At 42.1% G+C, this 144,179-nt stretch overlaps 4 protein-coding genes across 17 annotated transcripts; 2 read left to right on the top strand and 2 right to left on the bottom strand.

The window, feature by feature from the left end:
* The first annotated feature begins 32,656 nt into the window (after positions 1 to 32,656).
* On the top strand, positions 32,657 to 46,719 carry LOC101938654 (carbonic anhydrase 1). 4 transcript variants are annotated; one of them, XM_065585849.1, is made up of 9 exons: positions 32,657 to 32,721; positions 37,920 to 38,134; positions 38,387 to 38,584; positions 39,710 to 39,828; positions 41,722 to 41,817; positions 43,175 to 43,237; positions 44,101 to 44,256; positions 45,134 to 45,217; positions 46,541 to 46,719. In XM_065585849.1, exons 2-8 carry the CDS (start codon positions 38,098 to 38,100, stop codon positions 45,209 to 45,211), a joined length of 747 nt encoding a protein of 248 aa, XP_065441921.1. In that variant the 5' UTR covers positions 32,657 to 32,721; positions 37,920 to 38,097; the 3' UTR covers positions 45,212 to 45,217; positions 46,541 to 46,719. The 4 variants fall into 4 exon arrangements, with proteins under 4 accessions (XP_065441921.1, XP_065441920.1, XP_065441923.1 ...); XM_065585848.1 differs by lacking the exon at positions 46,541 to 46,719 and having other exon boundaries at positions 45,134 to 45,228; XM_065585851.1 differs by lacking the exon at positions 32,657 to 32,721 and having other exon boundaries at positions 37,970 to 38,134; positions 38,294 to 38,584.
* A 20,903-nt stretch (positions 46,720 to 67,622) lies between these two features.
* LOC101939562 (carbonic anhydrase 13) lies at positions 67,623 to 98,498 on the bottom strand. 8 transcript variants are annotated; one of them, XM_065585842.1, is made up of 10 exons: positions 98,340 to 98,465; positions 97,961 to 98,041; positions 96,722 to 96,776; positions 92,343 to 92,405; positions 87,343 to 87,540; positions 79,158 to 79,276; positions 75,110 to 75,205; positions 73,426 to 73,488; positions 72,126 to 72,281; positions 67,623 to 67,737 (listed from the first exon to the last, which is right to left on the bottom strand). In XM_065585842.1, exons 2-10 carry the CDS (start codon positions 97,982 to 97,984, stop codon positions 67,624 to 67,626), a joined length of 888 nt encoding a protein of 295 aa, XP_065441914.1. In that variant the 5' UTR covers positions 97,985 to 98,041; positions 98,340 to 98,465; the 3' UTR covers position 67,623. The 8 variants fall into 8 exon arrangements, with proteins under 8 accessions (XP_065441914.1, XP_065441918.1, XP_065441915.1 ...); XM_065585846.1 differs by lacking the exon at positions 72,126 to 72,281 and having other exon boundaries at positions 98,340 to 98,478; XM_065585843.1 differs by lacking the exon at positions 97,961 to 98,041 and having other exon boundaries at positions 98,340 to 98,476.
* Positions 98,499 to 104,368: 5,870 nt separating this feature from the next.
* Positions 104,369 to 109,777, top strand: RBIS (ribosomal biogenesis factor). Of its 3 annotated transcripts, none has more exons than XM_005299390.4 (4): positions 104,369 to 104,564; positions 105,550 to 105,666; positions 108,561 to 108,677; positions 109,593 to 109,777. In XM_005299390.4, the coding sequence occupies exons 2-4, from the start codon at positions 105,553 to 105,555 to the stop codon at positions 109,659 to 109,661; spliced, it is 300 nt and encodes a 99-aa protein (XP_005299447.1). In that variant the 5' UTR covers positions 104,369 to 104,564; positions 105,550 to 105,552; the 3' UTR covers positions 109,662 to 109,777. The 3 variants fall into 3 exon arrangements, with proteins under 3 accessions (XP_005299447.1, XP_005299446.1, XP_023962017.2); XM_005299389.5 differs by lacking the exon at positions 104,369 to 104,564 and adding an exon at positions 104,667 to 104,816; XM_024106249.3 differs by lacking the exon at positions 104,369 to 104,564 and adding an exon at positions 104,821 to 104,951.
* On the bottom strand, positions 109,734 to 143,087 carry E2F5 (E2F transcription factor 5). 2 transcript variants are annotated; one of them, XM_065585839.1, is made up of 9 exons: positions 142,741 to 143,087; positions 123,615 to 123,724; positions 122,523 to 122,684; positions 119,071 to 119,114; positions 115,480 to 115,544; positions 113,610 to 113,877; positions 112,690 to 112,890; positions 112,187 to 112,231; positions 109,734 to 110,487 (listed from the first exon to the last, which is right to left on the bottom strand). In XM_065585839.1, exons 1-9 carry the CDS (start codon positions 142,897 to 142,899, stop codon positions 110,378 to 110,380), a joined length of 1,164 nt encoding a protein of 387 aa, XP_065441911.1. In that variant the 5' UTR covers positions 142,900 to 143,087; the 3' UTR covers positions 109,734 to 110,377. The 2 variants fall into 2 exon arrangements, with proteins under 2 accessions (XP_065441911.1, XP_065441912.1); XM_065585840.1 differs by having other exon boundaries at positions 122,523 to 123,396; positions 142,741 to 143,080.
* Positions 143,088 to 144,179: the final 1,092 nt, after the last annotated feature.

The following is a 144,179-nucleotide window of genomic DNA, read 5'->3' as shown; positions in this document are numbered from 1 at the left end:
ATCTCTGCTTATCTCTGACACATTCCCATGGATGACCTATGGATGTCTCAACATGGCTAACACAGAGTTCTTAATCTCCCGCCTCTCCCCCCAAAGCATCCTCCCAGCCTCCTTTCTTGATTACTGTGGATAAAATCTCCAATCCTGCTGCTCACCCAGCCCCATAATCTGGGCATCATTTTAGTCTGAATGTGAGGCTCTAGAGAAAAGTATGAAGCAATGTCTAAATGCAATCTTGCTCCTCTGATATCCATTCATAATGCTGTTGCAAAAATCATTCTGCTAGTTTCTCCAGAGTTTACATTTGTGTAAATACACTGATGTCAAAGGAGTTACTATCAATTTATTCCTATGTAACTGAAAGCAGGATTAGGTTGTGGATTTTAGGGAATATCTGCACTACATATGTAACCATGTTTAATGTAACTGTCTTATTACATGCCATTGGAATAACAATTAACATGGTTTGACATGTCTAGCACAGCCGTTTTTACTGCCTGTTCTCTCCCTCATCTCTATCCTCCTATTTTTTTTCTTCTATCCACATTTCCTCAGCTTCCTTCTCCTTTCTGCACATTTTTTCTGTGAAGGAGACCATTTTGTCATCTTCCCAGCCCCTCATTTTATATAGATTATCTTGGAAAAACTCCTTCCATCTAAAGTTTTTCTTTCCCTAGAGATTATTTAGAGCATTATACACACAAACACACAAAGGATTGGGGCTTGGCACTTGCTTCTGGCTGCCGGCTGCCAACGCAGGTTTGTCTTAGATACCTACCAGCCTATCAGTGCATTTCTCTTTGTGTGAAGGTTGCAGAGCTTTGGGTGGAGCAAGATAACAATATGCAACACATGTTCAATGTAAGTTTGCAACAACACCAAAAACTGGCAGCCCTACAAATTTGGCTGAGAAGGGGAAATGTCTATCAACATTATCTTTGAACTTTATCTAATCTCAGATGTGACCCTGATATATCAGACCCAAAAGGCAGACACCTACATTCAATTATTTTCATATATATTTATTTCCCTGTGACCTCTGTGAGCAGCAAGTTTCAGTGGACACCTGTCATTAAAACACAGTCCATCACTGTAAATATTGCAATTTCAATGGGACTACCCACATGCTTAAAGTGAAACGTGTGAAGTACTTTGGGGAGTGGACCAAAGTACTCAGAACCTTACAGGATTGAGCCCTGAAAGCATAAGCATACTGATTAACTTTTTGACACTTTAGTGGTTTTAAATTTGTCAGATTTGGATGCCATCATGGTTGCTCCAGTCAACGGGAAAGGAGTATTTTCCGAGTACACCACGACACTTCCTAATTACAGGTTGCTTCACTGTAAGAACAAACAGAATGGGTGGCCTTGATGTGCTGAACCAATGTGGAGCTAGGAAATTTGGGCTAGACACTGTAGTTGGAGGCAGGGACTGGCATTACTCTTTGTGCTGCATTTGTACAGAGTTACAGGAACAGGAAAATTTGAATAGGCAGCAGCATGCCAAGGAATGACATCAACACACTCCCTCTGTTATTAGTTGTTGCTTCTACTAGTGTAATGGCAACAGTGACCAGACTTAGAGTTTGGATGTGGTAGTGCAATATTAATGAGCAATGAATATGTCAGTCTAGGTACTTATGTTGTTGTCCTGTGAGTGCCACTATCGATAGTCCCCAGAGCTATCACGAACCCCAAACTTCAGCACTCCACACCCCAGTTCCTATACCTCCCCACCCACAGCTATAATAAAGATCATGATATCTTTAATGGCTGCGGACACCTTTTCTTCCTCCCAATCATCATCATCATCCCCCTTATCAGAGGAGAAGGGGAACAAAACCCTTGACAATATAAGTCTCAGAGGTATGTCTGGTGCAGAGGATCCTGCTCAGTTCTTCATAAAAGGGGCAAATGGTTCCTTGCTGGACCCTTGCCTGTGGTCTTTCACTCAGTGATACTGAACTTGAATTACATTGATTTTTAGGAGACATTGGTTGATACTTCAGTTAAAGTCACAGTTGGTGACAGAAATCTGCTGCCGATTTCACTTTGCTGAGCTCAGATCTGCTTGTTACTCTCCTTCATCTGGAAAGCAAGCAAGGTGCTCATCATACTATCAGATTTGGTGCACACTGATGACTTAGCCATTTTTAGACAGGTGGTTCCAGATAGTTGCTAGCACAACAGTTCATCTACCAGCAAAAATGGATGCTGAGGTGCTTGCTGTGCCTTGCTATGGCTGTCAAAATCAAGTTGTTGGCATTTTGAATCAATCCCCCGCTTCCTTGTTACATAGGCAGTATTATCCTGTGGGATAGTTGGGAGGAATTAGAGTTTTAGAAGGACCTGAATACAGATCACTTTGTACAGCTGATGACACAATACACTTTGTGATGACCTGCCAGAGAGATCTGGGAAGCAGGCGGACTGGCTCACAGTTACTTGAACATGGCTAGACACTGCTTTCTACACAGTAAAATACTCATTCTAGACTGATTCTGACAATCATGCCCTGCCCTACAGAAAGATCAGCTACACTGTTATAGATGGGAGATGTACAGTTTTGAGGACATGAGCCATGCATTGAGTTGAGTTGAGTTTTAAAACTAGTTAGAAACTGAATAAAATGTTGTAATCTAGACAAGACTTTACTGATTCTTGTTTCACTACTTTAAAAATATGCTAAATTGGAATGGAGAAATAAAAAAAACACATCAAAATAAATTAAGAATCCTGAAGGAGGAAAACACGGTAAAAAATCTTAAAGCAATCAAAGCTAAAACCTTTAGACTACTGCAGAATATATTACTCACACTTCAGCAACACCCCATGCAGATGTCTGTGATTTTCCCCCAGTACATCATAATTATACAGAAAGGAACAAGTTAGTGATTTGGGCATGAACAGAAAACCAGCACCCCTCATTTCTAATCCCAGTTCTAACACTGACATCCTCTGAGGATTTGGGCAAATCACTCAATCTCTTTGTGCCTCAGATCCTCTATCTGTAGAAGGAAGATAATAATGTTTCACCTATTTCACAGGACCATTGTGAATTAATTAGATAACAGCTGTAAACTGCTTGACACATGACAGGAGATACATAAGTGCTAAGTATCAATTATTTAGTACTGGAACACCCATATTGCAGGATTTAAAGTTGATCCACTATAAAAATCTACAAGGTTCAGTAGCTCTCAAATATCTCATTGTTTTCTTGTGGTGCAATGGTCTACAGAGCATGTGCTGGGTTACAGTTAAAGGTAGATATTTCATTACATTGGCAGCAACCTGAAATACATACTGGTACTTCTGTGTTGACAAGTCTCTGTCTTTGATTTTGCATAGCCATCTTCACTAATAATTTTTCATCTGTGCACTTCTAACTGGCCATTTTTTAAACCCTCAATTTCATATACAATAGGCTTTAGCTGCATGTCTTTTTTTTATAGCTACTTAGCAGAAAGTACAGCAAAGTACTCCATGACATTAGGCATAGAAGGAATTCTTTCTAATCTTACACCGCTGTACCGTTTACCACAGCTGCCATGAAATCTGTGTTTCAATTATAGATCTTACACACATTGTTGGGCAACAAGTCAGCAACTTTCCCTTGTTTTTTCCAGGGCCAGTAGCATTTGTTTAGCTATAAATTTAGAGATGCTGTAGATGCTGGTAGCCATGCTGAGCTCCACTGAGACTGAGGAAAATATGTGCTTTGTTGATACCATCTCATTCGAGAGACAGGAAACTTCACAGAATAAAAGCTCATAACATTTGGGATTTACATGTGGAAGCCAGGACCATTAAAAAGACAAAACACTTGGGCTATGAAAGATGAGAGGTACATGGTACTTTAATATCTTGCCTTGTCTACAAATTGCACAGGGGCATTAAATTCAGTCTTATGATGCTAGCCAAAAAAATGCCACCTGAATGGAGAAGAGAGATATATAGGAATAAAATGGTGGTCAAGTAATGTGTGTCCCTTCTCCCTTTGATCATTTAATGTTAGGCTGAACAAAGCACTAGTAGAAATACAACAGGGAATAAGCCTGCATTGGCAGAGAGATGAACTAGATGACTTTTCCATTTCTAGCTTCTATCACTTTATACTATGATTCTATGCATCTGTAAGAACAGCAACCAGGACCCCAGCTGGACCATCCTTCAGGCTCTAGCAACATAAATTTGCACACAAGATCTGCAGACAAGTGTGTGAGGAAAATATAGGTTCTTTTTGCATACAAATGGATATGAGACTTCTGTTCAAACAAAACATTAAATCTGAGGATCTTAGATATCAAGTGTAAAATTAGATATAACCCCTACAAACAAATGTTGCATTACAGTTGAGCTTTTCTGGTAGCAAGGGAAGCTGAGGCCACTTTTAGTCTGGCCCCACATGGCTTCTGGTGGCTAGGAGAAGTTGGTGCAGCTGCCTACCCACAGTTCTGCTTAATGCAAGTGCTATTTACCTGTGACTTGAGTTCTTCCAGATGACTCTGCATAGTCACACTTATGGGTAATGCACCGACCAGTGCTGACTAACAGAGGAACTTTCTCCAAGCAGTGCCTATTGGAGAGCACAAAACAACCCCTCAGCATTCATAAATGTTCTGACAGCAAGGTAATATAAGGAGGTGCTGTGCCTTCTGCTGCCTCAGTTACTTTCAAAGCTGACCCAAAGAAAACTAAGAGAGGACTCTGAGAAAGAGGGGGGAAGAGGGTGGGCATGAATATGCAGCGCCACCTTGAAGAACTCCAGTTATAAGTAAGTAACCTTCATTTTGTCTTCAAGTGGTTTTGCATATTCCCATATATGGCTAGTTCGGCGAGCAGTTCTGAAAAACTCAGGAGATGGGAATGGGCTCCTAATCAAATAGTGACTTAAACACAGCTCTATCAAACCTAGCATCCACTCTAGAAGCCAAATCCAAAGCATATGTTTAGTAAACATAAAGTGACTTCCAAGCAGCAGCCTTACAGATTTCCCCAGTAGGAACATGTTTAAGACAAGTAAAAGCAGGGCCACCCTGGGGGTGGGGGGGAAGTGGGGCAATTTGCCCCAGACCCCGGGCCCCACAGGGACCCCCACGAGAATATAGAATTCTATAGTATTGCTACTTTTTTTTTATGGAAGGGGCCCCTGAAATTGCTTTGCCCCAGGCCCCTTGAATCCTCTGGGCGGCCCTGAGTAAAAGACACTGACACTGTGCTAAAAAAATGAGATCTTAAGCCATTAGGTACAGGGACTGCTGCTAATTTAGAACATTCAAGGATACATTGTTTTACCCATCTGTAAATAACATGAGCAGGTACATTATACCCCATATGATTCTTAGTATAAGAAACAAATAACCTTGGAGACTTCCTAAAATCTTTAGCTTGATTTTAATAATATGCTAGAACCCTTCTAGCAAATAAAGTATGGAAAGCAGATTCCCCTTTATTAGCATGTGACTTTGGAAAGAACACTGGTAAATTTATTGTTTGATGTGAAACAGATACTATTTTGGGTAAAAACCTGGGATTAGGTTTGAGAACCCCCTTATTTTTTGAAAAAATAGCAAAAGGCAGGTCTTCCATAAATGCATACAAATCACTCATTCTTCTGGCTATGTTATAACTACAATAATCACAGTCTTAACAGATTATTAAAATAAAGTATGCTATGCCAACAATTCAAAAGGTGGCTTCATAAACATAGATAAAACCAAATTAAGATCACCCACTGGAACTAGGTCTCTTAAGTGGGGGGGAGAGGGAGAATGTATGTTAGATCAGTAGTTCTCAACCAGGGGTCCAGGGCCCCTAGGGGGCCACGAGCAGGTTTCAGGGGGTCTGTCAAGCAGGGCCAGAATTAGACTTGCTGGGCCCAGGGCAGAAAGCCAAAGCCCACCACTTGGGGCTGAAGCCAAAGCCTGAGCAATGTAGCTTTCTGGGGGACCCTGTGACATGGGGCCCCAGGCAACTGCCCTGCTTGCTACCCCCTAACACTGGCCCTGGCTTTTGTATGCAGAAAAGCAGTTGTTTTGGCATAGGTGGGCAGTGGAATTTTTATTGTGGGGGAGGGGAAGCTCAGAATGAAAAAGGTTGAGGGCCCCTGTGTTAGATAACCCCTTTGTGCAGGGCCGGCTCCAGGCACCAGCCCACCAAGCTTGTGCTTGGGGCGGCACCTGGAGGGGGGCGGCGCGGTGCTCCGATCCCCGGGGAGAGCGGGGCCACGGCCGGGCTCACCGCCCTCCCCCCGGCGCTCTGGCTGCCCTCCCTCCGGCCGCCGGGGGGAGAGCGGCGAGCCCTGGCTGGGGCTCTTCCCCCGGCCGCCCTCTCGCCGCCCTGCCCCCTGCGCTCTGGGCGCAGGGGGGAGAGCGGAGCCCCGGCCGGGGCTTGCCGCTGCCCTCCCCCCTGGCGCCCTCCCCCCGGCGGCCGGGGGGAGAGCGGAGCCCCCGCCGGGGCTCACCGCCCTCCTCCTAGGGCTCCGGCCACCCTCCCCCCGGCCGCCTGGGGCAGCAAAAAAGCCAGAGCCGGCCCTGCCTTTGTGACAGTGCAAGGAGTGAACAGGTAAGCATGCACGGTGATCACTTAGAGGCCAATTAGTTCCCCAAAGAAAGCTGATTAAGGTAATTAGATAATCAGGCTGTTGGGTTTGGTGGAATAAAGAGCCAATTAGCCATCAACCCAAATCTGATATGGGGGCACAGGAAAGAAGAGTCATGGGAGAGCGAGACAGACAGAAAAAAAGAAACAGGGCTAGTTGAATCCAGTCATACAGGGAAGGGAGACCTCTGTTCCCCTCAGGTCCTGAGAGGGCCAAAAGCACAGAAGATATTGTAAATAGACTGTTGCATGGGGACTGCAGTGATATTGGTGGAGAGAACTCAAAATAAATGCCATTGTGAATGCACAACTAGTGGAATCTGTGCAGTTTCTGCAGGAAAAGAAAAAAGGAGCAAAGGCACACCCCATTATACCCTTCAGAAAGCTTTTAACCATGTGATGCACAAATAACGATCTGCCATCAGTCAAAACGAGATAAGCTGAGAGAGTTGTCAGAGAGGAATTAGATAACCCCTCAGACTTTAGATACATCAAATATTCCAAAACACCAGGAATAGAAGCTGTATCTTGTGACTCAGATTTTCCCTGAATCCAAAAATCTAGTCATTGTTAACATTTCCTTGTAATGTTTTCTAAAGTTAAGCAGTACATTCTGAACCAACAAAGAACAGAACCATTCAGTGTTAGTCAGAGTCCAATAGCCCAGACTGTCGGATGAAGAGAGTGGGGATCTGGATGAAGAATTCTGTCATGTTGCTGAGGCAACAGGTCCAGAGACAAGGGAAGCAGTTTGTACATCCCCTCCAACACCTGAAGCAGGTCCATATACCATTGCTGTCTCACCACACTGATGCAACCAGGATCAGCCTCACCTTGTCCTGTCTTATCTTCCTCACCACCTTCGAATTAATGGGAAAGGATGGAAAGCATACAGAAGGCCCTCTCACTAATGCATTAGATAGTGTCCAAGATGGACTGACTGTCCTAATCTTGAACTGTCAGAGAGCCCAAGTGAGTTCCCCATCTACTGTCTGATGCATCTGAGGTTATCATGACCAACTCCAAGGGAGGACAGACCAGAACTCTCTTCAGAGCACCAGTCACTGTCATGAGACACATCAGACCAAAAAAGAAAATATATATTTCTGGGTTTGATAACTATGAATCTCTGAAATAGATTACACTATCTTCAGAAATCTTTTCTCTGCAAGGGAAGCTCTTCCTGCTACTGAGTCCAGTACCAATCCTATAAAGAGAATTCTCTGAGTTGCACAGAGATTTGACAACTTCACATTTAGAAGCAGTCCTAAATCTGTAAGAAGGGAAGTTGGAAACTGAATGTGTATCAACAGATCCTCACACGAACTGACTATAGCAGCCAATCATCTAAGTATGGGTAAAAAAAGATACCTAGTTTTCTAAGATGTGCCGCTACCTCAAAAGGCCCTTTGTAAAGACTCTTGGCACTGCAGAAAGATCAAATGGTAGGACCTTGTACTGAAAATGTCTCTGTCCCCCACAAAATGGAAGTACTTCAAATGACTTGGCCAAATAGAAATATACATCCGTTAAATAGAGAGTTACAAACCAATCTATGCTTGAGATTGAGAGAATGATGGAGGATAGGTTTAACATTCAAAACCAAAACTTCTGGATGAATGTGTTAAATATTCTTAAATCTAAAATTGAATAGAAACCCACATAAATTAATGGAGATATCCTAGAACTAGAAGGGACCTTGAAAGGTCATTGAGTCCAGCCCCCTACCTTCACTAGCAGGACCAAGTACTGATTTTGCCCCAGATCCCTAAGTGGCCCCCTCAAGGATTGAACCCATAACCCTGGATTTAGCAAGCTAATGCTCAAACCATTGAGCTATCCCTCCCCCCTCATCTTTTTTCTGCACCAGGAAATATCATAAATAAAAGCTTTCACCCCTAAGATTTTTGGGAACTTCCTCTACATCTCCCATCAGAAGCAATTTCTGAACTTCTGGCAGAAGAACAACTTCATGAGATCGTTACCTGAAAAGAGAAGTGTAGAGGAAATTAAAAGTGGGTAGTATTTTGAACTGTATTGTATAATCCTTATATTATTTCTAGGATCTATTTGTCCAATGTAACAAGCCTCCAATTGCTGACAAAATGGACAAGTCTGTATCCAAACAAAGGGTAGAAAGGAATTTTGCCAGTTGGTCCACAACTCTTGACCCTCACATCAAATCTGTGGCTGCATATTCAATGAAGAAGGTGATGGAGCAGTTTGCTTTGACTTTGATCTACAAGTCTTCCTTTATTATTGAGATGGAAAAGAAGGGTATTGTTGATTTAGCAGTTGCTGCTGCCTTTGAGTTAAGAAATCTGAAGATGATTGTGGATAAAATTGCCTCTTGTAAGTGGAAAAAAAAAAGAAGTAGATGGTCTCCTTTTAGCAATAGAATATAAACCAAGTAATCAAGCAGTAGATCTGGTCCCTTTTCATTTCTCCAAAAGTTTGTTTGTTTATTACTAAACAGACCATCACCCTCAAAAGGGAGGTCCTCAACTTTAAATCTAGTGCCCATAGCCAATGAAGAAGATCTTAACCATGCATGCCTTCTAAGAGTGACAGCAGACACTAAAGCCCCTGCTGCTGTATCAGAAACATCTAAAGAAGTCCTGACAGCATATTTTGCCACATTCTGACCTTCTGTGATGATACCATTGGTAAGTCTTTTCTGATCATAGAATCACAGAATCACAGAAATGTAGAACTGGAAGGGACCTCAATATAGGTCATCTAGTCCAGTCCCCTGCATTTAAGCAGGTTTAAGTATTATCTAGACCATCCTGACAGGTGTTTGTCTAACATGTTCTTAAAAATCTCCAGTAATGAAGCTTCTACAACCTCCCTAGGTAATTTGTACTAGTGCTTAATGACTCTGACAGTTAGGAAGTTTTTCCTAACGTCTAATCTAAATCTCCATTTCTGCAATTTAAGCCCACTATTGCGTCTCCTGTCTTCAGTGATAAGGAAAACAATTTATCACCCTCCTCTTTATAACAACCTTTTACGTATTTGAAGACTGTTACGCCCCCACCCTCCCTCAGTCTTCTCTTCTCAAGATTAGACAAACCCAGTTTTTTCAATCTTTCCTCGGAGGTCATGTTTTCTAGACCTTTAATCATTTTTGTTGCTCTCCTCTGGACTTTCTCCAATTTTTCTACATCTTTCCCAAAGTGTGGTGCCCAGAACTGGACAGAGTCCTCCAGTTGATGCCTTATTAGTGCTGAGTAGAGTGGAAGAATACATCTCATATCTTGCTTACAACACTACTGCTAATGCATCCCAAAATGATATTTGCTTTTTCTGAGAACAATATTACACTGTTAACTCATATTTAGTTTGTGATCCACTATAACCCCCAGATCCTTTTCTGCAGTGCTCCTTCCTAGGCAGTCATTTCCCATTTTGTAATTGTGTGTAGTTGTTCCTCCCTGTGAGGTTCGGAGGGAGGCCCTCCTGGGTCACTGTGGCAGGCCACCATAACAGTCAGTCACCAGTTTCTCATTCTGGCCCCCTAGGTGGGCAGAGTAACCTACAGTCTATAACCCCAGCCACTTGGACAGGCAGATGGCAATTAGCAATCTACAGGCCCTCACCCTCTGTGTGGGGCAGCCTCCAGTAAGCAGTCTTTAACTTCAGCCTTCGGTCTGGAGCAGACAGCAATTACAGTCTAGAGCCCTGGCCCTCTGGGCAGGGCAGAGCAGGGAGCAGACTTTAGCCTAAGCCTCCTAGCTAGGGCAGACAGCAATTACAGTTGGGGGGGGGGTCAGAGTAACAAGTAGGTTACTAGCTTCAGCCTTCCGGCTGGTGCAGACAGCAAACACAGTCGGAGCCCATAACCTCCTGGCTGGGGCAAGCCACAAAAAAGACACAGGCCTTCTGGCCTAGGGGTGAGTAGGCCACCATCTTAGGGGTGGGGTTGGCAGCATGGTGTAGGAGGACCCAGGCCCAGCCTACTCCACTCCAGTCCAGGGCCCTAACAGTGGCGGGTGATTCCGCCACCAGGTAAGCGGAGATCCCACTGAAACACGCTGACTCACTTCCTGGCAGCACAACTGGACTAATGTCTGGTTCCCCTGGGCTACTTCCTACCACAGTCTGTTGTCATGGCACGGTTGGCCACATATCCTCAGCGGCTAGACAGCCAACAGAAGTCCCAGTAACTCCTCTTCATCCACAGTTCCCTCCGGTGGCATGGCATGGAGTGGCTCTAGACCTGGTCCAGAGTCCTGCAGAGGGCTTGAGATGTCTGCTTCCTTCCCTGGCTTGGTCTCAACTGAGCTAAGGGACCCTCTCTTTATACTTCCTGTCCTGCCCCTGCACTTCCAGCAGGGGTCGAGCTGGTTTAGCTCTGCTCACCAGGGGGAGCACAGTGGTTCCTCCCTGTCATGTTCAGAGGGAGGTCATGCCACCTCACTACATTGGGCAATTGATTATTCCTTCCTGAGTGGAGTACTTTGCATTTATCCTTGTTGAATTTCATTCTTTTTATTTCAGACCATTTCTCCATATCATTTTGAATTTTAATTCTATCCTGCAAAGCACTTGCTATCCCTCCCAGTTTGATATCATCTGTTAACTTTATAAGTGTACTCTCTATGCCATTATGCAAATAATTTATGAACACATTGAATAGAAACGGACTCAGAAAGGATCCCTGCAGGACCCCACCTGATATGCCCTGCCAGAATGTGAACCATTGATAACTACTATCAGGCCATGCCTACACTACAAACTTATGTCGACTCAAGATATGTCAGCATACAGCTGCTGCAATTAGTACATCACTTGAGCACAGGCATACTTGGCTCTTTGTGTCAGTGGTGCATGTACTCACCAGGAGTGCTTGTGTTCATGCAGAGTGCAATGCACCATGTGTAGGCTTCCCACTGTGCAACTCACCACCATTCAGCACATTGACTTTTGGGGAGTTTGGCAATGCATGATGGGGCCAAAATGGGTCACACCAGGGTGACTAGGAGCATGGGGTCATCTTCCCAGTTTGCAACTATCACCATCCCATAATTGTATCTGTAGCGCACAATTTTCATGCCTTTTTTCAAAATCCCACAAACCTGCTCAGCCTTCCTCGCTGTCTGCTGTCTCTGACAGAACCTGCACAGCTCTGCACTATTGTCATGAGCATTGCAAGCACAGGGCATGCAATCCTGGAGTATTTGTAGAGCTGCAAGAAGAACCGAATGAGTGGGAAACATGATGATTCCTCGGAGGACAGATTGCTGTGGGACATAGCGAGAACCAAATCAAGGTTTTTGGTGGCATTCACGGAGCAGCTGCAGATGATGGAGAGCCACTTCTTGGCTCGAGAAACAAGCACTGACCAGTGGGATCACATTATCTTGGGATGACAAACAGAAGCTGCAGAACTTTTCGATGCACGAGGCCTCATTCCTGGATCTGAGCGCTAACTTCACCCTGGCTCTCCAGTTCAGGGAAACCAAAATGAGAGCTGTACTAATAGTAGAGAATAAAGGATCATACTGTGGAAACTTGCAATGCCAGACTGCTATCTGGAGTTGAAAATCAATCTGGAGTCAGGAAATCCACCATGAGGGCCATTGTCATGACCAGACCTAGATCTGTTTCATGCCGGTGCAAAGAATTTGGCATAGGGTAAGTATGAAAAAAACAAAAACCCCTCGTGTGGGAGCTGATACAGTTAGTGTGCTGTCTTAGCGATGGGCTGGTGGGAAGCAGGAGAAGCCCAAACTACTTTAGCAGGTTGCATGAGTCCATCCAAAATAGTTAAAGGGATCCTACTTCTCAAAGGTGCTCCTAAGATGTCAAATACTGGATGCAGTGTCTCTTCTGTAGCAACAGAAGGTAAGTTCAACTTAGATGCTATTCTATCCACCAACTCATGTAATTGTGATATATCATCTGAAGTAGATGAAGCAGAAACAATGCCCACTTTTTCCATCAGGAGACTACTCTGTTTCCAGTTCTGAAGCCACCTGTTGTTGTTCCAGGAGATGAACCAACTCTTCTTCCTCAGACAATGTATTACGTACTATTGTCTGGGCTGCAGAGAGATCTGGGGCAATCATATCTGAAGAGACCACTGAGACCAGCACCTTCTCACCTGGAGCCACACTACCCCATCCATACTGTGGACAATCACAAAACTGTCAAGACGAGGCCCAATAAGGCCATGGAGCCCAGGACTGCCAATGCCTCCAACAGTTTGGATTTGGAAACATACCCATAGGATAGGGAAGTACAAATCATCCACAAGGACTGCAGGAAACCAATTCTAGATGGAACAAACCTAGAAGGCACAATTCTTCTAAATCCATCTTGATCCTCTTCTAATTCTGGATCCAGCCTCAGATTCACAATGGATCTTACCGGGGATAACAATGGCACCAGAAGGTGAAGAGAAATGAAAGGCTGAGAAGGCTCTGTCTGATGATCTCAGAGAAAACCCCAGGTCTGAAGGATTGAAGCAGTTCACCTCTGTAGGGCACTTGCGGCTATAAGTAAATGAGATGGTAGGAAGCACAGCACCCGCTCATATAGGCTCGACCTCAGAATGTTCATGAACGCTGAAGGGAGGGGCAGGAAAGGGTTTGTGTTTCAACAGGCACTGCTAGGAGAAGGTTTCGCTGTTAGGCAGCACGGGTCGGCACGATACCCATAAGAGGGAATATGCAGAGCCACTTGAAGAACTAATCTAAGAACATACTTTCCATTCCTTGCTCACACTACCTCCCCTCTCTCAACCTCTGCTAGGTTTTTTTTAACAGCAATAGAATTCAGATCTCTTGAGTCCCAATCCATTCCTCTGTCAAGGCCACATTGTGTCATGATCAGGGCTTGGTGGTCATGACTTAGTGGTTGGAACAGGAGCCAGAACTGGAGTTGGGAGCCAAGCCAAGGGTCAGAGTCAGAGTCAGAGAACAGGGGCAAGACAAGACCAGAAGGCAAGAAGCAGGAGTGGGTCAGTAAAGCAGAAACCAGGAGCAAGGCAGGGAAACAGGAAACAGGGACAAATCAGGAAGGCAGGGCTCAGGAGTCAGGCAAGCGGGCAGGGTCCAATGTAGCAGCCAGCCAGGAATTCACCCAATTGCATGGACAACTTCCTGTGTCTCTTTCTGGTTTAAATAGTGTTGATAAATTGTAGAGTCAATTGCTTGACCACACTTTTGTTCACTATGAAATATACTCAAGAGACCAAATAACCAATGTCAATCAGGTTTGTTAATATGATATGGGAAAAAGGTGCTATATGATAACAGTCTCTGAAGAGCTGTCCCATGGAGCGATGTTACAAGCACCTTATGCAGAAGGTGTGCTTCCCGAAGTTACACTTCTAAAGCCATCTTTTTATACCCTACTTGTTTACCAGTAAAAGGTGCTATATACATCACCTGAAATTGGATTCAATGTATCAGCTTTTTAACTTGTTTGTTTCTGGTACTGTGGTATACCCAGTTATCTTTTGCTCTGAACCTATACATTCCTGGTCATGCTGAACCCTTATATGTGTTCTGAGCACACACATTCCAGGTACTAAGAGGGATGAAGACACCTCCTAGGTTTGAGTGGGTAACTTCTTTCCTGTTGCCATGAAGAAATAATCATATGTCCTGATACTGATAGTTTTTCTCTCTACTCAAGCCAAGTCTTACTTCATCTAATGCAAGGTGTTATGGGAAACGTTAGCATAAGCATATAGGATTATAACAAAGGTACAGATACTTAAATACTTGGAATATATATTGCAGGTAGTATTATCAACATAATATATATGTTTGCTAGCCACTGTATATTAGTCAACAATAGTGTACCTAACCCAGTCAGGGACTCTGGAGTTCCTTCAGTTAGGTTCCTGTGGGTGGTACCTTCAGTGGAGCATAAGGCCTTAGGGCACCCAGTTCTCCAGTCACTAGCAGAGCCATCAGGTGGAGTCGTGGATGCAGGAGCGTCCTGGATTCAGGTCCCGTAGAGCCTCACATCTTGCAGAAACTGAGACGAATGTAAAAACTAAACGAAGATCATAAGTAATGAACAGTAAATGGGATATTTGAAATTCTTTCATTTTTAACAACATATTGTTATTAGTAATGTAAAGAACTTGTTTATTTACAACATACTTTGAGATGAACAATATCTCTTTATCATGTTGGGATGCAACTTGTATAAAAAAGCATATACAAAATATAACTATATTGCAATAGTTGCATAAGACTACTACAGTTTGGCATCATACAGTCACAGAGAAGGATAACTCTGTGGCCTGCTGTACAACTTATGAATTCAAGTTGATTTTATGAAATTGCTATATCAATGAATTCCTCAGGGATGTGAAGTCAGCCATACCTCATCAAGATTGGTATCACATCTCTCCCCCAGTCCAGGGACAATGGAGAGTCATTAACCTGAATCAGGTTTCAGAGTAGCAGCCGTGTTAGTCTGTATCCACAAAAAGAACAGGAGTACTTGTGGCACCTTAGAGACTAACAAATTTATTTGAGCATAAGCTTTTGTGGGCTAAAACCCACTTCATTGGATGCATAGAATGGAACACACAGAAAGAAGATATTTATACATACAGAGAACATGAAAAGGTGGGAGTAGCCATACCAACTGTAAGAGGCCAATCAATTGAGATGAGCTATCATTAGCAGGAGAGAAAGAAAAACCTTTGAAGTGATAATCGAGATGATCCATAGAAGATGTGAGGATATTTTAACATGGGGAAATATATTCAATTAGTGTAATGACCCAACCATTCCCAGTCTCTGTTCAAACCTAAGTTAATTGTATCTAATTTGCATATTAATTCAAGTTCAGCAACGAAAAAACTTCAAAAACAGATTCCAAAGAGAGACTGAGCCCCCACGCAGGATATTTAAAAAGGTTCCTGTGTATTTAAAGCCAAAAATTCATCTTCTAGCTCTATACCAATAATGATAGTCTCCATGTCCTTTTCTGTGCTATTACTCTAAAGGAAGTCTCCTGCCTTGAGTTGATTAGCTTACCCCATCCACCTGACTAATACTTTTTCCAAGCTAAAGGCATCCAGCACTACAGATACTAATGAACACAAAAGCAGTGTGAATAACATGATATATGGAACTCTATTCTGGAAACTGAAATTCAGGATATAAAATTGTCAGTTACCTAAGTACACAGAAAAGGATTCATCTGAATGAAGTCAAATGAAGATGTGGTGGAAAGTCCATGATGGCTAAGATTTAATAGGCTTGAACTAAGGTGATTATGCAGAGTCAGAGGAAGGAAGCAAAAGAGTCTGATTGACAGGGGCAAATCCTGAGGTCCTTACTCAGCTTTCATTCAGTGCTAATGCAAGTGGACTGCTGTTGAAGTCAACGCAGGTATGTCTGCACTGCAGCAGGAAGCATATCTCCCAGGCTTGGTAGACAGACATGAGCTAGCTCTGTTTGAGCTAGTGAGATAAAAATAACAGTGTGGATCATGGAGCATGGGCAGTGATGCCAAGCAGCCCGACATGCAGGGTCTGAGCTTGGATGGCTAGCCCAAGCTACCACCTGTGCCCCAACATCCACCTGCTATTTCTAGCTTGCTAGCTGAAGGGGAACTAGCCCAAGTCTATCTACCCAAGCTGGGAGGCATGCTTCCAGCTGCAGTGTAGGCATGTCCTGGAAGTCTGCCTGAATTAGGACTAAATAAAAGCTGGCAGCGTGATGGGGTCTAAATTAGCTGTTACCACTCAAGAGAGATCTTGGAGTCATTGTGGATAGTTCTCTGAAAACATCCACTCAATGTGCAGTGGCAGTCAAAAAAGGGAACAGAATGTTGGGCATCATTAAGAAAGGGATAAATAATAAGACAGAAAATATCATATTGCCTCTATATATATCCATGGTATGCCCACATCTTGAATACTGCATGCAGATGTGGTCACCCCATCTCAAAAAAGATATATTGGAATTGGAAAAGGTTCAGAAAAGGGCAACAAAAATGATTAGGGGTGTGACGTTATTGACATAAACTGTAACCATATAGGCCATTGTTGCGACCACTGTTATATATTTGAGGCAATTTTTGTACAAAGGTTGTCGTGTGAGGTGTCTATAAAGAGGTTATTATTTGCTGGTTATGATTATGCTATCTGAACGTGTGTATCATTTTGTAGCTGAAGTTATGAATATTGGCTATGTACTTGTATCTCAATGTGTTTTAATTCTAAGTAGCCTCAGTGAAGCATTTGGTCAGCTTCTTAAGAAAGGACTATTGTCAGTAAGTGCCCAGTCAAGAAACACTTAACTGACACTGAACTTTGGGAGATGCCAATCCACATCTGAGCTTTCCTGGGAACATTCAAACTAACATGTAAACAATGGTGTCGGCTTGCAAACTCAGTCATGCATGGGCATGTGACTTGCCCATGTGACTCCAAGCTCCATCTTGCTGCTGTGATTTTCCACAGTAAGAACAAAGAGGGATCCTTCCACGGACAGAGAATATAAAAGGCCCTGAAAACCCCTCCATCTTGTCTTCGGTCTTGCTTCTGACCTCTGGAGAAACCTTGCTACAAACTAAAGCTCTAAACAAAGGACTGAATGACCCATCCCAGCTGTGGATGTACTTGATTTGAACCTGCAGTTTATTCCACCACTACTACAAGCCTGAACCAAGAACGTTGCCATTACTGCATGTTATTGATTCCATTTAACCAATTTTAGCTCTCATCTATATCTTTTTCCTTTTATGAATAACCCTTTTCATTTTAGATTCTAAAGAATTGGCAACAGCGTGATTTGTGGGTAAGATCTGATTTGTATATTGACCTGGGTCTGAGGCTTGGTCCTTTGGGATCGGGAGAACTGTTTTTCTTTTACTGGGGTATTGGTTTTCACAACCATTCATCCCCATAATGAGTGGCACTGGTGGTGATACTGGAAAACTGGAGCGTCTAAGGAAATTGTTTGCATGACTTATGGTTAGCCAGTGGGGTAAAACCAAAGTCCTCTCTGTCTGGCTGGTTTGGTGTGCCTTAGAGTGGAGAAACCCCAGCCTTGGGCTGTAAATGCCCTGCTCTAAGCAATTTGTCCTGAATTGGTACTCTCAGTTGTGTCCCACCAGAGGCAGCATCGTTACAAGGGGTATGGAATGGCTTCTGTATGAGGAGAGATTAATAAGACTGGGACTTTTCAGCTTGGAAAAGAGATGACTAAGGCAGGATATGATTGAGGTCTATAAAATCATGACTAGTGCGGAGAAAGCAAATAAGGAAGTGTTATTTTCTCCTTCTCATAACACAAGAATTAGGGGTCACCAAATGAAATTAATAGGCAGCAGGTTTAAAACAAACAAAAGGAAGTATTTCTTCACACAATGCACAGTCAACCTGTGGAACTCTTTGCCAGAGGATGTTGTGAAGGCCAAGACTATAACAGGATTCAAAAAAGAACTAGATAAATTAATGGAGGATAGGTCCATCAATGGCTATTAGCCAGGATGGGCAGGAATGGTGTCCCTAGCCTCTGTTTGCCAAAAGCTGGGAATGAGTGACAAGGAATGGATCACTTGATGATTACCCGTTCTGTCCATTCCCTCTGGGGCACCTGGCATTGGCTACTGTCAGAGGACAGGATACTGGGCTAGATGGACCTTTGGTCTGACCCGTTTGGCCGTTCTTATGTTCTTATGATCCTGCAAGGTGCTGACTGCTCCCTGTGACATTCTGAGCATCCTCTACTCTTACTGAAGTCAATAGGAGTAGCGGTTGCTCAGCACCTTGCAGGATCAGCTCCTCCAAAAGGAGTTCAGGACTTGGCCTACTGGGCTGATACTGAGCAATCACAGACAGCCAATTAGAGATGGAATAGAACCCAAAGGCTTGGAAGTCCATGCTGCCATTTTCTTGTCTTGTGGCATGTATGTATAACAGAAAGCCATGTGGAGAGAGAAATTTGCAGGGAATTTCCTTCAAAAAAATGTGTATTTGTTTTTAATAAAGTCCTCGGGGTACTTTATTTTGGTACTTGGAGACTCCTGGAGCACTGGTCTTTCACAGTTGCTGAAGATGGCAACAGAAACAAAGTAAATAGGGGCTGAACCACAGAGTATTGGGAGAGTGACACCAAAACATCTCTAATAATGGTTTTAATGTAAACCATTGGGAGTGTTTATGACATTTGATTAGTAGACAATAGGCTCTTGCACTGGTCTGGTACAGTAGTGGTGATCGACATACACCAGGTACATACACCAGATGAACATACACCAGGTAACAGATACTAGTGACTGGGTTTCATTTATTCATTACTCAGAGAACCGACCTCATAAACTATCAAACCAAATTCCTTTAAAATGTCCTTATTAGTGATGGGCTAGAATTAAAACCCCAGCTCTGAATATTTCTCATTTGTGCTTCTCAGGTCCTTTTCTGTTATTTACAAGTAACATAAAATATTTGCATATTAAAGAATTGGCTCTCTCCTGTGGTATGTGGGCATTAAACACTGGAAACGTTAGCAGGCAACCTTCAATGAGAATTAGAAAACTAACTACATTAAATAAATTTCCTTCTAATAAATCAGCTTAGATTGTAACCCTCTAACTACTTTGTTCCTCTTCTAATGTGAACTGCAAAATGTGCTTTAAAACAGTTATCCTGAGTGAAGAGATTGGAAACTGGGATTATAATGGAACATTGCATAGTTACTTGAGTGGCCACTTGCCCTAGCATACTTAATGTTGGAGCTAAAACACAGTATGCAAATACTTCAGTTAAATCATAGTGTTCTAGCATATTTATTGACATTTATCCAAACAAAGAATTCATCCTGACTTGGCAATGAACCAGAAGGGCTAGGATTGCTGTCAACAGAAATCAACTCTCTGAGCAATTTCATCTTCATCCCAAATAATTACAGCTTTCAATAAATTAACTTGCTCACAAAGATGACATGAGGAGGATGGATCACAGTCGCATGGCAGAACTGACATACTGAGAAAAAGGATGTGCAGGGTGCTCTAGGATCATTCACAGGACAGCCCTGCCATCAGTGTTCTCCTTAGAGGCAGAGGGAAAGTCTCTGAGTGAGGCTGATCTCACCTGGATCATATACGTCGATGCAGTGAAGCACTTAAATATATGTGTAACTTTAAGCAGATGAGTAGTCCCTGTGATTCCAATGGGACTATTCACATACTTAACGTTACATGCATGCTGAAGTGCTTTGCTGGGTTGGAGATGTAGTTCTGGACCAACTGTTATACAAGAATTTATAGCAATCGAGATTTGGAATGTCATTATTAATATCTAAATTCTCCAACCATGCAGAAAGGTCTAGTTTGGGAGAGAACTCTGAATGTTGTTTCCCAAACTTATCCCAAAGTGAGCATATTAAGGAAGTAGTCTGTCTGATTTTGGGAAAATGAGCCCCATCCAAACACATACACAGGAATCAGAAATGAGATTCCACAGCTCTAGAGAAGGCCACTTGGCTTCTGTTGTAGAAGTGAGTAGCCATCAAATGGAAAGGGAAGGGTGAATTATGTGTAAATATAAAGCACATATAAACACAGGAGAAAATTCCAACGCTGCCTAATCACAGGATGCCTGGAAAGCTACTTCTAGGGCAAGTCAGTTATTGTACTAATTTCAAGTCATGTCAGTTCAAAGCTTTAGCCTTTTTACAAAACACAATTAAGGTCCAGTCTACACTACAAATAAGAATCATGTCTGCAATCAGGTTAGAGGGCAACTGAGTTCTAGACAAATCCCTGGCCATTATTGTATTTTCAGCTTATACAGGGCTTCAAAATACACTGTTAGCCAAAAAAAAGTCCCAGAATCCTTTGGCCCTGTCAACACTGGTTCTCCACTTGCGAAGTAACTCCCTGCTCTACATGTGTCAGTATATAATGCCTGAATCTGTAACTTGCACTCTATGCATCTGAAGAAGTGAGGTTTTTACCCACGAAAGCTTATGCCCAAATAAATCTTAGTCTTTGAGGTGCCACCAGACTCCTTGTTGTTCTTGAAACAGTGTATCCCTCTCAAATACGGTACTGAGGCCCTTTATTCATATACTAGAGCCCTAGAGGATAAAGAACATCTCACCCAGACCCTCCAGACAATTCTTCTAGCTGTACTCAACCTCCCATAAGGCAAAATCTCCTCTCCGAACTACAAAGGAGATCCTGACTCTGATAGACTCTGTTCTGCACATGAAGGAAGTGCAGAACATTGGAGTTCATATCAGCCATCAGAATCTGAAAGGAGAATTTAATCTTTAGTTCTTATTGTCATACTCAGTGGTCTACAAATACTATATAATTTTCTCTCTCATCAAAGTCCTGCTTTTTCGGCTCCCCTTTTCAGTTCTATTTAATGTTTCCCAGCTTCTTCTTTAAAAGAAGAAAGATTGAAAATATTTAAACAGTACTAAGCTAGTTGTAAATGGCTGGATCAATCACTGTGTTAATGATTCCTATGTAATTATGTCCCGCAATATACTGTACCATATTTTTGCTTTGTTTACTGAATAGAAAGTTAAATTACAAGATTATGAAGAAAATCATTTGGTGCAAAAAATTATTTCCTGAGAACCCATCTGAAGCTAACACTCTTCACTCCATACATACCTCATGACCAGTGATCCTAGTTTTCTGTGATAAAAAAACCCAAATTCTCAGAAAAAAAGGATAAAAATCTGCATTTTTCTGTGATTAAAATGAAACACTGAACTTTAGTTTCCCTAGCCATAATATATATATAGTAATCAGTTGAACACAATGTTTTATTGATAAATTTACAATTTTTAAGCAAGTTCAAAGCCTACCAGCATTTAGCGCTTTTCATGTATCCTACAATTGTCTGTCTTCAAATGTAATCGACTGCCTTGCTGCACACAGTACATCAATGTGAAATTTGTCCTTATCAAAATCAGTGACACAGTCTTTAGGGCTGATTTTTAAAGTTGTCTGCATCTTTTCATAACTTTAATTGCTCATGTCTGGAGACAGAAGTGAATTTTGAGATGCATTAAAACACAAATCCCTATATGCCGTTTAGTAACCTTTATATGCCAGAAACAGTTTATAGGAGTATGTTTAGCTATGTACATTTAAAGTGCATTCAAAAATTAACCACAAGAGGGGGAGGTTGCATTGAATAAGTGACACCATTATTTTCAGTAAAATTTAGCTAATATGTGTTTTTTTTCACAAAATGGAAAAACTAAAGATTCTCTATAAAAATGTAAATTCCACTTTTTTCCATTGCAAAAGGATTTGTAGGATCCCTGCTCATAGCTAAGTGCTCCCTCTGTATTCTTCTCCCACTTTCATATGGGTGAATTCTTTCATGCTGTCCTTGACAGCTGGAACAAACTCCCTATCCTTGTTTGGCAGGCATCTATCTGATCTTCTGTAATACTTCATTATTAATATCAATACTTCTTCTGTGAGACCTCTCAGGGTCAATCCACCATTCAAAGAAATGCCTGTCAGATGCCACACCACAAGCCTGCTGGACCTTTATGTGATGAATCCAACCCACCCTTTGTTCACAATGGCAGTTGTTTGTCTGTTTAGATTGGAAGCTCCTTGGGGGCAGGGAAGATGTCTCTCCAATGATCTCTGCAGTGCCAAGTACACTGCCGGGCTCCATCAAATAGAAAATAATAATTATGATAAATAATAATGAAACAGAAAGAGACCATCTCTGAGAGAAGTGAGAAATCTTTTTTTTTTTAAATAAAAGAGTCAGAGAACTGTCTTCTTGAGCAATCACTCTACTTTCAGATTAAGCTTTTTTTAGTAACTCACCATACAGGCTGAAATATTTAATAAAAAAGTATCATCTGCAAACATGTATATAAAAATAATATAAACAGATAAACATTTCAGTGCCAAGTCATTATTCTATTCCAAGTGTAGAGGTAAACAATCCTGCATAAATCAAGGCATCATTAAAAGAGTCTCTGTTTCAGTCAACCAATACAAATGCCAACCTAAAATAACACCAGAGCACATTGTTTGCTTTTAAGTTTAATATCCTTATTTGTACTAATATAAATTACGTGACATTAGAGCTCACTCTGGTGTTGGAATGAGGAATGGAATAAAGTAACAATATGATTGTGCTTTGTAGGAAGCATCAGCTAATTACAGCCTACAAAGTCCCTCTCAATTCAAAATTAGCCCTATTTTGTAAATATTTGAGATTTCCCTTTATTCTGTGAAATCTAATATATTTACTTCTTGGATTCACTGTTTTGGCTACATCTATAGTCTTCAGTACCACTCATTCCTCTTAAAAAGCAAAGACATAAATTCTGGACCACTTGCTGTTTTATTTTATCTATTGACTCTACCGTGGACAGTTGTTCAGAGAGTAGCCTTAGAAAATGCATCCATCCTTACAATCTGTGCATGTCTGCTTTAATTAAAATCTTGCAAAATCTGCTAGCTATCCTGCAACAATGTCCAAAGCTCCACAGATGGTGCCTATGGCTTTGAATCATATATCTGAATTTGTCATTTTTTATGCCTGGTTACAAAAAACAAATGCAAATAAGAAGTACAGGAAATAAACAACTATGGGATACAGATGCACTGAAATCTAGATACTTTTGGGATCCCAATATAATTCTTACCTAGAATTAATTTTTCTTGATGACAAAGAAAGGAATAGTAAAATTTTAGACAAAACTTCCAATCTATGGACCAGATCTATAACATGACACACACAATAAAGGGAGCTGAATTAATGACAAATGGGAAGAGCAAAGGGGAAAAGTGAGAGATTCTTTTCTTAGAAGCTGTTCCCAAAATATAATTCTTAGCGCTGAGTGCTAGAGAGTCAGAGATAAGGGAAGTGATGTAATCAGTGTCTTCAATTTGGGGCTGAAAATCTTGCTTCTATCGGAGGATCATCTTTCTGTTCTTAGCCTAACTTGTGTGGTGAAATTTCTCCTCTTGCTTTCAAAGGAGTTGTGGTTCACTGATGCTGAAGCAGGTATTAGAGGTGTGAGAACAAGACACATTAACTTCAGTCCTTCCAAAATTAACTTGGGTTTTAGATTCAGTACTTTTATGTATCTTAGTCCATGCCCATGAAATGTCAATGAACAGAGGTGGAGGTTATTCATATAGGCCCCAATTCAGGAAAGCACATATGTACATGTTTAAGTCCATCCCAATTTAGGACAACATTTAAGTACATGCTTAAGTCCCACTGAAGTCCATGAATGCTGAGCATGTAGTTCAGTGTTCTCTGCAAAAGGAATAATTTCCTATATCAGGGAACTAGCCAAGAAGTCAGCAGGTCTCCCTCCTCATACCTGATCGTCCTCAATCTCTTCATCTTCATTGGGCTCATCCTCAAAACAGGCCGTTGGATGCCCCCGTGAGGGCATCTGAGGTCATATTTTCAAAGTCATTTCAACCCAGCCTCTATTTCTCTGTGATTAACACATAAAAATGGTTTTATGTCTGTAAATTGTATTGAACACAAGCACAAACTAAATTGAAGTGTTCAATTAGCAAGGTCTTCATGAATGAATCCATTCTGGCTTCTCCCCAGTTTTTGGTACACATTTCCGGAGAATCAGAGGAGTTGTGACTTGAGGAGCACTTGTTGGAATAAATAAATTCATTCTCTATATATTTGGCCACTTAAAGAGAGACTATACAGGCTAAATAGACTATTCCTGCAGATTCTGAAGATTAAATGCCTACTGTCCATAGGGCAATGACAATATAGAAAGCCTTCCAATATACTGAGGTCCAGGAAGTGACCAGCTCCAGTTCATGACCTTAAAACAAAATCAACCTGATGTAACAGAGAAAAGGTGGGGGAAAAGAAAACCTCTGAAATTGGGAGCACCAGGCTGGACAAAACCAGCATCTCTGACAGGAATTCACAAAGCCAGATCAGACTTTAGCACAAATGCAACAGCTGAACACCTCAATCCTGCAGACTCCTAAATAGTCCAGCTCGTGCAGAAAAGGAAGAGCAGAAACTTGCGGACTGCTGTGGTGAGCTGAGAGGTAGCAGGCACTACTGGATAAGTACAGAGATAAGGAAGAACTAGAGCCCCACACTCTCTCCATTAGTATTTGATTTCTAGCAATTATTCTGTGTTACTACAAATTACCTACAGACAGGCGTGTTCTTTTACTACTATTAAGAAATGAAATTGCTAATTGCAAACAATAGTAAAAAATATTTCTATGTATATCTATAACGGAGATACATAAACTGTACAACACTGAGGGCCACGTTAGCAGTTTGTCAAGACCCTGAGGCCTGTACATAATTTGCACTTTTTTTTTAAAAAAAAAGGACTCCTATCCCACTACATTCACTTGCCCTCATGTATCCCTCCACTTCCCCTCAACTTCCTTCACTATAAAGCCCTCTGCACTTTTCAGTCTCCTCCAACACCCCAAGTTCACCCGCACCTCCTCCATTCTCCTTTCTGTATCCTACATCTCCCTACCACCTCATAGTCTCCTGTTCAATTACCAAACCACATAGCACAGGAAGTTGAGATCTTTACTGAGAGCATTGTGTGGCTTCTATCCCTTTGGGAGTAATGGGAAGTAGGAGCACTCTAGCTAATAAAATTCCAGGAATATCACTCTGTGAAGCTTATTATGCCTGCAGGGTCATTGTGAAGCAATGGAGACAGCTACAAGCATGGCTGAGGGCTCTTTTTGTCAGAATATCACCAGGGTGAATCATCATTGGGATTCACAGTCTGTTACCATCCAATTTTTAAATTCTCAGCCATTTTGACTTTATGAATTACATCTGTGCAGAGTACAGCTGCAGTAAGGCATGTATCCATGCCATGCCCAGTGTTCGAGACCACTGTGATATCAAAAGTAACTCAACTAATCACCACTCTTACTCTACAGCTAATTTGCATGCAACTATTTCACTGGTTGTATGAGAGAGACTGCACTGACTATGTGAAATTGGGATAAGCTGCACAGACACACCCAACATCTGGATTCTTGTGAGACCTGATAGTTCTGCTGTGTCAGGCTCCTACATCGGGCAGCTTCTCCTCACAGCTGCAGGTTGGCTGTTGTGTGCAATTTGCTGTGGGGTGGTTGGGGAGTGTGTCCCTTGCTGGAAGGTGAACAAATCCCCTTTGGTTCTGAAAGTGAGGAGGTCTCCCTAGCTGGAGGAGGAGGTTGGGCAGGGGAAAGGGATCTCCCTGGGATGATAGGATAAGGGTAGAAACTGGGCTTCAATCTCCCTTCCATAAAAGCTCTTCAGCTTCTAGCTGGAGCTGGGCAGGGAGAGAGGCAAGCACAGCAAGAACAACTGCCTGGCTCCTCCTCAGTGCAACAGCAGCTTGGCAGCACCTCTGGTCCTCATTTCTGTGCCCCACTGGCTCAGTGGTCAGGTGCAGCGAGAGACTGCCCACTGCATTCCTGTTGTGTTACCAGTGGTGGCTACAAGTGGGCAACGCAGGAAGGATGTTCCTCTTGTAGCCACTGCTGTGGCCACAACAATAGTGGGCACAAACCTGCAGCTTAGTAGTTGTATGAGTGTGAGGCAGCTGATTCAGGCCCAGCCTTAGAGAGGTCTGAAAATGTTAGCAGAGTTGGCCTTCAAAATAATCCCACCCTACCACAACTGCACTGATTCCTGTCCAGTATCATTACCCCATTAGGCACAAGGATAGTCTGAGGTTTTGGGAAGGCTTAAAGCGATGATATTTCCAGACACACCTCAAAGTTAACTGACTTATTTTACACTAAAAGGGAGAGAGGGGAGAATCTTTCGTCTCTCCCCTTGCCAATACATACACCTTGGCTCCTGCTGCTGAAGTGGAGACCAACTCAGTAGTTTGCTCCTTTCATCCCTTTACGTCATTTCAAGGCTATCTACACAAGGAAAAGGGCTGAAAACTTAATTTTTTTAAATGACAATTGAGATGAGACCGGCAGTCTGCCCTCTTAACAAGGGACTCATGCAAGATTCTGTGATCCCCTTCCAGCTCATCTGAGTTGATTTCTTTTAAGTCTGTGAGCAAAGCAGTGTAACTTGGTGGCACAAAATGTGATTTCAAGATGGGAAGGGTCCATACCATTTTCAGTTTCTGGTAACTGCAACACTCTGGGGAAGACAAGTAGTCTTCATTTCTGGCATGATCTGGCTGACATGATCAGATTGTCAGAACTCCACCAGGCCCACTGTTGCCATGAGAAAGGAATAGATGTAGTGATTTAAAATATTAAAAATTGCTGTATCTCTTATAAGCAATGTTTAGCCCTTGGTTTGCTATGCATTAATTACAGGGCCTTCCATTATCTACCTCCAATGGTGGAGACTCTTCTTAAATTGAGAGAGAACCAATGAATGCCTTCATTTGCTTCCAACTATTTGTATTGCATTAATTCCTAATAGTTCATCACATTCCTGTGTATTGGTATGCACAGTAGTAAGCTGTCTATCAGTGCCATATTTGCAAAAACAGTAAATAGAACTACTACAAGTTTTGGTCAGATGCAAATAGATCTGGATAATAATAATTAATGGAGATATCCCATCTCCTAGAACTGGAAGGAACCTTGAAAGGTCATTGAGTCCAGCCCCCTGCCTTCACTAGCAGGACCAAGTACTGATTTTGCCCCAGATCCCCAAGTGGCCCCCTCAAGGATTGAACTCACAATGCTAGGTTTAGCAGGCCAACACTCAAACCACTGAGCTATTCCTCCCTCCTATCTGGATGGGGTATCATCTTTAAATGGCAGTGCTGGTGTTGTCCTCATGAACTGCTTTGGATGCCAGCAGCTATTTTTGTTTGTTAACTAATGGTGATTCTTAGATTACTGTTGCCATGTTCCAAATTAATGGATTTTGAATGTGCCCCAGCGAAAGAAGAACAGTACTGACAGACCGCCTGGTTTGTGCCCTCCACCAACACACCCGTCATACATACAATCGGATGTGTACACTGGATGCACTTTAATAGTTCATTATGTCTGTAGAGATATTACAAGTTTCAGAGATTCCTGTATTTGAAACGGAGATCATCACTAGGATTGATAATCTCTCTACAGATGGTATGAATTTAATCTGCCCAATGCATACACATATGTTCATGTGTACATGCAGACACTTGCACTGTGCAGTTGTAACACAAAACATACGCATTCTGTTGTTTTATTTTTTCAGTACCACACTAGTATAAAAAGAAAAATTGACCCCTAGCATAGCAATGCTATAATTAAGGTTGAAATAACACTCTAATTTTAAACCTCATTTTCAATAGATCTTTCTGTGGGGAAATACTTTTGGGGGCTTTTTTGTAGAAGTTTGAAACATTTAAGACAGTTTGCAATAGGAATCTCTATTGCTCGCTCTCTACCACACAAACAGACACTGTACTTGGTGAATGAAACCGATATGGGCAATGGAATTAAAAGGTGGAGCAAATAAATATTAAAGGCAGAGGGACCTGACTGAAATGGTATTTCTTGGTCTAGCTTGAGACAAGGCTTAAGCAGGCATTCATGAAATAATGGCCCAGAAAAGCACACATATACACAGATTTCCCTCTAAATACGATAGATATATATTTTTGTTCCCACTATTTTGATGATATGGATTAGCTTTTTGGGATTATCTCACAGACAGCACACAATTTCCAGTCTTTTCACTGACAAAAAACTTTCAAAATTGCTCCTGTTGATCTTTCTGACTACATGTAGTAGGCTCCAATAAAAAGGATCCTTCCCTCCTCCCCAAAAGTCATACGACTTCGGTGACCAATAACAACAAACAGATATAGCTTAAAATGTGAAAAGGAAACATGAAAATGTGCTCTGAAATTTTTGCAGACATCATAATATTAATATTTTTCCATGAAAAATTATACCCAAAAAACAATATTAGAAATGTCATAGGATTGCTTCCATTTCACAGATGTTTCAGGGACTTGAAAACAGATACATACCAATGAAACAACATTTTATTGCCAATATTTCACCCAATTCAAGCAAGCAGCAGGGGGCAGAGTTTGCTGCTGAAAAACTTTAAAGCACCAATTTTCAGAATCTGCCTCATAATGTGGCAAACTAACATAGGATTTGCCATACTGTATATTTCCATTTGTCCTTCAAGACCGATGTCCTGCCTCCAGCTGTGGTCAATGCCCGAGGCTTCCAAAGAAGATTAAAACACCTGTGACCTGACTAATTATCTGGCACTGTATATAAAGGACAATATTTTTCTTGGCACATGCAGCAATCTGCTTACACATTAAAGCTTCCATAATTACAAGTGTTATCCTTAGTCATAAAAGTAATTATTTATATAAACTCCTTTAGCACTGACTTTCTTATAGGTTGTATATATTCTGTTGGCCAAATCATTCTTAACTTACCATGCATGTTATCCCTCACTGAAGTCTCATGAAGACGTGCAAATAATATTTGGTGAGTCAGTATTTCCTTTTTACTTGTTATAAATTTAACACCCATTAATTCTATAGAAAGACCCCAAGCTCTCATATTAAGGGACACTGAAAAGGAAGAATTAACCTATGCATTCTAATGTGCATGCTTTAATGTCACATCAGTGTAGTTACTTGCACTGAATGAAATAAAACATATGTATTGACTCCTATGCCACATGTGCCATATTAGGTTGTTTTCTTCTATATGAAACCTGCTGTTGCATTTAAATATGTTTAGGTTAAATTCAATAAATTCCATGAAATAGATAAGAGGTGCACAACAACATTAGATATATCATGTTGCTGTTGCCAGAAAATAAATGGAATACCATGTGGCCAGTAAAAGATCTAGTCAGACAAATGAATGAAAGCTTACTATTTTTACACATGATTTATTTTTCTTTGCTTCAAATTCTGGCTGTCCAGTGAGGGACATACCAATAGAACAGGGAATCATTGGTGGTTCAATAGTCTCTGTGTCCCGCTAAATAAAAATGAAGAGATTCAATAACTTGCTGAGCTCTTGCAGTTAAACGCCCAGATAATAAGGGTCTAATGCTGCTGTCCTTACACAAGCAAATCTCCCTAGTGAAGCCAATAGGTTTCCTTTCAGAAAGAGGTGCAGGATTTGACTCTATTCACATTTTCATTGTGGCTTTGTTTTATTATTCATAGAAATTTTATTTTTTAACAGGATGCCTCTCTTTCCCCACAGCATTGGGTTGAACACTGAAATATGCTGAGTTCCCTTAACTCTCACTGAAGTCCGGCCCGGAGAGTCAGTGAAAGGTGAAGGTACGCAGAACTTTGCAGGGAGCACTTAGTGCTTTGCAGGATCAGATAGTGTCAGATGCTTTAACAAGGCCTGATTCTGCTTCAGTGAAAGTTAACTTCCATTGACAGTAATGGGGCAGGAGCATGTGCCACATTATAGAAGGGGATCTACAGTTTCTGCCCACTGGCCATTCTAGAGTTGCTCTAAAGGAAGGAGCATCTGACGTCACCTATGTATTTTGATCAGAACACTACAAATAATAATAAAGTGTTATCATATTGTAAATACAAACTAAAATTAAACTTAATACCAGAGCTGGTCAAGACTTTTTGTAATTTTGATGAAGATTTTTGTGGCAATTTCTCACAAAAAATATTTTGTGTGTTTTTTTTTTTTACCAGTACATGAAGGGGCCACTCTACTTAGTACTATGCTATTTTAAACTAATTTTGATGCTACTATGTCCCAGCCCTACAAGAACATATGCACATGTCTAATTTTATGCATGTGAATGTCCCGTCAAAGTCAATAGGTGTACTCATACAGATATAGTTAAACACGTACATAATTGTTTGCAGGATCAAGGTCTTAGCCTTGTCCACACTGGTCTGGGTAGCATGGGTCTGCTTCTGCTGTTGTCAATGGGTTTTTTGCCAAGATGTCATGTTTCTTAAATCATAGTTTGTTGGAAAAGTGCTAGGTTCCCTGGACAGAAGAAATAGGCCCAAATGTTGAGGTATTAATTTCTGTGGAGGAAATCTAAGCTTGTGTTCTAGAAAGCTCCCTAGGAATAGTGGTTCTTATCTTTTTGTGCCCCATAACTTTTTCAAAGATTGCCTTTAAACACCTGATGTCTTGTCTGTATTAAGAGAGAAAACCATTTTCATAAATGCTATTTTTTCTATTATTTTTTCTTCTTGCCCTACTGCTCGCTATTTTTCCTAGTGGAATTGTAAGTGGCTTTCATTTGCTCCATAAATTATCATTATCATCAGCTTATAAAAACAATGGAAAAAATCCTGCAGATCTGACCCAGTCCTCATTTAAGTTGCCATAGATTCTATACTTTGAAAGAAGTTTCAAAATTGAATGCACTTTTCACTATTTATGTTGCTTGTACTCTTTGTGTTTCTTGGTTTATTTGTAGCCAGTTTCTTCTCAATTTCTTTTGCTGATTTTCATGTAATAGTACAATACTGCAATGTTTGGACAGTGAATACTGCAGGATAATATGTGAAGACACAAAACAGCCTCTTTAAAAATATATGTTTAAAGGTATATTGTTTAAATTATGTAATTTTTACAAAATTATTATTTTAATAAATATTAAGTTTGGTAAAACCTTTTTAATTTGGGGTAAAGTATATGGCACTGTCCCTTTAATTCAAGTCTTATTACTCACATCACTGTCAGCATTATTATAAATAGTCTTTGGCTTAGATTGTGAGTTAGACTGTGCACCTACTCAGGGCTTCACAGAGAATCAGAACTCCCCTTGTACTCCTGTGTAAGTTAAGTGGACCATGGGTCCACATGCGCAGGGGTAAGCAGAAACTGTGCTCCTTTCTCTTCCTGGACCAGGTGGGTGAAAAGCGCAAGGGAAAGAGTAGAACTTTGGTTCTGCCTCCCTGATATATGGGCTAACACAGGCTGAGTTGGGATAATGTCATCATTAAATGCTTGTATAGGCCAGGAGAAAATTACTACCCTCTGCCCAGAGCAAGGTGGAAGCAGGGAGGGAAATGTGCCTTTCAGGCAGTTCTTTCCCTGCGCTGTTCCTGGTGCATCACATACACATGGCTTGTGGCAGAGCCACACTCTAGCCCTTAGTTATCTGTGTTCCGAGGTGGTGTATCTGTCTGCAAAAAAGCTTCATTTGTCGTTACTTTTTGTAGATCCTTTGCTAGGGTTACCATATTTCTGCAAGCAAAAAAGAGGACGGGAGGAGCCCCGCCCTAGCCCCGCCCCCATCCTGCCCTAGCCCCGCCCCTGCCCCTCCCACTTCCCCCCCTCAGAACCCCTAACCCTCCCCTCGCTCCTTGTCCCCTGACTGCCCCCTCCTGGGACCCCTGCCCCTAACTGCCCCCCAGGACTCCACCCCCTACCTAAGCCTCCCTGCCTCTTGTCCCCTGACTGCCCGCTCCTGACACCCTCCCCCCATCCTAACTGGCCCCCTAGGACCCTACCCCCTACCTATACCCTGACTGCCCCAACCCTTATTCACACCCCCACACCCCAGACAGACCCCTGGGACTCCCACGCCCCATCCAACCACTCTCCACCCCCATACAGCCCCCCCAGAACTCCCGACCCATCTAAACCCCTCTGCTCCCTGTCCCCTGACTGCTCCGATCCCACTCCCCACCCCTGCCACCTGAGAGCCCCGCCCCCAGAACTCCCAAACCCCCCCCGCTCCTTGTCCCCTGACTGCCCCCTCCTGGGACCCCTGCTCCTAACTGCCCTCCAGAACCCCACCCCCTACCTAAGCCTCCCTGTTCCTTGTCCCCTAACTACCCCCTCCTAAGACCCCCCCAACTGCCCTCCAGGACCCTACCCCCTACCTGTACCCTGACTGCCCAAAACCTTATCCACACCCCCACCCCCAGAAAGCCCCCCCGAACTCCTGACCCCCCCGCCGTCTCTTGACTGCCCCCTCCAGAACCTCCCTGCCCCTTCTCCGACCCCATGGCCCCCTTGTTGTTGGCCTTCGCCTAATGTCTCTGTGAACTTGCTCAGGAACGGCCTGAGCCATTCGTCCTGTCCCGGCACGCTGGGCAGCAGTGGGGGAGGAGCTCCAGACTGCCGGAGGCGAATGCAGGGAGGGAGTGAGTGATCTCTGCTGCAGGGGAGGTGGAGGACGTGCTCTCTCTGGCTGTCGGAGTCCCATGTAAGTGGCACCATCAGGCCGGCTGCCCTGTTAGCCGCGCGCGCTCTGCAGGGGGGGGGGAAGTCCGGACATTTACAAATTCCCCCCAGACGCTATTTTTAGCTCAAAAAGCCGGACATGTCCGGGGGAATTAGGGTGACCAGATGTCCCGATTTTATAGGGACAGTCCCGATTTTGGGGTCTTTTTCTTATATAGGCTCCTATTACCTCCCACCCCCATCCCGATTTTTCACACTTGCTGTCTGGTCACCCTAGGGGGAATCCGGACGAATGGTAACCCTACCTTTGCCATAGATTATCCTAAGGGAACATGGTGGTGTGAATAACCTATCAGAAAATATCCTCCATTGTTTGTTATCAGGCATTTTTATGTGTACTTTAGCTACCTAATAAGGAAAAATCACCAACAAATATACAAACAGGAAAACCTGTAAAATTAAAAGCAACAATTTGTTACCAGTCACTGTCTTTAAACAATTCTTTAACAACATCTCCACAATTACCGGGGCTTTGATTTAAATCAAATCCAGTTTGTAGACATTTTGGCTGCAGGTCAGTATCACCAACTTCAAGAGTTTAAAAATCATAAATGAGATCTCCCCAAAATCATGGTGTTGGCTTAAAAATCATGAGTTTCTTTTAAACTAATGAAGGGGTGGGGGAGGATTGTTTGCTTTCTGGTTTCTGAGACTTTAGTGTGCACTTGCTTCAAATTTTAAAGGTTTTTTCGGTAGCCATAAGGGCTAGAAACTTACTTTTTTTTTTTAATAAAAGCTGAGATTCCCAACAACTAGGTGGTCAGGAGGAAGCTAATATGAACACCAAATATCACAAGACTCGTGATAAAATCGCAAGGGTTGACAACACTGCTAGAGTTAGAGTTAAGTTTTGAAGTTCACTGAGGGGGTGTAAAAGGGCGTGAACCAATTGGGGGAATATGAACCAGTTGTTTTGGATTTCAACAGACAAACCAGTTGTCCTGTCAGTCATGAAATTAAATGGGTGTTCTAGGATTACTTCAAAGGTTGGCAGATGAGACATGGAAAGATCATACCTCTGAAAATTGGCTGCTCCACTAAGGAGATCTTTTTACTGAGTCTCTGCCATGTTCACCTCGCACAGAAAGAATATTTTTCATAGCCAGAAAATTGTCGTTAATTATTTGATATAGTAAAAGATACCTTAACATGCTTTTCCAGGTTGTATTTCCCCTGTATCTGCCAATGAGGGTAAGATTTATGTTTCTGTTTGCTCTTATTTCTAATAATTTTTTTCTTTATCTATTAAAGAATTACAAATAATTTCACTCAAATCTTTTCTGTTCTTAATTATTTCATTTCTTACTATCTTATTGTCCTGATGTCCTGTTGGAGCAGAAGAACTATTCCATTGATACATCCATAGAAACCGATAGATCAAAACGGGGTTCAGAACTCCCTATGGGAGAATACTATACAATTGGTTGTCTGCTTTTTCAATGGCCTAGCAGGTTATTAGCGAGGCTCTTGTTTTCAGCCTTTAGTACAGTGGCTTTGCTATATGCACTGCTACAGGTTGGGGACCGACTGACTAAATGGCAGTTCTGCAGAAAAGGATCTGGGGATTACAGTGGACAAGAAGCTGGATATGAGTCAACAGTGTGCCCTTGTTGCCAAGCAGGCTAACGGCATATCGGGCTGCATTAGTAGGAGCATAGCCAGCAGATCAAGGGAAGTTATTACTCCCCTCTATTCAGCACTGGTGAGGCCACATCTGGAGTACTGTGTCCAGTTTTGGCCCCCCCCACTACAGAAAGGATGTGGACAAATTGGAGAGATAGTCCAGCGGAGGGTAACGAAAATTATTAGGGGGCTGGGGCACATGACTTATGAGGAGAGGCTGAGGGAACGGGGCTTATTTAGGCTGCAGAAGAGAAGAGTGAGGGGGAATTTGATAGCAGCCTTCAACTACCTGAAGGGTGTTTCCAAGGACATAAGAACATAAGAAAGGCCGTACCGGGTCAGACCAAAGGTCCATCTAGCCCAGTATCCTGTCTACCGACAGTGGCCAATGCCAGGTGCCCCAGAGGGAGTGAACCTAACAGGCAATGATCAAGTGATCTCTCTCCTGCCATCCATCTCCACCCTCTGACAGACAGAGGCTAGGGACACCATTCCTTACTCGTCCTGGCTAATAGCCATTAATGGACTTAACCACCATGAATTTATCCAGTTCTCTTTTAAACTCTGTTATAGTCCTAGCCTTCACAACCTCCTCAGGTAAGGAGTTCCACAAGTTGACTGTGCGCTGCGTGAAGAAGAACTTCCTTTTATTTGTTTCAAACCTGCTGCCTATTAATTTCACTTGGTGACCCCTAGTTCTTGTATTATGGGAATAAGTAAATAACTTTTCCTTATCCACTTTCTCCACATCACTCATGATTTTATATACCTCTATCATATCCCCCCTTAGTCTCCTCTTTTCCAAGCTGAAGAGTCCTAGCCTCTTTAATCTCTCCTCATATGGGACCCGTTCCAAACCCTTAATCATTTTAGTTGCCCTTTTCTGAACCTTTTCTAGTGCTAGTATAGGATGCAGCTCGGCTGTTCTCAGTGGTGGCAGATGACAGAACAAGGAGCAATGGTCTCAAGTTCCAGTGGGGGAGGTCTAGGTTGGATATTAGGAAAAACTATTTCACTAGGAGAGTGCTGAAGCACTGGAATGGGTTACTTAGGGACAGAGCTGTCCCTTGGGTAGGGCGAATAGGGGCGACTGCTCTGGGCCCCACGCTTTGGGGGGCCCCACGGGCCAGTGCGATTGGCCAGCCACCCCAAGCCCTGCATCACCCTCGGGACGGCCCTGCCTAGGGAGGTGGTGGAATCTCCATTTTTATAGGTTTTTAAGGCCCGGCTTGACAAAGCCCTGGCTGGGATGATTTAGTTGGAGTTGGTCCTACTTTGAGCAGGGGGTTGGACTAGATGACCTCCTGAGGTCTATTCTCATTGGCATACAGGTGATATGCAACAGAGGAAGAGTGAGTGTGAAATGGAAGTCATTACACCCTGATTCTGACTGACTGTGGTATACAATTTTCAAGATCATATGCTATGGCTATCATGCAAGTGAATTTTTTCATTTCTTCCATTATTCTCAGAGAAGTATATTGATTTTCACATTAGAATATACAACATAGTCAATCTTGGAATCAATGTGACAAGTTCTGCAAGCTATGAAATGAAAATAACACAGCAGTATCTTATATGCCTGACCTCAGCCGTGGACATCTGCATGATTCTGATATCAGCAGTTTACTACCAAGAACGGTTTGCAGCAGTAACAGAAAAATGTAAACAGGTTCATATTTCTGCAACTCAGGATGACGGGGCAATGCTTAAATATGTTATGTTGAACCTTTTTTTATGTAGAAATAGTTACCTTGATTTTCTATCCTTAATAAAAGCTCACAAAAAACTGCACAACTATTTAATTATATTGTATTATGAAATTCAAGTTTTTATACATGGAATTCTACAGCTAGGCATTTAAGAGCCAGATTCTGCTAATTTTATTCAAGCAAAATCCAACTGCTTTAGCCTGAGTAAGGAAAGCAGGATCAGGCCAAAATATTTTATTATTGAAAAAAGAGCATCACTCTTATTGGATCTGAAACCACTTGATAAATAGTGGGTTGACACTATAGGCCCCTATTCAGGAAAGCACTTAAAATCCATCCTGATTCAAGCCAACATTTGATTAAGTGCTGTCCTGAATAGGGCTATGATGCTGAATTGGGACTATAATGACTAGATTAAAGCTTTAGAGAAATATCTCTGTTGTTATTAACAAACATTTATGGCACAGATTTTCTTTCAGAAAATCCATGCAAAAGTAGGTCTAGGGAAGGATACCTCAGTGAGGATCTTCCCTCCCTGGAAAACACTACAGACCCTATCCCCAAAACTAGCAGATCCCCCCAGATCTGCTGGAGTCTGGCACCATCCCGGCCACTTTTGGATCCATCAGGGATGGTCTGGACCTGAATAATTATTAAGAAGACTATTGTTGTGAATAATATTAAGCCAGTATTTAACATTTGTGATAGACCCAGGCCAGTTGGGTATAGCAGAAGGCAGATATACTGGCCACTGGATTAACAGTTTTCTGTTCCCTGACTGACCAGAGCAGGGGCTGCTCCAGGTTAATGAGAACACCTGACTCCAATTAACCTGCAAAGAGTCAGGTGAGGCCATTAAGCTAATGTGACCACCTGACTCTAATTAAGGCCCACTGATACTATAAAAAGGGCTCACTCCAGTCAGGCAGAGGAGAGCAAGTGCAGCCGAAGGACTGGTTAATGAAGACACCATCAAGTTATTGATAAGGGAGCCCTAAGGTAAGGGAGAAGCAGGAGAGCTGTGGGGAAGTAGCCCAGGGAAATGTAGCAACTCTGGCAGTGAAAGGTTGGCTGCCAACAGCTGCTACCATTAGGGTCCCTGGGCTGGAACCTGGAGTAGAGGGTGGGCCTGGGTTCCCCCCAACCCACCACTACAGGAATGCTTCCTGGGAGGGGAAGTCAGGCCCCTGTCAGGACAGGAGGCTAAACTGCCCTAAAACAAGCCCTAGGGACAACAGAGACTGTGGGAATTCTCTCACCAACCTCCTTGCTGGCTTATGATGAAAAGGGCTCAGTAGACTGTAACCCTGGCCCTAGAGAGAGAAGGGCTACGTGGAGGGTCACAGAGAGCCACTGAGGCTAGCATATACCGCCTAGAAGCGCAGGACCCACGGGGACAAGGTCAGAGCTCTGCCACACACTATAATTAACACATCAAAATATTAGAACTGCTTGTATTTATTTTACATCCCCCAAAAGTACCAAGACCAACATCTTAAAAATGAATGCCTGAAGTTGGGTTCCTAATCCATATTTAGGCACCTGAAAAGTGGCCTGGATTTTCAAAAGTGAAGAGCACCCCACTGCTCTCATTGAATTCAAAGGCAGAGTTTGGCTGAGGAGTTTTAATGTGGCAGACTCCTTTTGCCAACATTTTTACAAATAAAAGGGTCTGGCTTTTAAAATCTTATTTGAGTCTTACAGTACATAAACTTAACATATTCACTGAATCAAAACAGTAAGGGTAAATAAACTGAAAACCTCTTCCTTTTCTTCCAACCCCCTCTCTCTTTTTTTTTAACCATTTCTCATGTCATGAGATCAGGTGACTCACTAAAATCTGATTATAAAGTATTACGAACTCCCTTACTCGATGTATATAAACTCCCGAGTGTAAGGCAGAAATTCTTGTGGTGAAGTAAAGCGCAGACCTCATCCCAGAATTAGCTACTACAGGCACCACCAATTTATTTTTGAAGACAAGATCCTGCAGTTAGAAGAACATGGCAAGTCTGAACTGGCGTTATCAAGGCAACAATGGTAAGAATAACTTGCCTTAATAGCAAACTAATTGAACTGACCAAGATGGGATCTTTCTTTTTTTTTTTTTGATAAAAGGTGACATAAATCAGTGATCAAACCATATAGAATGATATATTTCTTGCTATTTTAAAGAGGTCTAATCTATTATTTTTATAGCTATACAAGAAGAAAACACCACAATTCAATATTAAAATATAAAACCTAAAGTAGCAATTAAGAATTAAATGAGACATAAATTTGTCTGTCTAGGACCCGACCAGTGGCACAAATTATACCCTATTGCCAATGGAAACTATCAGTCCCCTATTGACATTAAAACCAAGGACATCAAAAAAGATCCAGCTCTGGGGCATCTCCAGATCTCCTGGAATTTGAGCACCTGCAAAGAGATTGTCAACGTTGGACACTCCTTCCATGTGAACTTTGAGGACAAGGATAACCGATCAGGTTAGTGAGCAGAGTTTTTTTTTTTTGTTTGTTTGATTTTAAACATTTTTTTTCTGACCCTTGACTAGAAACAAAGGCAAATGGACTTTCAGCAGCATAAATACCAATTCAAATGTGCTCACTGATTTAGCATGCTATACCATGTGATGATATAACTTTACACTCCATGCAAGATCTGAAATACGTCATTTTAAAATTAGGATTTGTTGGCAAGTGTTCCATTGTTACAAGCAAATTTAAAATTGGCCATATTTACTGGACATTTCCAGGTAGTAAAATATCCACAATCATGACTGTTTTCTGGTGGGTTTCCTATCAACAATTCTCTACTCAGATATGAGTTACAGATTTAGCTTTGCTTTAAAAAGAGACTGTGAGGCACTGTTTGCTTGTTCTGATTTGCAAATACTACTACTATCCCCTGCATGAACCTTCAGACAAGTCATTCTTAGTGTGATGGTTAAGCAAATGCAGACTCTATCTGCCAGTAGGACTGAATACACCTTTCAATGTTAGAAATTTATGTATCGTTGATGGTGGCCTACAACATCACTAACAAGAACATCTAAGCTTAGCTGTAAAATATTATGGGAAAAACTTATATACTAGACTCAGAATATCTTGTACACATTACTGGTTTTTCTTCTTGCGCAGAAAGGCAATTTTAAGATCTAGTATTGTGTCCTCTAGTGGTGGATCCTCTCCTGCCCTAGGAAGGGAATGAACTCAGTGATCGAACAGGTAGTTTCCATCTGTCACTCTTGGAATCCTAATCCTGTATCTAATAAACGGCTGCTACTGTATGTTTTCCTGTCTTTTGTTTCCTCGTTTAAGTAACTAATAGTCTCTGGTCATGTTGAGTTGACATAAATTTTAGGGCTGAATTTGACAGGCATGCTGATTTACTGTAACTAAGCCATAATACGTACATATCAAGATTTTTATTTCGAAGAGCTTCTATGCACACTTATTTTTTTAAATTTACAAATGAAAATTACATGTTAAAATAAACTAATAGATTTAATATTATAATTGTCTACATGTAGTTAGGGAAGTTTGGGGATGTTATGATGCCTGTGCTGGTCTCTGAACTTGATTTTAACAAGTTATTTCATTTCTGTGCAGTGGTGACCGGTGGACCTCTGACTGGAAACTACAGGCTGCATCAGTTTCACTTTCACTGGGGCCAGGCTGATGATCATGGCTCTGAACACACTGTGGATGGAGCAAAATATGCCTCAGAGGTAGAGTCAATGAAACAAAAGTAAAGGTCCCATTTTCAAAGCTTGAGTCATAAATGTCCCCCTCAAAGGATATGCACATGTAAATCCTCATACAACATCTGTATCTATGTTTACTGCTTGGATAGTTACATCTGTTTGCACAAGCAACAACCTGCTCTGCCTGTGCAAAGGGGATTTTGCAGGCGAAAGTTAGGACTTGAAGCCAACATTTTCAAACTTGGTTGCCTGAATTTACTTCACCTAAATCCATATTTAAGCACCAAAAGAGGGCCCAATGCTTCAAACATGTGTGCGCACTCTTGTGAGTAGTCCTATTGGCATTAATGGAGCTAACTACTCACATGCGTAACCCTTTATAGAATCAGAAGCTTGCTGCATTGCAGAGGGCCTGATCACCCCTAGCCACCATTGAAGACAGTGGAAGTTGAAGATATTCAGCACCTTGTAGTATCAATGCTTGTTGCTGGAATGTAGCTTTCTGTTGCTTCTTAAGGAGAATAGCAATGAGAGGGCAAAGCTGGAAGAAAATAATGGAAGGAAAGGTTGTTAACTGAGACTCACTTTTCAAGAAATGAAAGCCACTCTTGAACTGACTGCTTTTGTTTGCTTTTCATTATCAACATACCAAGAACAATTTAGTCAATGTTATTTTTGGCTAATCTTTTAGATTTTAGACCATTATTACATGTGAATCTAATGAGATGGACTGGCGTATTTGTCTGTAATTTAGGCAGTGCCTCTCACAACCAACAGGCTCTTCCTATTAGGAAATTTTCCACCGTTGATGGTGCTAGAACTATCTAATTTATGCAGCCAAGATATGAAAGGGGCCTCCCTTTAGAATGGCTTCCTGCTATAATTAGATAGTGAACTTGGACTGCGTTTAAACAACACTGGAAAAAAAATATGTATTACAGATCAGTTTGCATCAGCCACTTAAAATAGTTTTAAAAAATGAAGCTGTTGCAGTTGAAAAAGCTTAAACATAGCTGGGAAAATCTTTCCCGTTTTTACTTCTTTAAACCACAGTCTTTAAAAATTGTGTGCACTGCATGATAATTTCTGCAATGTGCCCCTGCTTTTAGTGATCTTCCATTGCCATTTTAATAAGCTGTACCGCTTTTGGTGATCTATTGATGGAAAATTCTATACCAATAAAACTAGATTAGACTGCTAAAATTATATAGTTGCTAACTTGAGGAACTTCCAAATGTTTCTAAATATTAATAATTTCTAAAATTTCAGGTGAATTAAGAACCTCAGCATATGATTTCCAGGACTTCCAGATTTCTAAATATATTGTCATGTGTAAGGTGTAACACTCAATAATAAGATACAATAGGCAAAAACATTAGTGTTAAACAAAAGTACCATGCCCTTTTACAGCTGATATGTAAAGGAAAAGCCACTGAAATATCTACTTCTAGTATGTACTGTCCTCTAGATATGCCTGCTCATATCACAGGCATAGGACCTGTAACTGTTAATCACACCACTAACTCTATTGTAATCAATAGGATACTCCTCTGAGTAAGAACCTCCTGTATGACTAAGGGTTGCATCCCAGAAAGTAGTAGTTCCAAGAATAAAATTTAAAGAAAAATAGTAATAATGGCATCCTCAGCAGATAGGGTATTTGGGGGGTACATATATTTATATGCCCACTATATTTTACAGGAAAAGCCTGTAGCTCTGCATCCTTCCATTTAAGGTCACAAGCCTTTAGTTAAAAGCATATGAACAAAGTGCAAAGTGAAGTCAGTGGTGCTCCATGATGGAGCAGTAGTTCATGTGCACACTGCCAATTGCAGCATCAAGCCCTAAGAATGTAGCTTTGGTTTGTCTCTAATGTTGTTGGCTTTAGTAACTGTTTCTCTATCAATTGCTTTTTAGCTTCACCTGGTTCACTGGAATTCAGACAAATATTCAAGTTTTGCTGAGGCTTCAGATAAGCCTGATGGTTTGTCAATCATTGCTGTTTTTCTGAAGGTCAGTTACACAAGATAGTGAAACCCCTTTTTTACCTCTTTTGTTTCCCCTTTTACAAATTGTTGTATTATCCTATCCACAAACCAGAATCCATTCAGTAAAGGAGACTAGACAAAGCAACATCATCTGTATTTAGAGATACACATCTCTGTTGACTTGTCTTAGATTTCAGTAGTCTGATTATTTTTTCAATCTCAAATAGTGAAATGGTCAAGTCATTATTAAACTCCTTTTTATCATGCTACCTCTGTAGGATACAAAACAATTTTATATTGCTGAATCTTTGAATGGATTGTCTCTGGTTTTGTGTGTCAAAATGTTTGGCCTACTCACAATTAATTACTATTGTTTTACTTTAGTTATAAATATCTGACAATAGTTTTTATTGTAAAGTTACACAAGACACATCTAAATTATTGCAGTATATGTTATTGTTTTCCAAAATGTTCCCTTCCAGAGCATGGGAAGACATTGTTGTATTGAAGTGTGTGGCTTAAATTGAACGGAACTAATTCACACAGTTAATCTAAAAAAATAACTGAGCCAATGTTGTATTCAGCTTATATGGGAGAAGGCATCAGAAAACCAAGGTTCTTTTCCCAGCTCTACCACAAACTTTTTATGTCACCTTGACAAAAATATCTAAATCCCTGTGAAAAGGGATACAATCCTACTTAGTAGAGCTAACAGGATTTACTTTGGTCAAATTATCGCCCTTTTGTGTTTCCTTTTCACACAGACTTGTGTGATCAACTTTTACGACATGAACTTTCATGGAAAGTAACTTTCAAAGTCACATGTGCAAGTATTACTGGAAAACAAACATTAAACTCACATGCATAGGCATCCATGCCTGAAGTGCAGAAGCAATATCATGTGACTTATCTGGTCACTCACAACCAATTAACACAGCTTAAATACTGAATACCCAATAAAGAACAGTTCACAAAAAAATAAATTAGCAAAAACATTTTATTGAATACTTTCAAAGAGAATAAATTTGAGGCAATCACAATAACAAGAGGTTATGCTTGTCAGATACATTATTAATTACAGTCTAGATTCTGACACCATTACTCACGTTGAGTAGTAGCTTATTCTACCAAGTAGCTCCACTCATTTCATTGGCACTACTTGGGGAGTAAAGTATTTCTTACTCCACACAAATAAAGGTGTCAGTCTGATTTTATGAATGATTTGCTTAGCTCTAAATCTTAGCTACTTTATAGTGGGGTTGTGAGGCCAAACTAATTTATATTTCTAAACCATATTCAGATCTTGGAGTAGAAGGTTCAATGTTAATATAAATTGTTATGTTTATGATTCAACAGTTTTCTCACTATGTTTCTATTTGCAGGTTGGTCCCCCTAATGAACATGTGCAGGACATTGTGAAGGCATTAGGTTCGATAAAGACTAAGGTAAACATCACTGCATGCTCACAATACTTTAGAGTAGGGAATTGATTTAGAATCTAGTGAGTTCACTCTTGAAATTCTCAGTTGTGCTCCTTACCTTATGCCAGTTTGAAATGTGAGATTGCATTGCATAGCAGTTCCATCTGTATACTTGTTATAGAAATCCAGGGTTCAAGCTGCTCATGTAGGGGCAATATTGAACGTCCAGTTTAAATTGCCTTTCTGAGTCTAGAAGTAGATATACACATGACCTTTATAAAAGTGCAAATGAATAATTTATAGTCTTAATGCTCAGCACTTAAGCTGCCAAGGGCCTCCTGTAAAATGATAAGCGCTCTCAATTCCCATTAATTTAAGTTATTTTAAGTATCTATCTATCCATCCATCCACAGTTTATCTTTAGCACTTTTCACCATATATCCAACTACTGACTGGACTTAGTTTTGCCTCATCTCTACACCCTAACACATACATACATGCTGTCCAAATGTTCAAGTAAAACAGGTTATGAATTTCATATGATGTATTTAAGATATAGGATGCATTTCCCACACAGTATTTACAAAGGGTTATGGGTTTATCCTGGGAGGAATTCAGCAGTCAGGTCCTAAGCAAAGCACTTAAGCATATGAGTAGTCCTGTTAAATTCAACAAGAATAAAACATTAAATATGTGCTTAAGTGCTGGATCAGGATCAGTGTTCAGCACCTTGCAGGTTTGAGCCCATAGGAAAACACCTGTATTTTTAAAATGAACCCTACTTCATTCCAGTGCATAAAATCTCCATTCTTCTCATCTTTTATATAAACAATATCTGACTGATGTATACTCTATCAGTCTCATTAAATGAAATACATTTTCCACAGGGTAAAAAAGCTCAATTTACTAATTTTGACCCATCAACTTTACTTCCTGGATCCTTGGATTACTGGACCTATCCTGGTTCTCTGACTCATCCTCCCCTTTTTGAGAGTGTCACCTGGATTATCTATAAGGAACCAATTACTATCAGTTCAGAGCAGGTATAGTACCACAAAAAAACCAAGACTTTTCTTCACAGACAAACTGGAGAATTGTATAATATTGTGCACTATGATATTTTTTTCTCATTTTCAACATATAAGATAGTGAAAAATACCTTAAGGTTTTTTCTTTTCTTACATTTTTATGCCATTAAACTGTTGTCACCTATCATTCTAGAGGTGGCTGCATGTCAGTATGAATGAAGTCCTTTCTGTGTAAGTTTCACATGATTTTTGTAAAGATCGTTTGAGATAAACACTATGAGATCATTTATTAATAATCCCTTATTAAATGGTAAGGGATCTTGACACCTAGGCCATTTTAATGTACACTTGATAGAAGCTTGGTACAAACAATTTTGGCTAAAAAGCAGTTTTGTAAACCAAATTTGAATTAAACAAGGAAGTTTATCTTAAAGGCACTCTTCTGAGTTTTAACTAATAATTACCAAAATTTTAAAAGTAAAACTTTAAAGGATGTTTGCCACATGGAGGGGGGGTGGTAGGGGAACTCACAAAGTTGTTTTCTTTATCAAACTGATTTATTACACAGATGCATCAATGTCATCACTGAATATTTGATAGATTTTTGTACTTGCCAGTGACAAAGGTGATAAAATGCAATAAGTGGTCAGATCATTCAAGTAGTCATCTAAAAGTATAGCTCCAGATTCATCACTGTGTTACTCAGATTTAATGCTGTCACAATTCCACTGATTGCAGTGGACTCTTTATTTCCATTTGTCAAGGATTGTTTTAATGATGAGATTTTGGATTAAGAGCATGAACAAAAAGTACTAACTATAGAACCAGATTGCTTCTGCTTTTTAATATATGGTATTTAAGTTGGATGCCATGTCCTTTTCCCCTCATTTAGCTGGCCCAATTCCGCAGCCTCATATTGACCAATCATCGGCTTCCCCAGCCATTGAAGGGCAGACAAGTGAGAACCTAATTCCAGGTAATTAAGAATTAGTCAGAAGTGAAAATATTTTCTCAAAACCAATATATTTAAACAAAAGGCCAATAAAAATTCACAAAAATTATTTTAAAAAGTGAATCTCTGGTTAAGATACAATGCTCATATCCTGCCATATGCTATTGCCATTGATTGTAATGTATTTACTGAAATGAATCTGTTTCTTGTGCATTGTGAAGCAAATGCATATTAATGTGTGGCTTTTACCTTAAGTATTTTAAAATTTTGGGAATAATCTTTTTACTACATTTATTAAATAACCTAGATATTGTGATGATAAATAGCAAAATCCTTTGAATAAAATAAGTCAGTGTTCATGCTTAGCTAACTAATCAAAGATTTCATTTAACTATAGTAAATATGTTAATTTTTGCAAAGGAATCAGTTCTGTTAATGCTAAGTTTAGCTATCAGTTGTTTGCACAATAAAAATTAATATTTGTCCTTTTTGCCTTGTAGGTGCTTTATTTTATTATTTGATGATATAAAAGTATTTTGAAACTGAATAGTACTGTAAAAGTGCTAAATATTGCTATTTTCAAGGGAAAACATGTCGTTTGTTTCATTCACTTTCACTTGTCTTATTAGCACAACATGGAAACAGAAAGGTAGTCAGAGATATTTACAGTATGAAGGAGAGCTCTAAGTTTAAGTGTAGATTTAAGTCACATGCTTCTCAGGCTAGTTAAGACTAAATTCATCACAAAGGCCAGATTTTGCTACTTTTACACAAGTACTTTACCCTGCAAACAGCCCCAGTGGAGTCAGTAAAACTACTACAGTAAGACACTGCTCCGCGATAGTAAAGGTAGCAACATGTGGCCCAAACAGGACAGGATGGGACTGTAGAAGGAACAGGGTGATGCTTAGGAATAGATGCCAGATAGCCAGCTGGTGTGAATAGGCATAGCTTCATTAAATTCAGTGGAGTTTTGTCAACTTACACCAACTGTCAATCTTGCTTGCCATAATATTCATAAATAGCCAATCTAGAAAAATATGTACTAAAGAAAATCTTGCTAGTGCTAAAAATAGCCAGAGAATTCAATTTAATCATGGATAGGTTACATTTTGAACTTTCCCCATCAAGAATCTAATTTCTTTTGACTGGTAATTGTGTAATAGAACCATCCACCTTGGAGCATATATGGAACAAGACTGTACTGAATAGGTTTTGCTAAGCCATAACAAACAATTGGCTAAAGACTCACATAATGTCAGCCATTATCTTTTAGAATATTTAAAGCAGACATCAATGTATGTATAGCTACTACTTTAACATTTGTATTCCTTTGTTTCATTACAGCAAAACCAATAAACAGTTGTAACTGCTAACAGGAATCTGTTTCATAGTCTTGTCATCTTCAACAACTTTCTCAAAACATATTCAAATGCAGTATTACTCTAAATACAACTGCTAGATACATCTATATTTACTCCTGAGGGAATTTCTGTGCCAAAAAATAAAAAAATCTATGCACAATATTTTAAAATTCTGCACATTTTATTTGTCAATAAATATGTGGAGGCTCAAGCATGGCAGTGGGGAGCACAGGCCTCTGGCTGCACAGAGGTGGGAGATCACCCTGCAGCCCTCGCCCTGCCCCAGTACACGGACTCAGCAGTGAGGCTGCACCTGACCCTGACACAGTACAAGGGCTGGCCCTGCCCCTCTTAAGGTTGCCAACTGTCTAATGGCACAAACGCAAACACTCTTGCCCCGCTCCCAGCCCTCAAGGCCACACCCCTACCCCACCCCTTTTCAAAGGCCATGTCCCCCCTCACTCCATCCCCCCTCCCTCCATTGCTCAGGCTGGGGTGGGGGGTTGGAGTGTGGGAGGGAGTTTGGGTGGAGGAGGGGGCTCAGGGTGTGGGCTCTGGCAGGGAGTTTAGTTGCCAGCTGTGGGCTTTGGGCTGGGGCAGGAGGTTGGGGTGTGGAGAGGGTGGGGATTCTGGGAGGGAGTTTAGGTGAGGGCTCTGGGACAGAGGTTGGGGTGTGGGAGTGGGTGAGGGGTGCAGGTTTCAGAAGAGAGTTTGGGTGCCAGGTGCAGGATCTGGGCTGGGGCAGGGGGTTGGAGTGTGGGAGGGGGTGCAGGCTCTGGGAGGAAGTTTGGGTGCAGGAGGGGGTTTGGGGTGTGGGCTCTGGGAGGGAGTTTGGGTGCAGGGAGTGGGCTCTGGGCTGGGGCAGAGAGTTGGGATGTGGGAGGGGGTGAGGGCTCTGGGAGGGAGTTTGGGTGCCAGCTCTAGGCTGGGGCTTGGGATACAGGGAGGGGTGCAGGCTCTGGCCAGGCGGCGCTTACCTTGGGCAGCTCCTGAAAGCAACCAGCACATCACTCTAACAGCAGCTCCCAGGTGGGGGGACCAGAGGGGTCGCCACACGCTGCCCATGCCCACAGGCCCTGATGATCAAAACAACAAGAAGGAGCATTGCCTGTGGACAGGCACCTAGCTACAAAAATGTTACCCTTCAACTTAGACCTTAGGAGATAAGAACTGCCCTTTTCTAACAGTCATAAAACAAAAAGCATGTCTGCCTCCCCATAACAAACCCCCTTTCCACCAAACCTAATAATAGCAGTTGCCTGATACAGAAAACATATCTAAAATTAATAATCCTCTTGAGATGTAGATGTTTATACTCATCAGCAACATTCTTCATGCTTTTGTCCTGCAAGAAAACACATGATTAACTGGCATGCAGTCAGATCGTTCTATGACCTTCATTAGCAGCACCAAATGCTACTAACTTTTCACTAACTGCTGTAAATGAAACAAAGAGATTATGGAGCTTAGGTTTCTGGCTACAAACCTGAATAAACAACAACAAAGTGGCTTAGTGAGTGTTACTGAAAACACACTATGTGTCACTGCCTCCGAGAAATAACTATTTAATTCAATAAACAGCTGTGAACTGCACATAGATCAGAGATGAAGGTAAATTTCTTATTTTATTTTCAGCATGGGTGCTGCAGTAAGAGATCTTCCATTGACTGTTCCTGTCTGAACTAAGAAAGTAGCTCTGCTGTTCGGTTACTTTGTCATTCACCAACAACTTCAACATCACCCTAGCTAGACCTGACCTCCAAGAACAGTGTTCACTTGACCTTAAGACCAGAAAGGCTCTTCCTCTAAGCTTTCTTTTGTCATATGAATTCTATGTCTTCTGAGAAAAAGAAAGCACTGCTAGCTCTGTTCTCAACCTGCATGTCAAACACTATAGCATATAATGCCCTCCATTTCTATCTACATTTTTTTTTCAGTCAAAGGTCATTTTAGCTTACCCCTCTTCAATTCTCCCAAAATAAATCTGCTTGTTTAACAGAATAAATAAAACTGGAAAGGCCATTATATTAACTATATTACCTACCTGATCCTTTTGGGAAGGGATTGTACTCATGATCGTAAAACAACTTTGTGGTGTTTATTATATTTTATAAATGCACAAAGGGATTGTGCTGGGTGTACATTTTAGAAAACCAAAAATCCAGTAAATAACCCTAATTACCATCCATTTTCCTGAAATAAACATGACTACCTTCTTAGACACTCAATGTGGATCAGAGCCATGGAGTTTGCACCTGGATTTGGATCACAATTTAAACTTTCCCAAAATGTGGGTGTATTTGGATTTGTAATTCAGGCTCGTGGTAGAGAGATGCCCAAGCTGTAAAGTTTGGATATATATCTAGATCCTAAAGTTTGGCTCTGATCCTGCAACTGGATCCATGTGGGTGAACCTTTACATCAAGATAGAGTTCTATGGAAGTCACAGATGTTCTACATAAGTGTAAAGGTCCATTCAGAGGGATCCAGTTACAGTCTGGGGACCTATGTGTGTCTATATGTGGTGATAAGCAGGGGACAAATTCAAGCCACTGTTCACTTCAGGCCCATTTCTAACATAAATCACAGTATCTTGTCTTTTCTTGTTTTTATTCTTCTGGAGAGGGACATGAATAAGTGTTCGCATCACACTCCCAGTCAGTAACTGGCCTGAGCCAGGAAAGCTAATAATCCAACCAGTGGACCAAATTCAGTGATGAATCCTGGTCATGTGCTGCCTGAGGCACACTGTGCATACACTAAGAAGAAGATTCTTCCGGTGAATTCTTCCAAAAGAAAACTGATGGAAAATACCAAATGGGACTACATATGAAAACCAAAGGAACTAGTGATGACAACCAAAAATGACACAGAAAAATGCTTATAGCACATGGTCTCATAAAATGTAAAGCAGACTAAATCAGCTTGATAATGTAATCCACCTGACAATTGGCAAACCACTCTGTCTCAATACCTCAATCACCAGTGACATAGCAATCTGTTATCTTTACAGTAAAGGAAGAAAGCAATGTACAGAAACCAGGGATCATATTCTGAGACATAAAATTAACATAATAAGATGTATAAAGATATATTTTACAGTCATATAATATACAACCCCAAGACTGCTGATACTTGAAGGAGAGTAAAAACACATTAAGCATGGATTACAAAGTAGGTATCATTATTCAACCTCTCCTCATTTGAATCCCAACATAAGATTTACTTCTATTGTGGTGTCTACACATTATTAGCTAATCAAGATTAGGTAAAGAGATGGTTGGGGAGAGTATGCATAAACAACATGTATTATTACATAAGAACGGCCATACTGGGTCAGACCAAAGGTCCATCTAGCCCAGTATCCTGTCTTCCGACAGTGGCCAATGCCAGGTGCCCCAGAGGGAATGAACAGAACAGGAATCATCAAGTGATCCATCCCCTGTATGAAAAGACATGAAATGATCAAGACATATGCCAGTCATCTCCTTCACCACTTTACTTGTATGTTGCACCCTTTTCCTGACACAATCTCTTTGTCTGTCTTTTTGCCCCAAAGATCTTACAATCCAAAGACTGTTTCTTCTAATACAGGGGTGGGCAACGTTCGGCACGCGGCTCGCCAGGGTAAGCACGCTGGTGGGCTGGGCCAGTTTTATTTACCTGCTGACACAGCAGGTTCGGCCGATCGCGGCCTCCACTCGCCGCGGTTCGCCGTCCCGGGCCAATGGGGGCGGCGGGAAGCAGCGCGGGCGAGCGATGTGCCTGCCGCGGCTTCTCACCGCCCCCATTGGCCCGGGACGGCGAACCGCAGCCAGTGGGGGCCACGATCGGCCGAATCTGCCATGTCAGCAGGTAAATAAAGCTGGCCTGGCCCTCCAGGGTGCTTACCCTGGCGAGCCGCGTGCCGAACGTTGCCGACCCCTGTTCTAATATATCTGTACTGTGCCTCACACACTGTGGATGTTAATGTGATATAAGTAATAATAATTCATAAAATGCATATTTTTACTCAGCACCTCTGTTTGGATCAAATTAAATTTAATAAAATTATGTGATTTCTGAGGTTAGACATCTTGGATGCAGGATACAGGCTGCATTTTGATGTAAAGCAAAAATCACAAGGCAGGGCTAATTATTATTATTCCTAGATTTTTAAACCAGAAGAGACCATTAGATCATCTAGTATGAGCTCCTATATAACACAGGACTTAGAATTTCATCCAGATATTCTTGTATTGAGCCCAGTAACTAGTGTTTGACTAAGGATATCTTCCTGAAAGGCACCAGTCTTGATCTGAAGACTTTAACAGATTCCACCACTTCCCTTGATAGTTTTTTTCCAATGGTTAAATCAAAACCAATGAGGTTTGAACTCACAACCCCAGTTTACAAGACCAGTATTCTAACCCCCTGTATTTGTTATTTTTTTCACATTAAGAACCTAGATAACACTGATGCAAAAGAGACTCAGTGAGCCATGATTGGACCCTGCAGAGAAGAGCTCCTAACACAGAACTGTGTGACATGGTACAGCTGATCTTAAGAAGAATGATTCAGAAAGAGGTGTCACTTTACACATTATTCAATTCTTTCTGCCTGACTATTACCACTCAAAAAACAGTATCATTCACTGATTTGTGACCAGCCTCTCCGCCCTCTCTCCCTCCGCCCTCATGGTCCTTTTGCAGTCCTTTAAATGAGTACCAGATAATGGCAAACACTTTAAAGCACAAACTAGATAGTACCACAAGGTTCACTGTGGTAACGGTAGTCAAATGTATTAAAAGAATAAATCCACTGGACAAATAAATCTCAATGCTTTAGTTTATGTCACCCCAATATACGATGACTGTCTTTTTTAGAGACTATCAGTTACAACACTCAATCTGCCAAAGGAATACGGTTCCTGTTCAGCAAAGTGTTAAAGAGATCACCCCACTGGCAACAAAAGGCCTGATCCTGCAAGGTGCTTAGTGCCCTGAGTTCCCACTGACTTCAGTGAAAGTTCAGGATACTCAATACCTGGCAGGATTGGGCCGAAAGAGAACAAGCTCCCAACCCAGCGACTGGGTCTCACATTGCAAGCATGTCTAGACAATCCATAACCTAACAACATTTCAGAATGCTAATGACGGCTGGAGATCAGTGACAGCAGCAACACTTTCTGGTCTTGTATCCTGAAACAAAAGCTTTCATAACTGCTAAACTATCTACACCTGACTCTTTTTACGCCTATTAGATTCACTTCCTATTCTGTCTGGAAAGCATTGCTGTCTTCACTAATAGTATAACAAGTATAAAATAAATAATAAAAAAATACTACAAAAGGCACAATGACAGGCTGCCAATATTTTAACAAACAACACCTACAACAATGTCCTCCCTTGGCTTGTGATAAGACCCTTTCACTACAGTCAAGTTTGCTTCCAGAGGAGAGGGCGGCAGGGCTGGAGATTTCCCTTTAAAACAATAATGCTTTCTTAAAATCATAAGGAGGCAACACAACATGGCAAACAAGACTTTGTTTAGTGTCCTGGGCTGGAACTTTTTAGAAATGATTCCTGAAAAATGTCTAAGGTGAGTTTCACTAGCGGTGGCACAAGGAGCAATAAATTACACCTCTGTGGGCCAGCAAAGCCGCTTGCACCTTAAGGAGGGATTCATCCTGAGAAAGAGCAGACAGTGTAACCACTGCTGTCCTTCCTCTGAATTTTCAGCTGAGAGAGAGAAAAGCTTTCCATAATAATCAGGCTCCACTGGCATCCTTCTCATGGAAAATGAATCAGCTCATTCTCCAACTGCCCTGGCCAGGTTGATTGATGGCAGCATGCTCTCTGTCTCTGATCCTATTTGCTTTGACAAGTAGCCTAACTTTACACCATCAGGCAGGGAATAGAGTTTATTTCCTAATTATCTTAAGGAGCCATATTGGGCTGAATTATCTACTTCTTCTGCAAGAGGATCAGATTTGATGGCTCAATTATATCTTCGATTTGAAGGAAAAGTATGCAGGAGAAATTCCATCACACCTGGAACAGAGTCGCTCTCCTTATATTATTAAGGGTGACGGCTTCCCCTTTGTGGTTACTATTACCTTATGATCTTTACAAGGCTGCCAGATAATGTCAAATTGGGTCAGTTTCCACTACATCACCCAGGGCAAAGCTTGTAAGTTGGATTCCTGTGTCACTTGGCCAAGGGAAAGAAAGGCTAAGGGGAGGGGCTCCAGCCTGCTTTAGATATTTATTGTGACAGAAAGACTTGCCAACCCGCACAAATTGTTTCCTATTTCTCTCATTGTATCCTGCCTGGCCTTCTAGTTTTACTGGTAGGACTGCTGCCAGACCTATCCTCCCATCCCTTTGTGATGGTCCTGCCCCCATGCATTTGCTACAAGCACATTCTCTCTTCAGGTGACATTTTAACTCATTTGGGCATATCTGATTTATAAAAGGAGACGGAAGATCAGATGCCTGGCTCAGGAAATCACAATCCCTGAAGATCTAGTTCTAGAAGGGTCCGTGGAACTCCAGTTCCAAGAGCCTGCAGCAGGGCGGGGCCAGTTGCCAAAGCAATATGGCTTAGATTGGAAGAGATGGGTCAACATAGTTATATTATATAATACAGATTATTATTTATACCATGGCCACAGGCGTCACACACTTAGCATCTATATAGCTCTTTTAATTTGTAGGTCTTAAAGCACAAAGGTGGGTATGTATCATTAGTCTAACTTTACAGATGGGAAAACTAAGGCATGAGAGGCTAAGCTAACATTCTCAAACCTGGGCGCCTAGCAGTAGGCTTCTAAATCTATATTTAGTCATTTATAGAGAAATGGCCTTGATCCCAGAAGTGGTGAGCACCTGCAGCTACTAGTGATTTCAATGAGAAATATAGAGCTGCGTTCTTATGGAAGTCAGGCCTCTTCTATTTATATGTCTAAATACAGATTCAGGAGCTTAACTTTGGGCACCTAGGTTTGAAAATGTTGGCTCTAAGTGACTTGGCCAAGGCCACAAAGTCAGTTGCAAAGCTCGGAAGAGAGCCTAGTCTTGCAGCTCTGTGTTCATTTCACTCAGACCATAGCTGCCAGCTCATTTGCATCAGCTATCACACTGTCCTGGGCCAACTTATAAAATCATACTAGTTAGAGATGGACTTTTTCCTATCTACCTGTTAATGCAGACTTGTTCATAGCAATATATGGTGAAATCCACACTAAGGGCCGCACCTTTGTTATTTCTTGTTAAAGACAGATTTAAGTAATGAATTCAATATTTCACATCACTTTCTGTCATTTTTTACTCACAATGTGTAATATCTTACTCCTCAATAGTCCCACTGATTTCAATTTAACTAAATTCAGGTACTATTAAGGTTGGCAGTGTCACAGTTTCAGGATAACTGCACTTATATTCCCCACCTCCATGGTCTGCTCCAGGAGCTCACAGTCAGGTCTTCAGCCATCACCTGTCTCTGGGCAGGGACCCTTGTCCCACTCCCTACTGACCAGGTGGTCTTAAATCTGCACAGCCCCCTGCCACACACTGTGATGTCCCCAACAAGCCAGTCTGCCTATTGGCCAGCACCTGTACTTTACTTTCCCACTGAAGGCTATGAACAGTGTATTGCCAGAAGTTACGTATTCCCCCCACAGCTCTTTTTAAGCAAGCACATTTATTCCTAAGCATTACAGAGAATGCATATTAAAAACAATAAACAGATTTAAAACACACATTAAACATACCTGAAGTCAACTTATGAGGCCCTAGTTGGCCAAAGTTCTTCCAACTCTTCTGCAAGGGTTGGAGCATGGACAGAAGTTACAAGTGTAACTCTGAGGTAATTCCCCTGAAGTCCATGGAACTGCTGTGATTTTACATCATTGTAACTGTATGCAGAATTTGGCCCTAGATTTCTAATTTCTCCCAATTTTTCTTTCTTGAATTCTAACTTTGTGTTATTATGAATACAATCCCTTTCTAGGGGCTATACTGGACCATCGGTTTTTAACAAGAACTCTCCACTAGTTTCTCTGGGCACTTCCACTAAAAAATGGATGGTAGGCTGTGGCTTTGTGTAACCTCTGAAAATGCAATAGAAAATGGCACCAACAAGGATATAAAACTGAGGAATTTTTTTAATCATATAAAATTTTATTTTATTTTATTTTAGCGGCTTTTGTGTTTTGGTTGAATAGGTTTGGCTTGTGCCCACCCTGGCTCCGCCAAAGGCAAAAGGCATAATCTCTCTGTTGATAACAAATATTATTTAGTTAATGTTTGGACAATGCTTTATAAACTAGAGCACTATAAGAGTGTTAAGTACTTGTAACGAGTACAGAAAATCTTCCTGACACTTGAACAGCTGTGCATTAAAGACCTGATCCAATGCCCAGTGAAAGTGATGGAAAGATTACCGCTGACTCCAAAGAGCACTGAATAAGTTATAACAAAGAGACCAAATCCAGTACACATGTATAAATAAATAGGAGCGTGGGCCATCGTTATTTCAATCAAAAGAATTTGAGGCAATTACATTTTCCTTCTTCCATAAGCCCATCCATAAATAACATTGGAGAGAAAGATTCTGTTTTTAACAGTAGTCAGTTTAGCAGAGACTTAATACTGACGCATTTTCAGCCTTTGGGGAATTTGTTCATCATCTGTTATAGATATCCCTGCAATAGAAGCCATCACAATGCGTACATCATTCTGATCCAACACCTCCCCCCCCCCCATCAGGCAACAGAGAACACTGAGGCACGCTCATGAGACTTCTGTATTTTTTTAAACAATATCAGATATGTGGAGTGCACATACTGGAGTGAAATATGCATACTGGAGTGCTTTTCAGTCCTGATATCACAATTGTTCCTGCCCTGCAATTAGACGTCCATGTTGCAAAGCCAGATTGGTTCCTAATTATTCTAGTGTAGAGCTTTGTGGAATGTAGGCTACTGGCCATATTATGCCCTCAATACTCACATGCAGCTGACACAAAAAGTGAAATCCTGGCCCCCACTAAAGTCAATGGTAAAACTCCCACTGACTTCAGTTGGGTCTGAATTTTACCCTAAGAGTCTAATAAACATTCAGGTCTCAAACTTAGCTCTTTCCTATTCAGACACACAGGTGTTTATATAATCAGCCTTATCAGGTCCACTGTTGAGAGGAAAAACCTTCACCAGTCATATTTGACTACTGGTTTAAAAGTGAGCTGCAGTTTTTTAATTGTAAAAAGAGTGTAATGATCTGAAAAAATCCCAGGCTTAAATGCCTGTATTTCTCTATTTACCCGAGGGGGGTGGGGGGAGAGAAGCATGACAAATAGAGTGAGGTGCTATGCTGTGTATAAATACATTTGCCTATCTTTCATAAGCATTCAGTTCACATTTCAGTTAATAGAGGTGGACAGTTTGCTTTCAAAAAAGGAGTCGTGTGAACCGGTGAAGATTTTTCTTTTCAGCAATTTACATCTGACAGTCTCACTTACACAGAATATCCTGTTTGGATCAAGAGTTGGAGACCTGAATATCTCCATCAGATTCTTTGGGCCAGATCCTCAGTCAGTGTACATGGGTGTTCTGTTGACGTCAATGGAGCTACACGGATTTACAGCAGCTGAAGATATGGTCCCTTGTGTCAGCTGCATGGGGGTATTGGAAGCGCAATATGGCCCATCGCCTACTTTCCAAAATTTTCTACACTACAATAACCAGGAAATAATCCCGCTTTGCAACATGGACATCTAATTACAGGGCGGGAGCACTCATGATATCAGGACTGAGCAGTGCTCCAGGATGTACGCTACACATATTTGATACCGTAAACAGTACAGAGAGACGTCTCGGTGTTCTCTGCTGATTGCAAAGGGTGTGTTGTATCATGCCTCTGCTAACCTGGATAAAATTTTAAACAAAATCTCCTCCTCCTTCTCAATTAGCTCCTGAAAGATCCTCGTCTTCCACTTATAACTGTGAAACCTGATTGAAGAGTTCTGCACAGATGTAAGTGTAACCCACACACCTCCTGGGTTTGGTGTTCTGTACCATTTAGTGGCACCGAGACCATTTAGAGAGAGAGAGTTAAATGAGTCTGCTCTACAGCTTAGCTAACAGCCAGTTGGCTTTTAGCTCATGCACTAAACTCCAAATATCCCAGGTTCGATCCCGCCCGACAATGACCAGAGTCTGCCAGTGTTACATAAGCAAGGTGTCGGGGCATGAAGTTGCATGGTTAAATGTGGAGAACATGGCTTACTTGGGTCTAAGAAAACAACACACTTTGATGACAATAAACAAGTTTTACATCATTTGAAATTCATGGATTTCCATTGAGTTATTTCTGATTTACACACTGATGTAACTGAGAGGAGAATGGGGTCCTTTGTATGCTTTCAAAGGGCCTGATTCTGCCACCCTTCCTTATTTTGAACATTACCTTACTCCATGAGAAGTCCCACTGTAGCCAATGGAGCTACACTTTTGTAAGAGGAGAACCAGATCCAGAATCTGAAAACATTTCTTTCACTTACTTGTCAATACTGGAGTTCAGGATTTTATGTCTCCTTTTGTGCTCTGATTTTGTTGTTTGAGGTTTTGCAACTGTTGCAGAGGAAACATGAAACCCTGAGTTCAGGATTGCAGTTAATGCTGTCAAACCTGCAACTGCAAGTCAAGAACACACACAAATGTTATTGTTAAGTTTACTAATCATATTCCAGTGTTTTATGGTGTTGGATATACACTGCTTCCTGCTGGCTGAGATGATAACAACTTGTGACTCCTGATGAAGTAGGATTGCACCTCTTTTATCATGAGACAGAGACAGATGGTAGGTTTATTTAAATGAAACCTCCATCCTCAATTTCGCTAAATCTCTCCACAAACACATGCATCACCCTGGATGCATTACTTACTCTCTTCCACCTTCAGCTGCAATGATATCCAAGCTCAAGCAAAATGCGTGGCATAAGCATGTGGCAGGTGGAGAAGACATGTGCACGCTGAATCTAGGGTCTTGCAGACGTGCGCCCTAGCTGAATGACTTTGTAGGACCTCCCCTCCAGATGTGTCTGAATCATTTATCTAGGGTTTGGCAGGATATATATTGGAATGTTGGTCAAATTCTGTGAATGAGAGATTGGAGGTTCATTTACACAAAGTGTGTGCAATTGTTTGCCTAACTTTATGTGTTTGTGTGTGTGCGCGTATTTATTGCAATTGCAAATTGGGAATTTGCACTTGCAAAAGGCTAGTCAGGGGTCTAAATGGGCAATTTGTTGGGAAACTGTTGATACTAATTGCTCATGCAAAGTAAGTGAGCAGTTGCATGTTCATTCTGCACAAAGAATCACCCAAAATGCAGCCCATCAAACCTGCACATATATTCTTCTAATAATCTGAGATCTCATTCATTCCTTTCTTTTTAAAAGGTCTTGCAGTTCACTTTTAAGAAAGGAAATAAGCCATAAGCACTGGCACATCCTTAGATCATTTTACACCCCCACACACACCACCTCTATGGCTTAAACTTAATGTGGTACATATGTTTCCCCAGCTATTAAGTTAAGAGTCTGACTCTGACCGCCGCTTGTTTGCAGTGACACCTACTGGTAGAAACAGGCTGCAAAGACTAAGAGCTGCCAGTTCTATTCACCACATTACCTATTGTTTTTCTTCCTTCTCCATGGCAACTCCTGTCAAGCACTTGTGCCCAGTTGAAGTCTCTCATTCACTGAGTTAATATAAAGCTATTCATTATGCTTTTTTGCAGATTCATTACCCTCCTTATCATGGAAAAGCATGATGATCCCTGCCACTACAAGAATATGCATGGAGTGATCACAAAATCTTGTTCTATTGGTAATAATAATTTTGAATACCTGAAAATATGCTAGGCACTTCTCACAAACAAGTAGACATGGTCCCTCCCCTGTAGAATTTACAATCTCCATTGTCATAACCTTGGGTTTCCTACAAGCCAGTCTCAGATACCTGCAGCCACCACACCAAGCTTCTCACTTGGAAATTTTACCTCAGGGCCCTTTTCCCTCTGTTCCCTCTTACAAGGACCCTGGCCTTAGGAGCAGAGCTCCCTGATCTGTATGGTCAGTGTTTTTCAAAGGCCGGTGCAGAAATCACCCTTCACAACAGCTCCACTGCAGATTGAATTAACAAACTTGTAATTTGTTATTTTCCATTAAAATCTATGAATTAATTCCGGTACTGATCTGAAAGTGCCCCCAAAGGTCTTATTTCATACCCCAGTTCAGGCTTCCTTTCCATAAGCCACAGAGTCCAGTGTTCTCTTAATCTGGTCTCCACACTACCCTCTCAGCAGCCCAGGCCATCATCATCCCTGATGGAACAGTCTCAGGAGTCTGAGAGACCTTTCTTGGCAACTTCCATAAGCCCAGACCAAACCACCTACAGCTGGCAATTCTCCACACTCTTCCCACTGCTAGCTTTTGAACCAACATTCCGGAGTGGCTCATAGCAACCCAATGGGCCTCACAGAGTCTATAGGTTTCAAACCACTATCTGACCTCTACTCATATATTTTACCTCCCACATAGCTCACACCTAAAATAATATAAACACAACACATACCCCAACATTCTCCACAGTGCCTGGCTAATAAATCTTATGAATTCTAACACAACCATCATTATAGTATCCAGGAACCAAAACCTACCCTGGGACTGAGGCCCATGCCATCAGAAGTCAGGCAATGGGATACAATTTCAGTTCAATTTTATAGTACTTTATTGGCCTGACAAACTATACAAATGTTGTCAGTGTATGAATACCAAACAGAAAAGTTCAATTATTTGCTTTGCCTTGCTAATGAGAATACTGTGTATTATTTTTACTATCTACTATTCAAAGACTAACAATAATTATTAAGTACCAATTACACAACATGCAATCATTGCCTACTAATCAAATCAAAATAACTGGACAACCAGAAATGAGCCTTTTGGTCAAAGTACAGCAATTTAAAACATTATCATTTTCATAAATTAGGTGTTTTTTGACTGGCTTAACCACAAAACAAATTTGTTCCACAATCCAACCCATCCCAGTAAAATGAGTAATTGTGACTGTAGTATATTAATGCAGCTCAGAAAAACAAACATATTCTTGAATTATCTGTTTCTTCTATTGGTATTTTAATCAACAGGTAAAGTGGAAAGGAAGTCACAGCTATATAATGCTATCAGGGAATAAATATCTCTCATTTTGAAAACAAATGCCTCTGCTTCACCAATCGGTGTTACCAGTAAGTTGGCTGCTTCCTCTTTGCATTGGCTTTGATCCGGCAGTGAGAGAGGATGACTTTGATCCCATGTCCGAGTGCACCTACATCATTCCAGCCTAAAGGTTTATTTATTCATCTATCAATTCAGTCTAACTGCAATAGAGTAGTATTCAAACAAGGACTCAATATCCGACAGCAGGCATCCATGCAGACTACCCTAGCCTTTGGTTCTATTCTTACCAAGGCCCCATGTATTCTGTGGCAAGCCGGATCTAAATTATGCAGGAAGATCCTGGGTTTCTGCAGGGAACTGGTGCAATATACTGGAAATTCTACAGTAGCTTTATTTGAATATTTTAATGGAGTGTTTTGATTAATTAAATATGATACTGAATAATCAACTTACTTCAATAACCCTGGTATTACTTTGACATTTAACTATCCAACTGGGGAGGCAGTTTAGGATTGTGGGATGCAGCAGTATATTTGTTGGCTATTTCTGCTAAAATGATCAGCAGTGAAATAGTTAATTGAGTTGTCATTTACATTATCATCTTTAGGTTTCAGAGTCAACACCCACTGAGAGGAATAAGACAGTTCACATCTCCCAGAGCTATTGTCTCAATCTGTCTGCAGAGTCAGGAACACAGTACTCCATTGGTTTATATGTGTTTCCTGTTTTTAAGGTTTTCTTCACAGTCATGAGGCCTAGAAGCATTTTTTAAAATGAACGCTTACATATTAAGGCAAGGGATGGATCCAGAGCACATTATGTGGTCATGGAATCATAGAATACATAGAGACTTCTCTGTGCTAGGTGCTGTACAAACACAGAAGAAAAAGATGGTCTCTACCCCCAAACAGCTTACAATCGAAGTATAAGGAAACAGACAACAGACAGAGACAGACAGACAGAGAATTACAAGGAAACAATGAGACAATATTGGCCAGCATGATAGGCAGTGGTATCAGTGCACCAGTAGCCCAACCGTTGTCAAGTTTTTTTTGTAAGGATCAGAGCAAAGGTGAGTTTTGAGGAGCATTTTGCAGGGGGATAATGAGTTAGTTTCATGTATGTTTGTGGTGAGCTCCTCCCACACGTGAGGGCAGCATCGGAGAAATCACAAAGGTGCTTGTTTGAAAATTAATGATTAGACAACAGAGGCTGGCATTGAGCCAATTGGAGCAAGTGAGAGATGATAGGCAGGGTGGGAATAGGCCATGAAAGGGCAGCTTATGTTTGATGAGCTGGAGAAGGGGAAGACAATGGAAGCATACAAAGGCAGAGGTGACATGGCCAAAGTGATGGCTAAGAACATGATCTTTGCAGCAGCATTGCAAAAGGATATGAATGGGGCAAGACTGCATTTGTCAAGGCCAGAGAGAAGGATTTTACCATAATAGAGATGCAAGATGATCAGAGCTTGGACGAGTGTTTTAGCTGAGTGGATGGATAAGGAAGGCTGGAGACGTTATGCAGAAAGAATCAACAAGATTTAGACCTAGCCTGGAGGTGAGGATCTAGAGAGATGTCCAAGTTGAAGATGATGCTCAGGGTATGGGCCTGATTTACAGGCAGGATGGTGGTGTTGTCTTCAGTGATAGAGAAAGGAGATGTGGGGGAGGAGGTTGGGGGATGGATTGGGGCTGCAGAAGTTGCTGGGTCCTGGTGACAGACCCCATGGTATAGGAACAGTCCAACACCACAGCTCCCAGCCTGTGGGGCCCCAGTTAATGGAAAGCACAGAACCCCTGCCCTGCACGAAGCCACCTGGGCTGCAACCGCTGATCCCCCTCACACAAGGGGCAGTGGGTTCCTTTCCACCGGACAGAATGGGAGTCTCCTCACCTTGGCCCCTGAACCCCCAGCCTGGCCCTGCCTCACACCATGCCCACCCCCCACTGCCAGTTCCCAGCATGGCTTCCTGTATTCCACATCCCCAGTCCATCCCAGATTGCACACTCTGCCCAGCCACTCGCACCCCCAATCCCTCCCAGCCTGTACCACTTGCCCAGCCACCCGCACTCCACACCCCTAGCTCCGCTTGTATCCTCCCACCAGCCCCCACATACACTCTGCATCCCCAGTGTGGACCCCTCACTCGCTGCTCAGCCCACATCCCCACATTCCACACCTCCAGCCTGCACCCCCCACCTGGCCCTCTGTAACCCCTGCACCTTTCTGGATGCACTCTTCACTGTCGGACTTGCAGCATTTGCAGTGGTAGCACCTTCAGAGCCTGGACATAGTGGAGTTGAAGTGGCAGCCAGGGCCGGCGTGGAGCTCGGTGGGTTGCTGCATTTGTGGCCAAAAACCCTGCAGCACTCGCAGTGCCACTAGGAGTAGCTCTGAGTTGCTCAGTGATGAGTCATGGCCACACTTACCTTTGCTGGGGGTGGGGAGTAGTAGCGTTTCCCCAGCAGCCCAGGTGAGGGCTGCTTCCTGCTCCGTGGAGCACTGGCTGGTGACTGATCTCTCCCCCAGGCAGTACTGCCAGCATTATCCCTTGCCACTGCCACTGCCACTCTGGGCAACTGCCTAGTCTGCCTATAGCTAGAGCAGCCTCTGCTCATCCCTCTGCCCCTTTACCAAACTACGGTTCTATTTTAGAACTTCATCCTGCACTTTTCGTAGATTCATAGATTCCAAGGACAGAAGGGACAATTTTGATCATCTAGCCTGTCCTCTTCTACAACACAGGCCACAGAACTTCTCCAAAATAATTCATAGAGCAGATCTATTACAAAAACATCTACTCTTGGTTTAAAACTTGCCAATGATGGAGAATCCACCTCGCTCTTCATACATTGTTCCATTGGTTAATGCCTGCTTTCTCTGTGGGTAAAGGCTGCAGGATCTGACCCAGAGAAAGTGATCTGCTTGATTGGGTCATTTAGACAGAGCCTCTTAAAGGGCTGTGGGAAGATGCATTACCCCTGGAGGAGCACTGAGAAACATTCTGCTGGAGTGGGCATGCTCCTGGGCTGCCAGCTAATAGGGTGCAGCTTTCTTTCCCCCATGTTCCTGCACAGCTGGGCAGCTCTACTGGCTGCTGCATTGGGGGTGGAACCATGGCCATGCCTCCTTCCCTCCCTCAATTGGGCACCAGGCACCCACGAGAATAGAAGGAAGCAGAACCTGTATTACCATGAGCTCAGGGACTTGAATTCTGCATGGTCCATACAAAGGGAGAGAGGCATTGTGACTCTACCCTCTCCCTCGCCTCCGCACATCCACAGAAAAGCAACAGCCCTACAAAAACATGAGATTTAAAGGCCAGATTCTGCCTGGCACTGTTGCAGCTGCAGAGCCTGAGGAAGGGAAGGTTCTAGGGGTCTTCACCACTTTGTGCAGTCCACATAGGTACCAAACCAAACTGCAGACCCTACGCTCCCCAGAGCACAGGAACTGCTCCCCCACCTACCTCCCCTGCAGGAGCACAATGCCCCAAAGGGGCTCGGAGGCAGTGGAACTCCCCCACCCCCACATCAGCAGGCAGCAGAGCTGACTGGATGCAAGATGGGTAACAGGACGCAACCCACAAAAGGGTGCAATAGTGGCACAGTTGAGCTCCAAGTGCTTTTTTACCGTTCTGTTAAATAAAAAACGTGGGCTAGATTCTGGCCCCCACTATGCACCACCAGTGTGGTAAAGAGAGGTTAAAGGGGCTTTAAAGCCCATTTAATCAGCTTCATTACCCTCAGTGTAATGAAATCCCCAACTGCTGAAGCATTGGCACAGCTAACTCCACACCAACACTCTCACAAGCCCCAACATGGGGGAAGGACTGGTGGAAAAGGAAGGTGGCTGGACTGCATTCTTGATCCAGTATCTCCAGCTGCTGAAACAGCTCCTTGGAGGTTGGAGCAGCCAGGCACAAGTAACAACAGTCTTGAGGCTGCTCTAAATTGTGCCGGCAAAATGGCCTTTGACAGCCCTGAGAATCATAAAGCTCCCCTGCCTCACTCAGGTCCTGAGCCAAGGGTCTGTTTAATTCTGAAAATAGAAGTCTTGTGTCAACCAGCCACCCAGCTACGTGTCGTTCCTAACAGCTCCAGTTCTCAGCAAATGCTCTTCATCTTTTGGGTGACTGCACATTTCATACTTCTCGGTATCAAGTCCCAAACACAGAAGGAGGCCAACACCATCAATATAGCTAACAAAGCCACTGCTAAGAGGCAGAGGAGGTCCATATTTTAGCATTGCCTGCTCAGTTGCAGTATGTCTCAGAAACTAATAGGGCACCACAATATTTTAGACGCATTGTACTAAAATAAAGAGTGCCAACTATTGGATGACCTAATATTGCCCAAGACACTTCACTTAGATCCAGTTAACAATATCTACTCCAGACTTATTTTCAACTACTTCGTCTTCGGATTGATCACAAACTAGAGTTGAAAAGCAAATGCTGAAACTGAACCACAAGCTTGGCTGTAGGCATCGAGGCAAATCTGTAGGCTGTCGATAAACTCCAGTTTATTCAGTGGGAAGTACAAGAAACATTGACAACATCTGTTTTTATTTGATAAAATCCTTACAAATATCAAACCACTGTATCCCCTCCACTATTTATTTTCAATGCAGGAAAAACAGCTAAAACTTATTTTATATATGAACACACACAGCAGTAGCCTCATTATTCCTGTCCTCAGGCAAATCAGTTCTTCACGCCCTTTACATAATGTGTAAACTTCATTCATGATGTTCCGCAGCTACTCACACGACAGGGAAACATACCAGATGCAACATCAGATCAAAAAAGAAAGTGAAAAAACACACACGCCAGTAATTATACTCTACACATATACTTGTCATTTGAATGAGACCACACTCAAGTCTTTTTATATCTACCTGGGTCCTCCTGCCTATCCTGGTTAGCGGGGACTGAAAAAAAAGTGCCTGCAGGTTTTACATTTGGCCATTCTTGTCCACAGCTCCTGCTGCTGCATTGGCTCTATTGCTTCTCCCATAGCCAGTTTTCTTTTTCTCACTGCTCAAAATACTGTATTGCAGTGAAAGGACCTGCAGTAACAGAAGCAACTTAAGCTCCCCTTTAGAAGAGGCACTCTACTGGAGTGGAGGAGAGAACAATAAGACTTACTTATCTATCTATCTATCTATCTAAACTAAGCTAAACAACCTATTTATTTATAGAGGAATAGGAGGGACTCAGGAATCTCTGCAAGGTTGGCCTTGCTTGTATGGTATCCCCTCAATTTTCCCCTCCTGGAGGATGGGTCACAGTACCAGTGGAGGAGGCAAGAGGTGCAGCTTACAAAACCTACAGTCCTAGGCATCTTGGAAAAAGAAATAGTTGCATGGAAGGGTGGCTTTCCCTCCATGTGGCTGCTCTGACACTTCCTCCCAATCCTGCAGGAGTTGTGTGGCCACTGGCTGATTCTCCCTTGGCTTCACGGTTACAGCCCTGGAGAGAGTCAGGGGGAGTTACCACCACTTCATGCGGCCTTAAATCCTGATTGGATTTTTGAGCAGAAATCCACAGGCTCAACAGGGACATTGCTGTAGAGAGTGGCTGGTCCTTTGCTCCACTCCCATCAACATCCAGCTCTGTTCTCAAAACAAAGCATGGCACCAACTCCCCAGAAGACCAGTGGAGAAGTGCTGAAGGAAAAGGATTGAGAGGAAAGAGCTACTGAGATTTCAGTTCCCTTTGCTTACAGAAGCAGAAGGAACAGTTTAGGCCATAATTTTCCTATTTTGAGAGCTACAGCTAGTTCACTAAAAACAAAAGAAGAAAATTGCCTTAATAAAAATTACATTCCAATAATGAAAAGCATCTGAGAGAAACACAAGCTCAAGGTGATTCACAGGTAAAGCCTAAGCTTCCAATCCATGGGCACCGTGGGACATCACCCTAATGTGCCCTGTTAACTGGGAATTGTGAATGTGTCAGATCCTTAACTTTATCTAAATGTAGGGGAAATGAAGAGGAGTCCGGTGGCACCTTAAAGACTAATAGATTTATTTGGGCATAAGCTTTCGTGGGTAAAAACCCCACTTGCATCTGAAGAAGTGGGGTTTTTGCCCACGAAAGCTTATGCCCAAATAAATCTGTTAGTCTTTAAGGTGCCACCGGACTCCTCGTTGTTTTTGTGGATACAGACTAACACGGCTACCCCTCTGATAAACATAGAGGGGTTTTGTCATGTGAATTAAATGTAACTTTATCGGCCTCAGCTGTGTCTGACAGAGAGCCCTGAGCATGGGGCAATGCTTCAGCAGGTACATGGAAGCATTACACACCAGAGAAGCACAATATCTTCAGCGTGGGGTGTTCTCTTTTCTGGCAAGGGTGTACAGCATGCTCTGTGTCCCTGGCCAGGAGAGCTGGCTGGTAGGAAGCAGGATGGGGCAAGAGGAGACAGAGCCATCTTCTGAAGTGGCTAGTGCACGTTTGAGTGTTAGGAATGCACTTTAAGCAATATGGGATCATGTCAAATACATTCTACAGACTCATGTTCCAGACCATGCTCACCTGCTGGGTGAGAGATGCAAGGGAGGGAGGCTTCATGCATCCTTCCCCATTGAACACCCCTGTAGGTGCAAGGAACTGTCTTGCTTACATGAGGTGGAATTTGGGCATACAGAATCCATATGATATGATCGCATATTGCTTACTAGCATTGTATTGCTAAACCATGGTGCAATATACCAGCATTCCTATGATGCAGACAAAACAAAGGGATTGTAATACATTCATAGGCACTGACTCCGTGAGTATTCCAGGGTTGGAACACCCAGGGAAAAAAAATTAGTGGGTGCACTGCACCCACCGGCAGCCAGCTCCCTTCGTCCCCTCAGAACCTCCTGTCTGCCTGTGCCCCACTGATCAACTTCTCCCCCTTCCTCCCAGTGCCTCCCACCTGCCACAATCAGCTGTTTTGCAGCATGCAGGAGGCCCTGGGGGAGAGGGGAGGAGCGGAGATGGGGCACACTCGAGGGAGGGGGCAGAACTGAGCGGGAAGAGGTGGGACGGGGGATGTAGTGGGGGCAGGAAGAAGCGGAACAGGGTTTGGGGGAAGGGGTGAGATGGGGGAAGTGCCTGGGGTGTGGGTGGGAAGAGGCGGAGCAGGGGGTTGGGGGAAAGGGTCATGTGGGAGTGGGGCCTGGGGCAGAGCGGGGAGTTGAGCACCCCTGGGGCCTGGAGGAAGTTAATGCCTGTAAATACATTTGTATACTTTGTGGGTTAAATGTCATTAGTGGATATTGTATTTTTTAGTAAATCTATCATGGCGTCCCAGCTTAAACAGGATCACTTTGCTTATGATCAGTAATGAAATCCTACCAACTTTAAATATTAATTTCTCCTTGAAAATTAAAGGAAGAGGCCAGTCTAGTCCCTAAAGAAAGATTTATGGTGTTAAAAAAATGGGCTTAACCCTTCAGGGGGCTATGTATTCTCAACTGCAACTGACATGAAAGGGAGTTGAGGGTGTCCAGTACCTTGCAGGAGTTGCTCAGCACTTTGTAGGATCAGACTCAATATGTAGGATTGCATTCACATGCACAGACTGAAACAAAGTTGTTCAGTAAGCTCTGCTGCAAACACTAACACCACAATGCACACGTACCAATAGAGACAAAACCCATTCACACCAGTTAAAATCGGCCCAAATGCTACAAGTCAGGACATCTTTGTCTTGCTGAAATGACTGCATTGTAACTGAATAATAAAATAATACCTATTCATTAGGCACAAAATATATTATTATTAAAAACTAATTCAGCCTCCTAAGTGGTCTCAGCAGTGGCTGATTCTTGCTTTACTCCTTAATTCCTTCTGACTTCCCGTCCCTTTAAAGGCTGCGGTGGCCGGTAGTTTCTCAGCATGCAGCAGGCTGCCTCTCCCTCAGCAGTACACAGAAGGCTGCGGAATTTGGCTAGCTGCAGATGAAAAGAGGTACAGAGTTCAGCAGAGAATTGTCATGCTAAGGCTAAATGAAGAATTCTAAGTAATAAACATGAACATACTTGTCACCTTTATTTCGCCAAGAAGTGTGGGGATCGTATTGTCTAGAGCACACATGGAATGGCCATTTGGGCATTTCAGCCCTTATTCCTGTTAGCTATTGTTTTTCATTTACATTTTGTGAGTGTTGTTTCAGGCATTGTCTGGGTATAGCATGGTATTCACACTTGATCTTTCCTAACCTGAAGCCTAAAAAGAATTCTCTTTTAAGATTTCTGCACCCTATTTTGCAGTCCGAAGGCCAGCATCATTCCCACTAAGGTTTTTTTTTGGTTTTTTTTTGCAAACGGATTGCCTGGGAGCCAACATGAGCAGGCAAACAAAATCTGATTGTATGCCCTCATGGTGCAGAAATATCACCATCAGTGAAGAATGATGGATGCTGTGCTACAAAACACCTCTTTACCATTTTTTACATCATCTACCTGGCACACAATACAAAGCAAATAATAATTACTAGAGATGAGCCCAAACCAAAATATCTGATCCAAACTTTCTCTCTCTCACACACGCTTACAATTAGGAAATGTTTAAATCTCTATCCAAACTTCACAATTTGGATTTATTTCAACAATAAGGCAAACTGGAACACCCAGCGCAAATAATTATGAGCTGTGAGGGCATTTAGATCTGGATTTGATTCCAGATCTGAACCTTCCTAATCTGACCTATTGTGAATAGTTATTAGTTTTATACACTAGCTTGCTTCAGACTGATTTCCTTTATTTAGTTAACATTAGTAGGGCAGCACAAAAGTCATGATTCTGATAGTGGATATATAGTATGTTATGGCAGGGTCACTGTCCGGGTGGGAAAACAAACTTCCTTCAGAAAACGAGCATCCAAAATAAAGTGGTTATTAAGACAGTTATCTGGGAGAAGCAGCAGAGGGTAGAAAATTGCTGATGACCAGATTTTGTCACTTCCTCACATTGAGTAGAACCTTACTTCTAGTACTCCCATTGATTTCAGTAAGTCACTGCCTTTTGCTTTGGGTTGTGCCTCAGAAGTACAATTTAGCCCTAAGAGAGTAGAGAATCAAGCCCACAGTCAGAGCCCATAAGGCTTCAGGACTGGCCAGGAGAGTCCCATTCTTAGGGTATTTCTACACTTCAGAGACTATACCAGCATAGCCATGTTTTCAGAGCTATGTTGGCATAATCCCTTAGCGTAGATGCAGCCTACACCAAAGGAAGAGATTTTTCCATTGCTGTAGGAACCCCACCTCCTCGAATGATGGGAGCAAGGTTGATGGAAATAGTCTTCTGTCAACACAGATATGTCTACACTGGGGGGTAGGAGGGCATAGCTAAGGTTTTATTTCCAAACCCATGAATGCCATAGCTATGTCCACCTAACCTTTTAGTATGGACCAGGCCTTAGTGTCCCCTCTTAGGCTCCTGAGCTCCATGTTCCCAAGTAGGAAAGAGAGAGAGGCACACTAGGCTGCTTCTCTATCGTTACCGTCTGGATTCTAAGCATAAAGATCCAGCTGCAGGTGAGCCCTCACCACAGAGCTTCCTAGAATTAGGCTGCTTGTCTGTGATCCTAGAAATATGGCTAGAACAGCAGCACTGGGAGAAGATACATAGAGTTAGGGTCACTCTACCCACACCTTTAGGCCACACACTAGGCACAGACCATACTCTGGGGAGCAGGGGAAGCTCCTGGTACAGGGGAGAACCAGAGGGTTACATTGGGGATACTCAAAGTGGGGCTACGGGCAGATGGGGAACTTGGGAGGGGGAAGGAAGAGATGGTGGAGGAACTCAAGAGGGAAGCTAGCTCAGGAGGTGGGGGTGGGGATGGGGATGGAAAGCTAGGGAAAAACTTGAACCGGAGTAGACAGAAATGATGGTGGCAAGGGAGGGAAGAGTATGTAAACGGGGTGGTGATGCTTATGTACTACTTATGCAAAACAGTATAATTTGCATAATACATCCAGATTTCCAAACTCACAGCCTTACCACATATGTCAGTGTTTCAGTTCACAGAATAAAAACAGAAACTACTGACTCATACTTCTTTAATCGCGGTTTAATTGGCAGGACACTTCACTGACAAAACCCAAAGTTAAGAACCTGCACCACTATGCTAATAACATGGCCCGCTCAATTAAGAAAAATGTATCTGCAAATAAATTAATTTTCATAAAGCAATTAATTAACAAAAAAAGTAAAAAACAAAACAACTCTCCCTTTGAAGTTACTACAGTATTCAAAAAATTAAGGCATTTTTTCCATAATGATGTTTCTGGTAACTCACTGGAAGCTTGAAACTGACCTTTGTTTCTTTATTTTTAAAACATTTCCCAAGTGGAAAAGAATAAAATCAATAAAGGAAGAAATTGTATTTTAAGCTTCTAAGAAAAAAATATAAAAATGAAGAGTTAACAATCAAATTGCAAAGTAGTACCAGTCAAAGCATGAACTGTGACTTCCTTTATGTTTGTACAGCACATGGCACGTTGTGGGCACAACTGGAAACAAATAATAGGTAATAACAAACAATTTTTTGTATTTAATTATAGAACATATAAAATATCACATACTGAACAGGATAGATCGAATTTGAAATAATACAGAGTAAGTGTGTTGCATCAGATACTGATATTTCATTCCCTAAAAATGGTATACACATTCCCTGTTCCATGCAACGTTTCACTTTTAAAGAATTTTAACTAGAGATTATGCTAAATCAAAACTTTGGATTTGGGAAGTTCAGGTCTGGATCTGAACTTTGGACAGCAGTAATAATCATCATACTGAATACTTATATAGCACCTTTTCATCTTAAAGAGCTTTACCAAGCCCAGTAAGCATTATGCCTATTTTACAGATGGGGAAGGTGAGCACTGAGTGGGTAAGTGACTTGTTCAAGGCCAGCTGTTCCCAGAGCTCAACATCTCTTGATTCCTTCACAGGTGTCCTATCCACTGAAACACCTGGCTTGCATTTTGATCAAAGATTCAGGCCAGTTCTTATTTCTTCTGAACTGGTTCTTTCATTCTTAGTAAAATGCTAATCAAAGAAAACATTGCACATAAAAAGAAATCTACCCTTCATGTGACCTTTAAACTTCCCAGCTCTTCTTTTGAGTACTTGAACTCTCTTGAGAGATAATGCTTCTAGGTTGAGATCCTGTCCTACTGAAGTCAATGGGAGCTTTGCTTCTGATTTCAGCGGGGCCAGGATTTCACCTTTAGAATCCACCAGCAAAGAGATACCAATCAAACCACACCATTTAAAACTTAGCAACTAGTGGGCCACGCCAAATTCTACCCATCTTAATCACACTGAGTAGCATCGCTCAGTGGGACAATCATACTCCTCTTAATTATAGTTTTGCTAAGGGATTAGTCTGAGCTACAGGATGGCTCAGCGAGGCTATTCATTGGCAAGGTTGGAAGGGTGGCATTATTTGGCCCAGAACAATTAATTTTACTGAGTGAATTATCTATAACATGGAACAGGTAAATATCGAGGTGTGATAAGTCACAAGTTTTTAATATGCCAACTGGAGTAATGATACCCACCAACAGCAGCACTGGTTACCAATTTCTAATGGTAGAAACTGGAAAATCATATTCCCTTTAGCATCTCCACTGCCTAAGAGTATTAACCTCAGTAACCATTGGATGTCACTGTTGGTCTACAAATATACAGCCAGAAGGTCAATTTTACAGCTGTAAGTAACATGAGAAATATAAAGGGCAGTTCCAAGTGGTGTGCTCATCCCTCTCCTACATTCATTTAGCCTGATTGTTAGGAACTAGTTAGTAGTAGTAACTATAGTATTCAGATTGACCAAATTTCATATTCTTAGTATCTAGGAAATGCTCTGTATTTATTCGGCCATTTGCTGAACTGGAATTCTATAATGAATGAGTTAAATGCAAAGAAATAAATGAATAGCAGCATTTTGGAGATGGTAAAAATCTATGGAATGAAATTCAAGTGGTTATTATCATCACCAGAACCTCAAATGAAATTAACTATCAGTTTCTTTCTTGCATTTTTCCCAATTTGTAGCTCCCAAACCATTTTTTTAAAATTTCAAAACATTTTAATAATACTTGATCATTCTGATGGCCAACGGAAGTCAACAAAAATTCATGTTAATTTCACATTTCTCTAGAAACTCAGGACAAAAATGTAAAGCACAAAATTTGGTAGGATAAGAAATTTCATAATTAATTAAATATCTAAAACTATAAATAAAATAGTCTTGGGAGTATCATTATAAACCACAATTCAGTTTTAAAAACATTATATTTGAAGGGTTGGGGGGAATCAAAGTGTACCTGCTCAGAGGAAACACTTATAGGCTCTCTGAGAATTATCCAGATGACACTTTCAAGAAGAGGTGGAACAGTAAGAGAGCCAAGATAAGTCCAGTAGTCCAGAGAGTGAGGAAGCAAACAGGAAGGGTCAAAGTTTGTGAACAGTGCTTGTTTACCCTGGAAAAAGAAGCATGCACATTCTAACCCAGAACCACCACATTTAGCAACCACTTATTATGCAGTCTAGTTAATTTCTTTATAGTGTCAGAACATTTTGTTTATTTAAAAGTGTCAAGCAGGATCTCCCGCACTAATCATACCAAAGGAGAATTATGGAGAGAAAAAACTGTAAGAGATTGTTCCATTGGTGGGGGCAAGGTTTGCATGGCTCTGGAGGATCACAGAGGTACATCTACACAGCTCATGGCAGTGAGCCTCCCAACCTCGGTCCACAGACTTGGCTTGCACTACCGTGCTAAAAATAGCTGTGTAGATGTTGCAGCTTAGGCTCTGAAACCTAGGGAGGGGAGTGGGCCAGAGCCACCCATGTGAAGGTCCTGTGCCTCTATAGCAGATCTACCCCTAGTGTTCCTTCTGGTGACAGTAGGGTTCCACTGAAGCCATGCTACCAGGCACTCCTGTTGACTACAAATAGCCCAGTGATGGGGGCTCTGACATAAAAATAATACAACATCTGGATGTATTCTCCTTTGCTTGGAATGTCTGGAGTGCTGGTGGGATGGCAAGCTGTGTCTTCTCCAGCCTGACACCAGCCCACTCACGCCTCCCTGGCCCACTGATCCATGCCCTCCCACCCCATGTGGATTTTTGGACCAAGAGAGAGGCCTCTGCAGGGTTTGGTGTCACAGAGATAACTGCCCCCCTCACATATGGAGGGCCAATTAATGCATGCAAGGCCACTCCATGTTCTGATTGAAGGGGACACGATCCTCTTCTCCCCCCATAAAACAAGTGAGAAAATATGTCTCGATTCCCCATATTCTTGGGGGGGGAAAAACTCCACTAAAATAAAATGTGCAATTATCCAATGTCAGTGATCTTGATGATAAAGTTATTTGTCAGGGATTAAATTATTACAGCTAATTAATGATCTTCCCCTGTCCCGCCGCATTGTACAACAAAATAATTACAATGTGCTGGTTTGCGTCTGACTTTATCCAGCAAAAGTGCCCCTAAACTGCCCCACATCAGAGCTAATCCTTGTTTACCAGCTGTAAATACCTAAGGAATGTGAATGTGAAGCATGGAAGAAAAAGAACAGCAGCAGAAGTACTGGAGAATTTTAGGAGAATTACTTTACCTTGGCTCTAATGGCATCTAAACGGTCAGTAATTTTCTTCAGCTGAGAGTTACATTCACCAATCTGTAAAGGCAAATAGTCCAAGATCATACTCTCGAGGGAAGAATATGCATTCACTTTCCACTTATTAATGTTTAATTTTAAAGTTTTTCACATAGGCCCTGATCCTTCACCAAGTGAAGTTAATGGTAAAACTCTGATAAACATCAATGGATGCAGTATCAGGCCATTATTAATTAAAACAACCTGGAACAAATGCTGATTATTCAGAAAGAGGGATGTCATTCACTTTGATGAGACTATTTTTTCGTTAGCTGCATCAGTCTGGGGAGTTGATTTTATTTTTAGTTCACTTTTTGTAGCAGTAGAATAAAAGCTAGTTTTCTTAACAATGTTTTATAGAGGAACTGTAAGAACCTCAGGCTGTATACATGATGTGAATAAATTAGTCTACAGCCTTTTTAAGCTTAAGTTCCTTAAAGCACACTGGAAAATTCACGAACATGACTCTTCTGTGTGATTCGTGCAGAATCAGGTTTCTCAGCAATGTTCATTGGGTCAGGAAGGTGTACACTGGGAAGGTGACAACACATATAAAGGAGTGGCTCATGAAAAGAGTACTTTGTAATTAGTTGGCAAGAGTGGGATAAGTTCAACATGAACAAGCAGCACAAAACACGTCAAGGATCCCTGATGACACTGATCTCCGCAGCATGACAGCTGTAACATAGTCACAGAAGTGAAATTCACCTGTCAGCACAGGAACCAAAGGCTCCAGAGGAAGCAGAACCATTGTAGTTACATAGTGTGGGAGGAAAGTGGGGAGAAGGCAGCTGTGCAGCAGCCCTCCAGATCCCTGATATCAAGCAAAGCTTGGTTTGCATTTGCTTGGCAAAGACAGGGTGTGTGTCTGTGGTGTAGCCAGGGGTCCTGCAATTATGTGGATGCAAAGGCCACAAAATCCTGTCAACAGCAAGGGTCATAAGCACTGCTCCAAACCAGGGCAATAACATTTCCAAAAGTGGCAGTGGCCATCACCGTATTAACTTGACACTGAAGTAGGGGCTACTGAGCTGCCCGGTACCCTGTCCTCTAATCACAGGTTAAGTTTTTTGTGTCCTCTACGTGGCTCCTTGCACAAAGTCAGTGAGGCTGTGGGAAGGGGTGGTTTCTTTTATCCTAGAATGAGCAGGTTATCAAGTGTATAAGGCACAATCTTGTTCAGAGATTTTAAGGAAATCCTCTAATGTGTGTTTTCCTCTTTAGACAGAAAAGAAGCAATTCACCATTGGAACAAACAGCTAAGGGAAGTGGTGAATTCTCCATCTCTTGATATCTTCAAATCAAGACTAGTGCTTTCTGGAAGATATGCTTTAGAAAAAACACATGTTATTGGGTCATACAGAAGTGCCTGGGTGAATTTAATGGCTTGTGATATACAGGAGGTCAGACTAGATGATCTAATGGTCCCTTCTGGTCTTAAACGCTATGAATTTTGGTGTCTTCCAGGTGGTGCAGCAATCTACTATTACAAACACATTAAAAATTAGGCATGTGGGTTTTGCCTTCATATTTTTGCTGCTGCAGAATTATGGGTAAAGGGATATTTGCTACAGAATAACAGTTTTGTTGTTTAAGCTTATAACACAGATTTATTAAAAGGGATAAAGCGATCGTTGCTTACCTTTAGAAATACTGCCATGACAGCTAATCCATCCCGCTGCCGAGCAGCCTCAACAAAAGTGGAATATTTGTCCGAGTTCCAGTGAACCACATGAAGCTGAAAGGCAAAAGCACAAATAGTGTCAATTCCCACTGAACTGGTGCAATTACAATTAACATGCAATTGTACTAGTGTTGAGGTTTCTACTTCACCTGTTTATATTCAGACGCATTCAATTTTCCAGCTGCATATATTTATGTTTATTGAAATCTGGAAATATATAATCATACAAAGGGCAACAACAAGCACTGATGTGGCTGGGATTTGAACAGATATGAAAATGGCACAATTAACAGTGTTTTTACATTCCAGGTACAGCAGTTACTATTAAAAGTCAAAATTTAGCAACAGTTACCACCATCTGAAATACTGTGGATACTCACTGTTCTAAATATTGGAAAGTACTGCAATTTCATAGGCCAAAATTTTCAAACATTGAAGGCTAAAATTAGGCTCTTAAATCCACATTTAGTAGAGCTGGTAAAAATAAGTGGTGGAATAAAATTATGCAAATTTCATCAGCATTTTCCCCTCCCCTGCCCCATTTCCTCAGTCAAAATTTCAGCAAAACATTGATCAGCTTTACAGCTGATCGTGAAATGAGGAGGGGGATGAGAAATGAAATTTTCACAAAAAAAATCTCCCTCCTCCCCTCTTTTTTCTCAAAATTAAATTTTTTTATGAAATTTTTTCAAAGAAAACTTGAAGTTTGGGGGAAAAATTACCAGCTTTTGGATTTAGGCATCTAAATAAAAGTGGCCTGATCTTCAGAGGTGCTGAGCACCTGCATTTCCAATTGATTTCTGACTGGGAATGTTTTGTGGTAGATTTGTAATGAGCAACTCCTCGCTTGTTTGATGTGTAATTGCTTGGAAGCTCCACGCAGACTGGTCCAAAGTTTGGAAGATCCACTCTGGCCAGTCCTAGGATTGCCATGATTTGGCCAGGTAAACAACAAAGTGATCTTTGCCCCAGTGCCCTCCAACCCCTCCCACCAAGCCATGCTCCCCAAAATCATGTTCGTATTCCCCTGTCAGGAGTCCTCAAGTCTCTGCAGAAGGAGCTAAGTCACAGAGTCACAGAGTCAGATGTCTCTCCTCCCTTGTTCAGAGTACTGCTGTTCTCGGCACTACCATGCTGTTGAGTGTAGACAAAGTAATTCTTATATAGCACTTATTATTTTCAAAGTACTGTACAAGAATTATCTAATTAATCTCATAAGATTTACTAACTCACCCAGAGTCTATAAGATCAAAGTAGTTGAAGATCAAATTTTTCAAAAGAGGCTTTTAATTTTGGGTCCATCTTTAGGTTTTCAGAACCTGATTTTCAGAGGTGCTGAGAATCTGTTGCTCCCAGTGACTTCACTTGGAGCCATACTTGTTGAGCTCCAGGTGGACACACAAAAACTGGGGCCACCAAAAGTAAAGGCCTCCTTAGAAAACATGGATCTTAATGGCTTGCCCGAATGAACTGCATAGGAGGCTGTGTGGGCTTGTGGATAAAACAGGGGTCTCAGAGATCTTGGTTCTAGACCCTGCCTCATACATGGACTTGGCTTTGGTAAACTGCTTAATCTCTATGGCCTTAAGGTTTCCCTATCTGTAAAATGGGTATAATAGTACTTGGTGTTGTGAGGCATAATTAACGTTTGTTAAGCTCTTAGGCCCAAACCAGCAAAGTACATAAGCATATGTTTACCTTTAAGCACGTGAAAAGTCCCATTCAAGTCAATGGAAATACCCTCATGCTTACAGTTAAACACATGCTTAAGTGTGTCGCTGGATTGTGGCCTTATGACTAGTCTACATGAGGAAATAGCCCAGAATAGGTAGCACAGAATAGCTCCTGTGTGGACAATCTTATTCCACACGAAGGGTGTCTGAGTGTGCCGTAGCTTAATACATTTTAGAAGTGAAGCTAAATTGCACCCAGGTGCTCTCACTGCAGAGTAAGAGTGTCCCGTTGGGGAGTTAGTACAGAATAACTATTAATCTTTAAATTCATACCCTAGCTTATTTAGCAATAGCTTCCCCGCATAGACAAGCCCTTAGATATCCTTGTAGGAAAGCTATCACAGAAGTCCAAAGTAGTATTATTAAGACCAGAAATAGAATATAGGAATTCATACCTCACTTCTCAGTCCAATAGACCATTCTGTGTGCACATGTATGCATGTTAGTATTCTGGAGTTTACAATGTCACCATCGGACCATTCACGATTTTAGATTCACAAAAGCTAGATTGAATAACTTTTAAAATGTTATATTTTGCATACACAAAGAGGAAACAGATACTTTCAATCGGAATGACTTTTATTGTGAATTAAAAAACAACAAACAAGAAAGGACAAAAAGTAAAATCCCCACAGCTAAATAAACCACACTACTCCCTGTAATTCTGCCAAAAAAACAAAACAAAACAAAACAAAAAAACAAGAGCTGTGAAACATTTTGGGGTAGAGCCCCATTCTCAATGGCTTGTGACTTCTCTTTTAAGGGATGTATCCCATCTTACCACCGCTCCTGCACTGCAGCTTGTTGAAGAGAACTTGGTCTGGCCAACGCGATGTCACAACACAACAGGACCGGGGAGCCCTCTTGTTTCCTGATGTCCTCTGACATGGGGCAAGCCACGTAGTCTTCTTTGCTTGTGAACTCTCTCTTTCTTCTAGCATGTGCCAATTTGGCAGAGGTGCTTTCTTGATTTGTTAGAGCATTTTCTTCAGGGAGTTCAGCACTGAAACTGCATTCTCATCTCCTGGGGTATTTCTTCTGCATGACCAGTGCTCAGCAGCCTCGATCTTAATTCTGGTTTCCTTATCCCAAAACCAAAACGATGTCTAAAGCGCTTCTTGCAGAAAGTTACCAAAATGACAAGTAGTGGGAAGCTTTTTAGACTGGCTAGAAATTCAGATATATTTTCTCCTTCCATTTGGTTTCTGAGATGGAACTTATTTTTTTTTTTTTTCAGCTAGAAATTTGGTTTTGGTACATAATGTTTTTAAGCACCTCTATTAATTCTTTATACTCCATCTCACCTGGTTCCTGTGGAAAACATAAGCCTTTAAACACTGCAAATGTCACTTTCCCCACCAGTGGTAGAAAAATTGATTTTTTTTCTTACCACTGTCCTCTATAGCATTTCCAATAAAATACTGATCAGGACTTTGTACATATATTTCAAATTGTTCCTCTTTTGCATTATAGTGAAAATCTTCCATATTTTCATAAAAATTGATTTTTAGCTTTTCTATTTTCCCTTTTTACCCAGGAAAACTCTCACTTTCTCTGAGCTATTTGTTGTTTGAGATCCCATTTTCCTAACTAAAATACTTGTTTTATTTTTCCCATACGCAAAGAGGAAACCGATACTTTCAGTCTGAATTACTTTTATTGTTGAATAATCAAAAGCAAGGAACAAGAAAGAGCAAAAGTAAAGACTCCACAAGAGAGCACACTGTGCGTTTCTCCTCTGTGACATTCTGCACTAAATGGAACACTCATAATGGCTGCCTGTCTCTGTAGGCAGCATAGTCCTTAGAGATTTAAAGGTGCAGTACACAGAAAACAAAGGCATAACTGTCACATTGCTACATACACCACAAAAATAACCACCCAACTCTTCTGCAAATAGTAAAATGCACATATCCTCAGTAAGGCCGATTAAAAAACCAAATCTGCAGTTTCTATGTCAGGCTTATTTTGAGATATAACGATCCCAAAGGAAAAGTTAAAAAATAAAAACAAAAAAGATTAAAACAATTCTCAAACAATAAAAATCCTCTAAATTTTCCACTTATAATAACTCATGTACTTCTTGTCTTATCCTTTGCCAAAGTCTCCAAATATATTCTCCTTTGGCATAGGATCACACATGAAAAATTTCAGGCATATTGCTTATGTTTTGAAAAGTTAGGGAGCCAAAATCTGTCTTATAATGGAACGCTAGTCACAGCCTTAACTACAGAGAGACTATGGCCTCTATATAATTCAATGCAATGCCTTACCTCGGCTGCATACTTCTTTCCATCCACTGCATGCTCAGAGCCAATGTCATCGCTGGCCCCCCAATGAAAGTGAATTTGGCGCAACCTATAGCTTCCATTGAGTGGTCCCCCTCTCAGCACTATAAACCAGATAATAAGAGATTTTTAGCCAAGGGGACATGCATTATAATAAAAGCTTCCGACCTACACTTTCATGCATACAGCACCATTTCAGGATCCAGGCTCTCAAATAGATTCTCGAAGCATATGTATTAATAGGATACCACTACTGCACAACAACAAGAGAAAGAAGAGAATATGCCCTTCAAAATTTAAGTTATATATGTAAATTAGCTAATTACTAGTACTAGGGGATGAACTGAGATAACCCAATGTGTCTTACTATAGGCAGGAAGCAGCACCTTTTTTTTTTTTAATTCTTCTGAGAAATTGAATTATTATTATGCTGCCTACTTGGCGGCTACATTCTTATCAACACATTTCAAAGTGATACTGACAACCAAATTAGGCCTAAAGATTAGGTGCCATAAAAGGTAGATTCTTTAATAAAATTGGAGGAAAACAGGTCAGTTGGTTAAAAATTTATTTCAACATTCCTTGGCACTGTTTGAAACCCAGATGAAACCGTACTGTACCAAAGCATGAAAACCAGGCAGTGAAAATGACTATAAACAAAGTGAAGCTAATAATGCATCTGTTTTGTCCAAGTTCAAAATTAATGACATGTAAAATGTAAATAAATGGCACATTAACAACATATGTAAAGGCATGTGTGTGTGTTATTTGTCTAAATATTTGTCTCTTTAAAAAAAACCAAACCAACTAGAGATGGATCCAAACCAAAATCCAAGATCAGAACTTTAGATCCGATCTCATCTGCAGTCTCTTTCTGTAATGCCCTGACGCTGAATCCCCCGCCTCTTAGAAAAAGCTTCATCTTGATTTCAGCTCTCCTCTACCCCTCCACACCCTCCCGAAAAAGGACTGTTGTGCTCTGGGGTTCTAGCTAGACCCATTATAGAGATATAGAAAAGAGGATCCAGTCATCTAAGGCACAGGCTGGTAGGGCGTACACCAACAACAAAAGTGGAGGGTAAAAAGGAGGAACAAATGAGCATTCGTTTAGCACAAAGTGAAGATATCAAGAACAAAAATCCACCAAAGGATGAAAAGAGAAGAATTTCTGTATTTGCCTCTACTCTAATGCTAGGAGTCTGGGTAACAAACAAAAGGATTTGAAACTGCACATTTATGAGCATAGGTTCAACCTAGTTGGTATTACTGAAACCTGGTGGGAAAAATTGCATTACCGGAATGTTAAAATCACTGGCTATAACCTGTTTAGGAAGGATTGAGTGGACAAAGGAGGAGCGGGAGTGGCACTGTCAAAAATGGCATTACTTGTTTCCGAGTCACTGACAACTCAGAAGTAAATGACCTTGAATGCTTATGGATCGATGTTCTAACAGATAAAGTACATGATAGGATACTAGTTGGTGTAATCTAAAATACCCACACCAAATCAGAGTGGAGAACAGGATGACTGGCTTCTTAAATAGGAAAAAAATATAGATGACAATTTCTTAACTCAAGAAGTGTTGCGTCCAACATGGTGGAATTCTATATTACACCCTCATCTTGATATATAAAGAGGAACTGATCACAGAACAAAAAGTTACTTAGATACAATTTATCATGATTTGATTATATTTACTGGTATATTCAAAGAGAATAAAATCCCAGCCAATTACACACTGCTTTAAAAGAGCCAGTGTCACAAAGTTTAAAACAATCAATGATCTGAAAGAAAACATAAAATCATCACTGATAAATTTGCAGACGACACAAAGATTGGGGAAGGGTAAATAACGAAGAGGACAAGTCACTGATACAGAGCAATCTGGACTACTTGGTGAGCTGTTTGTAATCAAACAATATGCATTTCAATACAGTGAAATGTAAGGTCATACATCTAGAAACAGGGAATGTAAGTCATTCTTACGGAATGGGGGACTCTATCCTGGGACACAGGAAAAAGTTGTGGAGATTGTGATGAATAATCAGCTGAACATGAGCTCCCAGTGCAACATGGCTAAAAGGGCTAATCCTTGGACGCACAAACAGGAATGTCAAGTAGGAGTCATAAGGGTATATTACTTCTGCATTTGGCACTGGTGCGACCACTGTTGGATGCTGCATCCAGTTCTTGTGGCCACAGTTCAAGAAGGATGTTGAAAAACTGGAGAGGGTTCAGAGAAGAGCCACAAGAATGACTAAAGGATTGGAAAACATGTCTGATAGTGAGAGAATCCTGGAGCTCAATTATTTAGCTTAACAAAGAGAAGGTTAAGGGGTGATTTGATCACCGTCTACAAGTACCTATTGGGGAACAGAAATTTGATAATAAAAGGCTCTTCAATCTAGCAGACAAAGATAAACAAAGATCCAATGGCTGGAAGTTGAAGCTATTCAGACTAGAAAAAACAGATTAGACAAATTCAGACTAGAAATAAAGCACTTTTTTTTTAAACAGTGAGGATAATTAACCATTGGAACAATTTACCAAGGGTTGGGCTGGATTCTACCTTGCTGGAATTTTTAAAATCAAGATTGGATTTTTTTTTAAATATATGCTCTTGTTCAAACACAACTATTATGCTTGTGTTTGAACAAGAGCATTGGTCCTTATTGAATTTCATCCTATTATCTCCAGTTTGTCCAGATCGTTTTGAATTATAATCCTTATCCTCCAAAGCACTTGCAACCCCTCCCAGCTTGGTATCGTCCACAAACATTATAAGTGTACTCTCTATGCCATCATCTAAATCATTGATGAAGATATTGAACAGAACTGGACCCAGAATTGATCCCTGCAGTACCCCACTCATTATGCCCTTCCAGCATGACTGTGAACTACTGATAATTACACTCTGGGAACAATTTTCCAACCAGTTGTGCACCCACGTTATAGTAGCTCCATCTAGGTTGTATTTCCCTAGTTTGTTTATGAGGTCACGCGAGACAGTATCAAAAGCCATACTAAAGTCAAGATATACCACATCTACTGCTTCCTCCACAAGGTTTGTTATCCTATCAAAGAAAGCTATCGGGTTGGTTTGACACAATTTGTTCTTGACAAATCCATGCTGACTGTTAATTATCACTTTATGATGTTCTAGATGTTTGCAAATTGATTGCTTAATTATTTGCTCCATTATCTTTCCGGTTACAGAAGTTAAGCTGACTGATCTGTAATTCCCCTGGTTGTCCTTATTTCCTATTTTATAGACGGGCACTATATTTGCCCTACTCCAGTCCTCCATGACTTTTCAAAGATAATCGCTAATGGCTCAGATATCTCCTCAGTCAGCTCCTTGAATATTCTAGGATATATTTCATCAGGCCCCAGTGACTTGAAGACATCTAACTTGTCTAAGTAATTTTTAACTTGTTCTTTCCCCCCTCATTGAGTAACAGGCCTACCTTGTCCTTGGTCTTCTTCTTGCTTCTAATACATTTGTAGAATGTTTTCTTGTTATCCTTTATGTCTCTAGCTAGTTTGATCTCATTTTGTGCCTTGGCCTTTCTAATTTTGTCCCTACATACCTGTTATTTGTTTATATTCATCCTTTGTAATTTGACCTAGTTCCTACATACCTGTTATTTGTTTATATTCATCCTTTGTAATTTGACCTAGTTTCCACTTTTTGTAGGACTTCTTTTTAATTTTTAGATCATTGAAGATCTCCTGGTTAAGCCAGGGTGGTCTCTTGCTATACTTCCTATCTTTCCAAGCAGTGGGATAGTTTGCTCTTGTGCCCTTCATAATTTCTCTTTGAAAAACTGCCAATTGTCTTCAATTGTTTTTCCCCTTAGACTTGCTTCTCGTGGAATCTTACCTATCAATTCCCTGAGTTTGCTAAAGTCTGCCTTCTGGAAATCCATTGTCTTTATTTTGCTGTTCTCCCTCCTACCATTCCTTAGAAACATGAACTCTATCATTTCATGATCACTTTCACCCAAGCTGCCTTCCACTTTCAAATCCTCAACCAGTTCCTCCCTATTTGTCAAAATCAAATCTAGAACAGCCTCTCCCCTAGTAGCTTTCTCCACCTTCTGAAATAAAAAAATTATCTCCAATACATTCCAAGAACTTGTTGCATAATCTGTGCCCTGCTGTGGTATTTTCCCAACAGATGTCTGAGTAACTGAAGTCCCCCATCACCACCAAGTCCTGTGCTTTGGATGATTTTTATATCTCTGAATACACACTTGTTTGAGTATTGTTTGAACACACACTTGCAAGCTAAAAAAGACACAGTATTTAAACCAAATAAGTAGGGCTGTCAAGTGATTAAAAAAATTAATCGCGATTAATCATGCATTTAATTGCACTTTAAACAATAATAGAATACCATTTATTTAAATATTTTGGATGTTTTCTACATTTTCAAATATATTGATTTACAACACAGAATACAAACTGTACAGTGCTCTCTTTATGTTTATTTTTTATTACAAATATTTGCAATGTGAAAATAATAAAATAAATAGTATTTTTAAATTCCCGTATTACATGTACTGTAGTGCAACCTCTTTATCATGAAAGTTGAACTTAAAAATGTAGAATTATGTACAAAAATAATTGATTCAAAAACAAAACAATGTAAAACTGTAGAGCCTGCAAATCCACTCAGTCCTACTTCTTGTTCAGCCAACCGCTCAGACAAACAAGTGTGTTCGCACTTGTGGGAGAAAATGCTGCCTGCTTCTTGTTTACAATGTCACCTGAAAGTCAGAACAGGCATTTGCATGGCACTGTTGTAGCCGGCATCACAAGGTATTTATGTGCCAGATGCGCTAAAGATTCATATGTCCCTTCATGCTTCAACCACCATTCCAGAGGATGTGTCCATGCTGATGATGGGTTCTGCTTGATAAGGATCCAAAGCAGATTATTTTCATCATCTGAGTCAGATGCCACCAGCAGATGGTTGATTTTCTTTTTTGGTGGTTCGGGTTCTGTAGTTTCCGCATCAGAGTGTTGCTCTTTTAAGACTTCTTAAAGCATGCTCTACACCTTGTCCCTCTCAGATTTTGGAAGGCACTTTAGATTCTTGGGTCAAGTGCTGTAGCTATTTTTATAAATTTGACATTAGTAACTTCTTTGTGTTTTATCAAATCTGCAGTGAAAATGTTCTTAAACGAGCAACATGTGCTGGGTCATCATCTGAGACTGCTATAACATGAAATATTTGGCAGAATGTGGGTAAAACCGAGCAGGAGACATACAATTCTCCCCCAAGGAGTTCAGTCACAAATTTAATTAACACATTTTTTTTTAAATGAGCATCATCAGCATGGAAGCATGTCCTCTGGAATGGTGGCCAAAGCATGAAGGGGAATACAAATCTTTAGCATATCTGGCACGTAAATACCTTGCAATGCCAGCTACAAAAGTTCTTCAAAAGTACGCCTGTTCTCACTTTCAGGTGACATTTTAAATAAGAAGTGGGCAGCATTATCTTCCATAAATGTAAACAAATTTGTTTGTCTTAGTGATTGGCTGAACAAGAAGTAGGACTCAGTGGGCTTGTAGACTCTGAAGTTTTACATTGTTTTGGTTTTGAGTGCAGTTATGTAACAAAAAAAATTAACATTTGTAAGTTGCACTTTCATGATAAAGAGAATACACTACAGTACTTGTCTGAGGTGAATTGAAAAATACTATTTCTTTTATCATTTTTACAATGCAAATATTTGTAATAAAAATAATATAAAGTGAGCACTGTGCACTTTGTGTTCTATGTTGTAATTGAAATCAATATATTTGAAAATGTAGAAAAACTTCCAAAAATATTTAGTAAATTTTACTTGGTATTCTATTGTTTAACAGTGTGATTAAACCTGGGATTAATCGCGATTAATTTATTTTAGTTAGTTACATGAGTTAACTGTGATTAATCAACAGCCCTACAAATAAGCAAACTGAAAAATATGCTTTGTTCAAGGAAATATTCAATAATTCATCAAAAAGTTCCCAATACAATTATCTGTAACCCTTTTTCATAGCATATCACTGTTCCATTTCTGTTTACAAACATTTTCATTCAAAATAATTAGGGTTACCATTCTTCTGGATTCTGCCGGACATGTCCGGCTTTTTTGAGTTAAAAATAGCATCCGGGGGGAATTTGTAAATGTCCGGATTTCCCCCCCATGCAGAGCGCGCGCGCTGACAGGGCAGCCGGCTGGATCGTGCCACTCACACGGGGCTTTGGCAGCCAGAGCCCCTCCTCTGCTTCCCCCTCCTCTCCCCTGCAACTTGAGATCACTCCCCTCCTCTCTCTCTCTCCCTCCCCCTCCCTGCATTCACAGATCGCCGGCCGGCCATTCGCATCAGGCCTCCGGCAGTCTGGAGCTCCTCCCCCTGCTCCTGCTCCCCCTCCCCTGCTGCCCAGAGTGCCGCTCCACAGCACTCTGTTCTGAGTGGCACAGTAAGGGGGCCAAGGGGTCGGAGAAGGGGCAGGGAGGTTCTGGAGGGGGCAGTCAAGAGACAGGGAGCAGAGGGGTTTAGATGGGTCGAGAGTTCTGGGGCGGAGGCTGTCAGGGGGTGGGGAGTGGTTGGATGGGGCGTGGGAGTCCCTGGTGTCTGTCTGGGGGTGGGGGGGTGGATAAGGGTTGGGGCAGTCAGGGGACAGGTAGGGGATAGGGTCCTAGGGGGCCAGTTAGGATGGGGGGAAAGTCTCAGGAGGGGGCAGTCAGGGGACAAGGAGTGGGGGGGAGGGTTGAGGGTTCTGAGGGGAGCAGGAAGTGGGAGGGAGTGGAAGGGACAGGGCGAGGGCAGGATGGGGGCGGGGCTCCTCCCATCCTCTTTTTTTGATTGTTGAAATATGGTAACCCTAAAATAATGTCTGCTGTGCTGGAATCTTCATATGGTTACAGCTTCTGCATAAGTAATGTGGCATGTACTGCCTTGTGAATATACTGCACAATAGGGTAAAGTGTAACAATGTTTACAGAAGTTTACAAGTTTCAACAATTGGGAAGATATAGTAAATGCAAGGAAATGAAACTGTTGCCTAAAGCAGTTCCTCATTCCTCTGTAACATAGGAAGGAAGGATTCTCCTGCTCAGCTTTCTTTGTAAATCTTATTTTGGTCCATGCTCACTTTCCTAACTATCCTAAACTTGGTAATACATACAAACAACCTTTGATCTTACAGCACCTGCTAATGAAACTGAGTTACAAAGAAGGGTTTGAGAATATTTACTCATACATCCTGACATCCTGCAAATGTCAAACAGAAAAATCAAAACACTTCTTTACTAAATTGGGTTTATTTTCTCACTTGCCTTTATAACAAAGGCTTCTCTCACCAACCTTCTCCAAGTAGTGAGGCAGTATCTGAAATTAACAGATCAACCACAAGAGGCTTCTCTCACTTCTGAAGGGCTACACTTTTATTGTTTGAAAAAGAGCTTTCTGTAGATGCAAGCTTGCCTCTCTGCTATGCAAAGGAGGCATTCTGAAAACCCATATGAAGTCAGTAAATATAACAGAATGTTTTTTGGACAGGACAACCTCTGAGCCTCCATAGTTGTTTGCAAAAGGGGAGTCAATGGGTGTTTAAAACAAACAAACAAACAAAAGAATGGGACAATGACATTTCTTAGAAAGAAAAAGGATCCTTTGACATATAATTTCTTCGTTCTTTATTGATCAACTCTTGACATGAGTTCAGAGCTAGGACATAAATCATGCAATACCTGCATTTAAATGCAGATAAGAGACTTGAGTGGACCTTGTTCACTTGAATGGACCTGCAATAAGACACAAAAGCTCCTTCCATGCTGTGGAGCAGTGTTTGAAAAATGTGTTATAAAACAATTCAAACTGGGGGTTGGACATTGTATGGATGAGACCATAACATGTGGGAAAAAAATTAACAGAATGTGATTCTAGGCATTTTCTGAGAACTGTGATTTAGAACTTCTTTAAGAAATCATCTCAAAATTGCAACATACTGAAAAGCAGGAAAAAGTATCGCTTTTGGACTCAGAAAACTACAGTGTTACTGTTCATATGACATCATATAATCTCCAGTGTAACATACCCAGACTGTACTCCATTCATGAGACAGGGAAAGAAAGAAAGTACAATTAAATATGAACAGAAACAAACCTGATTTATTTTCTGTGTCATCAAATTCTACACTTGTGGAGTGTCCATTGTTGAGGATGACTTTAGCAGAAGTTGGATCATAGTTAGGGTTAATAGGAGGTAGAGCGGGGTCATATTTGGTTTCTTCAGTTTGGATGTCAATGGGGGACTGACGGTCTCCATTAGCAACAGGGAAAACCTCTTTCCAGCGAGCAGGCCCTAAAATTCATTAGAAGAAAGTGAGGAAGAAGGGGAGAGAAGGTGTTTTAAATTAATTAATTAATTAATTATACTGTGTTTGCTATTTTCATAGAAAAAAGGAATTGACAAATGAGAAAATCAATCACAAGAACTCACCTGGATTATCTTAATTAATTGTATCTATTTATTTTAAATTAAAAACAGAAAGATTCACCAAAGAATGGAATTCAATATATCATACAGCTGTCTCTGCTGGGTCATCAGACAGCTCTTTGGTCTCATCACAGATCCTTCTCCAGTCTAATTGATCAAACACAAATTAGAACATTAGTTTGGCACTTTTTGCCTCTTCCCAGGTATTTCTAGCCAATCGGAATGCAGCAGGCACCCGTACATTCAGTAAGCTCAGAGATACTTAACTCTTCATCTGAGCAACACCAATATCTAACAAGTTTTCCTTCCAGTCCAGTGTCTTGCCTCCGGCGTACTGTGAGCTTCAACTAAATTTTCAGGCCACCAAAGACCTTGCTTTAATCCAACACAGTGTCTCATCTAGACCTCAGTACATTTTCTTTCCCCAAAGCCCCCTCTTCATTGTATCCCTGGAGGCAGAAGCTCTGACAGTGTGGCCCCAATGGATCTACACTGTCATAAAATAGGGGGATGCCAAGAGAGGCAGAGGGCTTCTGCACAGAATTTTCATGTGGGGATTGTGACATTGCACTCCATATAATTTTATAAAAAATATGCTACAGCTGTGCATATCTCTCTATCAGTATTATAGAGGGCGGACCATTTATGAGTTTACACTGTATAAGCTTTATACAGAGTAAAACAGGTTTGGATCCCATTGGGAGCTGGGTGTCTGGGTGCTAGAGACAGGAGCACTTCTTAAGCCGTTTTCAGTTAAGTCTGCAGCTTTGGGGGCGTGGTTCAGACCCTGGGTCTGTGTTGCAACAGAGTAGCATGTCTGGCTCAACAAGACAGGGTTCTGGGGTCCCCAGCTGGCAGGGGAAACGGGCTCAGAGGTAGTCTCAGCATATCAGGTGGCAGTCCCAAGGGGGTCTCTGTGACCCAACCTGTCACAGGGATGCTGGGGTTTGTGCATAGACAAGTTAAGTACTTCCATTCTGATCGTGCAGGACACTTCTCCAGCATTTGTTATCACTGATCAAATTCTCCTGTCCCACTAGCCGCAGAGGTGGATGAAGGTTCCTTGAAATGGCTCAACTCATACTTCTGTGTTCAGGGGCATTCTGGACAACTGTATCTCCATCTTTAGAGCCCATACAAGAGGAGTTCCATAAGGATCAGTCCTTTCCCCCTTCTCGCCCCAGCCTCCATTTTATTCAGGAAGGAGCCAATGGATGAGATGGTGAGGCCAAATAGGTTGAGGTGTCAACAGTATACAGATGACATCTCGCTCTATATCTCCTTTATGACAAATGTAAACAGCACCATCTCTCAGCATGCTCAGTGTTTAGCCAAAATCCGCATATGGAAGGAGTGCAAATGGCTAAAAATGAATCCAGCAAGACTAAGAGGATGCTACTAAGAAGAGGAAATAATTTTGAGGAATTTGTTTCCTCTATAACCTCCTCCTTCTCCCATTATTAAGGGCATCTGCTTTCAAAATTGTTAAGTCTGTCTGTGCTTGGGGTCCTTTAGGTCTCCTCAGTGCTACCATAAACCCAAACAGAGATTGAGGGGGGGCGTGGAGTTGGGGGGAACCCACACAAACAAAGAATAAGGACCAGAAGTTTATATCCCATCCTGTCACTCTCAGAATTAGGGCACAATAATCCAGTCATTTATAACCTTTTGATTATTACAATTTGTTATACATAGGCTTAACAGAATTTGATGTTATATAATTTTGATGGATACTATCAATGTTTATTTTTAAGCTTTTTCCATTTTTATTTATTTAAATTTTCACAGTTGCATAAAACTGTGGGGTGAGGAAGGGGTTAACATCACATGTAAAAATATACAAAGTAAACATCCTTAAATCAAATAAATTCTTAATCAGCATTTTTCTTACTGTGCCTATCTGTAAATTTCAATTATTATGGATACAAATATTTTTTCATCAGTTTGTGTGTGTGACATTTACTAACATTCAGTGATAAAAATATAATTCTTCCCAAACTAATTACATTCAGGAATAAAGCCACACATACTGAACAAGTTCCACCTGGTATAAAATGCAGCAGCCCGTCTATTTAATAACACAGGTTACGATACACTCTCTGCACTGGTTGCCTATTGAATACAGAGTCCAGTATGAGATCTCTGTCCCAATAATTAACGTTCTCTTCAAGACTGGCCCTAACTACTAAAAACACCCTCCTTCCTTCAGTCATCAAGACCTGCCATGGCAGCAACATTCCATTAAGAGAACAAAATGGTTTATCAGTAGGGGCAGATTCATGCGTGCAGGAGACAGTATGTTCCCAGGAGCTGGGTCTGGACCACGGAGTTCATTCCTGTGTATAATAAGACTAACCATGATTCTCACATATTCATAACTAAATGTCAAGCTCATCATTCTGAATTGTCTTTCCTTTAGTAACATCTTCATGCATCCCAATAAAAAACAAACAAAACTATTTATCTTACAGACTAGAAACAAATGCTGCTTTGAATGATTCTTCTAGCTCTTGTTGATCTGGTGGACTCAGATATGGGCATTTGACTTTTGATGTATTTAAACAAGTTCTACTGATTTGTCTCAATAACCTTGGCTATCTGGTCTACATATTCCCTGGCTTTCCATATGTATAATAATAATAATAATAACAATAATTTGTGCTTTCTTTGTAAAACTGAATGAATTTCCATTTTATTTTGTTCATAAAAGGTTAGAAAATAATAACAGGCAAAATAAAGAATTTTGGTATAAATCTGTGATAATCAGGAAACAATAGTACAAGAGATATACCGAACTGAGTGTAGGGTTATCACTTTTAAGGAGACACAAAAGAGATATTCTTGATATTGAGCAAAATTTATTAGTGAGGAGTTAGCTATGTAGGGCCAGCTTCTGATATTTGTTTTTTTGAGTAGCCCCATTAGTACTTAGTATGAGTCAGAGTATCAGAATCTGGCTATATAGATTTCAGGGTATAAATTAAAAGCAGGAACAATATTAGAAGCAATGGTAAATCAGATGCTGAGTAGTTGTCTCACTGTGCAAATAGATTTCAATGGGATTACTCAAGGAGTAAGGAAGTATGAGAACCTAGCCCATGGTAACTTGTGTTGGCACTACTATTATCCTCTGATAAAAGTCCAATTGACTTGTCTCCTCAGTACTAGAAATGTACCAGTATCACAATGTTAGCCCACTATTACACTGCTAAATTCATTCTAGGGATGCTATTAAATACTCTTGAAACGTCAGCTTCATTCACACCAGGCTTGCTTGTCTCCATCATTCAAACTAGCTGTGCCCTTTCCTCATCCATTTTGGCTCCATCTTCCCCTAGCACATTCAGTGCTTTACAACTAATGGCCTAAATCTGAGAGGTGTTGAGTACCTTTCACATTCATTGATTTCAAATGGAGTGCTTGGTACTCAGTACCTCATAGGCCCTAAAATAGCATCAATGTGTCATGTCAGGGCAAGTCTACACTGGCAGAGCTAAAGCAGCACTTAAACATGCCTTGTGTGGTCGCGGCACAGAGCTCTCCCAGCACTCTAAAAAACCCACCTCAATGAGGGACGTAGCTCCTAGCGCTGGGGCACTGTTTACACTGGCGCTTTACAGTGCTGCTTTACACCCGCGCTTAGGGGGGGTGTTTTTTCACACTCCTGAGCAAGAAAGTTGCAGTGCTGTTAATTGCCAAGGTAGACAAGCCCTGAGTGTGTCCAAAAACGCTTACTTGAGTTTTAGGAAAGCAGTTTTAGAAAGCACTTTCTCCTCTAATCACTTCCATAAAGAGAGTACAGCTCTCCTAAACAACAAAGGGAAAATGCACAGAATAGGTCTCAGAGAAGAGCAATAATTTACATGTCAGATAAAAGGCTGACTGCACACAGCATAGAGGTAGAGACTTTCGGTCTGGGATTTGTCCGAGGGTAATTTTTAGTTACTAAGATGGAATCTCAAAATCTATTAACTAAATAGCAGAATTTACAATACACATCTTACTAGCTTGAAATGGCAGATCAAGAAGTCATCATAGCTTTTTACTTCAAACGCAACTATTTTAAAGTCATAAGTTGACAGCCAAAAAACCTAATGTTACCAATCTAATGTTAACAATTTGTAACCACCACTAAATAGTTTGTAATCGAATGCCTAAAACACAACAAAACCAGATTAATAATTTATTTTGAAATTATTACTGACAACTACTTCATCCTTAAGTGGGAGAGAATTTTCTTGTGAATTATTGTAACAAAGACAATTTTATCTTCTCTGGACTTGTGACAGATAAAGTAGGTGTAGGGAGGTCATATTACCTCTGTATTTGGCACTTTGCAAGCACTACTGGAAAACTGTGTCCGGTTCTGGTGTCCACAATTCAAGAACGATGTTGATAAATTAGAGAGGGTTCAGAGAAGAGCCATGAAAATGTTTGAGAGATTGGAAAACTATGTCCTGTAGTGACAGGAGCGCAATCTATTTAGCTTAACAAAGAAAGGTTAAGGGGTGACTAGTTCACAATCTGTAGGTACATTATGGGGAACAGAAATTTGATAATTGGCTCTTTAATCTAGCAGACAAATATAAAACAAAATCCAATGGCTGAAAGTTGAAGCTAGACACATTCAGATTGGAAATAAGGCATACATTTTTGGAACAACTCACCAAAGATTGTGTTGGACTCTCCATCACTGGCAATCAAGATTGGATGCTTTTCTAAAAGATAGGCTGTAGTTCAAAAAGGAATTATTTCAGGTAAATCCTATGGCCTGGACTTTGCAGGAGGCCCGAATAGATGTCACAGTGGTCCCTTTTGGCTTTAGAATATATGAAAAGGCCTGATTCTGCAAGTCTGGTTGGAAACTGTTTTGGTACATAAAATACATGGACCAGTACAAGGCATTAGCTAGCTGTGCACCCAAAAGTTTACTTTGGTTTAAAAAAGAAATTGCAGAAATATGTAACAGAGATGTGCATCTGCTTTTCTACTTTTCATAAGTCAAGAGGGTCAGATTCACTTGTTTGCTTCAGCTGCTTTGCATCACTCTAGTGACACAAAGCAACCATAAACTTTGGCTTTTCAGTGAATCTGGCCAGAAGGTCAAAATGTTTTAGTCTTTAACTTTTCTTATTTATACATTATGGCCAAATTCAGTGCTGACCTACATTCTGTGAAACCCTATTTAAAATCAATGGGATTTAATGGATTGTTAATCACTGAAGAATTTGATCTGTGACCTATATGCCTCCATTGTGCCAGGAAGATGTTGTTTGCTTCCCCCATTCTAATGTTGAATGCACTTCCTTAAAGGAAAGTCGATACACACTTTCACAATATGCCCACATGACTTGCCTAAGAAACTCAAAGTAATCTGTAACGGATATACTAATTTATTTCCTTACACTTCTGGATATACTAAGAGAACTTTGCTCCAAAACCTGTTCTTTGGACTCATGCCTTTTCTTTCTGGTGACGGTCATCAGGAAAATACTGTATCCTTTGTTAGTGGAAATCGTCTATACTTAAGGAACGGCCAAATGTTGAGTGCTCTAAAGGAAAAATGTGTAGCAGTGGCTCAAGAAACTATCACTTGACACTGACAGTCTGGCCAGATATTGCACAGTATCTAATTTTCCATTTTTGCTTAAGTTTATGGATAAGGTTGTAATGAGGAGGACTCAGATCTTCTTGACTCTTGTCAATCTGACTTCAGACCTTGTTACTGTAATGGGACTGCACTACTAGCATTGGTCACTGATCTCTTACCAATGTAAAAAAATATGAGGTGATATCCTGTCTCTATTGAAGTAAGTGTCAAACTCCCATTGACTTCACTGGGGCCAGGAATTCATCGCAGGTGTCCATGATGATGTTAATGGATCTATCAGATACCTTAAAAACCATGCAGATCTGAGTGCAAGTAGATGGGTCTGCCTTGCAGTTATTTCATTCTCTTCTGAGGCTTGGTCTTGGTCTACACAAGGAACTTATGTTGGAATAACTATGTCGCTCAGGGGTGTGGAAAATCTGCACCCCAAGTGACACAGTTATACCAACCTAATCCCCGGTGTAGACAGTGCTATGTCAACGGATGGGCTTCTCCCATTGACATAGCTACTGCCTCTCGAGGAGGTGGATTAACTACAGCAATGAGAGACGCTCTCACGTTGGCGTAGCTAGCATCTTCTCTAAGTGCTACAGCAGTGCAGCTGCACCGGTGCAGCGCTGTAAGTGTAGATAAGCCCTGCCAAAGAGATCCCAGAAAGTATTTTGTTAAGAATCCCAGGGACTGTTAAATGATTATATAGCAACAGTGACCAGGATGTTTTTCCCTCCATCTGAAGATTGCATTCCTTTATCGTGCTTGCAAAGCTCACTTTACGTCACCCATGTGTTTGTGACTTCAAGATTAGGCTATTGCAATCCGCTCCACATAGGGCTACACCCTGTATCAACTTGGAAACTGAAGCTCATGAAGAGGGCAGCCATGCCTGTGTTAAGAGATGCAGCTTGTCATGATGAGCACATGATACCAGTGCTCCAAAATCTCCTCTGGCTGCCTGCTGATTTTCAGGTGGCGTTAAAAGTAGTGGCGTTCACCTATAAAACCCTAAATATCTTGGGACCTGACTATCAGAGATACTATATGCATTTGGGGGGCAGGATTCAGGTGAGGGTGTAGATTTATATTTGTAGACATGAATTAGTGTTTTGCAGGAGCTGAGTTGAGGATATTCAGTTTGTGGACTGGCTTCTTTTATACAGAGTAAGGTTGTTGGTTTGTTGTTGGATTACATCTTTGATTATTTGTAAAGAGCAACTATAGCATGGATTTATCCCACACAAAAAACTTAAATTGAAGTTAAGGTCACTAGCACATCACAGTGCTCTAAGAAAATATTGTTTCACAAGAATGCTAGCGCTAAATAAAATAAAAGTTAGAAATGCAGGAAATGCAGAGTTCAGCGTGTACTTCTCAAACCAGACACTGAAATTAACCTACCTATGGGGGCAGAGGTATGCCCTGAGAAACTCAAACATTCTTATTACTTTATCCACAACAGTTTAATTTAACAGTGACCACAAAAAGACTTTAATCCTAAAATAGCTGCAACAGCTTTATAACTTTCTTTACAGTCATACACAGTACACATACATGCATTTTTCAAATTCCTTATTAGAGAAATAGCATGGTAAAGGTAACCATTCCCCATTTGTCATTAAGGGGCCAATCCTGTCAAGTGCTGAGAGCACCCATCTCTTCATAGGAGGTGCTAAGCACCTTACAGGACCGAGCCCTATTCCACATGGCAGCCAGTTCTCCAAGTGCCACTACTGTGCCTCCCTATATTAATATCAGATGCCTACATCATGTGAAATAGGAGCACTTACAAGAACAAAGCAAAGATTAGTGTGGTGACAAAGTAACACTCTTAGTATTGGTGACATAAATGCATTGGACAATCTGCATTGACCATTTCATCCAGTTGGAACCAGGGAATATAGTGTATATCTATAGCTATATAGCATACCAGTGAGTATAGTGCATCTCAATATCTATCTATCTATTTATACACTGGGACATACACACACAAATACAGTGTAATGCTTGAAAAAATTCACTTGCTCTCTTAACAGTGATAAGCAGAAAGCTTTTCCTGGCAGGTGGCACCTAAACCATTAATTTGTGCAAACATAAACTTTCATTTTTTTAAAAAAAAAGCTTTCATCTTTATGGTTGCAAAGATAACATTCAAAATGTGAACTGAATGTAAAGCATTGCAGTTTTACCTTCCTGAATCTGCAGGGAGACAGCTTTAGTATCTTTGCTGCTCTTCAAATAGCAGCTTTGCCAAGCAGCAGCACCCTGCTATTTGAAGAGCAGCAAAGACACTAAAAAGCTGTCTCCCTGCAGAATCAGGAAGACACAACTGCATTGGCAGAATGAAATTAAAACTAGGTAGTTTATAGAACATACTCGGAATCATGTAGAGCAGTGAAACTGTCAAGAATCACATCAATTTCATACTTCTGCTGCTCGGCAAAGCTCTGAGCAAGAGCAGAGACAGGCAATGGAGAATCAAAAAGATGAGGAACTAAACAGAAATGTTGCTAGGGAGGAGTAGAGAGCAGATACCACTTCCACAGATTGATTAATGAAAATCTGCCTGTCTAGCAACAGCTGGGGGCTCTCAAGGGGGAGAAGAGAGAGAATATTGGTGGGGTTAAGGGGTGTGTAGAGTTTCAAGTTTATCAGTCATCAAGCAGAGCCTGATATGAGAGATTGGGGCCTCCATAGGGTCCAGGGACAGAAAACTGATAGACAGTCCAACACCCTCCCCTTTCCCAGAAGCTGGGAGGGTGGAGAAGAAGGAGAGGAAGGATATCTTATCTGGACCTTGCAGGTGGAGCCCAGAATTCTTGTTTTTTAGGTTTCATGCTCCATAAAGGAGGAGTTGTCATACATTATTCAATTTGGGGGAGGGGAGAGGGACAGGATAGAGTATAATGTATAACAATAGAGAACAAATCTAATCATTTCAACATTGCCACATTTCAACATCACCCAACCATTCTGAAAAGTATATCCCCACAAGTGCAGTGAAAACAGAGAGAGGTAGAGAAAGAAGGCAGAGACTTGCATAGCTATTCCTCCTGACTCCCAATCTATAAAAGACATAGTCACCATATAGCTACACGTTCACATTTCTCATTTGGTTACCTGTGTAGCAATGAAACAATTTCAGGATTTTTAAGTTTTATTTATTTTATTAGGGCTGCCTCTCTTCATGAACTCACTGAAAACAAAATCTTGAATTCTCCTTTCACTCACACTTGCGTCAATCAGGAGCAACTCCACTGAAGTCATTTGCCATTATAGATGAGAGGAAAATCATCCCCCAACACTAAGAACAAATAAATCAATCCTGAGAGTTCAAAAAAGAATGAGAAGATTGAGGGAAATCTGAAAATGTTGAAAAAAAAATCACTTGCCAACTCACCAGTGGTGAGCAGAAATAGGTCACATTCTGCTCTTACTTACAAAGGTGTAAATCCTGAGTATCTCTGACTTCAATGGAAGTATTTGGAATTGACATCTGTGTAACAGAGCAGAACTTAGCTGAAGTCAGTAAGAAATTCCTTAATACAATAGCTACAATTAACTCAACCATTTAAAAATACAGCTGATGTTGACTGTCCATATGCAAATTAAACAAGCATCATTCTAACAGGAACATGCTTGAATAGTTTTGTAGGAACAATTATATTACTTAGCCATTAACCAATACACCGTTCTCATAGATCAGAGTATACACTAAAACACAGCTCTTCAACTTGCAATGTTCTGTAATTTATCTACAGATGCAGCTCAACCGGCTGCATATTCCTTTGAGTTATACTCCATCCAGCTAAACTCTCTTACAAACATGATAGCTGCCAAAGTCATTTTTAAAGTTTTAAGTCCTCTAAGAGCGCAAATACATTTTCACTGTCTCTGTATCTACTTTTGATGACCAGCAGCCACTCACAATCTGGCAGTGCATCATCTGGATAACTCTTCTTATATGAAAGAAACAGTTACTGTCACTGAATCAGTGTACAGGGTAGTTTTTTCTTTTTATAATATAGGGCCATATTCTGCTATGCCTCCTCCACAAGTAGCCCCATTGATTTTAGTGGAGATATTCAGAGAGTAAGGCATCACTTAACTCCAGTAAAGATGGCAGATTCTGGCTCTTAGAATTTTGGTGCTTTGGTACCACCCTCATTACAAATATGATTGATTGACTGGTTGATAGATGTAGAAGCAAAAAGCAGGCTGTGAGGAACTAACATTTCTTTTACAAACACTCTCTTAGCAGTGCTAAATAGGAGAAAACAAAAATTAATACTGCAAAAATAAAAGGAGGGGGAATCAAATTCCTATAGAATAGTTATTAAATTGTTTACCATTTAGCTGATAAATATATACTTCCAAGTGCAAACACATTGCCATTAGCATGAAGAACTGTTCTAATTAAAGCCGGTTGGTCTATTTCCACTAACAGCTATTACAGAGCTTGATAATAGGACAATATTTCTTATCCGAGGATAAACCCCTTATCTCTCAAGAGCAAAAATGTTCTAATGGTGAACTATTTGGCTGTGCTAAGAAAAAAAATAACCTGCCTAAGTCCACTTCAAAACCTAAGCTTTGACCCAAAGGTTGTGCTGCAGTGTTGACACTGCCTGGCACCAGGATGCCCCCTCTGGGGAAATGGGCAGGATCTACCTCACTCACCTGGAGTGAAAGAAACTCTCCCATGTTGAGTTGCCTCCTGCAGGGGCTCCCTAGCGTGACACCTGCTTGCTCAAGTCGGTGCTAATAACCAGAAGAGAGAACGACCCAAGGACCATTACTGGGGCAGTACCAGCTCCAGCGGGGAAAAGCTGTTCAACCTGACAACTCAGCGCAGGCACCAAATTTCCCCTGCTCTCAACAGCAGCCTCGTCCCCTACAGCTCCCAGCGCCCGCGCTCAACCTCCTGCGGGCAGCCCCCTCACTGTAGAGGGCGAAAAGTTGGAGCAAACGCTGGGGCAACCCCTGCTGTTGCCGAGCCAAGGTTGGCTTCTCTCACCTGGGCTCACCCCCCTGCCTCCCAGGAGCTGTCCCCCCTCACCGTTGTGCTCGTCGTATCCCCAGTGCAGCATGGCCACCCACGTCCCTGCTTGCTGGCGAGAGGAGCAGAACGTCTGGCTGGACGGAGCAAGACACAGGGCGCTCTGAAGGAGGCAGGCGGCGCCCAGAGGCTGATAAAGTCTGGTTGAGCGCCGGGAGCGGCTAGGCGCCGCTTGTAATTCCCACCTTCCGCCAGCTGGGGGACCTGGCCCCCTCCAGCGCGGAGTCACCTAAAGGAGGTAACATTGCTCGAGTAGCAACAGCCAGGACTGTGATTCCAACCGCTGATGGGATCATTTGTGTTCCTATTCATCAGGGATGGGCCTGAACACAAACCTTGGACCTGAAAAAGGCCAAGACTGTGAAGAGTTCAGATCTGGACCCAAACTTTGCTGTTCCCATCTGAGTTGTTTATTAATAGTGACATTTTTAACAAAGGACGTTTGCTTGCTGTCCAATGTTGCAGGGGGGTAAGTGGCACCTGATAGTGCTCAGCATCCTGCAGCATTAGGCTCCTCACCCATGCATCTAGACAGGGCCGGCTCCAGGGTTTTGGCCGCCCCAAGTAGCCCCCCCCCCCCCCCCCCCAAAAAAAAGCCGCGATCGCGATCTGCGGCAGCAATTTGGTGGGATATCCTTCGCTCCGAGCGGGAGTGAGGGACCGTCTGCCGAATTGCCGCCGAATAGCTGGACGTTCTGCCCCTCTCCGGAGTGGCCGCCCCAAGCACCTGCTTGCCAGGGTGGTGCCTGGAGCCAGCCCTGCATCTAGATAAGCCCCAGTCCTGCAACTGGATCCAGGCAGGTGCAGGGGTCTGCCTGCACAGCTCCAATTGCAGGAGTGGGCTTTAAATAGTACAGGATGTGCAGCAAACTGACTTCATGTCAGTTAAAGGATTCAAAGCCTCTCCCCTCAAAAACAAGAGAAAGAATCAAGAAAACACCTAAGTTATACCATACAGGAAAAGGCCTTGTAAATGTCTATGCATTTTATGACCCTCATCATCAGAGTAGATGAGTATGTCCCAAGTATTTAACAATAGAAATAATCTCTTTCTTTCTTCCTTTCCAGGCCTGTGGGGGGAAAAAACTGATTGTTTTATAGGGGAGCAGGTAAGGTGTTTGTTTGCTTTTAACACATTATCTATTTTGTGTGTGTGAGTTTGTGTGTGAAGCTGTGTCTGTCTTGGTATTGCCAAACAAAGCATTACAAATCATGAGTTAGGCTTAAATACAATGAAATTGGCTTAAAAGGCCTGAACTGTGATTTTGTTTGGTTTTAAATAGGGGTTATTTTTCTTTGTTTTCTGAGGGTACACTTGGCTGTGCACACACATACAAGCACTTAACACTGTGGTAATGATATGCACAAATTACCAATTCCATGGCTAAATGTCATTTGTACAAACAGTCCCTGCAACAGTACATGTACAGTACTGAAAATCTGGCCCTAAAAGTAAGCATTTTTTATATTTTGTTTCCTGTCTTCATTGTAATAATTTAAAAAACAAAATACAATTATTGTCTAGACAAAGTTTTATGGGAACATTTCACATATAGTACAAAAAAATAGAAAATAAAATGAAGCCTAAACCTACTCCTGAAGATTAAATGACTTCTTTCCAATGTACAACAAAGTGCACATATTTTGCTAATGATTCTGAGTTCTACATTTGCTCTAGTTAGTTAATGAATTATGCATACCATTTATTTATATGCTACTCCATTTCCTTTTTCTTGCTGGTTTTGCTTGTTTACCTGGTTTACTACAAGGAGAACCCTTGAAGATGATCTTGTAAGGATAAGTACTAAAGATGAATATTTTTAGCTAGATTCAAGAAGGAATGTGGTTCCAAACAAGCAACCCAAAGGAAACCAAAAAAGTATTTTTATAAATTAGTTTTAACCTCATAGTTAAGCACATTACATTCCATAGCTAGCCATGATTCAAGTACAAAGCTGAATTATCCAATATTTAGACTGAAAAATAAGAGCCACAGATTATATGCAATTTAAAAGAACCACTTGATTCTCTGATGTGTAGAATAACCAGAAAACCCTCAGGCTGATGTCCTGAGTAAAACAAAGTGCTGCCAAATGCAAATGGAATAGAGAAAATGTTTTGTGTTTTTTTTAATCTTTCAATTATAGTAACTCAAGGGGTTATTTGTAACAATGATAGATACAAAATTTTCAGATGGAAGTGAGATTTCCAAGTTGATGGTATCCTTTTAAGTTACACATTTGGGCCTGTATCCTGCAAAAATTTTCATGTGTGCTAGTAAACTTTACACACTGTTAGACCATTTGACTGCTCACAGTGTAAAAAGTTAAGCATGTGTGTCTTTGCAGGATTGCCTTGTGTTTGAAAAACAACCTTCTACTGCTTTCTATGGGAGGAAAAGCTGTAGTTCTTTTCTAATGAACAAAGAGTTGGTGACACTGAAAAAGACTTGCTTTTTGTACCTATGGCAAGCAGAACAAAACATTGTTTGATATTACATTTTTTTAAATTAAATGCATCTATAATGCTATTATTTTGTTTACCCTACAAAATATTTGTTCATCATTTTCTTATTTGATATTTCTAAATGATTTGTGACGTCTCTGTTGTTTTTCCACAGTGATGGAGAACAAATAGAATCATAGACTTTAAGGTCAGAAAGGACCATTATAATCATTTTAGTTGCCCTTTTCTGAACCTTTTCTAGTGCCAGTATATCTTTTTTGAGATGAGGAGACCATATCTGTACGCAGTATTCGAGATGAGGGCGTACCATCGATTTATATAAGGGCAATAATATATTCTCAGTCTTATTCTCTATCCCCTTTTTAATGATTCCTAACATCCTGTTTGCTTTTTTGACCGCCTCTGCACACTGCGTGGACATTTTCAGAGAACTATCCATGATGACTCCAAGATCTTTTTCCTGACTTGTTCTTATGTTCTTATCATCTAGTCTGACCTCCTGCCCAATGCAGGGCACAGAATCTCACCCACCCACTCCTGTATCAAACCTGTGTCAGAGCCATTGAAGTTCTCAAATCATGGTTTAAAGACTTCAAGGTGCAGAGAATCTTCCAGCAAGTGACCCATGCCCCACGCTGCAGAGGAAAGCGAAACCCCCCCAGGACTTCTGCCAATCTGCCCTGGAGGAAAATTCCTTTCTGACCCCAATATGGCAATCAGCTAAACCCTGAGCATGTGGGCAAGACTCACTAGCCAGACACCCAGGAAAGAATTCTCTGTAGTAACTCAAATCCCACCCCATCTAACATCCCATCACAAGCCAGTGGGCATATTTACCGCTCGTAGTCAAAGACAAATTAATTGCCAAAATTAGGTTATCCCATTATACCATCTTCTCCATAAACTTATCAAACTAGGACTTGAAACCAGATATATCTTTTGCCCCCACTACTCCCCTTGGAAGGCTGTTCCAGAACTTCACTTCTTTGATGGTTAGAAACCTTTGTCTAATTTCAAGTCTAAACTTCCTAATGTCCAGTTTATATCCATTTGTTCTTGTGTCCACATTGGTACTGAGCTTAAATAATTCCTCTTCCTCCCTGGTATTTATTCCTCCGATATATTTATAGAAAGCAATCATATCTCCCCTCAGCCTTCTTTTGGTTAGGCTAAACAAGCCAAGCTCTTTGAGTCTCCTTTCATATGACAGGTTTTCCATTCCTCGGATCATCCTAGTAGCCCTTCTCTGAACCTGTTCCGGTCTGAATTCATCCTTCTTAAACATGGGAGACCAGAACTGCACACCGTATTCCAGATGAGGTCTCACCACTGCCTTGTATAACAAACAGTACTAACACCTCCTTATCTCTACTGGAAATACCTTGCCTGATGCATCCCAAGACCGAATTAGCTTTTTTCACGGCCATATCACATTGGCGGCTCATAGTCATCCTGTGATCAACCAATACTCCGAGGTCCTTCTCCTCTTCTGTTACTTCCAACTGATGCCTCCCCAGCTTATAACAATAGTTCTTGTTATTAATCCCTAAATGCATGACCTTGCACTTTTCACTATTAAATTTCATCCTATTACTATTACTCCAGTTTACAAGGTCATCCAGATCTTCCTGTATGATATCCCAGTCCTTCTCTGTATTGGCAATACCTCCCAGCTTTGTGTCATCTGCAAACTTTATTTGCACATTTCCACTTTTTTTGCCAAGGTCAGTAATAAAAAGATTTAATAATATTGGTCCCAAAACCGATCCCTGAGGAACTCCACTAGTAACCTCCCTCCAGCCTGACAATTCACCTTTCAGTACAACCCGTTGTAGTCTCCCCTTTAACCAGTTCTTTATCCACCTTTCAATCCACCTCTCCAAGCTACATGTACTATGAACCCCAGCTATTCTCACATAAAATTCCCATTAATAGAAGTCAGTGGGAGTTTTGAGTGATTGAGGATTGCAGAATCAAGCCCAGGACCATTAGCAGAGGCATTAGCCTGAGCTCTGGCCCCATTATCAGCTCAGTAGGACTACTATTATGATATGAAGACTGAGAGAGGCTTCACCAGCAATGGTAGTGGACATCCACTATGGTTTGTAATAGCACCGATGTGCCTGTGCTAAGCTGTTTTTTCCAGATATCATCTGCTTTACAGCACCTAAAAGTGTGCTAGGAACTTTACAATAACATAAAAATTAGAAGATCTCAGCCCTGAAAAACTTACATTACAACAGAAATTCTATTACTGTATTGCACCTCTCTGCCAAATGCTGTCTGTGAAAGAGATGGCACTCTGTGGTAGATGTCATTGTAGAACATTCTGCTTCCTTTACCACAAACCTTTTCAAGGGCCTGCTGGAGTAACTGCTCAGTTGCTAAGCATAGCTACAGGTGGAGAATAAGGAGGAAAGAGCAGAGATATGCCCACTCTCTACCCAGATCCTGCCATTTTGTAGCTTGTCCAACCCTCACCACTCCCTTTGTTAAGTGTGTATACATGTGGTTCTGCAGGCTACTATTGAATATAGAATTGCTTTTTACACCACACAACACAGCTGACTTGCTATTAGAAGCATTGCACATCATCTTTGCCTAGAGATTTTACAGCCACCATAGCTGCATAAATGGGCTTAGGTTAGGCCCAGAAATATGGCCCAATCTTTAAGGTGATGTAAACACACAACTTTGCTGTGATCAATGGGAGCTGAGTGCGGAGCACCCTGTAAAATTGGCCTTATGTTCACACTGCTGAAGTAAGTTTAACGTTTTAAACAAGCTGAAAATTCCAGTCCATGCACTTAGTCATACACATAGCTAGAACAGGTGATAAATACAGGATGGGAAATGGGAACAGAGAATAAAATCTGATCACGCATGACATGTGGGTATTGCTGATAATGTTTTTAAGGCTTCAAGAGAAAGACATTCATTTTTGAAAAACATACACCAAAAATTAGGGCCTGAGGCTGCAAAACACCAAGCCCTGATTGCCTGCCCCCTGGAACTTGAGAAAGCTCAGCATCCCACAATCTCAGCCTCTTTTTTAGCCCTGTGTGAGGTTTCATTTCAAAACAGACATGTACCTTTGTAAAACACCCAAAAGCCTTTCCCCGCCTCACTTTGGTTAATAACATTCTTAAATATAAAACCTTTCATCTAGGAAGTAGCAAAAGGCATGAGAATTGCACCGGTTAGGCAAGGAGGTGTCCTGCATTTCCATTCAAATATTTCTAAAAGCAAGTGTGGTTAGAATGGGCAGGCAGGCAGATGGCACCATAGAAGTAACATTTATCACCTGGATGCAGGATCGAGTCAATAGGCAAGCACTGTCTGTTACCCTGTGCTTGCCAAGTGCCGGGCACAGCCGGGTGACTGATTGATGTCAGGGGGTGCCCCTGGCTCTTGGTGTGTAATTCAAGGAAGGCGTTAACAGCAGCAGGGCAATAGCACACCCGAGTTCAAACACACGCGGGGGAACGCCGCCCCCTAGCGCTTGCTCCCGGTATGTCGGGTGGGAGCATTGTTGTTAATCTCGGGACAGGGCCCTAGGGAGCCATTGATTTCCTTCTGCCGCGTTGTCTAGCCTCCATTAGCCCTCACTAGCTTGTCCTGCCGCCCGCCTTTTGGCCGGTGGGCACCGTGCTGCTGTTGACAGAGCAGCCTCTTTGTTTTCTTTCCAACCTCCCAGCCCCCGCGGGAGCGGGACAGCGGAGCCCGCCCGGGGGAAAGAGCAGGACGCGTCCCTGGCTGGTAAGGCCGCCCCGGGCACATGGAAATGCGCAGCACACAGTGGCGGAGTCCCCGCCTGATCCCCAGGCGCCCCCCGGGCAGCTGGTCCCCATCATTCAGCCGCTGCATGGGGACGCCAGGGCTGCTCTGGGGGCGGGGCCCCAGGATCGGGGTTTCCCTCCTCCGGGGCGGGGAAATTCCCAGGAGCGCTCCTATGATGACGCAGGGCGCTCGCGCAGCCGCCGCCTGTGAGCTCGGACTGCAGCCGCTGCGGTGAGTGCGCTGGGGGGACGCGGGCACGTGGCGGGGGGAGCCCCTCGTGCGCCTGCCGAGGCTTCGCCCCGGGGCGGGGGAGCGCGGGGCCGGTTGGTTTTACTCTGGAAGCGGGGAGCTGCCATGAGGCTGGAGGCGAGTGTTTGCGCGCCCGGCAGCGCACTCTGGCTGCGAGGGGGGGGACTCTGGCTGCGGGGGACCTCTGGCTCGACCCCGCCCGTTACTCACGTCTTGGGGGGTGGACACGGAAAGGAAGCCTCCGCCTCCGCCCTTTCCCGAAAGAGTTACCGGTGGGGCAGGACCTGCACGAGCTGGGCCCAGAGACCTGGCAGTAGGGTGACCAGATGTCCCGATTTTATAGGGACAGTCCCGATATTGGGGACTTCATCTTATATAGGTGCCTATTACCCCCACCCCGTGTCCTGATTTTTCACACTTGCTGTCTGGTCACCCTACCTGGCAGCCGGGCTCGCAGCGCCGCTCAGGTGTCGCCAGCCTAACCCGCCGCTTGGCCTGGGGACCCGCAGCCTCCTTTCGTCTGAGCTGCCCTTCCGCTCCGGCAAGCCTCCTTATGGCCAGAGTGATTCAATTTTAAACAAACCCCAGCCCTGCTCTTTCTTAGTGGGGTAGCAGGCCCAGAAATGGCTGTTACTAGTGAAAAAGCTGGCACGGCCTCAAAGCCGACACCGCCACATACTTACAAGGCGAACCTCGTTGTCTTACCACCTTCTAGGCCATGGGCAAGAACAAAGCCAAAGGGTCAAAGCCGAAGAGTGTCTTCGCTGTGGCCAACACCAAATCCCTGAAGGCCAAGAATAAAGCTAAACCGGTCACAACAAATCTGAAGAAGGTTAGTAGGGCCACAGTAATAAGCCTGTGCAAATATTTTTTTCTTCATGTGTTGTTTTTGAGATCTCCACCAAGCATCTTTAGTAAAAACAAAAACAGACCCATGGTACACAGGACCTGTACCATGGGTAGGGCCCTATCAAATTCACAGCCACAACAAATGCTTAGTGGACTGTGAAATCCGGTCTTGTGTGTACCTTTACCCTATACTATACAGATTTCACGGGTGAGACCAGCGTTTTTCAAATTGGGGGTCCTGATCCAAAAGGGAGTTGCAGGGGAAGCTCAAGGTTATTTTAAAGATGTCACACTCTTGCCCTCCTTACTTTTGCGGTGCCTTGAGAGCTGGGTGGCCAGAGTGGCAGCTGCTGACTGAGGGCCTACCTCTGAAGGCAGCAGCACAGAACTAAGGGTGGCAATACCATATCATGCCATCCTTCTAAGCTGCTGCTGCTGGTGACTTCGCCTTCACAGCTGGGCTCCTGGCCAGCAGCTGCCGCTCTCCAGCTGCCCAGCTCTGAAGGCAGTGCGGCTGCCAGCAGCAGTGCAGAAGTAAGCATAGCAGTACTGCTAACCCCCTTGCGACATCCTCCCCCCACACACACCTCTTTTTTGGGACAGGACCCCTATAATTACACCACCATGAAATTACAGATTTAAATAGCTGAAATCATGAATACAATTTTTAAAGTCATATGACCCGTGAAATTGACTAAAATGGACAGTGAACTTGTAGGGCCATCACCCACAGAACAGGGGCAAAAAGCCTTCAGTTTCCCACTATATAAAACATTAATGAGCATGGAGAGAGATGACTAAAAGCAAACATCAGAGGGGTAGCCGTGTTAGTCTGGATCTGTAAAAAGCAACCGAGAGTCCTGTGGCACCTTTAAGACTAACAGATGTATTGGAGCATAAGCTTTCGTGGGCGAATACCCACTTTGTCAGACACATTTATTCACCAATTGGGCTAGAACAGAAGACAGGATTATATGTGGATATCCTGAACTAATACTGGTTGATAGGAACTCCATTGACACAGCTACTTGAAACAAATAAGAAAACATCACAAGAAGAAGATGTTTACACTTAACAATCAACTTGAAATCTAGGGTGGGTTGTTGGGTGTTTAAGAACTTTGGGGACTACCCTTTGCCTCTAAGTCTTACTGCCTATTTTTGTGGTTTTGCCATTTTGTTTTCTTAAAAAAACAAAAAAATCTTGCCTTTATTGCCGCAAGACCTACAAACCCAAAAAGGGGAAGAGTTACTGGGTAAACAGTAAAATTGATTACATACCAAGCACTGTCAGAAACAGAAAACCTGACAGAAATAATCTAGGTTACTGGAATCTTTGTTACTAGAGCTGGTTGGAAATTTATTTAAAAACTAGAAAATTGCATCTGTGTAAATGACAATTTTTGCAGAATTTTTTTTTTGAACAACCCATTTTTTTTAAACCATCTCTTGCTGAAGTTTCTAGGTGGGAGTATGATTTCTAAATGTAATGGTATTACCTTAATGAGTGCTGAAAGCTTGAAGGTTAGTCCACAAAACTGTTCTTTATACACCCAATACAATGATTTCATACTGCTTTATCTTGGAAAGTGGTTTTGCAGCATGTTATTGATTACTGGGGAACATGACACAGAACAAGACTTAAGATGTGATCCCTGGCATAATGAGCTTTCGTTCTAAAATTAGACAAAACTGTATTGTTCAGGTGATGCACTAGACTTGTTAGCCACCACGACTTGGCTTTGTTTTCCCAAAGCTTGTGTCACTCCTGAACTGCATAATCTGCCACAGAATTCAACTATTAAGAATCTAATAAAGCAACAGTGAAGATTTTTTCCAGTGCATATTTTCAAACTGTTGGAAAATGTATAGCTAAGCCAATGGTAATCACATTTTTTCTGAGAAAGGTGTTTAAGGAAAGACCTCTTAACTTTCCTGCTGCAAGTTATAGACAAAAGAGAACAAATCACTTAGTAGAAAGTTGGAATGTTACCAAAGCTATGGAATTAAACAGTGACTCAAAGGGAAAATGTTTTGTGTCACTGGCACCTGAGGATGTTATTCAGATATAAAGATAACTTTCAGTGACAAACAATAGCAGCAAGCTTATATTCAGGAATATCTAGAGGTGGAGCCAAATCTCCATTTTATATAGTATTTCGTATATAACAGTAACACAGATTTGAGAATGCTGTTGTTACCGAAAAGTGGCCCATTAGATCAAGTTAAGATGAGATGAGCAGTTACAAATTACAGGTACCTACCTACCTACCTGCTGATAGAAATAAAGAACCTGCCTGGACTGGGTGCTTCTTCATATTGGCTAAAATAAACTGAAGGTGTGACAGTTTGTCTGAACTAGTTTTCTGTTATGTGTTCCATTTCCAGAAGGAAATCTTTCTTCCCCTTTTATCTCCAATATAAACAAGTTAGGTCAAAGCTATTTGTTAGATTTCTTTGCTAGTGATCCATTTATATGAAAGTTCTATTAAATTCACTATCTTTAATATTTACACATTCAAACAGTAGTACAATTAAAACATTTTAAAGAATGTGCCCCACTCCAAGCATTTTTAAAGATAGAACCGTTGTAAATACACCTCTACCCTGATATAACACGATCCGATATAACATGAATTCGGATATAATGCGGTAAAGCAGCACTCCGGCGGGGGGGTTGCACAGTCCGGCGGATCAAAGCAAGTTAAATATAACGTGGTTTCACCTATAATGCAGTAAGATTTTTTTGGCTCCCGAGGACAGCGTTGTATCGGAGTAGAGGTGTATGTATAATAAATAGTCTATGAATAAGCCTTAGCATCATATTAAGATCACTTACTGCCTTTGACTAACTTGTGCAATTTTTTCTCCTCTAAAGATAAACATTGTGAATGATGAAAAAGTTAGAACGGTAAATAAAACATTTACTGAAGTACAGAAAGAAGTCAAACAACTATCAAAAGGCATTTCATCAAAATCTCAAAAGAGGCGTTGGGTAATAATTGAGTCCTATTTAATGCATCTTTGGTTGGGAGGGTAGCTGCAACCTCCGGTTAGAAAGATTCCAAAATTAAGGTTTAATTTTAATAAGTTTTTAGGTCTTGACTGAAAAAAAAAAAAAAAAAAAACAGTTGTGACCCCATCATGAAGAGATGTCAAGTCTGCAAGCAACCTTAGCAGTTCTTCTGAGGTCACAAACTCCCTTCTTAGTCAGAAGAGAGGAAATAGTTGAGCATCACTAGATGTCAGAATGGATTTTTCATTTAATATCTGGATGTTTTAGTTGATTCTTTTACTCGTGAGCTTTAAAAATTAATAAAATAACTTTTCAACTGGACACCTTGATTCATCGAGTTAACCCTTAACAGGAATAGGCATAGAAAATAAAGGTGGTTGCTTTTGCAAGACATCCTGGATCTCCTGGCTAACCATTTGATGACTGTTAATATGAAAAAATTAATTTTTTTGTAAAAACATCAGCCCCACCTCTGCTCCAGTTGCAGCTTCCTCATCAAAATATAACATTTTGAAACAATTTCTCTCTTTCTGGAGCACTGGTGGGGTCCTATTAATTATTCATGCAATCTCCCTGGAACAAGTTAGACAGTGTGTTAGTCTCTGTGCAGTAATAATCTCCTTCACAAGGCTATGTATGTTACGGGCACAGATTTTTTTTGGCTTTCCTCTGAAGCTTTAAGTATTGACCACTGGTCCATCTAGTCTAGCAAATCATATATTCCCATAAAGTGAATGTTATAAAAACGTAGGATGTCTTGCAGTCCAATACACCAAGCTTATCAATCTTTCAGACAGCAAGTATTTGTTAGCTTTATATCTTCCATCAGTGAAATTTTTTATACAACCTCAGCTTCCAACTTTATGTAATTTTTTTTATTTTTTTTATTTTTAGGTTTCCAAGCACCTGGAAGGTGAACCAGCTGATGTGGATGCAGCTGCAAGCTTATTATCTCAGTTGTAATGCATAATGAAATATCTATGAATTTCAAAAGCAAAATTTACTGGCAAATCAGTGGATGGCACATAATGAATACTCGGTTTGTACAGTTTTATTAAAAAAATCTTGTTAATATACAAGCATTGGCACACTTTAATACAAACTACAAACAGACCTTTCCTATAATCTAGGAAAGTGGAATGTCAGAAGTCAAAATGTGAGAAACTTAAAGTGCTAAAACAGAAGGCACTTCACAAAATTGGTTCACTGAAACAATTTAACATAACCCATTTAATGTCCTTCACTTAAAATTTGGCAGTGAACGCTTTTTAAAAATTGTAGTGAAAGGTTAAAAACATACAGAAAGCTTCTTGGCAGTAAAGCTTCAGAAAGAAAATTCTGCTAAGTGACAAGCCTTGGGTTTTTTTTTTTGTAAGTAACCAGAAGGCTGCAAGAAAAAGGAGGGGATGGGGAGGGGGGGGGGGGAACTTGGGATTTCAAAGCTGAGTTACATTAATGTAACTTGTGAAAAAATACCAGAGAACATTTTGATAAAAGCCCTTTCTTCTGTTTTGAATTTAAGGTGTTTTGTGAAGTAGGTAAGGAAGCAAAAGGAAATGCACTCCCAGAGTCAGTGAACTAAGAGGTTATACATTCATTATTTAAAATACTTAGGTTATGAAGAAGTCTAGAATGTTATAAAGTTAGAGGTAGATATGACAGTCTGGTTCCCACCGAATCTAATAATTTAGTATCTGCACATCAAAAAGATCACAGACTCCTTCATTATCATCCAGGTTAAAGTTGTAGTCATCTCCGGGAGTAGGAGAGAGTCGTAAGAGAGGAAAAACTGTAAAACAAGAACAGTTTAGTTAATTATAGAATCACAGAAATCTATTATAATTAAAATTCTGCCTTGCAACATCCAGTAAATTTCAAATCATTTCCATCAGAAGGTAAATAAAAACTTTGGTGTCCAGTGTCAGTAGTCCAAAATGTTACAACTTGCTTTGCTTTGGCAGTGTTCGTGTGCATTGGGGATCCTGGTGCAACTCCACCAAAATAAGGTTAAAAATAATTTAAATGTGTAGACACAATTTATTTACTATGCTTTAAATGAATTTCCTTTGCAATCTTACCTGCAGCAAAGCCAGTGAAGTGTAACAGAGATTAGTCTCTTCTGCTGCAGCAAAGCAACACTTAAGCAGCCTTTGTGGTTGGTACCTAGCAGTGGATCTATTGTATTATATAGCCTTCATTATTGTAGTACCTGTGTGCCTCACAGTCTTAATGTATTTTTCCTGTGAGGTAGTGTTATTGCTTTTATCCCCCTTTACAGACTGGAAACTAAGGCATGAAGAGACTGAGGCCATGTCTACGCTATGCATGAAAGTCGATCTAAGCTACACAATTTGAGTTACGTTAATAGCGTAACTCAAGTTGACGTAGCTTAGATCTACTTACCGCAGGGTCCACACTACGCAGTGTCGACTGGAGAAGTTCTTCCATCGACTCCTCTTACTCTTCTCAATCCGGTGGAGTACAGGAGTCAACGGGAGAGCGATCAGCAGTCAATTATCGACTGCCCATCCATCAATCCTCCAGTAAGTGTAGACAAGCCCTAGATGACTTGCGCAAACTCTCACAGGAAGCCTGCAGCAGAGCAGGAAATTAAACCCAGGTCTCTCCATGTAGTACCCTGATCACTGAGTCATTCTCTCTCTTATCAACTGGATACTCAATTAGGCCCTGAGCCTGCAAAAAATTGAACACTGGCATCATTTAATGCAAATGAGTAGTATCACTGAATCTAAAGGTATTATGCATGTATAACATTACTCACACATGTAAGTGTTCGCAGGATTTGGGCCTTAATATCGTGACTGTCAGTATGGAAGGGAAAACAGGTAAGTGATGGAAACTAGAGTAAAGGTGGAAAGGGAGAGTTGCAACAGGAAAGAGGTGGGAGTGAAATAGGTCATGTTTAAAATGGTGCTGGCAGCTCATAGGCGCCAACTCCATGGGTGCTCCAGAGCTGGAGCACCCGTGGAAAAAAAATTAGTGGGGGCTCAGCATCCACTGACAGCCCTGCCGATCAGCTCACCCCCACCAGCACCTTCTGCCCACCTTCAGCTCTGCCGATCAGCTCCTGCCCGCTGAGGATCAGCTGTTCAGCAGCATGTAGGAGGCAGCATGAGGGCAGGGCACGTTCAGGGAAGGAGATGGGAAGAGGTGGGGACTTGGAGGAAGGAGTGGGGGTGGGGTCTGGGGCAGAGCAGGGGTTGAGCACCTCAGGGGAAATGAGGAAGCTGGGGCCTGTGTGGCAGCTGTTTTAATATCAGGTATTTGTAATGAATTTTGGAATCAGATTTGAACAAAAACCTAGGGAAATGATGAATTCAGATATGAATGACATTTGCCTGCAATAACAGAGGACTAGACCCAATGAGTCAGGAGATCCCTTCCAGTCCTACGTTCCTATGAATGTATCACATTCTTAAAATATAACTCTGCTTATTTAAAAAAAAATAGGAATGCTAAATGCTTACCATCTGAAGACATCAATTCATCAATGATATCACTACTAATAGTTCCTGTTAAACACAAAAGCACTTATTTGTGAAAGTCAGCCCAGGTTCTGTGCATTAAACAGTTATTGAAATGGAGAGTGTTAGGTGTTAGGCTACTACATTTATAACATAATGCTTTCAAGAGCAGTAGAGATAGTCAACCTGACCAGTATCCTACTGGGCTTAAAATAATAAAACCCCTTAACTTTTCCTTTTGGACAGTTTCTGGTGCTATTCTTAGGTTACACAAACACTTATAACTACAAAGGGAATGTAAGCAATGTACCAGAATGGAGCATCTTTATGAGGGATGCACTTCACCCAAAACCAGACAGCAACCACAGCCAAAATGGTGAAAAGAAAAGAGCTCCAGGAGGGAGAAGGGAAAGGCTGCAGACAAGACAAACTGCTGGCCTCTTCTCCCTTGGGAAATCTGCTGCTAGCTTTGTCAGGAAGGGTTAAACTAAAGAGAGTCTGCCTACCTGTGGGCTCATCCATCTTTGCTATATCAAATGAGTTTGGCTTGAGAATACAATTAACATCCAAGGGAAGCAAGGCCTGATAGTCATTTGAGCTAGCAGTAGTTTGTGTTGCATCTGTTGCAAGGCTCGTATACAGCAAGGAGTCCGGAAGGCTAGAGTAAGGAGTTGCTGGAGTTGTATTGTTCTCTTGCACACTGTTGTCTACAATGGCAGAAAAATACATATTACAAAGTCTATTATGGTAAACTATATGCAGACACACCTGTATTTGGTAGAACATGGCCAGTATTTGAAATGTCATCTCCTTTCAAAAACCAGGCACAGGCTCTCAAGGCCCTTCAGAGATTTGGTTCACAATTTCTGTAGTATGTTGCTAAATGGCATTTGATTATCTCCTGCCATGCGGGCAGGGGACTGGACTCTATGACCTCTCGAGGTCCCTTCCAGTCCTAGAATCTGAATCTATTAGTGATAAAAACAAGTTCAGGTAATCTCCCTCACTGAGTCTGCTTTTCACATAAAACTGCCTTTTGCAACAACAGCAGGGACTGTCCTAGTACAAGCTTGTCAAAGGTAAATATTCAAGCTTTACATTCCAGTAGAGGTTTGAAGTCTTTCATACACCACATACAATCACCTTGAGGAACAGCCCAAAACCCTGTTGTGGGCTGGTTTCTGGATCACTTCTGAGGTGTTTCTGGTATAGGACGATAAATTGCAAGTGGAACAATCCATTTCAACAGAAGTCTGAACATAGAACAGGAAGAGGATGGTGACCTCCTCCAGCCAACTGATAGTAACTCCATTGGTATCAGGTCTCAGGCCGGCAGCTGCTACATTATGCTAACAGTTGATTCCCTTTCTCTACCCCATCTCTAAAATCTCTTTTGGGGATGGGGGGAAACAAACCATGGACCCACCTGATGGTGTATCTGTAACTGGAGTATGTGGTAAATGCTGCTCCTGGTTAATGTCATGCTGCTCTGATGGATTCTCAGTAGATGCAGTAGGTTTTGGGGGAGTCACTGGAATTGCAGGCTGAGATGGGGGCTGTGCAAGGTCATCAGGAGGAGGAACTGGAAACACCACAGGCGTGGGGGAACTTGAGTCTTTATTAATAAGCAGCACATGGATAGGTCCTGAACTACTCTTTAGACTGATCTGGTATTTCTTTTGTCCATTTTGTCCCTTTAAAGGTGGCACATTGAAATAACAGTTACAATTCCTTGTGACTGACAATTAAGCCAAATAACTGCATGCAGTGATTGCCATAGAAAGTAATGGAAATGCATAATTGCCTAGGTAGAAAACTTTTATTTAAGAATAAAATTCTCAAGATGCCATTGCAAGGTGACATACAAATTTCTAGTCATAAGACCACATTAAGACAGTTTTATACCAAGTTAACTAACATCACTTCAGACAGAAAAAGAGACTTAAAACCAATACAACACGCCCCGTAACCACTAAGATTCCAACCCTTCTACAGTCTCACATAATTAACAACTGACACATGGCACTCAAGTACAGAATTCTGTGCAATGCTCATGTAATTGAATTCAAGCTTAGCTGCGAGTCACAGCAGGGTTCCCACTAAAACCTGACCCCGGGACATATAGTAGCCTCTTTAAAATAATTTTCTCATCTGCAAAATTGACTTAATTGGAACTAACTGTCCCACCATAGCCAAATCCTTTCCTCCCTGATTCAGTGAACACAGGACAATTTCCCTGTAGAATAGTCAACATGAAGCCTTCATGTTAAAGAGCTAGTTCTTGTGATTCAATCTGGCGTGTGCAGTGCTGCTACCATTGTCCAGTTCATGGGATTAAGTCATTATCTTTCTATTTTGGGAACAGGTGAGATATTTCAGTCATGAAGACAACTAATACAAGTTATCTGTGTCCAGCAGTACAAAGGACAGTCTCATTAGATTAGCATTGCAGTTCACCTTGTGGCATTTTTTATAACCTCATTGTTTAATTACTGTGCTTTTACTCATTCTTTGCTCAAGTTAAAATATGAAACGCATCAAATGGAATCACTATCCTCCTACAACTGCACAAAAAATGTTTGCCACTCTTTCCCCACCTGTGTAGGCAGCATGAAAAACTGAAAAGCACTGTATCACAGAAATTGAAGATGGCAGAAGGTAAAAACATGAAGCAAAGTAGATTGTCTTGCCCATCCATCTTTCTTGGCCAAACCAAGATTGCTCTCTCTATTATTCTCTGATGCTCTATCTGGTCTAGTCCTTAATGACAATCTGTTTTTCTACCGCTTCCTCTGTTGTTCTTTGGGGATCTGATCTGGGTTTCCAAATTCCTTGGCCCAGCAGGGGTTGGGAGGAAAGGAGCTTGCCACTGAAAGACCAGCATTGACAGACTCTGAAGGAAGCACCACTGCTTTTTGCCTGAAGGGAAACGGCAGCTATTGGGCTTTTGCAAACGGAAGAGAGAAGAAGGAAGGGGAAAACCCAAAGTATCTTGTTTTAACTGAAAGGTATAATCACTTTTAGTCTGTCTAGATGCGCAAATATGCTCTCTTGCATCTGAAGAAGTGAGGTTCTTACCCACAAAAGCTTATGCTCCCAGTACTTCTGTTAGTCTCAAAGGTGCCACAGGACCCTCTGTTGCAAATATGCTGTTTACCCAATATCAGTCCACATCCAATTAGGTGAATCCTAATTTTTTCTCCCACACAGACGAAGAGACAAACCTTGCTAGCTGCAACACAGGCATCCTTGCCCCTCCCTCACCACACATATGTAAGCAAACAGTTTGTACATACCATTTCAGGTATAGGTACTTCTAATTGTGTACCACAAGGTGCTTGAATTGCTAGAAGTGTGTCTCCTAGGAATTTAAGAAAATGTTAACCATATGTAATTTTACACATTCTTGGGTTGTGTACACTCAAATGGAATATAGTTCTCTAATGCCACTTCAGCATTAGTTTGATACAAATCCTGCACATTTTGATGAACTTCAGGAACAAATTCTAACATGAATGAGAGCAAAGTGAAGAAAACTTGTCTATCTATGTATTCATAATTAGAATATCCAAGGACTTAGCTTTATATGTCCCCAGAACTCCAGTCTCTATAGCATGTACAATCTGGGTGTAGCTGCCTTGCACAGTGCACTTGGACACCACCTTTCTTTCTGTAGCATACTAACTGTTTGAAATACCTGGGGAAAGTCACTTCACCTCTCTGTGCCTCAGTTTCTCACCTATAAAATTAGGATAATGCTTTTTTCTCTCAGTGTATTGCGAGATAGCACTTCTCTCACTGTAAACCTCATTCTAAGTGTTTCCATATTTTGTAATTAGTGAACTCTTGTAATAATCTTTTTTATGTTTTGGGTTAAACTCTATAGAACATATAAGTACATGGCTACAGAGAACATTATCTTGAAGTTCTTCTTCAGGCAAAACTAGAGAAATTAAAAGGCATTTTATGTAACCTAGAATGGTTTTCTAAACTTTGGACCAATTGTCCCCTCTTGTGGAAAAACCAGGAGGAGAACCTGGAAGGGAAATCTCTGCTAGAGGTCTTTGCAGAGAGTCTCCCACATCCTTCTGTGGGGGAGAGGTCCCAGTTTTTCACCACTCCCAAACTGGGTGGACTATGAGGAATCCAGGGAAAGACAGGAGCCATCTGTGCAGATGTTTGGTGTTTATCCCCCAGCTCTTGGCTTCAGCTATCCCCAGTAGCATGGCTCCACTGGAACTGTACTATCAGGGATTCCCCCTGGCTGCAGCTGTCCTCAGAAAATATATGGAAGCCTGGGCCTGAGTTGTCTTTTCTGGGGAACCTCTGGTGGGTCAGACCAACATGTCCTGACCTGCTCCCCCCACCCCCCCACCACAGAACTTGGACAGGTCCTGCAGAGCCCGCATTAGGAAAAACAATGCCCTGGGGGCAACCAAGCCCCCCTTCCATACATCCATGACGGCAGATGGAAAAGACATCTAATAGCTCATGTCGCTTCTATCGAAGTATGTAGTTTCAAAGTATCAAGTAGCTATGTATTGTAAGTTCCATTTCTTATAAACATAATTACACTTGCAAACATTTTCTAAATTCAAAGTAATTATGGAAAAAACCCACTATGTTAAAGTGAGGTTTATGTAACAATATAATAAATACAAATAATGATCCTCATGTTGTAAGAACTTTGCTCAATAGCAAGAATATGGAATCCTTGGCTCTAGATCTTCATTAAATAGCCATTTTGTATTGTAGGATGTGTTTTTGGGGAGGGGCTGGGGTGAGGGGGAGAGGTATTTGAAAAAATCCCATTTCTAGAGGTTTCAAACAAACAGCTTTTTTTCAAGTCTGATGGTTAATGCACGAGAACATAAGAACGGCCATACTGAGTCAGACCACTATCGTGTCTTCCACCAGTGGCTGGTGCCAGATGCTTGAGGGAATGACCAGAGCAATGCAATTATTGAGTGCTTCATCCTGTCGTCCAGTCCCAGCTTCTGGCAGTCTGAGGCTTAGGGACACTCAGAGCATGGGGTTGCATCTCTGATCATCTTGGCTAATAACCAATGAGGGATCTATCCTCCATAAATTTACACAATTGTTTTTTTAACCCATTATAATTTTCACCTTCACAACATCCCCTGGCAATGAGTTCCAGAGGTTGTTTGTCCGTGGTGTAAAGAAGTACTTCCTTATGTTTCTTTCAAACATGCTGTCTATTAATTTAGAAACTTGAAGTTACTAAAAACAGGATTGGGGACTTCAACAGCAGAGTCCAGGGAAGGGGTAGGGACGGTTTTATGGCCTGCAGCATGCAGGGGGTCAGACCAGATGATCATAATGGTCCCTTCTGACCTTAAAGTCTATGAGTCTATGAGTCTATGAATTTCATTGGGAGACTTCTGATTACTGTGTTACTTCTGATTAGTGTATTATGTGAAGGAGTAAATAACACTTCTTCCTTCACTTTTTCCACACCATTCATGATTTTATAGCCCTCTATCACATCCCCCCTTAGTTGTCACTCTTCTAAACTGAACAGTCCCAGACTTTTTAATCTCTCCTCCTATGGAAGCTATTCCATACCCTTAATCGTTTTTGTTGCCCTTCTCTTTACCTTTTCCAATTCTAATATATCTTTTTTAGAGCAACCAGAACTGCACACAATATTCACAATGTGGGCATACCATGGATTTATATAGCAGCATTATGATATTTTCTATCCCTTTCCTAATATTCAGTCAGCTTTTTTTGACTGCCACTGCACATTGAGTGGAGGATTTCAGAGAACTGCCCACAGTGACTCCAAGATCTTTTTCTTGAGTGGTAACAGCTAATTTACACCCTATCATTTTATATGTATAGTTGGGATTATGTTTTCCAATGTGCATTACTTTGAATTTCATTTGCCATTTTGTTGCCCAATCATCTATTTTTAGTGAGATCCCTTTGTAATGTTTTGCAGTCAGCTTTGGACTTAACTATCTTGAATTTTTTTTTTTAAATCTGCAAACTTTGCCACCTCACTATTTACCCCTTTTTCCAGATCATTCATGAATATGTTGAACAGCGCCGGTTCCAGGACAGATCCTGGAAACCCGGCTGTTTATCTTTCTTCACTGTGAAAACTGACTATTTATTCCTACCCTACCTGTTAACCAGTTACTGATCCACAAAAGGACCTTCCCTCTTATCCCATGACTTCTTGCTTTGCCTTTGGTGAAGGACATTGTCAAAAACTTTCTGAAAGTCCAAGTACGCTATATTCACTGGATCACCCTTGTCCACGTGCTTGTTGACCCCCTCAACGAATTCTAATAGATTGATGAGGCATGATTTCCCTTTACAAAAAAACATGTTGACTCTTGCCCAAGAGTTCTTGTTCATCCTATGTGTCTGATAATTCTGTTCTTTACTATAATTTCAACCAATTTGCCTAGTACTAAAGTTAGGTTAACTGGCCTGTAATTGCCAGGATCACCTCTGAAGCCTTTTCTAAAAATTGGTGTTACATTAGATATCCACCAGTCATCCGGTATAGAAGTTGATTTCAGCGACAGGTTACATACCACAGTTAGTAGTTCTGCAATTTCATTTCTGAGTTCCTTCAGAACTCTTGGGTGAATACCATCTGGTCCTGGTCTAGTTTAATGCTTAATGTATCACTTTGTTCCAAAACCTCCTCTATTGACACCTCAATCTGGGACAGTTATTCAGATCTGTCACCTAAAAAGAATGGCTCAAATATCAGAATCTCCCTCACATCCTTTGCAGTGAAGACAAATGCAAAGAATTCATTTAGCTTCTCCACAATGACCTTGTCTTCCCTGGCTAAACCACCTGCTCCAAACATCTTACAAAACTACAGTCTAGCAGCAGCAACTTACCATTGAAGCAATTACAGATGTCTTCATGAGTGACATATGAAAATGTGATTTATGTCAAGGAAATTGTCAAGAAGTAAGAAGCTGAGATTTTTGCCTAAGCAATGTGAAGTTGATATTTAGTGCAGTGTACAAAAGAAGTTTGTGTTCCTACAGTGTGTTGTTTAGGGGAAGGTCTACACTTTACATTTTTACTGTTATAGCTAATGTTGAGTGGGATCTGTGACTGACATAACAGTGGCAAAAGAATGCAGCTATACAAATGCAGAATTTTGTCAATATTAGCTATGTCCACATTATAAATGCTTTGTCAATATAGCATACCAGTATAACTAGACCAGCAAAGCCTTTCAAGCACAGCTTGGCCTTAGGCTACCATTAGAAAGTTTCCAAAATGTTATTTAAATGTATTTCACACATACTACCACCATCTCCTTTTTACTGATAAATCTGGTTAATATCATATCACTATGATACAGTATGTCCAAAGCCATCATGGATCAGCATGAATTCCAGATGAATCCAGGATGAATTCTGCCAGTGACAACATACCCATCAAAGAACTAGATGCAGCCTACAGGATAGGCAAGGCAAGCGGCTTTGAAAAGAAACAACATCCTGTGTTTAATTCATAGTCTATGGGAATTGCTCTATGAAAAATCCTTAAGTTCAAGGTTTTACCTGTCAACCATAAAAATACACAGGTCAGCACTGGAGCTTGGAAAAAGAATTGTTTGCTTTACTGGGGAAAAAAACAACAAAAATGTTAGCTGCTGTAAGTATAGTTAAGAAATAAGTCAACAGAACAGAAAGCTATGAGATGTTTTACTGTTTCTGTGTAAAAACTACAGCAAAATCAAGACATTGTCATTATCAAGAGAGAGAAAACTGGTTCCCAGATCCATGTTATGTAAGTTTTTCTTCTAAATAATTTAGAACCAAAATGATTTAGTTTTAATGAGTTTGTCTGATGGAATTTGGTGCAGTCAAATGAATTTTGCTAACTCTGCCACCATTAACATATCAATTATTTTGTAATAATTGCAAGCCACTAAAATGTAATTTAAAAAACCACCACCAAATAGGAACCTGTTGATGTTCAGAAGTAGGACAGAGAGCTCTGAATATATCTTAATGCAAGGGCATGGCAGGGCTTCCAAAGGTGTAAAACAAGTTCTATTTTAAAAATTTGTGTGTACACCCATATCCTCATACACTTAAAACAACTTTGAAAGCACCTGCTTTCCCTTTCACTTTCAAATTGGTCCTGAAAACGCATCCTGAAAATCAACATGTTGGGTTTAATCCTGTAATCCCACCACATACAAGTAATAAGTATTTCAAACTGAGTACTGCACATGGCGTTTTTTTAGGACTGGACTTCCCTGAGAAACCATTTGCAACTAGAGAGACAGTGCCATATATTTGTATAAACTATTTTGAAGTTTCATGCAATACGTTCTTAGTCAATGTTTCAACTAGGTTATAACTAATCACTGTAGTTTCCATTTCAAATCTACCCTTTTTCAAATGTAAAAGCTGATTTCTGAAAGTCATTTTATCTGTAGTGTTTAGAAGTAGAGGCCAGGCACTTAGGGTTTTGTTTTGCTTACTAGGTATTCAGCTTGCAGCATCACACAAGACAAAACTTAGCCCTACATTGCTTTAGATATATAATTACATTCCAATTACTCCATTATTTTGTTAACAAAGTTTGGTACACTATTCACTATTAGACCTTCTCTGGTGGCTTGGGGTGCCCAATCCCACTCCATTCCCAGCACTCTCAGCAAACAGACTCCACTCAGAGCTTTGTGAAAGTGGACCAAACTGTGCCTTCACAATCAATAATTCATTTAAAAATGGATTGGTGCACATGCAGAGTAATCTCTTTATTCAATGGGAAATGATTTCACAGCTCATTCGGGCCTCAATTCAGCATAGCACTTAAACACATTTAATTGCTTTGCTGATTAGAGACCTTACCTGTTATCTGTATTGACTAGATTCACTTTAGAACAGCTGCAGTCTATCAGGTTAATGATCTGTGAATTTAAGCAGGCTCTGAGGTGATAAAAATCACTGATTTGACTGGAGCAGTTTGTACTGAACAATCATAATATAGTGTTAAGTGCTTTAGAGCTACTTATAGATAAGAGTGCACTTTTCCCTCTCCAAAATCTCTAATGACCTATTTTGTTCAATATCCTCTAAGGGCTTGTCTATACTGGCACTTTACAGCGCTGCAACTTTCTCGCTCAGGGGTGTGAAAAAACACCCCCCTGAGCACAGCAAGTTACAGCGCTGTAAAGTGCCAGTGTAAACAGTGCCCCAGTGCTGGGAGCCAGCGCTGTAAGCTAATCCCCTAATGGAGGTGGAGTACCAGCAGCACTCCCACAGCAGCGCTTTGGAGTTTCGACTGCAGCCATGCCCGTGGAAGTAGGTTATTTTAAAGCGCTGAGAGAGCTCTCTCCCAGCGCTCTGCCATGACTACACAAGCCACGTTAAAGCGCTGCCATGGCAGTGCTTTACCATGGGCAGTGTAGACTAGCCCTAAGAATGCTAAACATGTGGTTACAAACTAATGAGCAAATATAGTTTAAACAACAGACTTATTACCTGTTTACACACAGGATATTTTCAGTTCCAGTTTCAACAAGCCTCAGGAGTTTGTCAACTCATATCTTTTCAAAAGATTTAGATAACCTATCCTATGAACAACCAAAGAAGAATATCCTGGAGTATCCTAAATCTAATTTAAACCACGAAAGCAGTTAATTTCAGTTAATGCTAAAAGTCTAGATTTTCTACATTAAAAAATTACCACTGTGTAAATTTCTGATGGATTATTTCCAGATTACCATTGATACAATCACAGAGGTTAAAACTTGAAAAGACCTATTAAACCAGTGGTTTTCCACCTTTTTTTCATGTGCAGACCCCTAAAAAATTTTGAATGGAGGTGGGATCCCTTTGGAAATCCTAGACATAGTCTGCAGACCCCCTAAGGGTCCATGGACCACAAGTTGAAAACCACTGTATTAGACCATCCAGTGCCTCTCTCTGCCAATACAAGATTGTTCCCTACAGTACATTGTCCAGCGCTTTGTCTAGTTTGTTTTTAAAATGCCACAAGCAAAGTTTCTTCTACTCCTTTAGATCTCACTGTGTATTCCACAGCCTAATGGATCTTGCTATTGTCTCATAGCACTTGCTTCACAAGGTGAGTTAATTTCACTACCAGTGCAAAAGAAAATTGAAATCACATTTTAACAGAAAAATGCTTGAGACCAATTCCATTTCTTCTAGAGTTAGTAAACCCCTCTTGGTCACCTAGTTCAAATATCTTCTCACTTCTAGAGCAGGTCATATTATGTGACCAACCTTTTAACATATGACTGGTGCTTCTTTAATTCTATTTCATGAATGGACACAATGTACGTCCCAAAGGATATTGGTTGTTTGTGGAGTCATCCATAACATTTTTGATGCTTTGCTGCAGCCACAATTTTTGCTGATCCAGCTCTTTTTCTTTTAGTTCCAAATCTTCAATTTCTGCTTCAAGATACCTCAGTCTGTCTATGACTTCTTTTGTATTGCAGCCAGCACCTACACCTCTTTAAAAAAGGTACAATATTTTATGCAGTCACAATATATGTAATGATAATGTAAAAAACTACAGAGAGAGAGAGAGAGAGAGAGAGAGAGAGAGAGAGTTTGAAGCATAGGTCTTGCTTTTTTTTTTTTTTAAAAACCCACCATATTAATTATATTATGAAATACTAAGATGTAGTAAAATTCCTGCTTTTATTTTTTAAGTAGAAAAATATTGAAAAATGTCTTAATTTTGGGGCCAACGTTGGGATTCCAGTCACTGTTTTCCATTTTCATGGCAGGTGGCGTTTTCTGTGTCAGGGCTGTGTACCCAGCTCAATTCCCCCTAGTTAGCTCCTCACTGGGGCGATGGGAGAATGGAACATGTTTTCTCATAGACAGAATCTTAGGCTAGCACACTGCCTGCCTGGTTCTTGGCACTGCTCTGTTTAACTCTACAACACACTTCAGAGCCACATCCCCAATCCCTGCTCAAACTCATCTTGAAGTTCAAAGATTTCTTTCTTTTATGTAGCAAGTTATAAAGTTATGTTATATAAATTTTAGTGCCCATGAAAATTGCCAGATTTTCACTTTTCAGGATTGTCACTTTAATCTAGACATGGTACAGTATGAAAAACAACAATGCTAAATTGCCCCTCAGATATGCTGAAAACTTCAGACTTCACGGCTCAGAGTACTTCAGTCTCCAGCACCATTCAATTTTTGGCCTCTCTGAAAACAAGGACGACAATTGCAGTGAGGACACCTGGTCATTAGGAACTGGATTGAGACCACTGACATATTCTACATAGACCACTGACATATTCTACATAGGCTACCACTGATTACAAAATTAATTTTAATTGTTGAATATAGACAAGGAAAAAGGAACAAGGCCAACTTTTTCCTCGCTTGAGAATGTGAAAATATGCAGAATTGACACTTCTTACTTCCATTGGATGCTGTTTTTTGACTTTTTCTCAATTAAATCTATGCCTTCCAAAACATTGGTGATGTCATAGATTCTTCTTTTTTGTCTCACAGCAAGAGTATCAGCAGCCTGTTAAAAGAACAGAGATAAGTGTCAGCAATCTGCACACCAAGGCAAAAAACTGGCCCATTAGGCTGCTCACCTGAAGCTCAGCAAGCTTCCTGGGTGCTGATTCCAGGTCCATGGTTTCTCAACCTGCAGGTCACGACCCAAAACTGGGTCGCCAGAACACGTCAAAGAGTTGCAGGGCTGGCTCCTTGCTCCCTGTGTTGTGACCCCCCCAGTGCACAAGGTTGCAGCGCCACCTAGGTTTGGCCTAGAAACCCCTATGTCATGACATGATGATGGGTTGCAAGCTGGGCCAAATTTGAGTGAGAGGTGCTACGACCCTATGCGCCAGGTCACAATGTTACTTGCACAAATTCCCCCCCTCACGCCCCCCCAGCAGGGTGGCCAGGCTAAACCGGAGCAGTACTGTGACGCTGGTGTATGTAACACCCAGAGTGGGGAGCCAAGCCCAGCCGGCTACAAGGTCAGGAGCCAAGAGGGAAACGGTATCATGTTCTAAGTAAAGTACTGGCCTCCCAAAGCGTATCCTGCCCTGCAACCGAGCAGCACCTCTCTTCTACTCCTGTCTTCACCACCAAGCTTGCCCCCGCCCAATGTACCCCTCTCACTCAGCCAGATGACTTCCCCCCGTCATGCTACCTATACCCCAACTAATTCCTTCCTCCATTCCCCCCCCCACTTTACCTCCAGGACCTCAAATTCCCCCCAGCCCTCTACTGCCTATGGGCAGTGTGAGGGGCTATATTTTGGGGGCACTATAGGCTCATCGCCCCTCCCCCAGTCTGCTTTGCTCCCATATCCTTCTCCCCCCCGTCCAGTCCCCCGCATCCCTCTGCCTGCCCTCAATTTCTTCCCCAGGTTCCCCTCCACCTCTGACATGGGCCATATAGAGGGAGGGTGTGTTTTGGGGGGATTATCTTGGCTCCCCCCCCCAGTTGCTGGTTGGGGGGGTTTCCAGCTATTCACATCTGGCTAGAGCACCTGGAATCTTAGCTCTGAGCCCCCGTCTCCTGCCCCACACCCCTGAACCCTGGAGGGGGGCCTTTGGGTTGCAACATATCATTAAGGTTTACAAATGGTCCTGAACTCCAAAAGATTGAGAAACACTGCTGTAGTCATAATTCTGAAGGGAAAGAGTTCACGATTCAACAGTCACACATTTTTACGGCCCTTAGTTTTCAATTTTTACCAATTTTTAATAAAAAACAATAATTCTCGGTTTTTACAAAAGCTATTATTTAGTTTTTATGGATTTTAACCCGAATTTTGGACCATTTAAGTACATGAAAAGTACTGAGTATGTTAAACAAATCTACCTAATGGACTGGATTTTCTTATGTTAATAATAAATTAGTCTGAGTGTAAATGCAAGGCTGTCTGTTAAAGTAAGGCAATGTAGTGGAAGATACACACATGTATATGCATGCATGTGTGTATGTACAGTTAATGTACAGCTAATGAAATGAACCAACATTAAACTGCTTTTACTTTCGACACTCTTACCTTTCTATGTGTTTAGGGTTACCATTTGTCTGGATTTACCCGGACATGTCCTCCTTTTTGTGCTAAAAATAGCATCCGGGGGGAATTTGTAAAGCACTCACAATGTCCGGGATTTCCCCCCTCCCCCGGCAGAGCAGAGCGAGCGGCTGGGAGGGCTGCAGGAAAGTCCCGGGCTGGACTCCGGAGCAGCTGTAGAGGAGCCGGATCTGCCCTGCATTCTGAGCAAGTGTATCAGCACAAAGTGCAGCCCTCCCCTTTTGCAACGGGGAGCGGTTTCTGCCATGCAGCGTAGCAAAACGGGAGCGAGAGCACTTTGTGCTGATACAAGGGCAGCTCTCCCCTGCAGCCCGGTCCGGCAGCACTGTGCAGGGCCAGGGACCGGGTTTTGTTGTGCTGGGGAGCTTAGCCACGTGTCCGGCTCGCACAGAGCCCAACACCCTGTTCTGAGCAGCAGGGTAAGGGGGCCAGGGGGTAGGAGAAGGGGCAGGGAGGTTCTGGAGGGGGCAGTCAAGAAACAGGGGGGGGGCTTTTGGGGGGGAGTGGAGAAAGTTTTGGGCAGTCAGGGTACAGGTAGGGGGTAGGGTCCTGGGGAGCACTTGGGGGGGTCTTAGGAGGGGGCAGTTAGGGGACAAGGAACAGGGAGTCTTAGGTAGGGGGTGGGGTTCTGGAGGGCAGTTAGGAGCAGGGGTCCCAGGAGGGGGCAGTCAGGGGACAAGGAGCGGGGGGTGTGGGGGGTTGGGAGTTCTGGGGGGGAGCTGTCAGGGGGCAGGAGTGGGGAGAGGGATCGGAGCAGTCAGGGGACAGGGAGCAGAGGGGTTTAGATGGGTTGGGAGTTCTGGGGGGGGCTGTCAGGGGGCAGGAGTGCGGAGAGGGATCGGAGCAGTCAGGGGACAGGGAGCAGAGGGGTTTAGATGAGTTGGGAGTTCTGGGGGGGGCTGTCAGGGGGTGGGGAGTGGTTGGATGGGGCGTGGGAGTCCCAGGGGTCTGTCTGGGGGTGGGGGGGTGGATAAGGGTTGGGGCAGTCAGGGGACAAGAGGCAGGGAGGCTTAGATAGGGAGTGGAGTCCTAGGGGGCAGTTAGGGGCAGGGGTCCCAGGAGGGGGCAGTCAGGGGACAAGGAACGGGGGGAGGGTTGGGGGTTCTGGGGGGGCAGGAAGTGGGAGGGGCAGGGGCGGGGCTAGGGCGGGGCTCCTCCCGTCCTCTTTTTTGCTTGCTGAAATATGGTAACCCTATATGTGTTGCTTTTTCTTTCCTTCCATCCCCCAATATTAACTGCTAATATTTACCCCAAAAAACTGACATTGATTTTTTTGTATCAGTTTTCACCCATTTTTTTAAGTTTTGTAACAAACACTAAAATTTCTCAGGAATTTATCAAACAAAATACAAACCACAAACAAAAGACCTTGCACATTCTGCACCACTCTCCTTCAAGATCAGAGTCCAACCAAACTCCATATAAAAATGGCATGCAGAGCTCTACAAACCATGCTCAGAGAATCCACCCATTACCTCAACATAGGGGCCAGTTCTTCCATAGCCAGCTGGGTATATGCCAGGCAAGAAAGAGTACAAAGGTGCTGTCAATGTCCCAAATATTAAATAACCAATCCCTCTCCTTCCTCCCAACCCCATAAAAAAAGTCTGAAATTTTCTTTTTGGAAGGTGGAGAATGAGAATATGGAAGAAGGAGGGCAGTATCTCTCTGCAACAACAAACAAATAAACCCAAAGAGTAGAGGAGGTTAGAAGGGAGCCTACCTCCTCTGGTGACTCTGAAAAGCTAATCCAGTTCTATGCTGGATTAACTCATGTTCACCTTAGAACCACACATCACGGAATAGTTAAAGCCTCAATAACCGGGGGTAGTCTAGCCAAAAAATTTTCAGGGTGTCTTGTGTGATATAAAACAGAGCAGCTACCTTTTGTTAATATATTTCTGGATCCCACCATTGGACCTTCTCTCCAAATCATTGAGGAAACACTTATAGAGCAACAAAGCAGATTGATTCTTCATGTGTTCCATGAGAAATGTAGAAATCATAAGACATAACAGAGTGTAGCAACTTTATAATTAGGAAAGCCTTTAATACAGACCCTTGTATTAAGAACAATCCACAATTAGAATTGGGAGTAGGACTGATTTTGCTTTTATATAGCATGTTCCATACTAAAGCTATTGAAACACATACAAAGAAATGAGATAGAAACATAGCACAGCAATTTAATGGACAAATGTGGAAGTCATTACACACTTACCAATAGCTCACAGCTTTGGACAATTGAAATGTTTCACTAGAGAACAGAAATGTTGATTAAGTCTCCAGAATTATCCCCTACCTTTTGGAAAAGGCTTAGTAAGCGTAACTTCTACCTGGAAATCCAGCAAAGATAGGTAGAAAGAATCTCATTTTAAAAGCCATCTATCATAATTAAACCCAACAACATCCAGCACTTGATTAACGCTCCACTATTTCTGCTCCAGAAGACATAACTGCCAACTAAGATTCAAACCAACACACGACTCTTCTCCTATGAGACTGAGGAATTAAGAATACATATGAAGTACAGGTGGATTAATATGTGAATCAAGGTAATAACCTATTACCCAGCAGATAAACAAGGTCTGAGACAGATTAGTTTATCCCTAAAAAGGAATGAAGTAATGGACAAAAGCAAAGGGCACCCATTCTACTATTGTTTTACTTCAAGTGATACTGCAAGTATTACATGTCCCGCTTTTTAAGTCACCTCTAAAAATAGGGAAGGATACTAAATTGGAACAGGTGTGTGGAAAGTTTTATTTTTAAATAAAGTACTCAGTCTTCAAACTCTTTAGTAATGGTGCAGAAGACAGTAAACTATTTAAATAAATAAAATACATGTGAGATTAAAAACAAGGATTTTTGGAAAGCAGGAGAGATAGATAATGATGCAAATGAGTCATTTTATTGAAGAAGAATGTGACAGTAACTCTTTGCATTTCTAATCATGAAACTCAGTTATACATTATGGTCAAAATCTACTAATGAATACACTCCGTACATCAGTCTGTGTAATCATACATTAAAAATGCCAAAAACCAGAATAAAAAATAAACCTATTGTACAGCAAAGGCCATACACTTCCATCTTTTCTAAAACATAACCAACTCACTGACCTGCCAAGCAGAAAACAAGTTGTAAGGAATTTCAATAGACCAAACCGTCCTGATTGGCGTTTTAATTAATAAGATAAAGATACAGTATAAAAGGAAAATGGGGAAAACAATTTTCACAGTCTTACATTATAAGTAAAGGAATGCTACTTCCACTTCACATGCAATACCTATCAAACGAGATTATTAATGGCAAGAAGGAATTACTACAGCCCATATCAAAAAGATATTAAATTAGTAACAGCATGTTGTACTTCCCTGGTTTATTAAACAAATATGCAACTTTAATTTTGTCACCCTGTGCATATGGATTGTGTTACAATCCTTCCTTATATGATCATACACTATTTTTTCACAGGACCCGCCTCATTCAGTGCAAAGGATGGTCTGTGTTCACTTAATGAGCAGCTATTCAATATTCTGTTTTCTCCTCGTTGTTCAATGTGTGCCCTATGCCTTATTTACTGCACAATAGTCAAACCCTGCTCTAAAGCCAGAATTAATTTCCTCATAGGTTTTTCTATGGCATTCATCATACTCTGAAACCTATAATATCTGACTACTTCATAGGCCTGGTCTACATTAGGAGGTTATGTCGAATTTAGCAGCGTTAAATCGAATTAACCCTGCACCCGTCCACACAACGAAGCTATTTAGTTCGACATAGAGGTCTCTTAAATTCGATTTCTGTACTCCTCCCCAATGAGGGGAGTAGTGCTAAATTCGACATGGCCATGTCGAATTAGGGTAGGTGTGGATGGAAATCGACGCTAATAGCTCCAGGAGCTATCCCACAGTGCACCACTCTGTTGACACTCTGCACAGCAGTCCGAGCTCGGATGCTCTGACCAGCCACACAGGAAAAGCCCCGGGAAAATTTGAATTCCTTTTCCTGTCTGGGCAGTTTGAATCCCATTTCCTGTTTGGACATCGTGGCGAGCTCAGCAGCACTGGCAACGATGCAGAGTTCTCCAGCAGAGGTGACCATGCAATCTCAGAATAGAAAGAGGGCCCCAGCACGGACTGATCGGGAAGTCTTGGATCTGATCGCTGTGTGGGGCGATGAGTCCGTGCTTTCGAAGCTGCGATCTAAAAGACGGAATGCAAAGATCTACGAGAAGGTCTCAAAAGCCATGACAGAGAGAGGATACAGCCGGGATGCAACGCAGTGCCACTTGAAAATCAAGGACCTGAGACAAGCGTACCAGAAGACCAAAGAGTCAAACGGATGCTCCGGATCCCAGCCCTGACATGCCGTTTCTATGAGGCACTGCATTCCATTCTAGGTGCGGCCGCCACCACTACCCCACCACTGACCGTGGACTCTGAGGATGGGATATTGTCGACGGCCGCTTCCTCGGAGATGTTAGCGGACGGGGAAGATGAGGAAGAGGACGAGGCAGTCGACAGCGCTTACAATGCTGATTTCCCAGACAGCCAGGATCTCTTCATCATCCTCACAGAGATCCCCTACCAACCGTCCCCAGGCGTTAACCCGGACCCTGAATCAGGGGAAGGATCAGTCGGTAAGCGTTTTAAACATGTAAACATTTATTTTGAACAGAACAGGAATATTAACAATGGGTTTTTCATGATTTGTTTGCCCTAGGCGCTTAACGTTTTAGTCCTTGGCAGTGCAACTACTGCAAAAGAATCTAACAATGTCCGGTTTATCATGATTAGTTTGCCCTAGGTGCTCTACTTTTTAGTCCTTACCAGTGCAGCTACTGGAAAAGAAGGTCTATATGTCCGGGGATAGAGCTGAAATCCTCATGGGACATCTCCACGAAGCTCTCCTGGAGGTAATTGGAAAGCCTTTGCATGAGGTTCCTGGGGAGAGCGGCCTTATTGTGTCCTCCGTGGTAGGAAACTTTTCCTCACCAGGCTATCATCAAGTACTCCGGGATCATTGCCTTGCAGAGCATGGCGGCATACGGCCCTGGTTTTTGCTGGCTTTCACGCAATATGCATTCTTTCTCAGTCTCAGAAATTTTCAGCAGAATGATGTCGTTCATGGTGACCTGCTTAGAATTAGGGGAATGTTACTATTGGGACTGCTTGCCTGTTCCTTTACAGAACTGTCACCCGCGGTTTACAGCCATGCGGTGGAGGCGGGAGAGGGGCAGCATACAGGGATCTTTCCCGGGACAGCCACGAGGGGGTGGGACAGGGGCAGAGTTCATGCTTGCCGGATTGCCGGCAGCAGGAACTGGCCAACGATAGGAGCATTGCTTTGAACGTGAAAGGAGGGCACTGCTATAATTTAAGTTTTAAGCAGCCAAAAGTCTACGGCTTACTATGTCAGCCTGCTACCCGAATTCCGCTGTCCTGCCCCGCTTGTCTGATCTCCACTGCAAGACCCCAGGCACTGAATGCGAAGGCCAAAAATTCAACCTTGTCCTGAGTGCGCATGTGATAGGTGCTGTGCATGGTCTTGTTCACAGGGAAAGACTATGTTCATTGTTCACAAAAAATTATCTTTGTGAGGAATTCACTCCCTTTTTCCCATCCCACAGCTGCAACTGTCTCCCGACCTACCCTGGCATCCCCCTCGCAGAGGCTGGCGCAGATTAGGCGGAGAAAGAAAAGGACACGGGACGACATGTTCTCAGAACTTATGGGCTGCTCCCGAGCCGATGCGTCCCAGCAGACCCAGTGGAGGGAGAACATGTCGCAATACCAGCGAGCACACAGCGAACGGGAGGAGAGGTGGCAGCAGGAAGACCAGCAGGCGACTCAAACGCTGCTTGGACTAATGAGGGAGCAAACGGACACGCTCCGGCACCTTGTGGATGTTCTGCAGGACCAGAGGCAGGAGGACAGAGCCCCGCTGCAGTCTCTCTCTAACCGCCCTCCCCCGCCACAAACTCCCATACCCCCCTCACCCAAAGTCCCAAGAAGGAGGGGCGGCAGGGGCCGTGAAAACTGTCACTCCACCCCTGCAGACCGCTCAAGTACCAGAAGGCTCTCATTCGCAAAAATTTGATAAGTCCTTTCCTTCCCGCCTCACCCAAGCCCCCGTCCCAGTTTCATCCCCTAACTGTGTAGTTGTTAATAAAAAATATGTTTCTGTTAATTACTGTTTCCATCATGTTCTTTTAGGGGAGAGTGTGTTTGAAGGGGGGGAAGGGGGTTGGTAATTGGAGAGGACAGTCACCTTTACCAGGGTACAGACACGGGGGCAGGTTCAGCAGAAGGTCACACACACACTGCAGGCACTAGGCACCCTGGTCAGTCTGGGAGGTGGTTTTCATGTTCTGTGTGGGGGGGGAGGGCGGATAGAGATCTTATGCAGCAGTCCTTATCATGGATCACAGAGCCACGCAGCAGGGGATCTGTAACCGTCCTCCCCCGCCACAAAGTCACATAGCCCCCACACACAGAGTCCCGAAAAGGAGGGGTGGCAGGCTCCGTTGAAACAACCAGTCCACCACTGCGGACCGCTCTAGGAGCAGGAGCCTGTCATTCCTTGAGTTTAGAAGCGTTCTTTCCATCACTACGCCCGCTCCCCACCACAGTCTGCGTCCCAGTTTCAACCCTTTACCACGAAACCGTTAATAAAGAAAACGTTCATTAACAAAGTTCCATTTATTTTATTTTTAAACGTGTGTTGGAAGGGGGGGGATAGGGTGAACGGGGTATGTAGCTGGAGAGGATAGTCAACAGTAAGTGGGTAAAGAAACGGGGGCAGGTTCAGCTTCTCTTTAAACACACGTAATAGTCACAGGTTACCCTGCTCACTGAGGAACCTAGCTTTCAAAGCCTCCCAGATGCACAGCGCGTCCCGCTGGGCTCTTCTAATCGCACGGCTGTCTGGCTGGGCGTAATCAGCAGCCAGGCTATTCGCCTCAACCTCCCACCCCGCAATAAAGGTCTCCCCCTTGCTCTCACAGAGATTGTGGAGCACACAGCAAGCTGCAATAACAATGGAGATATTGGTTTCGCTGAGATCAGAGCGAGTCAGTAAGCTTCTCCATCTCCCCTTGAGATGTCCAAAAGCCCACTCCACCACCATTCTGCACTTGCTCAGACGGTAGTTGAAGAGTTCTTTTTCAGTGTCCAGGGCGCCTGTATAGGGCTTCATGAGCCAGGGCATTAGCGGGTAGGCTTGGTCCCCAAGGATCACTATAGGCATCTCCACATCCCCAACAGTTATTTTCTGGTCCGGGAAGTAAATACCTTCCTGCAGCCGTCTAAACAGACCAGAGTTCCTGAAAACACGAGCGTCATGAACCTTGCCCGGCCATCCTACGTTGATGTTTGTAAAACGTCCCCTATGGTCCACCAGTGCTTGCAGCACCATTGAAAAGTAGCCCTTTCGGTTAATGTACTGGCTGGCCTGGTGGTCCGGTCCCAGGATAGGGATGTGAGTTCCATCTATAGCCCCACCGCAGTTTGGGAATCCCATCGCGGCGAAGCCAGCTATGATGATCTGGACGTTTCCAAGGGTCACTACCTTTGACAGCAGTAGCTCAACGATTGCGTTGGCTACTTGCATCACAGCAACCCCCACGGTAGATTTGCCGACGCCAAAGTGATTTGCGACTGACCAGTAGCTGTCTGGCATTGCAAGCTTCCAGAGGGCTATGGCCACTCGCTTCTGGACAGTCAGGGCTGCTCGCATCCGGGTGTCCTTGCACTTCAGGGCAGGGGACAGCAACTCACAAAGTTCCAGGAAAGTTCCCTTCCGCATACGAAAGTTTCGCAGCCACTGTGATTCATCCCAGACCTGCAGCACTATGCGGTCCCACCAGTCCGTGCTTGTTTCCCGGGCCCAGAATCGCCGTTCCACATCCACCATGATGTTCACGGCGCGGGGTCCCGTGCTTTGTGAGAGGTCTGTGCCACTCTCAGACTTCATGTCCTCACTGCGCTGCCGTAGCCTCCTCGCCCGATTTCTCAGCATCTGCCTCTGGAAAAGGTGGATGATAAGGTGCGAGGTGTTGACAACGGCCATAACTGCAGTGATGGTCGCAGCGGGCTCCATGCTCGCAGTGATGTGGCATCCGCTCTGACACGCACCAGAAAAGTGCGCAAACTGATTGCCCGCCGGCGCTTTCAGGGAGGGAGGGCAGGAGTGACGGTTGGATGACGACAGTTACCCAAAACCACCCTCGACACATTTTTTTTCCCCAGCAGGCATTGGGGGCTTGACCCAGAATTCCAATGGGCTGCGGGAACTGTGGGATAGCTGCCCACAGTGCACCGCTTCCAGTGTCGACGCCTGCCCCGTTAGTGTGGACTCACAAAGTCGAATTACTATCCTTAGTGTGGATACACACGTTCGACTTTGTAATATCGATTCCACATATTCGATTTAAGTACAATCGAACTACTCTCGTAGTGTAGATATACCCATAGATTCCAAGGCCAGAAGGGACCATTGTGAATATCTAGTCTGAACTCCTGTGTAACAGAGGCCAGAGAACTTCCCCACAACATTCCTAGAGCAGATCTTTTAGAAAAACGTCCACTCTTGATTTAAAAGTTGTCAGCAATGGAGGATCCACCACAACTCTTTGGTAAATTGTCCCAATGGTTAATCACTCTCACTGTTAAAGATTTCAGACTTCCTTACAGTCTGAATTTGTTGAGCTTCAGCTTGTAAAGTGGGGGTGTTGGTGCAGGGGGGAGGGGGTATTATCTCTATTTACAGATGAAGATCTGAGGCACAGAAGGTATATCTACAGGAGGTGTGATTGCAGCATCTGCAGACATACCAAAGCACAGGCAGCTGCACCCACTGGATCTGCCCAGCCAGGACCCTGGCATACTCTAGTGACCACTGCCAAGTCTCCACTGCTATAGTTACTCAAGCTAGCTTTGATGTAGCTAAATGAAAGTTAGCTCAGGTATGTACACGTATCCTGCAATTATACCTCTCAATTGCAGTGTAGACATACCTAATGACCTTAAGGTCAAAAGTAGCAACTAATTTTGGGTGCCAAATTTAATACATCTAGGACTGATTTTTCAGAGTACAGTACTTAGTATTATATAGCACTTTCTAGGTTCAAAGCACAGTTCCCTTTGACTTCAGTTGCAGTTGTGTGTGATCAGCACTTCTGCAAATCAGACCCCAGGGTCTCATGTCAGGCACCCAGAAAATGAGGAACACACAATTAGTAACCACCCGTGAAAAGTATGGTTTAGGTGACTCAGCTAGCATCACATATGAACTCAGTGGCAGAGGCAGGGCTAGAATCCATTCTCCAAGGCAGTGTTCAGCTGCCTTAACCATAAGACCGTCCTATGTCTCCTGAAATCCCCTGCCTCATTCACAACACACCTTCCAACTTCCGCAAAAAATAAAGCAGGGGTCCTATGGACAACAGCTTCCTTCACTACACAGTTCTGAATGATCCCCAGAGGAGATCCAGCCTGTGCACTGATGGAGGCAGGTGTTCCTGTGGACAGAACAGCACATGATCATATAATCAAAGACTTTTCACAATGCATAGCCACAAGAGGGTGAGTTAAGGTTAAACAGGCAAACTCAATAATATTCCTTTAATTTAGTTTTTGTGTAATGTCCTAAGACTTTTAAATAAGCAAACTGAAAAAAAAAAAACAGTTCTAACGTGTGGCATCTTATTGATACCCACATAGGTCATCAGCTGGGTTGGAACCTTTAGACCTTTGCCACTTGAGCTGACAGAGTAACTGACAGAAGTAGCAGGTTGTCATCTTCCTAGATACTAGATACTAGAGGGGGAGGAGATACTTTGCCAGTGGGTTTCACTCCTATTTGCTGACAGCAGAGGAATGATGAACTCAGGAAACCTAGGTTTTGTTCCAGGCTCTGGAGGGGAGTGTGAGCACAGACTCTTTTGCCCATTCCTCCCCATGTGTGAGCCCTTCTACTCTGTCCCCTTCAACCTATCCTTGTCCTAGTTCTGTCTCTTCCCTACCCCAGGCTCCTTATCCCAGTCCCATTCTTCTAGCCTACCCAAAGTCAATCTCCATGCCTCAGGATTCTCATTCCAGTTCCAATCTCCTTGTCCAGTCAGTCCTACTCTTACCCCTCTGTACTCCCCGTCCCAGTCTCCTTCTCCATCCAATACCACTTCTACGCCGCACATCTCCTTAGCCGACGTTTCTCTCCCCTCTCCTGGTTTCCAGTCACCAAGACCCCACACCCACCCACGTTCTCTGTCCCCACTGGCTCCCAGTCCTAGTGTCATCCTCCTGGCTTCTTGCCCCAGTTTCTTTACCCAACCAGTACCAGTTTTACCTTACACCCTGGCTCCTCATCAGATCTGTCTCTCTCCCCCCTCGGCCTTGATTCTTAATCCCTGTCTCTTCCCACACACACCTACTGGCTCCAGACCCAATCTCCTTGCCCAGCCAATTCCAACGTCCTTCCCACTGTTGCTCACAGGTCCAGTTCCCGCCTCTATCTCCCAGACTCCTTGTCCCAGTATATCCCTTCAAGCCCAGCTCTTCTCTTTATGTTTGCATCAGATAGATTCCTCCTGCTCACTGTCTGGGCAGGAGACCGATTTCCTGCTTTTAGTTCCAGTGCCCAGACCTGGCCCACAGCAGCCCAGATCTGTAACTGCAGGGAAAGTCCTATTCAGGCCCTGGCTGGAGGATGTCCTGTGTGGACACAATCTTCAGGGAATTTAGCTGCTAAAATGTAAGATGTCTCTACTGGCCATGCATGAGCTGCAATTTTTCAAAGGCTTATAACGTGGCCAAATTTAGGTGGATTTTCAGGAGAACATCAAAAGACATTCTTTATGTAAAGGCTACCCCCTGCCAAATTTCAAGTCCCTGTTCCAGAGCAGTGGGGGGTACTAGGGCACCAGAGTTCTATAACATGGACAAAATATATTTTTTCTAGTTTTGGTCTTGGAAATAGAGGAACAGTTTTGGCTGAAATTTTCAAAAAGAAATTCATCCTGAGACAGACACCCAGCATGGAACATCTCAGCCCAAATGGTTACAATTGTAAACAGGGCCTTTCAGTGGGAAGTGCTGGTCAACTTTAATAGTAGACAGTGCTATGAAAATCACACAGAGCATATTTTTTTAATATAACAGCTGTGCTGGAACAGTCTATTCCAGATTTATACTTAATCATTTATATATTTAGGCATCACAAAATTTCATTTTTATGTAACAAAGAATTCTGCTTCATAGCTGAAATTAAAACCCATCCCTGTACTTGCAGAAGAAGAGTTAATGGTTGTCTTTATTACCACCTCTGGTAAAAAAAAAAAAAAAAAACTATCCATTTTATACTGTTAGTCTGAGCTAGCAGACTGGTCTCAAATGCATTGCCCCATCCCCCATCCAAAAATACACCCTTCTAAAATAAAAGGGGTTTGAAAATTATATATGGCAGACGATATAGAAAGGGCCCAGCTACAAGAGGAAAGTGACCCATTTCTGACAAAAGTTTTCAGCAATGGGTTGATGTGTCCCCAACATATTCCAACCCACAAATGTGTGGAAACCCTTTAGTTGCTACAACAGACAGGACAAAACTGGTTTCAACACAATTACAGAACTCATGAAAAATGCCATGTTCCGCTAAATTTTAATGACTGGGAGGTAAAACTTTCAAAAGCATCTTAAGAGTCTAAGTCCTATTAACTTTCAATAAGACTTAGGCTGTTAAACACCTAGGTCACTTTCAAAATTGGTGTTCTTGAAAATTTTACCTAAGACGTCTCAACAATTCTCTCACTGTTGGTAGCACCGCCGCAGATAGAACTCTTTTAAAGGGACTTGTTTCTAATAAGATGTGCCAAGGTGGCTCACAACAGGCCCAGTCTACAAGAGAAAAGGACATTTCACTTCAGTTGGGATCACCTCTCCTTTCTCTCCCTCCAAATTTCTCATTATTTGGAATTGCTCAATAAAATATTTTTAGTGGAAAATAGCTGCACAGTAGTCACAATTTCTAGTAACACCTCCCATTTGAAATAAGTATGTAACCCAGGCAAATATTACTTGAGACTTTCCCTTAAGAAGGCTCATGACTGGCAGACAAATACACAGCAGGATGCGTAGATTCTGTGAATATTTAGACTGTGACCTATTTTATGCTTCCAAGGAAGTTTTAAAAAGTAGTTCATTGGTATTTGATTGAAATTAGAATCCAGGCACATTTATCAAAGCAGGGGCAGCATCAACATGCCACTAGTTACGAGAAGTAAGGAGTATGCTGCTTCCCTATCCCTTAAAAAAATATAAAGCTTGTCTCAGACAACTCAGCTCTGCTCTTCTTGCTCGCTGTAGCGCACAATGTGTGCACTTGCATTTCCGCAAGCACTGCTTTTTACCTAACTGACATGCGGCACCATTTCTGATGTGATTAATTTAGTCTCTCTTTTCTTGTTTCTACTTTTTCAGTGGGATTTTTTTTTGTTTTGGAGCCTCCTTTCCCTCCTCATCTTTCTGATCTCTTCCCTTCTCACTTCTTCACTGATAATTTTATTTCATCTCCTTGACCAGGCTTGTCTACCCACATGGATGGGGATGGACATTATTCTGGAATAAGAATGTCCACACATGCAACGACTGAAAAATAACTGTTGCATTTTAAATTCACACCCTCCTTTAATCCAAATTAATTTTGAAGTGTAGACAAGCTCCCAGTTCTCCTCCCACAGTCCATCACCCTCTAAATGAGAACAAGGTATGTGTCTAATGCTAGAACCATTGCCAATGACAGGCATCCAGAGCCATCTAAAGAGAGAACTGCTGCTGGTGACCACTTATGGGACAGTGCACCAGAACCTAATGGGGATGGAAGAAGGAAAAAGAATGACAAGACAACAACTGTGCAGTATCACATGTCCAAATCATAATCCCACAGCCTGTTTTAACAGTGATTTTCAAGCTTTAGTCCGTGGAGCACAAGGGCACTTGCTAGTGGACTACAGGTAGATGGCCAGCTCCTCTTCCTCTTCATATTCTACTGCTAAATCAGGAAGCTAAAAACACATTTATTTAATGCCTTCTAAGTATTATTTTCCATGTAAACAACTGCTGTAGGTGTCCCAGAAGTGTTACAGAAATGGTAAGTGATTTTGAATGGGAGGATAGGTGTTTCACAAGGCAATGTCTCTCTAAGATGCGGAACCCCTGGCCTTATAAAGATGCCTGCTACTGGAACTAAAATTGATGAGCCATGTGCCTACAGAAATTCTGTAACTCCCTGAAAATGTAGCTATGGTATGCAACTTGGTTTCTACCTTTCCTAATTGAGACATGTGTAACTGCTTTACAGTAGATATTGGGCTAAACAGTTGTTCAGTTTGATTGGTCATGAAAGTACTAAACATTTATTCCGTACAGACTGTGTTTTAATAAAGTTTACCACCATCTTCTACGCATACTTAACAGCTCAGCAAACAAAATATGTAAGAAAACAGTTTCTGATTTAAACCTAGAGAACCTGCCAGGATGGAGTGAAGGAAGCAGAAAGATTTAAACCTGAGCCTTAATTTTCATTCTTCACTCAAATTTTCTTTGCTTTTCTGGGTAAAAACAGACAAAGTTTTAAATATCAATCATCACTACTACTATACTACCATGCCACTGAGAGATCCTACATACCCATGAAAAAGTGGACAACATACAGACAACTCAGGACTTGTCTACACATGGAGTTATTCAGGATATCTACTGTGGAAGAACTCTATGTGTGGACACGCTTATTCAAGAATAAGAGTGTCCACACATGGAGTTATGCCAAAATAGTTATTCTGCTTTAAATTCCTAATCTATTTTATTCTAGAATAACTTTAATATGTAGACAAACTCTTAGATACTATGGTGATGAGAATCATAAATACTAAATAAATTAACCCTAATAGTTTTGGGGAGCCATTATGGGCCATAATGGAAATATAAAGTGTTCAAAACAAATCTCCATTTGCTCCATCATCTCTGGAACCATCATTACTGACTGTAATTTCTACTTCTCAAACTGTCTCAGAGGATACCAAAGTTCATGACAGATAAAGTAAACTTCACAGCAGTCCTCGAGGCAGGGATGTTCTATGCTCATTTTACAGATGAAAAAGTTAAAGCACAAAAAGGCGTACTGATTTGTTCAGGATCACATAGGAAGTCTGTGGTACAATCTGGGACAGTCCTAATATATTCTGGCTTCCCTCCAAGCTTCCTTTGAAAAGTTTCATTTTCATGTCAGACCCACCACTTTAGTCATTAGCGTTTCTAATCTATACCAATGCTGATGCACAATACTAAACACAAAGAAAAAGTATATTTTCTCCTCCAATAAGAACAGATGGTATTTATTATTAATTATATGGGAGCACAAAAATTTCAAGCTAACCTCTATTGTATTTTGCACTAAAAACAGTACATGAGATCTCAGTCAATTTGCCAAAATTAGTTTTCACTGTACATGTTATTTCCTAATTAGAGAAAAAGTGGGTAAGGTAATATTTTTTCATTGGACCAATTTCTGTTGGTGAAAGATCCTGAAGGAGAACACTGCATAGCTCGAAAACTTGTCTCTTTCACCAACAGAAGTTGGTCCAATAAAAAAATATTATCTCACTGACCTTGTCCCTCTAATATCCTGGAGCCAACACGGCTACAACAACGTTGCAAATAAATTATGTAATTAGGACAGTTTGGGCAAAATTATTCATCCTTTTTCAAGAGATTAATCTATAGGTAATATGAATTTTCTATCATCAATGGTTCTTGGGTGCCCACCTGGCTGTAGGGATAAATCCTGCTTCCACTAAAATTCTGTTACTGACTTCAGTGGAATCAAGATTTGATGTCTGAACACCCTGCTTCTTCCTTCTGTGAAGATTTTCTTCAGTAAGTAGTCTCCAGGCAACTTCAAACACTAAACAGTTTAAAAGACCTCACCAAACACAACCTCTTGGCCACCAAAGCATCACCCAACAGACAACTTCTTTGTGGTACAGTTAAATCAAGGATCTCTGACAAACTCCAAATATGAGATCTCTGTCGCTAGTTGAATACATCTGATTGGGTGTCAAGACAACTACTTTATGTCACACCATTTCAAAATCACTTCAATTTGGGATGCTCATAATTTATAGCCTGAACAAGTGCTGAAATGAGTTAAAAGGATACTATCAACTTTGAAACTGAATATTTTTACATTTCTGATTGAGCTCCATTGAAATAGTATAGTATGTCCTGAAAAGTTTTGTTTTGTATTGTTTAAAAGTCCTTTTGTTTATTAAAATTACCTGTTTTTCTGCTCCCCTGTGGACATTTAAAGGTCTTTTCAACAAGGAAAAAACTGTTTATATAGGGAGATAGTGAAAGTGACAATACACATTGCTGTCAAATGCACAATGTGAGCAAACCAAAAGGAAAAAATGTTCACTAAACTGTTTCAGTTAAGGTAATCTTGGATATTACTTTTAAAAAGTTAATACATCTTTAAATGAATTAGCTGGAAGCCATCTGATTTTCTTCTGTGCAAATGCAAAAAACAAAAGCTAGTCATTTTCTATCAGCAAAATCAGAGTTTGCAAGTACAACATAATATTAAAATGCATCACACTACATTCCCCAATTTCCAATGGAGGATGTAATGTACAGAATAGGCTCTTCCTTTTACACAAAACTTTCCAGTGTCTCTGTCAGTCATAGGTAGAAAACAGGTAAGGAAACTTTAGTCCTTCTTCAGTTCCTGAAGAAAGGATGCCAATAACTGCTTTTCTGAGGTTTCTGTGAACATATGTTTAAGTCACACAAGTTCTGAATGCTATATCAGTATTTGCTGATTAAATTTCAGCCATCCCACAAGTGCTTCCATTAAAATAACTCCAAAACAAATGAGATACACAAATTGCCTTTTTTCTAAAAATGGAAGTTAGAAGCACTAGTAATGCATAAACAAACCCAGAGTGGCCAGAGCTCTACAACATGATCCAAACTATGGAGACTAGAGATCCAGTTCATCATGATCTGGCAGGAGGCCTCACCATGCCCTCTTGAGCTAAGTTGGGACTACACCTTATGCAGAGAACTGTCTCTACTAGTGCTCACCCAGGGGTAAGGTGCCTACAATCTGTTCCATTCTGTACCTATTAAGAGAGCCTTTTGGTCTCTTGGAAAGTTGAAACCTCTTGGCTGGTCAAAAAATGATCATCCAATCCCTGAAATAAACAGTACAACAGAGAAAGCCTTACAAGTACAGACCAGCACAAGCCTTATTATACCAGTGGTCCCCAAACTGTGGGGCACGGCCGCACCCCTAACAGGGCACTGAGGAATGTTCGGGGGGGGCCCACTGGGGTCAGGGAAGGAACACCACGCTTCCATCCCCATCTGCCCCCAGACTAGGGTGACCAGATGTCCCGATTTTATAGGGACAGTCCTGGTTTGGGGGTCTTTTTCTTACATAGGCTCCTATTACCCCCCCACCCACTGTCCTGATTTTTCACACTTGCTGTCTGGTCACCCTACCCAGACCACCTCTGCTCCTAGCCTCGCTCCTCTCCAAACCCCATTCAGCCCCCATTCCTCTCTGCCTCCAGACACAGATACACTCTTATAGGCCCTTTTACTCTCTGCTTGGTTCTCAAGCAGAAAAGGTTCTCTTTTGCAACCTGTGCTGGCCTTGGTCAGAAGTAATTCATGACACTGGTTGGGGCTCCACAGACTTTGGCAACTTACAAGCCAGCCCCATTACACTGCAGGGGAACTGGAAAGGAAGAAAACTCATGCTCTGACAGGACTCCACTCTCCCTCGGGAAAGGATCCTACTCATGTTTCAGGCTTTGCCAGCTGCAACCCTTTCCCTCCAAGACTCCTTTCTCAATCATAATACCTTTTAGTTTCTCCCTGGAAAGTGAATGGGGGGGGAGAGTTATTGTTTGTATAGGACTATGGGAAATAGAGCATGATAAAGAAGTCTGTCTATTCTCTCTCTCTCACACACACGCCACTTTCAGCTCCAGATCCCCCCCATGTATTTTCCCATGTTAGGCCCCCTACACAGAGACCAGCTCCAGACTCCCCACCCCAAAATATATTACACCCTCCAATGATGTTCAGCTCCACATCCACCCCAACCCTGGGCCATCTCCACTGCAAAGACCACCCAGATCCACCACACACAGGGAGAACCCCTCCCACACACCGGGTCCTCCCCCAGAGACACTCCCATTTACAGGTGGGCCCACCCACGCAGGGACAAGCAACCATTCCTTCACATTCACACACAGCCCGCATACTACACAGGTCCGACCACCCCCTCCTCAGCCCCTTCCAGATCCCAGCCTAGCCCAGGAACCCCCATCCCCTCAGGGGCTTTCCTCCAGACCCGACTACTCCCCGCCCAGGCAGAGCCGGCCCTGCCCCGCCCCGCGCACGCACCGCTTTCAGGTCCAGCACGCCGTCCTTGGCCTCCTGCAGCAGCGACACGAACTTGGTGGTGAGGAGCCCCAGGCTCTTCTCGTGCCGGCTGCTGCTGCTGCTGCCGCCTGCCGCCGGGCAACCCGCGCTGCTGCTCACCGCCTCGGCCAGAGCGGCCATGCTGCTGCCCGCACTCCAGCGAGCGGGGCTTCCCCGGCGGCAGCAGCGGCTACGGCACCACGTGTCACGGGCGGCCCCGGCCACAACAATCCGAGCCCCGCAGGAGCCCCAGGGCCGCGGGGGAGGCCGTGCGAGGAAGGAGGAAGTGACGCTACCCACCGCTGTTGCCTGGAGACGGGCTGTTGGGGGAGGGGCTTCGGGCGCTCGGCTGTCCCACGGCAGGGAGGGCGGGGAGGGAAGGCAGCCCCCGGGAGCGCGCTGTCTGCGCCGGTCGCGGAGCGTGAGCGAGCAGCCCCCGGCCCACCAGCGCGCAGGGACGGGGCCGTGGAGCAAGGGCTGTGCTGTTGCCACAGGCGCTCCTGCGGCGTAGGCAGGGCTCCGGGCGTGCGGGCGCGTATCACGCAGTGCTCAGCAGGGCTGCTGCTGGAACAATGTTTGCAGGGCGGGTGCTGCTGATGGAAACCGTGTATTTCGTGTTTGTTATTCTTACTTCAAGCCGCACCGCTAGTGGGGAGCGAGAGTGTGACGGTCTCGTTTGAACTCACCCAACAACCTCCTCCCCTTCCTCTGCCAGGGGTTGTTCCTTAGCCCCTCCTAGTGAGGGGGAGCCCAGGACCTGCACCAGGTGGCCCTCTGTTGGGTGTGATTTTTCTCATCCCAGTCAGTGAGTGAAAGCCCTGGTGTGGTAGCAGGGACACCAGCACTGTCCCCTCCGGGAAAGCTACACCCTCATAAAGCAACTTCATACTGATAGGACGGCTATCACCCTGGAGCGAGGCTAGGGCAGTGGCTCTCAAACTTTTTTACTGGTGACCCTTTTCACATAGCAAGTCTCTGAGTGTGACCCCCCCCCTTTTCAAAATTAAAAACACTTTTTTATATATTTAACACCATTATAAATGCTGGAGGCAAAGCGGGGTGTAAGGTGGAGGCTGACAGCTCACGGACCCCCCATGTAATAACCTCGTGACTCCCTGAGGGGTCCTGACCCCCAGTTTGAGAACTCCTGGGCTAGGGGGACCAGATTGCCCGTTTTTAAAGAAACAATCCCATATTTAAGATCTCCTGCATGTGTACCAACTTTTTCTTAAAAATAGGCAAATTGTCCCGTATTTTCTGTATTTTCTGCTCCCCCCCCCCATCAGTACTGGCGGGTCCTGCTGCTGGCTGAATCCTTTCTCGCCAGCCGCCCACCCACAAGTCGTGAGTGTGTGTGTGTGGGGGGGGTCCCCATGGCCGACGATAGGGGTGAGTGTGCAAGGCTGGTGTGTGTGTGGGGA

This window comes from Chrysemys picta, chromosome 2 (genome assembly GCF_011386835.1).
Source record: "Chrysemys picta bellii isolate R12L10 chromosome 2, ASM1138683v2, whole genome shotgun sequence".
In the NCBI taxonomy this organism is placed as follows: Eukaryota; Metazoa; Chordata; order Testudines; family Emydidae; genus Chrysemys; species Chrysemys picta.
This window is presented reverse-complemented; position numbering and strand designations above follow the sequence as displayed.

What these genes read in the sequence shown, in the direction of transcription:
- LOC101938654 (XM_065585849.1), top strand. Translation starts at nt 38,098, where the DNA reads ATGGCAAGTCTGAACTGGCGTTATCAAGGCAACAATG. An exon ending in TCATTGCTGTTTTTCTGAAG is followed by an intron (nt 41,818 to 43,174) that starts GTCAGTTACACA and finishes TTCTATTTGCAG; the next exon opens with GTTGGTCCCCCTAATGAACA. An exon ending in TAGGTTCGATAAAGACTAAG is followed by an intron (nt 43,238 to 44,100) that starts GTAAACATCACT and finishes CATTTTCCACAG; the next exon opens with GGTAAAAAAGCTCAATTTAC.
- LOC101939562 (XM_065585842.1), bottom strand. Translation starts at nt 97,984, where the DNA reads ATGGGAGAGTTTCTTTCACTCCAG. An exon ending in TACTCAGGATTTACACCTTT is followed by an intron (nt 92,406 to 96,721) that starts GTAAGTAAGAGC and finishes TTTGAACTACAG; the next exon opens with CCTATCTTTTAGAAAAGCAT. An exon ending in TAAGTGTTTCCTCTGAGCAG is followed by an intron (nt 67,738 to 72,125) that starts GTACACTTTGAT and finishes TTTCATCTGCAG; the next exon opens with CTAGCCAAATTCCGCAGCCT.
- RBIS (XM_024106249.3), top strand. An exon ending in TCACAACAAATCTGAAGAAG is followed by an intron (nt 105,667 to 108,560) that starts GTTAGTAGGGCC and finishes TCTCCTCTAAAG; the next exon opens with ATAAACATTGTGAATGATGA. An exon ending in AATCTCAAAAGAGGCGTTGG is followed by an intron (nt 108,678 to 109,592) that starts GTAATAATTGAG and finishes TTTTATTTTTAG; the next exon opens with GTTTCCAAGCACCTGGAAGG.
- E2F5 (XM_065585839.1), bottom strand. Translation starts at nt 142,899, where the DNA reads ATGGCCGCTCTGGCCGAGGCGGTGAGCAGCAGCGCGGGTTGCCCGGCG. An exon ending in GCGTGCTGGACCTGAAAGCG is followed by an intron (nt 123,725 to 142,740) that starts GTGCGTGCGCGG and finishes TTCTTTTAACAG; the next exon opens with GCTGCTGATACTCTTGCTGT. An exon ending in AGTTACAGATACACCATCAG is followed by an intron (nt 112,891 to 113,609) that starts GTGGGTCCATGG and finishes CTGCCATTGTAG; the next exon opens with ACAACAGTGTGCAAGAGAAC.